This window comes from Castor canadensis, chromosome X (genome assembly GCF_047511655.1).
Source record: "Castor canadensis chromosome X, mCasCan1.hap1v2, whole genome shotgun sequence".
Classification (NCBI taxonomy): Eukaryota; Metazoa; Chordata; class Mammalia; order Rodentia; family Castoridae; genus Castor; species Castor canadensis.
The window spans coordinates 17,025,128-17,169,306 of NC_133405.1; the positions used below are offsets into that span (position 1 = coordinate 17,025,128).

Sequence of the window (144,179 nt, forward strand, 5' to 3'; positions counted from 1 at the left end):
AAATCAGGGGAGACCAAGGGAACTAGAGAGGACCCAGGCAAGGTACCTGAAAGAGGCTCTTGAGGTATAGTCTAAGGAAAATGCCAGCAAGATATTCAGTGGGGATTATCAACAGTTGGGAAAATTCCATACTTGGAAGGCCAGGAAGAAAACATACCGAATTGGGATGTCTGTTTCCCAGTTCTCACTGGAAGTGTCCAAGTCACTAGCTCAGGTAGTGGCAAATGCAGTGGATAGCCAAGCTAAAGAATAGTCTATATTACCCTTTATTCGGCTCAGAGGTAAAAGGTCTCTGTGGACCTATGCCGTAAGATACAAACTGTCCTTACCAAGGTCCCCTATGACAAAGGGTGGAACATTGCCAAAATGAGTTCCATTCATAAGTAGGATTCTAACACACCCTAGGCATAGGTTCAGAAACGTGATTTTCATAACTAAGATAGACTCATTGACCTCCTGGACAGCCATTTACACAAAAGGAAGTCATACCGACCAATAAGTTTTAAGCAATAAAAACCCACATGCATAGAAAGGGAATATGAGAACAGAAGCTTTTGACATAGTGCCAGATCACTATGGGGTCAGGGGTACAGTAGCATAGTCACAGATATATGGAACCATCACCACAGTCAACTTTAGAACATTTTCATGGCTTCAAAAAGAAACCTTGAGCTTGTTCAAAGAATATTGTAAACATCCATGGAACTATCACAAGGAAACACCTTTGTACAAAATGCATTTTATTAATGTATACTGATAAAAATAATCATAAAAATATAAAAAAGAAACACTCTAACCTTTAACTAGTAAGCTTCTATCGGCCCATATCTTCCAGCCCCTAGCAATCAATAATCTATTTTCTGTCTCTATGAATTTGCTTATTCCAGACATTTCATATAAGTGGAACAAACAACAGGCATAGGGTACAGGAAACAGGGATAAACCTGACCTTGCCTGGGGAGAGAAGTGTAGGCACTAAGGCTTCCTCCCAAAGACTAGTAAGAGGGATCCATCTTATTCAACTTACTCAAAATTTATGTGGAAAGAGAGTTAGCCTAGTAAAACCTTTAAGTTTCCAGGCAACACCCAGCCCTTCTGGGTAGTAACATGCTCAGCTCTTTAGATTAAGCTAAAGGAAGATGCTGAGAGGCTGTGTGAGTGGGCTGAGAAGTAGCAGGTGAGCATCAGTGTAGGCAAATATAACACAATGCTCTGAGAAAAAGAATCCCATTAGCCACTCAAAATAACACTGAGCAATCAAGCCTCCTTTGTACAAATCCTTGGGACTCTTGCACCCATCATGAAAGGGCCAGCTGTGGTAGTAACCAAGCAAGTAACCCAAAGGTCATTCAGCGTAAAGTTCTTCTTTGAGAGATGAGGATATGGAGGCACAGACGGGGCCAGGACTAGCACCCAGGCCTAAGCACTTTACTCAGGACAACAGTCACTGGACAAGAGTATTGGCCTTTAAGCATCAGCTGTCAGATCAAGGGTCTTGAAACAGTCTGGTATAATACAGGAATCATAGCTTTGCAAGCCAGATACATTCAAATCCCACCTCCATTTCTAGCTGTGCACAAGCTGAGTGAGTACCTTTACCACTTTGGTTATCAGTTGCCTCAACTGTGAGACAGGAATCATGACACATGCTTTGCAAGGTTGTCATGAGGATTAGAGATACTTAAAAATTATTCAACAAAAGGATCTTAAAAAACATTTCTCCAAGGAAGACATATAAATGGCAATAAGTACATGAAAGGATGTTTGACATCATTAGTCAGTAGGGAAATGCAAATCAAAACCACAATAAAATAGCACTCCACAGCCCAGAGGATTACTATAATTAAAAAAATGGAAACCAACAAGTGTTGGTGAAGATGTAGAGAAATCTGATCGCTCATGCATTGCAGGTAGGCATATAAAATAGTGCAGCTGTTACGGAAAACAATTTGGCAGACCTTCAATAAGTTAAATAAATTCACCGTATGACCCACAATTCCACTCTTAGACAAATCTCCAAACAAATTGGAAACAGGTGTTGAAACAAAAACTTCCATATGAATATTCATAGGTACACTATTTACAATAGCCAAAAGTTAGAAACAGCCCAAATGTCCATCAACTGATGAGATGGTGAACCAAATGAGTTACAGCCATACAATAAAATGTTATTTGGTCATAAAAAGGAATGACGGATTGATACATGTTATAACATGATTCTTGAAAACAATACACTCAGTGAAAAAAGCCAATCACAAAAGACCAGATGGTGTATGATTCCATTAATACGGACTATCCAGGATTAGCAAATTCATACAAACAGAATGGGTGGTATGAGCAGTTAGAAAGCTGCTGGCTAAAGATTATAGGCTTTCTCTTGGAGGTCATGAAAATGTTCTAAACCTGACTCTGGTGATAGTTGCACTTATCTGTGAATATACTGAAATCTGTCAAATTGTGCACTTCAGATGAGATCGGGCGTGTTCTGGGTGGTATGGTCACAGACCGAATTGTGCACTTCAAATGGATGAATTGCATGGTGTGTGGATTATAGCTTAATAAAAGTTGATTAAAAATTAGTGTTTTGCAGGCAATAGTGTATTGCTAAATGTTTAACATCTGGTTCTCAGAGAAAAAAGTCCTGATTTGTAGTGCTTGATGGTTTTCATGGTGAAAATATTCCCATGGTTGTTTTCAAGCAACCATTGTGCTGAGAGTTTAGGCAGGACTGGAAAGACATGGGTATCAGCTCACTGTTATGGAATATTTGCACCATCCAGGCACAGTGAACAGAAAGCTCATGGGCATGATCAAAGGCGACAAAATACTTAGGAAGGGATGTGTTGTGGCTATTTATTACTTTTGTTTTGAAGATAATTCATTTAATGCTAATTTTATACCATTTAATTTTTAATGATTACTTATAGAATCCTTGAAAATTTAACAATCACTTCTCACAAACCAACACAGACTGTCTCCAGGCATTACACTGTGACCACAGAACAATCCTTTTGAAGAATTTTGCATGAGCATCTTCTACAAAAGTGCCACCACTTACATTCCTCAGAGCAGGAACTCAAAGACTAATAAGGCTATTATTGGTTGGCCTAAACAGGTTGGATTTTCCTCCTCTAACACTGATATATGAGCCTGGCAGAAATGTTTTCCTAAATGTGGAAACATTTGGGTACCATCTCTCCAGCCAACGAGCAACACCAACAGCTCAAGCAGAGCACCTGAGGATACTTGATGAATGGCCTTTCTGGTGAAGCCACAGGTTCCAGGGCTCTCTTCTGATTCTTAACTGTCATCAGTCTCAGTACTAATGCTGTTGCATGAAGTCAAACTTCAAAATGTCTTAATGCAATGACAAACAAAATGCAGTCTCTGAAAACTCTATTGACTCTGCTGTTTAATGCAGAGCCATGAGATGTTTTAAGGGTTTGATACTTTGACTATTCAACAATAATTGGCATTATGTCAGTTCTATCCACCCAGGCCCTCTTATCAAGGAACATGGGTGGTAGAATGGGATAGGCTTTTCCAGTGCTCCTGATGCTGTTCTTAAGTTATGGAAACACTGCAGCCTTTGGGCAAGTGGACCCAAGTTGATGATTAAGCATGGTTCCAATAGGGGAGTTTAAGGCTCTCTTGCTCTAGGGGTGACAGGAAGCCAAGCAGCTACAGGGAAGGGGCTCTGAAGCTATGTATATGCTCTTGGAATAGATGTAGACAAATTAAGTAGCTTCTCTGTGCTCTGTTTTCTCATCTGTACAATAAGGAATATTAATCTCACACAATTGTAGAAGAATTAGATGAGACAAAGTATATAAAATTCCTTGCACATCAGTGATACATCAAAAAACATCCTTAGGATACAGAGGCAAAATAGAGTAGCAGCTAAGCACCCAAACTTTAAAGTCAGAGTCAGTTCTAAACTCAAATTCCAGCCCTGCATACTCCTGAGTGACTCTAAGTAAGTCACTGCTTCTTTCTGAGCCTTTGGTTCCCCATCTGTAAAATGAGGCTGATCGCAGCACCTACCTTGCAGTAGTCATGAAATAAGCTAGAAGAGGTCAAGTGTAAGTCATCAGTCACTGGGAACTGTTAGCTTGCTCCTAGAGGATGGACCCAATCTGGCAAGAATTTGAGAAAATCTCACATTGTGTTCCCATCACAGAGGAAAGATGGAGCAAGGATGCTGATTGCTAGAACACAAGAGTGGACTGATGAGAGCCCAGATAGAGGTTCTAGAAGGCCTGATGGTCCCCATCAGCAAAGACAGTTAGTACTCTACTACTAGACATGCAAGCTATTGGCTTTGGGGTTTTTCTCTCCCCCCAGGACCTTTTACTGCACTTTTATTCCAGTATAATGCATGTAGATTAGACAGTACATATCCAAAGAGTGTAATCTGACATGTTTTGATATAGGTATATGCCTACAAAACTATCATCACAATCAAGATAATGAACACTTGCATCCCCTCCAAGAGATTCTTCATGACCCTTTGTAATTCTTCCTCCTTCCCTCCCTCTCGTCCTTCATCCTAAGACAACCACTGATCTGATTTATGTCACTTTAGATTAGCTTAATTTATTTTACATAAATGGACTCCTACAATGGGTACTCTTTGGTCTGGTTTCTTTCACTCAGCATAATTACTTTGAGATTCATCCACTGTTGTATATGTTAAAGTTTTTTCTCATTTTTTGGCTGAATAGTACTCCAAAGTATGAATATATCATTCACATTTTGATGCATATTCAAGTTGCTTCTAGGGTTTGTTTTCTTTTTTTCTTTTTTTGAATTAGAATCTCATTATGTAACCCAGGCTGGCCTCAAACTTGTGATCCTCCGGCCTCTGCCTCATGAGTGCTGGGATTACCAACGCACCCAGCTTCCAGTTTTTAATCTCTACCAAAAAGAATGTTATAAATGTTCACTTAGATCTGCATGGAGAAATGCTTTCATTTCTCCTAGGTGTAGAAAGGTGGATGTGCTAGGCGGATGTTTACCATTGTTTAAACTAACCAAACTGTTTTCCAATATAGTTGTATTGTTTGCCATTCCAAATCCAGTGTATGAGAGTTACAGTTTCAACGAATCCTTACCAAATACACGCTGAGAACTTCAGGAGAAACAGTAAGCATTATAATATGCCTTGCTATGGTTTTCTCCCTATTTCTTGTGCTTGAGTTTTGTGGGAGTTCTTGGACCTGTGACTCTATAGCTTTTATTACATTTGGAAAAGTTCCAGCCATTATTTCTTCAAATAATTTTTGTCTGTCTAACTCCTTCTGGGACTCCAATTCCACATACATTAGGCCACCTTGAAGTTGTCTCACAGGTCACTGTTGCTCTGCTCAGTTTTCTCTGTTTCATTGTGGATAGTTTCAACTGCTATGTCTTCATAATCTTCTACAATGTCTAGCACACTAATAATGTCATCTAGTATATTGTTTATAACAAACATTATATTTTGATCTCTAAAAGTAAGATTTGAGTCTGTCCATCTCTAACATGCCCATACTTTTCTTTCTTGTACTTTATATGCTATTTTAATGTCCTTGTTTACCAATTCCATCACCTGTGTTTGTTTCTACTTTTCATTGTGGATCTCATTTTTCTACCTTGCACCCTCTTGTAACATTTTATTGGATTTCAGACTTTGTGAATTTTATCTTACTGAATGATAGATACTATTTTAATTATTGTTGAGCCTTGCTCTGAATTGCAGTATAGTCACTTGGAAATAGTTCAATCCATTCAAAGACTGATTTAAGCTTTGCTATGTTGGACCATAACAAACTTTATGCTAAGGCTGATTGAGCTCCACTACTGAGGCACTCCACTTCTGAGCACTCAGTTTGATGCCCTGGGTATTATGAGTTTTTTCCCCCTCTCTGACCATTGGGAAACTGAGTCATTCCCAGCCTTGTGTGGGCTCTAAAAGTTACTCCACCTTATTTTTTTGAGTGGTTCTTTCCCCGGCTTTGCATTGCTTTCTCACGTACATGTGCTGAGTAGTATTCATCCAGACACTTGAGGAGAACATTTTATAGATCTCCAGAACTTTCTTTCTGGGCAGTTCCTCTCTGGTACCTTGCCTTGCAAATTCTCACCCTCCTTGCTTCCTTGAATTCTGAAACCTGTCTCCTCAATTTAGGGAGACTTCCAGGTTCAGCCTTGGTTTCTCATCCCTGTGGAGGCATGGAAGATGTCTAGGTAATAGAGTGGGGCAATTGGAGAGCTAATCTCACTTGTTTCCTTTTTCCTAAGGAGCATTATCCTAAACTACATATTCTCCAAATGTCTGAAAACTGTTATTGCACATATTTTGCCCACTTTTTGAGTTGTTTAAGGTAAAAAGGTAAACCCAATTCCTGTTACTCTTTCATGGCCAGAGCAAAGTCTAGTTGTCCTTTTTTAAATATTTGGGATAGATTCATTTTTGGATTTCAATTATACCAGATAGGAAGTAGATGGAATTCAAGATTATAAAATGACAGGATCCTTGGAGATGATCTGTCATCCTCATTCCTACTTCCCTCCTCCACCCCAGGTTCATCTGGTAGATTACAGAACTGAGATCAGAGAAAGGAGGGGATGTCCCAAAGTCACACAGAAATCAAGGCTTCTGCTGTTCATTTTTAATTCATAGAGCGAGCTTCTTCTCACTTTCTCTTCTAAACCACTTTATTTGGATAGACAAAGCTTTGATACTGAAACCTTATCTACAAACCCACAGAATGGGCAGTATTAGCTCACACCCAGATAATACTTGATTTCAGGTGAGTTTTGCAAACAAAACCCCTAGGAGTTGACCTAAAGTAAATACTACCAGAGTAACTCATAACACTGAAAAATTTAAAACGCCCGTGGGCAGCCACTCCAGGACAAAACCACATATTTTCTCCATTGATTTATTATGAACTTGCTAAGCAAGAAGGAATGAACTTAAAATTTACATTGATTTAGTCATTTTGCCATCTATGGGATTCATATGTCCTACGAAAAATAAGGCATTACCATTACAACTGCATTTGTCTGCCCACAATTCCAGCAATTCCTGCTCCCTTTTCACTGGACTCAAAAAGTATCTACACTAGGTCTCCAGGAGCCCTTCTGTCTTGCTTCTGGACACTCCTTTGAAGCAGCCTAGGAAATGCTCCTGGTTCAGAGTCATACCGAACAAATTTTACCTATCAGCTTCAATACTTAACTGTCTGTGTGACCTTGGATAAGTTGCTTAACTTCGTTGTAAGGACAGGGATGGTACTGTCTTACACTGATTCTAAAGCACATTTTTTCACATTTTAACACCTTTGACATCAAGATGTATCTTTTTTTTTCTTGGCAGTGCTGGAGATTGAACCCAGGGCTTTGCACATGCTAAGCAAGTGCTCTACCACTGAACTCCATGCCCAGCGCTAAGATGTATGTTGAAAGCAGTCACGTAATGGGTAAATTGACAGCTCTTTTTCCTTCTTAATGGTATGAATACTGTCTTAGAGCCAAAGACTACCTAACCTCAAGGATTAAATATAATAAAGTAAGCATGGTTCTTGGCACATAGTAGGAACTCAAGGACCTACTGCAACTATTACTATTAGAATCGATACCCATCTGAGCCTTCCAACTTCTATTCTCTGGCTTATAGTACATCAGTTGAGGCTGCTGGTCTGACGAGGTAAACAAGTCTGGCTTACTGAAGGAGGGAACAAGGAGGCTGGCATGCTGCTCATTGGTGTTGCAACTTATGATTGTGCTCAGCCCTTAGGGCTGTTGTTAGTGGCATTTTTCCTTTCAGTCCTGGCCCATAAATACCACTAGCCCAATCTTACCTCTGCTGCTACTGAATTATGAAGGTACCGAAATGGGCTCTGTGACTTCTTGAGCCATCATCCCAAAGAATTCCCCAGAATCTAATGAAGCTTGCCAGTTGAAGGGCTCTTCCAAGCCAGCAACATCAGAGCTGACAGAGCTAGAGGTCAAATTCACTTTCCCAATGCCCCCACTTGGGGAACTGATACTTAGCTGACTTTGAATTTCAAGGACACTGACACTGCTCAAGTCTGGAGGGAAAGAGGAAGGAGATACCTGTAGAGAAAAGTGACTGGCATTTCTTTCCTAGCACTTCCTTGGCTTTCTTCCTGTCTCGTGCAGGCAAGGTAGCCTGGCCTCCTTTGCAGAGGCCTCATGCACCCAGGCTCTCCACTCCCCATCGTCTCCTATAATGCCCAGGAGCACAGCTGCAGACTCCATGAACTGGTCCTTGTGAGGCACCCACCTTTGACACATACCTGAGAGCTTTTCTTCCTGTCTGTCCCCTACTGGATCCCAACAGTGCAAGGCACTCTCAGAACCCCAGTGAAAAATAGGAAAGGTCAGGAATGACTGGACTTTGTTTCTGGCCTCTCCTAGCAGCTCGACTGCCTCCCAAGTTATTACAAAATAATCGAGTCTGAACCAACTGCTGCTTGATAGTGCATGCCACCCAGGATTCTGCAGCATGGCCAGCATAAGGCTGGGAATTAATAACTGTGAGTGATTATCATGGAAACTGTCTCCAGGAAAAACGACCAGGTTTTACTATTCAACCTTGGGAAGATAAAATCAGGCCTAGCAGAAAAAAGACAAATGATCTGAGAGCAAATGCAAGACTCGAAATCCAAAGAGCATCCTAGGGCCTGATTATATACACCTGCCTCATCTCTCTGTCCCAGAAGCAGGCAATGGAAAGGGGAGGGGCGTCTCCATCCATCCCATGAACCTCCGCAGAATCCTGTGCTCATCCTATACTACCCCAGCATCTCCTGGTCCTTATTCCCCTCCACTGTCAATTCCATCTGTCCTTAGGACTCTGCTAGGCCTCTGTGCAGTCTGTTGAAGCCCTCTTTGTGTTTCCTTCTATAGCTTCCCTTCTGCTCTTTCTCCATCTACACCCCACCTGTCCCCACCCCAGCCCTGCTTAGGAGGCCTAGAAAAACACAAAACTCATTACATTTCCTTACTTCAACATCATCAATGTCAAGAATAGCAAAATACTTGTCGTTGCTCAGGTTGAGTGGTGGGAACATGAGGGTTTACTTAAATGTTCTCATTATATTTGTGATATTTTAAATTGTTCATAATAAAACACATCTTCAACATCCCTCCAGAGATCTCAGGATAAAGTCCAAGATCCCCAGTTTGGCATGGAAGATGCCTCTGGATCTGCCGGTAGCACACCATTGTACAGCCTGTTTCCTGACCTCGGCTTGCAGCTGTCTCCTGCAGCCCCATCTATGTCCACGCTCCTCCATAATACAGAGCATCCTTCCTTCTCTCCTGCTTAAAAAATGCTTCCTCATCTCCTGGAAACTCAATGCAAATGATCCCTGACCTGAGACACCTTCCCAGACCCTCCCCTATCCTGAGCAGGTGGGGTGGGGGAGGGTGCCTCGCGCTCTGGTGGTGCCTTCTCAAGCCTGAAATATGCCAGACACACAGTGTGTTTGTGGGAGACCAGAATGTTTTAGTGAGTAGAATAGGTGCGTCATGCACTTGAACTTAGGTAAGTAGGGGAATCTCTCCTGGCTTCTGCTTCTGTCTCTATAAAATGAAAATGATATCAATACTTATCACACATGGCCAGGGTAACGATTTCTCTGTATCCTCTATGAAAACAGCTTAACACTGTGTGTGTGTGTGTGTGTGAGAGAGAGAGAGAGAGAGAGAGAGAGGAGAAGGCTGACTGACTTACAGACAGACTTCAATCAAATATAACTAAGCGCTTTATATGACATGAAATGCTTCCAAAACTCTACCGGAAAGATGCTGCTGTTTAGCGTTTCCTGGGAGCTAGAAAAATTCATGAAAAATCGTTGACATCAAAGTCACAATTCCTCTCTCAGACCCAAGGACAGTTCGTATTTTAGGGGCTTTTCAGAGGTCAAGGCCAGAGTCCCAGACCATCTCTTTGGAAAGACTGTGCAGATCTGTGGTTAGATCCTGGCCCAAAATCTGGGGGCCTAAGAGGAAAGGGTTTGCAAGAACGAACGTCAGCCCTTGTGCCAGCCCGGGTCTGGGAGTTGGGGGCGTCTGGGATGGGACGCAGCAAGCGAAAACCTGTCTGGGGTCCATTGCAGCGTGCCCCCCCACCCACCCCGCGCGCGCCGGTCCAGCTCCTCTGGGCTCCGTGGCCTCGTGCGTCACCGGCGCGGGCGGGGACCGAAGGGAGGGGGGCGCCGCAAGGTGAGGGCACCGCGCTGCCTTAAGACGCCGCGCGCCCCCGCCGCCGCCGCTCAGAGCTCGCAGCGCGGCGCGCAGGCCGGACGTGCGGGCACAGGCTCAGTGCCCCGCGCCCGCCGCGCCCGCAGCTCCTGCAGCCCGGTGCGAGCTCGCAGCCGCCTGCGCTCCGAGAGGTGACCAGACGAGCGCGGCGAGCCCCGAGGGACCGACCCGCAGCTCCCGCAGCGCGACGCTTCCCGAAGCAACAGGTAAGCTGCCGGACTGTGCCCCGGGCCCGCCGTCCCCCGCGCCCTGCCAGCCCCCGAGCCCCGGTGTCCCGGAAGCTCCGTCTGCTGCAGCCGGACGGCGGCTGAGCTACAGCGCGCAGTGGCCCCCGCTGCGGCCCCTCTGTCTTGCCTCGGTGGTCCTGTCCCCCGCGCGCGCGTTTTCCCTCGCACTTTCTCTGGTGCGTTCTTCTCCCTCGCTCTCAATTCTCTCGTTTTCCCTCGTCCTTTCTCTCTTTCCTTACTTCTCATCCTCTTTTTTTGTTCTTTTTTGCTTTTTCTCTCTACGTCTCTCAATCTTGCACCGTCTCTTGTCCTCTGTCTCTCCTGTTACCTTTTTTCTATCTCACTCTCGCGCTCTCATTTGTTCTTTCTGGACTCTTATCTCTCTCCTTCTCTGCCTCTCACTTTCTCTGCATGTCTCTCGTTATTTCTAGGTCTCTCAGTCTCTTTCTCTCTCTGCCTCTCCATCGGTCTCGCTCTGTCTCTTTCAGACTCTCCCGCCGCCCGCACCCCTGGCTCGTCTCCTGTTCTCCACTCTCCTCAGTCCCCCCATCGCCCCCGCCGCCGCTGACACCAGGCGGCCTGCAGAATGTGGGGAGGATGGCGAATTTGAGGGGTGGGGGAGTGCACTAGGTATCCTCCTGGCATTTTCCAGCTGCCCACTGCACTGCCGAGAAACTAAGTGTTTTTTTTTCCGCCAAAGGCCGCCGTGATTACGGCGGCAACTGGTTTCCATGGTAAAATTAAGTCTACCGAGAGACAGAGATCCAAAGAGACAGATCCAGCCAGAGGAAAACCGAGGTGAGGGGCCATCGGAGAAAGATGGAGAGAGACAGAGATGCGCACACACTCAAAGATACCAAGAGAGAGTTTAGTGAGAGTCCCAGAGTGGCGGGAGGGAGAGATCAATCAACTATAGACTCTAGAGAGAGACAGACAGAGACAGGTGAGACAGACAGAGACGGGTGAGGCAGGCAGTGGAGTGTTAGAGACCAAGGGAGAGAGACTGGCGAATACAGAGAGAACTTAGACACAGAGAGACAAATAGCGAGGGGAGGCAGGGAGAGACACAGAGACCAGGGGACAAGAGCACACGTGTCACTGGGAGACAGGAGACACTTAGAGACAGAACCCAAGAGAGACACCGGAACAAGAGAGTTGGACAGACATAGAGCCAGGCAGAGACACACATACAAGCAGTGATACTGGACAGGTGTGTTAGGTGCCCAACGAGATAGACTTACAGAGAAGTCCACTGAGAGATGAATGGAGAGATGAGACAGTAGTGCGGGGGGGGTGGCGGGGGGAGCGCGCGCACTGGCAAACGGTAGAGATGGCGAGATGGTGGCAGGCAGAGACACAGAGACAGGAATGAGACTGGGAGAAAGACAGGGGAGGAGGGGCTCGCACACAGTGCGCAAGTGAAAAAGACACACAGAGATTGAGAGACAGAGAAACTCAGAGTGGGAGGGAGACACGAGAGGAACAGCCAGAGAGAGACTGGCAGACTATGCACGTGCTAGTGAGAAACAGACAACATAGCGAGAACGACGAGATGCTCCTCACCAGAGGAGACAGAGAGACACGTACACTCCAAGAGACCCAAGGAAAGGTGCGCTAGCGATACACGGGAAACAGAAATCTACAGTGGTAAACAGGCAGGTACTGAGAGTGCACGCGCATGCGCCAGCACGAGAGCTGCCCCGAGGGGACCCAAACTCCGAGACCCAGAGGACAGTGTGAGACACAGAGCGCGCGCGCGCGCTGGCAGGACAGACAGACTAGAGAAAATCAGAAAGCCCGAGAGAGATAGGCAGAGAGATCCCCCGAGAGTCAGAAAAGGAGCGACAGAAGTTGCCCTGACTGGGGCTATGACCAGGCGGGGGTCAAAGGGAGGGGTCCTGCGGCGACACTGCTAGGTGCGGAGGCTTCTCTTCCTGGCAAGAGACTAACCCACCCGCCTGTGTCTTTCGTCCGCAGTATAGGCACCGTGTGCAGTCTGTGCACCCCTTCACTGCCCACCGGTGCCCGCACTGAGCCTGCACCCTGTCTCACGCCCGCCCGCCATCGCCATGACATCTACCTGCACCAACAGCACGCGCGAGAGCAACAGCAGCCAGACGTGCATGCCCCTCTCCAAGATGCCCATCAGCCTGGCTCATGGCATCATCCGTTCGGTCGTGCTGCTCATCTTCCTCACCATCTCCTTCGTTGGCAACATAGTGCTGGCGCTCGTGTTGCAGCGCAAGCCGCAGTTGCTGCAGGTGACCAACCGCTTCATCTTTAACCTCCTCGTCACCGACCTGCTGCAGATTTCTCTTGTGGCCCCCTGGGTGGTGGCCACCTCCATGCCTCTCTTTTGGCCCCTCAACAGCCACTTCTGCACAGCCCTGGTTAGCCTCACCCACCTGTTCGCCTTTGCCAGTGTCAATACCATTGTCGTGGTGTCCATAGATCGCTATCTGTCCATCATTCACCCCCTCTCCTACCCGTCCAAGATGACCCACCGCCGCGGTTACATGCTCCTGTATGGCACCTGGATTGTGGCCATCTTGCAGAGCACACCCCCACTCTATGGCTGGGGCCAGGCTGCCTTTGATGAGCGCAATGCCCTCTGCTCCATGATCTGGGGAGCCAGCCCCAGCTACACCATTCTCAGCGTGGTGTCCTTTATCGTCATTCCCCTGGTTGTCATGATTGCCTGCTACTCGGTGGTGTTTGGTGCAGCCCGGCGGCAGCATGCTTTGCTGTACAACGTTAAGAGTCACAGCCTGGGGGTGAGGGTGAAGGACTGTGTGAAGAATGAGAGTGAACGAGGAAAGAAGAAGGATGAGTTCCAGGATGAGAACGAGATCCAGAATGAAGGCGAGGTCAAGGCCAAGGAGGGCAGCATGGAGGCTGAAGAATATCCCATGGAAGCCACGAATGGCAGCATGAAGACCAAAGCAGGAAGTATGGATATCAGCGAGGGTATCCTGGAGACCAAGGGCAGCCGGGAGGTCAGTGATGGTAGTAGCATGGAAGGTAGGGAAAGCAGCCCTGAAGTTGAGGAGAGCAGCATGAAGCCAAATACCTGTTGCATCGAGGTCAATCAATGCAACATTGATTTGGGTGAAGACGACATAGAGTTTGCTGAGGATGACATCCATTTCGGTGGTGAGGATGATGTTGAGGCAGTGAACATTCCAGAGAGCCTCCCACCCAGTCGTCGAAACAGCAACAGCAACCCTCCTCTGCCCAGGTGCTATGAGTGCAAAGCTGCAAGAGTCATCTTCCTCATCATTTTCTCCTACGTGCTGTCTCTGGGGCCCTACTGCTTTCTAGCAGTCCTGGCCGTGTGGGTGGATGTCCAAACCCAGGTACCCCAGTGGGTGATCACCATAATAATCTGGCTTTTCTTCCTGCAGTGCTGCATCCACCCCTACATCTATGGCTACATGCACAAGACCATCAAGAAGGAAATCCAGGATATGCTGAAGAAGCTCTTCTGCAAGGAAAAGCCCCCCACGGAAGACAGCCACCCCGATCTACCTGGAACCGAAGCTGGCACAGATGGGGGAACTGAAGGCAACATCGTCCCCTCCCATGATTCTGCTACTTCACCTTGAAGTCAGTTCTAAGGCAAACCTTGAACTGTCCACAAGACAGAAAACAAGAGCAGCTTTCTTTTCAGTGCACCACCCACAATCTCATTAATGCCAATCCATACCATTTCAGGCAAAGGTGTTGCACACACACATCGTTTTCCACCACAAGATAAATGAACCCATGGCAAAAGTAGGAACTGGGATCTTCCCCTGAAGGTGTGCCCCTCGAAGCAAGGACTTGAGGATTCTGACTGAAATTTGCCCCCACAAAATTATTAGGCTCTAAATTTCACAAGGGCTGTCCTGTATTTGGTATTCTGCCTGTCTCCCGTGAGCTGCAAAATGGCAGCTTTAACTCTGAAGGGAAAGCAAAGATGATGCCTGTAAACTTAAGGACTGTGGGGCCTTAGAGTCAGGAGTTCAAGGGCCAAGCCTAGTTGAAGTGAAAGAAAAACAATGGACCAGATCATTTTTGGAGCTCAAGAGGCAGAAGCAGAACCCTGTGGATTGATCAATGTCTGGGCCAAATTCTGGACTGAAGAGCCCCACAATCCGGTGCAAAGACTATCATACAAACTAAGACATAGGGGGCCATGCAGTCAGAATACCAAGACAGCTTCTAGATCCTCTCAAGGGGTCCAGAGAAGTGGGAGGGCATTATGAAGTGGGAAGCTAGTCCAAGGGAAGCAAAGGAGAAATACCACACAGCCACTGGGCTAAATGGTTGTGGGGGGGGGCTTTCTCTAAAATCTGGGGTTTATGCAGAGGTTAGTACTGACCTCACTTGGTGCAAATGGAAAATAATCAATTGACACTAACATATTTTCTGTCTCCTATTTGAATAATACAGGGACAGATATCACGCCGCTGTTTTACAATTTCCCCTTTGTGACTGAATTGGGATGCTCATAAGAATTTTCTAGATCCTGCTGATCATTTATGTTTTTGCTTTGTTTTATTTCAAATAGACTTTTGGTCAAACAGCATTTCCAGAAAAAAAGAAACTCAACTAGGAGTGGCCAAAGTTCGACAAAATTCACACTGCCAATCAAGAGAGATATGCTGCAGGGCATGGTGGTGCACATCCGTAATCCCAGCTACTTGGGAAGTAGAGGAAGGAGGATCTCAAGTTTGAGGGCAGCTTGGGGAAAGTTAGCGTGAGACTATCTCAAAAACAAAAGAAAAACAAGCTTGCTCTGTGAGGTCCTGGGTTCAATCCACAGTGCCACAGGAAAAAAAAAGAGTGATATGCCCCTCAGAAATCTGTTTTGTGTGTGTAACCTAATAGACAAAAAAACGTTCTCTACCTGGGGAACAAGTAAGTCAGGATGAACATTTTCCTTCCTCCAGGTTCACTCGTATCTTTTCAACCAGTGGCTCTCTCTCTAAAGCTTTTAAGCTCTCTGCAGATGCAGGAGAGAATGTAAGAGAGTCAGAAATGACAGAGAGGATGGTCTAACAATACCTGGCAAACATCTGACCAAACCAAACAACCCCAAAATCAAAGCATTCAAGTCAGACATATCCTAATGATTATTGTGGAAATACACAGGGAGATTTTCAACTCCCAAACGCTAAAATCATTTTGGGCAAGGATATACCCATACATTTCAGAAAGCATGGGGGCATATCTAAAGACAAAATAACACGGAACACCCAAAAATTGCTAAACCAGTGTTTTTAATCCTCCTGAAGACCAAGTGGAAACAACTCTAGAGTCAACTGTTTGTGCAGAAACTCATTACTAATAGGGGTGGGGGGAAAAGGGAGCATTGGTTGAAAAACAGCTAATCAGATGCTTGTACCTAAAGATAGCCGTATTCAGACTGTAGCCTCATACTTGTGTGGTTGCTATGTCTTTATTGGAGCTCAAATTTTCATTTCTATAAATGCCCGGCTCATTTATATTTTCTTTTATCTCTTCCTCCTCACAGATTCCAACAGCTGTGAATAAAGTCTGCACGGGAATTTGGGATTACCACGTTCAGGATGTAGGAAAGGAGAGGGCACAGAACTACATAATATTGAACTGATCTGTCCGATCAATATGTTCATGAAACCCTTATTAATTTCAGCTCCATTAATTTGGAACTTGTGGTAGTTCAGACAAGGCATGGGGGCTGAAGTTCACCCTGACATTGTCATTTATTTTTCTACCAAAAATTTAGGAAGCAAATTAATAGTCATAAATTATTATACGGACTTATTGCCAAACTCACGTATTGAGCTGTCCTTAAAGGACATATGAGTGAAGAAATGGCTTCTGTGATCAATCCACTTGTGGAGAGAGGGTGTTGCCTTGCAGTTCTATGGAGGAGTTGAAGGTGGCTGTAGCCAGTCCTAGAAGTAGAAATGCTTTTTTTTCTGGATAGGAAATAGGATTTCGAATATAAGTGTCTCCAATGTCTTGATGAAACTGAACTTCTTGTTTTATTTTTAAAGCTCAACCCCTTCAAAGTGTATCAGAGAAAGTTGTTTGCCAAAATCCCAAATCAAAATGGAACCAGAACCTGTACCAGTGTGGTAAGTTCATTTGACCGCACACATAACATCCTCCCTGGTGCTGAGACTCACCGGTTCTCTCAAAGTTCCCCTTTCCCTAATTTAGTCACTGTCCATTCTTTTGGCAAGTTGGATTCTTCAAAGGTGGAAGACCTTTTGAAATTAAAAGAGTGGAAAAGAGGACCTTTGAATTAAGGACTTTCTGTTTTGATGACATTTTCTCTTAATGAACAATAGGGCCTCTGGTTAGCTTGGAGATAGCAACCACTTCAAATTTTTGTGCTATTTTGAATAAAGCACTATCATCTTAATGAGGTTCTACTGCACATACTGTTTTGCTATTTGAAAAATCTGAAAGCACACAAAAAAGTCATCATTAGCCTCACAGATCCTCATGTGCAAGGCTTTCCCTAAATATTTTTAAAGGATGTATTCTTTTGCCAAGGCCACTTCATATGTGCAGTAAAAAAAAAATCCCATTAAATTACGGGGGCCAGACAAGCCACACTTTGAAATGATGTGATTTTAACTTTAATGATTTCCTTATTTAAGAAAAATAGAGCATCTAGTTTGCCAAGAAGTCACAGGTGCTTTGATTAACACACCAATTCCAACAAGCTTGGGAAGGCAGTAATAAGGAGCAAGCCCTGGGCTTCTGTGACTTCTGTGATTCGAGGGCCCTTCTCTACGACACCACAAATACCAGCTGCTGGCAAGTCCTCTGCACTGTCAGCTCCCTGCCTACCTCTTGCCATCTTGTCCACTGCCTTTACCTGCCTCATTTCCCTTCCCCCAGCTGTGCTGGCCCTTCAGAAATACCCCTTGCTTGAAGCTTACCCACTCACCATCCACCTATTCCAAATCCAGAACTGACAGATTCACAGGGACCTAGGGCCCATGGAAGTAACAGGAGAGAAGTGAACCCTAGGAGTGACCAGCAACTGAAGGTATTTTTCTGTCTCCTCCCCAACTCCAATTCAATTTAGAGATGATGGGATACATACTGCAAATTCAACAGGTAAGGAAAGGTGTCATTTTGTGACTTACAAAAAGTAGGCACCTCATTTCTTACCAAAAAGAACCCAATACAACACATTTTGAGAGCACATTCAATTCTGTCCAATTATTTCAGGAAAAAAACACTAAAAAATCTTTTACCTATAAAATTACAAGGTGCCTAACATTACCTTATTTTTTACATAATTAGCCAATTAAGCTAGGCAAAGTTACTTCAGAAGAATTTTCATACTACCTGAAGAATAATTTACATGATGAAACTAGGCTTACTTTCTTAAATTTTGCCAAAAAGCTCTTTAAAGTATCTTGAAAGACATCATTTGGAGGAGAAAAAATTATGCATCCTCTGGTAATGTGAACTCACTAAACAACCTTAGGGTTGTTGGGGATGAAACAAATAGTAACAATTTAACCTACCAGACTTTATTTTTCTCTCATAGCTGCCCTTTTTCATATTTTGAGAAAAAAAAATCAAACTCATATTGTCTTTTCTGATAACACAAACCCCATACTGTCAGGAGAGGTTTCTTTAAGCAAAACGTTTTTTTCCTTCTAGAGCAGACAAAGAATTAAAGGAACAGTTGGCTGCTAGCCAGGTGCCAAGATAAGGAGAGAAACTCTGGTCAGTCAAGGCTTTTAATCATCTCCCTCCTTTTCTCTCTCTCTCTCTCTCTCTCTCGCTCGCTCTCTCACTTTGTACGGGCTAGACTGGTGCTCTTGGCCCCTCCAAGCTTAGCAATGAGGCCACAGAAGCATGATCTAGAAACGGTGACCATAGCCTAAAAAATTCAAAAGAAGAGAAACTTTTGCCATAAATTCTTTCCAATTACATACAGTATCTTCTTCAATGGCAAATGCCCAGCTTGTTTACAGCACTCTTCTGCAACAGAGCTGGATAGCGGAAGAAATAGGAAAGCTAAAATCCACTGAACTTAGCCACTGGCTGCCACATCACTGGCAAGTTCACTTCTCCTTGCTAGATAGGATAAGAATCCTCAAGGTAAACGAGGGTTGCCAATAGGAGTTAGGCGTTTCCATCACTGCCTCCCAAAGCCTTCATATCTCTGAGTATACACACCAGGGGGAAACCACAGTAACTTGTACACTCACAGAAGGTTTACTATGTTTGAGGATTAATTACTGTTATCTGTCTTGTTATAAAATGTAGACAAAAACAAGATTGGCTTTAGTTTGGTGCTTCAAGTTTGAGTGGATTTTCCCCCTCTTCATCTGTGTTACAACTTTAGTGTTAAAAGTTTGGTATTTTTGTCTTGTTTCAGTGGTGTATTCCCTTTTGTGGTATTTCTCCTAAATGTAAGCTCTAACTACATGTATATAAAATGTAAGTGTTTTTTGAGATAAGGTGCTAGATATTAGATTGTATGTGCTCATAGATAGTGTTATCCTAAAAACCGTAGTGTGTACACGTAAAATTAATAAAATGCATGCAGACTTCTATATGTGATCCACACCTTGGTCAGTTTCTGAAGTAGAACATAGTACATTTGATTTTTAAACTTTATTTTTAAAGTGTATACTGCAAGATATGTAAGATGGCTCCAAGGTGGGGTGGCGAGAAGTGGTGCCTTTCATTCCTTAAATCCCTGGTACAATACGTGACAGACAAGACTTATTCTGGTATAATGGTCATTAATGTAAACTAATGATCTTGAAGTCCTCTCTGGCAGTTCTCCATGACACACCTGGTACTGGTGTGATTGTTTTCTATGAATTCAATGGATAGAATGCAAAATCATAAAAGATAACCCTTTCCCCATTATACAGAAAGGACCCCAGGACAGGCTATTGGAGTCCTGTTAGTAGTATGTAAAGAACACTGTATCTGACTGGGAAGTGTCAGAATTTACAGTTAGCAGATCCATATTCCAACCATCCCTGCCCTCCAAGAGCAGTTCCAAAACCCAGAAAAGGCCTGCTCTTGATTTTGTTCCTTCGGTTGGTTATCTGAGAAAGAAAATGGAGTGTGGATGGATAAATAAGGAGGTAGTGGGACTCCTCTGGGGGTCACAGCTAAGGTGTTTGAAAATTATAACTGTAGCTCAAGGGTGTTTGTGACAGATTAAAAAAGGATAACTGAGATAATTTTATTATATTTGAGAATAAAAATATTACAATGAGAGGGTATATGTATATATATATCCTCATTAAATCATTTCTAAAACTGCCTTTAATACCAAATTTTATGTGCTACTTTGGGACTGAGAACAATAAGAAAATGCACTCAGTCAATAAAACAGTTCTCTTTAATACATTTTGAATTTGAAACTTTCCTTTTTCATTTAAAAAAAGGATTTGTAATTTAAAAGTGCCTTCTCAAAGGATTGTCAAACTACAGTCCTGGGGCCAAGTTCCCATTGGCACAACTTACCTTCAGGTGCACAAAAGGGGTGGACTTTATCGTCCTCCCCTCAGCAAGAAGAGAAATTTCCTCATCCCCCAATCAAATTCACAAATCAATACTGTTACATGGGCCAGTAGTCCCAGAGACTCTGCCCAAGGCCAAGGTTTCATATATTGGTTGGTTTTAATTGGATCCTTTCTAAAATGGTTACAATGCATTTATTGCTGTAAAGGAATAACGGACTCCTGCTTGGGGAAATGCAGACAGATTGATGTTTGTGGTTTAACTAAGTATTATTAAGTAACATTTGTGTTTCTTAAATAGGTGCTGTTACTCTGTCCTCGTACATTCTTCTGAAACATGCTAAATAAAGCCTAATTTTATGTGTGTATCTGGTTCTTGTGTCTAGCTCCTTGAAAACACAGTAGGCAGACACATGACTGACTTTCCATCCCTTCTCTTTCACTTGAATGGAGGAGTCAGAGGATAAACAACTCACTACACTACCATAGTAGGATGAAATTATGGGCCCCCATATTTCATATTCCAATATTCCAATATGAGGACTGTGCAGTGGGACAGAGGGTTGTCACCAAAAGGACTTGCTAGAAGAGGAGCATTATTAGCCTGGTCCTCTATAAACAAAAAGGATTTCAAAATGAGGGTGGGGATAGGCAGAGAGGAAACAGGGAGCCAGATCCATGAAGTTCTCAAACACCAAACTTTATTCTAAAGGCAATGAACTCTGAGCAGGAAGGGACCTTTGTTTTTAGGAAACAGCACTACCTAACACCTGGGTCACTGCCTCTGATCTCTAGCCTCTGCTGCCCTACTATCCCAGCCCTGAACCTGGCCTAGTTCCCCATACCCAGCTTAGTTCAACACCAACTCTCCAGGGTTCATAGAACAGGAAGAGAGAGCATGCTTCCTCAAGTCCCAGTTTCATAAAGCATAAATCCTCTAATGCAGTCATCACATATGAAAACACAGTACACAGATGAGATGGGCAAATATGTCTAAAACTTGAGAGTCCCTAGCTCCTCTTGAGTCGAAGTACTTGACCTACTAGTAGCTCTTCTTCTGGTACTCTTATCAGGAGTGGTACAAGGAACTGCACGCCTCATGCTTCCGAAGTGGTATTCATAGGCCCCCACTGGAAGGCTCAGGGAGCCATTCAGCCCCATTTCAATCAAAGTAAAGTGCTCCTCTCCACTTAACTCCAAAATCAAACTAATACTGACTTACACACTCTTTCAAGATGTTCAAAGATGGCTGCCATGAGACTTGCCTATGGAAGCCTTCACCTTAATTTATGAATGCCATCCAGGCAATAACACTTTTCTGCTGCAGAAATAAATTTGCTTTTCTACCAAACTACTATCATCAATGCAAATAAATGGGATTGGGAGCTCAGATAAAACTATTAGGCAGCAAACCTGGTGAGAAAAGAGTTCCCTGAAGCTCAATATCCCACTGCTTACTTCAAAGTATTCAGAGGAGAATAGAATGGGTTCCAATGAGCCTCATAATAGCAGTTCCTCCTCTCAGGCAGGGTTAAGGATCCAGCCCTGAATTAGGAGACTGAATGGGAAACAGTTGAGCGGATCTGAAAATTCCACTGTCAAGAGACCTTCATGGCCTTCTGTAGCCAGTCCTTCTCCCACCACTCTGCTCTAGGCTTCAGGCCCATCTGTCACCACCCATGACCCTGACCCTTCCAATACAAAGGTATACTGTTAGCTATTTTCTTCTTCCATGGGACAACTAGTCAACTCTTACTTCCTTTCCCACTATCGTTCAGAATACAACTCTCTAATGCTATTCCAATCTCTCCTCCTCTTCCCCTGAAAGGCAACAAGACCTCTTTGAGCCCTGCACATGGAAACAGGCACTCCTCAGCTTTGGGGTGACTGTGAGAATGTGCACAAAATAAAGGGTATGTGTAGAGATTTTTCAGATATTTTTTCTAAGTGAGACCAACACTTATCAATAAAATTTATAACAGACGTGTATGAATTTCACAACTTTTCCCCCAACACTGCAAGCTTGGAGAATATTTGTAACACAAATTTCCAACATTTTGAGAGTTACAACACCTGACTACTGTTTAATCCAAGGCAATAAATCCAAGAATATTGACTCGAAAGCTTTGTTATCTACACACTAAGTCACACTTGCACATTCTCTGCCTCAAAGGCAACAAACAGAAATAGACCACCACCAACCAGAAATGTGCAAATTTAGTTGAGGAATAAGACAGCAGGATATGGTACTTCTCTAAGCAGGGCCTGGTGGTACATGCCTGTAATCCCAGCACTTGGTAGGCAGAGGCAGGAGGATCCTGAGTTTAAGGCCAGCCTGGGCTACATAGCAAGACCCTATCTCAAAACAAGTAAAATAACAAATAAACAAAAAAAACCCCCTCTATATGTTAAACTATGTACATTTTAAAATGATTGTCCCAATACAAAAGAGTATATAATTTTTATAATCAACTTCAGTTAGAAAATGTACATTTTATATAAGAGTTATATCAAAGACTTAGTCAAAATTGGAACTATTGTTCTGATGCGGTAATTAGATGCTCTAAAAAAGATCAGGAAGAAAAAGGAAAAGAAAGAAAAACTTTTTCATGTGAAAAAAGTGTGCTCTACTTTAAAAAAATATGCCTTCCTTACTCTAATTGCTTTAAATTAAATCCTTTTATCTTTTCTGGAAACCATGACTTAGAATAAATCTGTTTCCCAATCTGTTTTCTTCGGTGCAATCAGTATTTTGTGTCGTACAAAGTGAAGCCAGACAATGAGATTTTACATTTATGTATACTTAAAATGTATGTAATTAGGCATACACATATATCTCTAGATGTTCATATAGATATGCAGATATTCCAAAAGCAAGGATGATTTGCCTGGAAGCCCTTGGGGATTCTTTAATCCACTTTCACCATGCTGTAGATTGTAGTAATAAAGTAGCAGGGAAAAAACCCAACTGTTCCTGAAACAAAATGAAAAAGATCTTTGTTAACCAGACATCATAGTAAATCTAAGTAGCTTTCTCAAAAACGCAAACCATGTCAGTTTTGACGTGGGCTGCTGATTCTCCAAATCTCAAGACTTGTATGTTGTCAACTTTAGGCTCAGCCTTCGTAGTGGCAAATGCCTATAATCCTAGCACTCAGAATGCAAAGGCAGGAGGATCACGAGTTCGAGGCCAGTCTAGGCTACATAGTGAGACCCTGTCTCAAAAAAAAATAACCCCACCAGTCTGTCGTTTTTTAATTCATTTATTCATATGTGCATACATTTTTTGGGCAGTCTGTCTTGCTGAGCAAGCAAGGATGAGCAGCAGGACCAGAATCAGTCACCTGTAAATGGACGAGAGAATCCATCTGATAGAATTCTGCAGGTCTCTAACCAGAGCCAGAAACAGAAAGATAAGCAGCTTCAGTTCTCTGAGGCCCAAGGCGAGTTTCTGATACAACAAACTTCTTATAATGCCTGAATTTAGAAAATATAAACAACTATTATCATTATATGTAGCAAGAGGACAATAGTCTACTAACTTCATACTCAGAGCATCGAATTCAAACTTTTGTTTTATTAAACTTGAAATACATTTCTGGGGATTTATCCTAAAGAAATGACCTTATAGAAGAAAAAAATTACTACAAAAAGGCAGCCATAATAGCATGGTTTACAACACTGAGTATTACAAACCAAATACTCTCAAAATAGGTGACTAGCTAAACTGTGACCTAAGTGCTCAGTAAAATAATACAGTCATCAAAATTGATACATATAAAAACTATATAGCAGCATGAAAAAAATCCTTCTAAAGTGGTGTTGGATTGAAAAAAAAAAGCCAGACATCACAGCAATGTGAACATTGCATAAGAATAAACATATGCATGAAATGAAGCAGAGCTTGGACAAAAGAAGATGCTTTTATAATTTAAGATATCATTGTGAGCAAATTTTTCTTTAAGGAAATGTAAATTAAAACCACACTAAGATTCCACCTCACCCCTGTTAGAATAGCCATTATTAGCAACACCACGAACAACAGGTGTTGGCGAGGATGCGGGAAAAAAGGAACCCTCTTACACTGCTGGTGGGAATGTAAACTAGTACAACCACTCTGGAAAAAAAATTGAAGGCTACTTAAAAAGCTAGACATTGATCTACCATTTGATCCAGCAATACCACTCTTGGGGATATACCCAAAAGACTGTGACACAGGTTACTCCAGAGGCACCTGCACACCCATGTTTATTGCGGCACCATTGACAATAGCCAAGTTATGGAAACAGCCAAGATGCCCCACCACTGACGAATGGATTAAGAAAATGTGGTATCTATACACAATGGAATTTTATGCAGCCATGAAGAAGAACGAAATGTTATTCACTGGTAAATGGATGGAATTGGAGAACATCATTCTGAGTGAGGTTAGCCTGGCCCAAAAGACCAAAAATCATATGTTCTCCCTCATATGTGGACATTAGATCAAGGGCAAACACAACAAGGGGATTGGACTTTGAGCACATGATAAAAGCTTTAGCACACAAGGGAGGGGTGAGGATAGGTAAGACACCTAAAAAATTAGTTAGATTTGTTGCCCTTAACGGAGAGAAACTAAAGCAGATAACCTTAAAAGCAACTGAGGCCAATAGGAGAAGGGGACCAGGAACTAGAGAAAAGGTTAGATTAAAAAGAATTAACCTAGAAGGTAACACCCACGCACAGGAAATTAATGTGAGTCAACTCCCTGTATAGCTATCCTTATCTCAACCAGCAAAAACCCTTGTTCCTTCCTATTATGGCTTATACTCTCTCTACAACAAAATTAGAAATAAGGGCAAAATAGTTTCTGCTGGGTATTGAGGGGGTAGGGGGGAGAAGGAGGGGGCGGAGTGGGTGGTAAGGGAGGGGGTGGGGGCAGGGGGGAGAAATGACCCAAGCCTTGTATGCACATATGAATAATAAAAAAAAAAGAGTTGAAAAAAATGTTTTTCTTTAATATAAGATTCTATTGATGCTAATATTATAAGAACAACTTCCAAATGATATTAAAGTTCAATAACTCACTGAAGAAGACTCTCACAGAATTTCCAGATCCCATAGTCTAATGGAGTACTCAAGACAACTCATCTAGGAAAACACCTTAATAACAAGACACAGGAATTTTCAGGCAGGGTTTGATATGTTTTTTTATTGCCAGTTTCCAAACTTAGACTAACTTACCATCCAATATATCATCATGCCATTTTGTTCTATCCATCAATGCTCCTTGTCAAGAATCAGCATGTTAAAGTGATTAAGACCTTTGGCAAGAGTGACACAGATCTCCTCTGTCGGATACTAAGTATGTGTTATTGGGCAAGTGACAATCTTCCCAAGCCTCAGTCCTCTCAGCTGAAAACTGGGGGTAATAATTCCTACTCTAGGCATGCTTTTCTGAATCCAATAACTTCAAAGGTTCAGGAGATGACAGATATTCAGTAACTTAGTTAAAACATGTCCCTGAATCTAAAGCATCCCTGGTTTCAAATTGCTGCCTATATTCTCTATAAACCACCAAATCAACTTTTATTGTTTTGCCTACAATATACAATTATCTCCTACTGAAACACCAAAACTCATCAAATCCTCACATTTTTCTGATAAGTGGGCTAAAGAATCTGAACTTTGGAGCCAAGCAGACACTTAGCGATAAGACATAGAATAAACAACCTACCTCCTCTGTTCAGAATACGTTAATTTAATTATACCCCAACTTAAGGCTTTTCCTAAGAGAAAAGGGTAAGATGTATTAAAACTATAAGAGAAATGATAGCTTTATCATAGACATATCACTCAAGAAATGATAGCTTTATCACAGACATTCTGACTTGGAGCTTGAACTACATGGTTATATAGGGTTTATCTAACTAATGTAGTAATCCTCAATATTGGCTATACATTGGAATTACCTGGAGAGATTTAACCAACACTATTGTCTGGGCCTCAAGTCCAGAAATCCTCATTTCCTTGACCTGAGATATGCGTGAACATAAAGAGTTTCCCCAAGTGATTCTAACCAGGGTTCAGAACCTCTAGACTAGTTTGTATTTTCCTTCCTCCCTCCCTTCCTTCCTTCGTTCCTCCCTCCTCCCTCCCTTCCTCCCCTCTTTCCTTCCTTACTTCCTCCCTCCCTTCCTTTCTTCCTTTCCTCCTTCCCTTCCTCTCTTCCTTTCCTCCCTCCCTTCCTCCCCTTTCCTTCCTTCGTTCCTTTCCTTGTAAACAAACATAAAAAGGAGCAAGCATGGTGGCATACACCAATAATTCCAACACTTGGGAGGCTGAGACAGGAGGACCACAAGTTCAAGACCAATCTGGACTACATAACAAGACCCTGTCTCATACCCCCTCCTCAAAAAAAAAAAAAACCTGTAAGTAAGTATGACGAGAGGTGAGGGAAATTTCTAAGGACAATTGAACCACAAAAGTTAAAAGCAATTTAAAGGATCTGGAAAAATTAATTTTTTTTTCTACAGCTCAATTGCTTACATCACAACTAAAAGTAGGAAAAGGAAGGTGAGACACCAAGAAAGAGCATTCTCTTCTTAGTGTCTTTGCTTACTTTCACCTCAGGTCAGAGAAAGCACTAAACTGATACTAGATACCGTTTCATCACTAGGCCAGGTGATACATAACCAAAACATAGCTCAACTACAGGATCTCAAACGAGGCCATCTAAGACTAACAGAGAAGCCCATTCACTCTCCATTTCCTTTTCAATTCCTGATTGCAATTCTCTAATGAAAAGAATTCAGTCTGATCCTAGGCCTGGTATCTGGTGCCTGTTTCTTCTAAGGCTTTTCCAGCATGGTCATACATGTACAATTTAAAAAGAAGAAGAAGCAAGCTAAATAAAAAGCCTACCATATTCTATTCAATATAAACAAACTTCTTAAGAGTCTTTCCACAGCCACTGAGAAAACTAAATTCTGAGACCCATTACCTACAGAACTTGCAATGGTGAATACGACATGCAGGAAAAAAAAAGATTTTTCCCTAAAGTTGGAATTTCAGCCATTGCACAAAGGAATAAAGGAAAAGCTTATTTACCAAAGAGGATCTTGGGAGGTGACTTTCTGCAGCCATATTTGATTCAGCACTCACAAAGCACTTTCCGTGGGCTTGGCATTTGCCAGGTAGTGTGAGGGATACAAAATGAGCTCTAGTGCAGAACAATCTCAGTTGATGCTGATACTACACACTAGAGGCCATAGTCAGAAACCCAGAAGTCACCTTGTACTCCTCCCTCCTTAGCACCCACATCTCATCAGTCATCAAGACCTGCAAATTCCAAATGCTTAATAGGTTCTGAATCCATCTGTTGCATCCATCTGCCCATCTCTATGGCCAGTGGATGTTAAGCTATACACATTTCATCTCTCATGTAAAAACTGTCTCTTGACTCATGTCCCTCTCAAGTCTGTCCTGCATTCCGTCAACATGATTGTGATATTTCCTAAACACAAACTTTGGTTGTCATGCCCCTACCTTGGAAGGGGACGTAGCTGAGTGGTGGAGCACTTACCTAGCATGCGTGAGGCCCCAGATTCCATTCCCAGCTCCACAAAACATAACAAAAAAATAGTTTTTTAATATCTCCCCATAGCAAAAGTACTCAAGCTTTGGAGTATATTAGGAACTTTCAAAGCTGTTAAAAACACAGATGAGCAAGGGCTCTGATTCAGGGCCTCTGGGACAGGCCCTGGGCATTAGATTCATTTGTTTTAGTTGATATTAAATAATTTCTATAAGTGAATTAATACACACCTAATTTGAAAACGAGTCTAAATGACAAAACTTCCAAGTCTTTTGTATTACACAAGGCCCTCCAGAATCTTAGACCTTATTCTTCCCACTGCACACCATAAATTTTAAACTCCAAAAACCCCAGTTATTTACAGATCTCCATATGCCATGTTTTGCTGAGTCATCAACTCTGCCTTTCATCTAAGCCTCAGGCTTCTCTCCATATTTGACTCAACATTTTCTCCAGAAAAGCCTTCCTTTGATCCTCTCCTCCTCCTCATGATTGGGCTAGGTTCACCTCCTCTGTGGTTTTACAAACCCCTGGGTGAACTTTTATCAGACTCCTTACCGCAAGGCATGGACATGATCTGTTTAGGAGTCCTCTCTCTCCAGGCTAGAGATTAAGTTCCAATTCAATTTTGTACCCCAGTGCTTAGCATAAATATTTGGCACATTATAGGGGGACAAGTAATCTTTGTTAAACCAAAGTACATGTTCACTACTTAGTCACAAAAGCTCCATGAAAATCAAGATATTTATTCCTTTATAGTCTTGTTCACTGCCATAGCCCTAGCCTCCAGGGTAGTGCATGGCACACAGTAGGTGTGCGATATATACTTACTGAGTGAATGGATGAATGAATGACTGAATGGCAGGAATTTTTTAGAGAGGACATCATAGGAAAGGCACTATTAAGCTGTGTCCAGAGCATTTGAGGATGGAAGAAAGCTATTTCAGACAGGAAAAAGGTGAAAACACCCAAAAAACCTAAACAATCAAAACCCTGATTGTGTAAAGAACAGCAAAGAATCATGGCAAAGGGGTTGGAGCATTAAAAATATGAAGTAGAGAGTTAAGTGAACATTAAGGAGAGAATATAGAGAAAAGTTGCAAAAGTAGCTGCAGCCAGATAAGAGTGCCAAGTGAAGAAGACAGGATTTGATTATGGAGGCAAGTAGGAGCCAGTGAAGATAAATAGACCAGAGAATGAGATTACAACATTTGCATTTCATGAAAGTGATGATGATGATGGCTGTTATTTATTACATACGTATCATATGCCTGGCTAAGTACTTTACATGTGTACTGACACATATGTCCCTGAGCACCGGTGATTTTGTATTACTTCACATGCACCAGCCTTAGTTCTTTCAATTAGGAGTAGTACACCTGGTCAAAGAGAGGACCACAGAGCAGATGCCATAGGCTCAAAAAAGGTGTCTCTTTCTTGAGGAGGACATAGAGAGTGTATTTGAGAATGAATTCTGGAGTTGGATCAATCTGGGTTTGAATGAATCATGGCTTCATCACTTACTGGGATTGACCTTGAACAAGTCATTTCTTTGGGCCTCAGTTTCCTCATCCATGCACTGGGAATAATGTAACCTATACCCATGGCAATTGTGATCATTAAATTAGATAAATATATGCAAATAGCTTGCACATAGTCAACTTACTAAAATCCAAGTAGTATCATATCTTGCTGTTTACATATTTCCAATTAGTGCATTGCCAAACCTGTTGAAGAAGTTTAATAATACCTGTTGGTTGGCTAATGATTAGCATTACTATGTCTTTATCCTTTTGATCTTTTGACCTTTAGAATTGAAATTTTTAATTAAGTAGAGCTAGCAACAACTTGGTATATTAAAACACAAAAGGCCCAATATAGCTAACATTTGTGTGTTAAGATAATTGGACATTTTCTTCAGCATATGATATTTCACCTTGTTCTGTGTGAGAACATGGATTCTTCAATTTAATTTAGTGATAAAATATCACAGTGACTCTCTCAAAATATATTGAACTTCATTAGCTTCTTTTAATGAATAAAAATATATTCAAAGCACAGACACTTAGTAAGAAAGCTAACAAAAGAGTGCTCTGCACTTGCCTGATTATGTCTCCGGGTCTAAAGGATCTTTGTATCACACTGGCTTCCATCACTGCCCAGTGAGTACTAGCTCAGAGTCTCAAATTCTAAACATAGTATCTAAAAATAATCAAAATTTTATTTTGAAAATACCATTAACTCCCAAGTAAACGCATAGTTCACAAAGAGTTCACTCTAACTAAGCCACGTCTCTGCTCAACTCCAGGCTGAAATTAGACCCCCAGAGCCTGTAAAGGTGAACCCACTTAGGCTGGCAGGAGAGAAGAGGAAAACTTGTTCCAGAAGGAACTGTCTGAGGGATATCAGGATTTCTGCATATGGAAAAGGGAAGAACCACCACTTGTTGAAACATATGTGGCTTTTTTTTCCAGGTCAGAAGAAAGAACAAGGTGCATATAAATGCAATCATGTCTTGGATGACATCAAAAAGGGAGTTTTCAGACCCTTCCTTATACAACCTAGCTGTTCAAGTTAGCATACTGTCATTTTCATCTTCTTAATAAAATTGCTTTCCTTAACTTAAAACAAATAGTTCACTCTTAGACAAAGATCTCTTAATTGTGCCACTACTGAAGACTGGGTGAGATAATTCTTTGTTATGAAAAATGTCCAGTACATTGTAGGATGTTTAACAGTGTCCCTGACCTCAATTCACTAGATGTCATTAACATTCTCCCAGTCATGCCAATCAACAGTATCTCCAGACATTCTAAATGTTCCCTGAGGGGCAAAATGACTGCTGGTTGACAACCACTATATTAGAATAACAGACTATAGCTAAATGCAAGGATTTACACGACTTGCTTAAAATAAATATCATTATATAACATATTTAATTTACAACCCAATGGCAATGTCAGCCATTTTGTTTTATAATACAAAACTCATCTTAGGCTTTATGACAAGCCCACATGTTCTTAATTGGCTCTTACATGAAAATAGGAATATATTATTTTATAAATTTTCTTGAGACCTTAACTCATCAAAACAGAATGTGATGAAACTAAAAAATAATATATTAAAATTGTTCAATTAAGACTAGTTAGGATTTTGGACATACCTCCAACCTTCACTGAAATCCATTTACCTTTATAAAATACAAGGTTTCTCTCCTAGTACCCACTCTTGGTATGTTGTGGTTTATCGTCCTTCTCCCTGTCCCTTGAGTCCTATTTTGACTTGTCATTACACATCTGTAAGTGTTCTACCAAATGAAAATTGGATAAAGGAACACCAGCAGCAATGCACATTGCCTCCCTTGGCTCGAAAAATGAGAGGAAGAAAATCATGGGGTGCTACTTTAGACACACTGTTTGAAGAAAAAAAGAAAACTGCTTTTTGTTTACTTTTAAAACTTAATTCAATGCACTCTACTGATAACAAAAAAGCATAAAAGGCCATAAAGTGTTCGTATTTTTGACCACACCATCCCACTTCACAGTCCACCTAAAGAAAATAATCCCAAATAAGGGAAAAATAAGTTCAAAGTGAAGAAATGGTTAAGAAATCTTCTAATAGATTGAGCAGACTCGAGATGATAAGTATGAAGGATATGTGTGTGTGTGTCAACATTAAAAAATATTTAACATGTAAATAAAGTATATTCCTGCAGTCACCAATGCTCAATACTGAGAAGTGAAATCCTATACTTCTGTTATGATGCCATGGATGAATTCAAACACCAACGGATAGCATGGTGACCACAAGGAAGAGGTTGGAATGAACATATAATTTTTATAAATAAGTGTGAATCAGTAAGCACTTTTTACATTGATAGATATTGCTAATTTTAAAGGTGTCATTTAAAAACTCACTCAAAATATTTGGCTATAGCAAGAAAGAGTAATCAGTAATTAAATACTATACTTCTGTGTACATTTACAGTATCAAGGCTAATTATTCAAGAACTTCTTTCTCATAAGTGAAACAACGTAAAAATAGATAGGTAGTAAGCCTGATTCCTCCTGTGTTCTTCAAAATGTAGTGATGAAATGTAAAGAGATGCCATTTCAGACTTGTCAAAACCATACTTCATGATTTCACTCATTTTTTCATAAAATGAATGGTAATGACCACAATTAACTTAGGAAGTTTTTCATACCCATTTAGTTTTAAAGTAGATATGGAAACATAACACCATAATGGTATTTCCTGTCTTCCATACTCCGTGCAGTTTAAGAAGAACCATGTGCTTAGCCTTAGAAAAATACATTGAGTATCAGAGCAAGACTATCCTGTGGAGGACCTCAAACATCAAGGTGAGATTAGACCTTTATAAAGAAGGAAGGATGATATTATTAAAATTTCTGAATAAGAAGAATTACATTATCACCCTGTTTGAACCCCTTCAACTTCACATCACCCAGACAATAAAAACTAAATTCCTTAATGTAGTTTACAAGATCCTCATCAGACCTTTCTAACATCACTGTTGACATCCATGCTACCTTCCCTCTCTTGCTATCCTTGACTTCTCTGTATTGTTGAAGATGTCAAACTCCTTCCCACATCAGGGCTTCTGAACAGGACATCACCTGTGCATGGAACACTTGACAATCTAGCTCTTCTACACAGTCATTTATTTTTCTTCTTTTTTTTTTTTGGTGGTACTAGGGTTTAAACTCAGGGCCTCACGCCTGCTTGGCGTGCACTCTACCCCTTGAGCCATTCTGCCAGTCCTACATCATTCTTTATAAAAGTTATCAAATCCATAATTTTTCTCTAATGTATCTCCTTTTCCACTAGAACATAAGGTCCATAAAAACAAGGGACTTTACCTGTCTTCTTCACTACTGTGTCCCCACAATGTCTGGGTCATCACATCTTTATGTTAAAATTAATCTTAGACTGAATTGCACAATTGTAATAAGACAAAATTAAAGAAGTTTATCTGGCAGATAACTCGTAAGTGGGTCAGAAAAAGAGAGATTGAGTCAAGCAAACCCAAAAGGAGGCTATTGTAGTGAACCAAGCAAAAGGGAATAAAGATTTAGACTAAAATTTCAGGAGTAGAAAAAGAAAGGAATGGACAGAAAAAAATTTTAAAAATAAGGAGAATAACTAAGGAAGTTGTACTTAATTTAAGAAATCCTTCAAAATAGGACAAGGAGATCAGAGACTCGCATTGATGGCCAAAAAGAGAATGAAATGAAGATAAACGATTTGGGGAAGAGGAAGCACTAACTTCATTTTGTGGACATGTTGAGTTTACAGTACTAGTGGAACACGCAAATGTTCAAAATACAGCTGACTAGAGGTTATGGCTAAAGATACAAATCTGGGAGTAGTCAGCAAAGCCATGGAACTGAGTGAGCTCCAAAAGGGAGAGTAAAGAAAGGAATAACTGAAATGGGGTAAAAGCTAGAATTAGGCGACAGGAAGAGGAAGGAAAGCAGGAGAAGCCACAGCATGAAGCACAGGGAGTAATGCTGAAAAAGTTTTACAGAGTAGGTGTTGAATAGTGTTAACTAAAAAGTCAGGAGGGTGAAGACTAGAGAGAGGCCAATAGCTCTATCAAGAGATCACTACCAACCTTTAAGAGTCAGTATTCTCACTCTTGGGGATATACCCAAAAGACTGTGACACAGGTTACTCCAGAGGCACCTGCACACCCATGTTTATTGCGGCACTATTCACAATAGCCAAGTTGTGGAAACAGCCAAGATGCCCCACCACTGACAAATGGATTAAGAAAATGTGGTATCTATACACAATGGAATTTTATGCAGCCATGAAGAAGAACGAAATCTTATCATTCGCTGGTAAATGGATGGAATTGGAGAACATCATTCTGAGTGAGGTTAGCCTGGCCCAAAAGACCCAAGCCTTGTATGCACATATGAATAATAAAGGAAAAAAAAAGAGTCAGTATTCAGCATAGTGTGGTAACAGAAACTAAACTAAAGATGGTAGGGCTAACCGATGGTGCCAGATTTTGTCATGCTGCTCAGAATCACACACAATTTAAAACTTATGAATTATATATTTCTGTAGTTGACCACAGGTAACTGAAACCACGAAGAGAAAAACCATAGATAAGGGGCACTACTGTACTGAGCATAATCATTTTAGGCTGTTTTCTTCATTACCTAATACTTTGACTCAGGTTGCCTTTTTCTGGGAGTCTTATATTACAACAGCTTTTCTTTTTTTAAAACAGGTGTAATCCTGAATGGTTATGTTGTCAACAAAAATTTTCCCAGTTGGTTTGCCCCACCATCTGCATTCTAGCTTCTCTTACCACTGACTCTTAAAGGTTCATAGTGACCAAGGGAAAGAAACCAGACTTAAAAGAGTATATCCCATATGTATGCATGTAATGTATGTAAGTCTGTTTATGTACAGTTAAAAATAACACCAAATGAATCTACACTATTAAAAGTTAAGGTAATGGATGCCCTTGTGAAAGTTGAGTGGAAGCTGTGGTTTCAGGGCTGCTGATCATGCTTTGTTGGTCAATGTGAGTGCTGATTACAAAGGTGGCTCACTGTTATCATACAGAGAAAGAGAGAGGGGGAGAGAGAGAGAGAGGGAGAGAGAGAGAACATGTTTCCAAAAGTGGGATGGTTAGAGGAGAATAACAGAGGAGAGAAAAAAGAAGAGAGTAACAGAGGGTAAGTGGATAATACTGAAATGTATCACATCTGTGTAGGAACAAGACACAATGAAACACACTGAAAACTGTTGAACAATACAAGGGAAAGGGTAAGGAAAAGTAATAGAGGGGGTTAGAGTAATTAAAGTACAATACATCTACAGGTAAAATACCAAGGCAAAACCCCAATGAACAATGAACAGACCACTTAAACAATGAAGGACAGGAATGTAAAACAGGTCATGTCAATGGGAGGGGAAGGTAAATAAAGAGGGTAAAGAAGGGTGACTATGATTGAGGTGCTTTCTATATGTGCATGAATATAGAACTTTGAAACCTGTTGAAGTCATTTTAAGAAGGGGAGAAGGGGAAGAAGGAGAGTAATGGAGGTTATGAACCAAACCGAACTATAATATGGAAATGTCACAACGAAACAAACTGTATAACTATCGTTTGCTAATAAAAAAAAAACAAAAAAAATATGGCTCACTCTGAGATAACTCATCAAGCTGTACTCTTATGGTGCGTGTGCATTTCTGTATGCATATCAATGAAAGTTTAAAAAACAAACCAACACATGGAACCTCATTAGAAGAGAATGGTGAGACGCTCTCTGGTCTTCAGTCATAACCAGAACTTCACTTCCAGTGGCTGAGTGATGGCAGGAAGTCAACATAGTCTTCTCTTTACTGAGGAGTTGAGACCAGCAGTACTTAAAGGATAATCCATTTTATAATAGAGAGGGTGAATTTAATCAAAGCACATTATATGCCTGCATGGAAATATCATGATGAAACCCCATTGTACAATTAATATACACTAATAAAAATGAGAAAAAAGGTAATCCATCTTCTCATGTATTATATAAAAAAGGAGGGTCTTGAGCCATCTCTCTTGGGCCCACTGCTTTCTTGGGGTTTATTTTCCTGCCTGTGCTTTCTTTTCAATAAAACTTTATTGCTACTTTAAAATAAATAAATAAGATAGTTTTTTAAAGGAGCCACAACTAAGATGCTTAGCTACTCTGATAATCTTAACATTTTTCAGAAGGCTCACATTTTCTAATGAATTTCCATTGTTAATTTTTATGTATTTGTTGAGCCTGAGTGTTAAACCAGAGAAAATATTTAAAGTTTTCCAGTCTGCCCTATACAAATGATATGACCTGAGCTAAAACTAGAACTTCAAGTGAGGCAAACAGAAACACTGCTTCCCTTGTGTGCAGAAGCTTTTACAGCTCTTCAACTTCGTTATTTCTCCAACTGGCCCATTTCATAAAACATTCCATTTTTTCACCTGCTTCAAGCATTAATATGGACAAAAGTTTTCCACCACATTTGAACCAAAATAATATGCTCAAATGTGTAATCCTGATAGATATCCACCTTGTCCTTCACATACAACTACTTGTATAACCATATATTTAATTATTCTAATTTTGCTAATTTAAAAGTTACTCAAGTCTGTTCATTTTTATGCTTGGAGGCTGTTTAAAAGTGATTACACATAGCCTTCTCTATGCTTTGGAACACATCCTTACTGCTTAAAAATGTTCACGAGGGACAGTCTTGCAGCTAAGTACATAAGGTCCTTGCAGTTCCCCAGGCTTTGCAATCTTTTATGTCCAAAACATAAAAAAATGAACACTATGGGTTTGTTCCCTTTTCCTTCCACTAATTGTTATTGATGCTTACTACATTGTGGCTACCTCCAGGACTCTTTAGAGAGTCTGAAATAAACTAAATAATTCCGAGGTTACCTGTGAAAAGGAAGAAAGTCAATGCTATAATCATTGTGTACCCAAAGTACAAAAGGGTGCCTGTCATGCCTGTGTTTTGAAGTTTGGTAAAAAAAAAAAAAAGTGATGAACTTCATACATAAAAAAATAAACAGATGTAAAACTACAGGTTAAAAAAGGCTCTCCACCATCAACGATAATCCTGCAAAAAGAAGTAGCAAAAAAATTACTTTCAGGTGAAATTCTAACTATAAATAGGTTAGCAATTATTGTAATGACAAAGAACACAAGCTACATTCCATAAGATTGTGATTAAAATAAAAGAGGAAGTTTTATAAGAAATTTATAAAATACATAATGCATATCCTGCTTAAGGTACCCTAACAATCGTAAACTCCGTTTCTAGAGATCCCACGTTTGACCTGTAGGCCTAGAGTTGTAATGTCTGCATGCTTTCATAACATTGCCCCTCATCCTTGGAAGGCATTCAGGTCAGCTTTGCCATACTAGCCAGACTTGTGTTGTGCCTTATGATGCCTCAGACCAAGTATTAAAAAGATTACTATATATTGGGGCTGGGGATATAGCTCAGTGGTTTAGTGTTTGCCTCGCCTGCATGAGGCCCTGAGTTCAATCCCCAGTACCACAAAAAAAAAAAAAAAAGATTACTATAGAAATTTAACATAGATTCTGTGGTTGATGGAATTTTCTTTCACTGGCTAATTTCAGGACTCATGGAGGACATGACTGAGGTCAATACTGCAGGTTGGTCTCTCCATGCCCCATGGACTCCTACTGATGACAATATTATTGCAAAGACACTGTGGCCAAAGGTCCTGGGCATAGACAGTACAGAAAAGAGTTAACATAGCATGTCTGAGACTTCTATTTTTAGCAGGACCTGCTTGCATGGTCTGCCCTTGGCTTGTATCTGGGAATTTGGCATTTAATCATTCCCTGACTGATAAGATTGGTTTGCTATACCTACACTGTACAGTGTGATTTATGGTGAACACTTACTTTCCTTTGGGGAGTCTGGAATTTTTGTAGTTGCTATGCAGAGGGTGCCTATGTGACTAGTTCCCAATAAGACCCTCGGATGCTGAGTCTCTAATGGGATTCCCTGGGCAGAAACATTACACATTTATTACTGCATTTTTCACTGTTGTGGAAAGGAGCCCACTCAGTAGACTCCCTCCTGGGAAGGAACAGCATAGGAAGACTGGCTGGATTTATCCAGGCTTCATCTATGTCTTTTCCCCTTGTTATGCTGTTGTGTATCCTTTTTGCTTAGTCTCACAAGTACTTCTAGTAAATTACCAATGTTCCGGACCCCCAACACATTTTCTAAGAAATAAAAACATGCCCATTACATGCTTAATGATACATGTTTTATTAATAATTGTTGCAGATTCTCGTGATAAAATGGACTGTAGAATTAACAAGCAGCTAAGTATCATATACCCGTAATTACACGTTTATCCTTAGACTAATAACTCAAGAAGAAAATGCTGTAAAACAACACACACACACACACATATATATAATAGTCATCTCCACAACTCTCCATTATCACCTTTAGACACTCATATTTAACTACCAAAATAAGAGGGATTATGGGATTGAAAAGAGCAACATACTCCGCTACCACCTTAGTTATCCAAATGACATGAAAGAAAAAATGAGGATGTAGTTTTAAAAAAACTACTTATGGTAATAAAGAAAGGAAGAGAAAGAAAGACGTTTTGCAGCAATCTCAATCACACAAAATACAATTTTGGCCAAAGCTGCAAAGAAAACTAATTGTTCAAAAGAAAACATCACTGAATCAGGTCTTTTACATGTCTAAATAGCAAATCAGTCCATTGTTTTTCTGTTAACTGAATATTATTCAGCAATTATAGTAACCAGCCAGAGAGAAATAGTTCTCTGTATCAATTTTCCATCAGAGTGGTATTAACCTGATAGCTGCATCAAAGTCAAAATGTGTCATTAGGAGAACACAATTTAAAAACTGATCCCCAGTTTCACAAAGCACACAGTTGACATTTGTTTCAATTCCTTTGTCAGCAGACTTCTAATTTCAATAAAGCAAGGTTAGAAAGCTTAAGGTGCATTAGCATTGTATGTCTTTACCTCAGCACACAAATGAAAATAGCACAGCAGAACTGTAGCTTCTGAGCAGTCAGAAGAACTAAAAAAACTAAGAAAAGGAAGTGAAACATGTAGTACATCTGATGCGACCTGAAAACAAAAGGGAGAGATTTAAAACAAACTTTAGCAGAATGTACAGAAAGATCAGTACAAATCTATACAACAGACTGTCAGGCACTTCTCTAAACCTTTATCACTTTATTCCAAACCTCCATCATCTACCAAATACAAAAAACAAAATTTCCTTGCCTATGTAGTTACGGGTTTGGACCATATCTCCTCTAGTCCAAACCAGTATTGCTACTTACCCCTGTTTCTCTGTTCATATACTTAAGTTCACTTGAAACTCATCAATATTTCTACAATTTTCTCTATATACATTTTAAAATATAATTTCCATTGTAGAAATGCAAAATTGTAAATGCTGTAAATACCAGCAACTACATTATATGACAGAAAATAAGAGAATCAAATGCCACTTTGCCTTTGAAGCTCTTTTGACATTCATCCTCTCTAAATTTGTCTTCATTACCCAGCATAGATAATTTTATTAAATAACTTTCAAGCATGAATCTTTTTTAAAAAATATGGGTGTGGATTATATTTAGGTCCAACTTTGTAAGAATGAAGTCATTCCCTTCACTGTTATAGAGCTGAGCTGACTAAGTTGGGATGCATAACATACATTTCAAAAAGCCATCTGGAGATAAAGTAACTGATGAATTGATCACTACCCCCATTTTAAAGTATCATGTGACATAAACACCCGGGTGTGAGGATGAATGTTAGGGAGAGGGAGAATCATCTCCATAGGCAATAAATATATGCAAACGGAACACAACAAGCTCTTGTGTAAGCATACGCAACTTGTACATACAGCTTTTCACAGAAATGAAAATTAATTCATGTAAAGAACATTTTAGCTTTCACTAAAACATCTGGAAAATATGGTTACTATAATCTGTTCTGCAGCATGTTAAATATTTAGTTGCTGACAAGGTAACAGATTTTATTGTTTATCTTTCAAACAAATTTGTCACAATGGTGGTTAAAAAGTGAATACTTAATGTACATGATTAAACCTAATTTTGAGGACTTGAAGCTATGGTGTGAACGATTGCTCTGGCACAAAAGTATTATAAAAACACACTGTTGTAAGGGAGGGGGTGGGGGCAGGGGGGAGAAATGACCCAAGCCTTGTATGCACATATGAATAATAAAAGAAAAAAAAAACACACTGTTGGCTACTGCTTTTTATTTTATGATGCTTTTGTCCACCTCCAAAATTCCCTCCATAGTAACTCCCTGACTGGCCAGTTCCTGAAACCAGAATGCAGTCAAAAATCAGTAAGAAAAAGGGACAGAGAGTAACTGAATGAGCTGTCACAAGCTAAGACACAAAAACGATTGCACTTTAATCAGAGAACACTATTTCTTATTTTATGTTCATTTTTATCTTGTTTTATTAGAATTCATAAAGCACAATGGATTAAAAGCAGCAAATAAAAAGGTATAAGGAGTGCTGCAGCTTGGCCTAAGTGGTAGAGTGCCTGCCTAGCAAGAGCAAAGCCCTGTGTTCAAATCCCATACCCGCCCCCAAAGAAGGTATAAGGTGCATGCATTCTGACAGCAGAACTAACAACAGACAGAAAGGAAGAAGACAGACAACCATTACTTTCAGCTCAGCACAAATGAAGACCCAAAGCCAATGGTCTTCAAATTCTTTTGCCAGAGGAATTCTAAGTGAAACTTCCCATGGAAGGCCAGTATGCAAAATGGAAAAAAATCACTGCTGCCTCTTCCCATCTTTAGGTACCTCCCACCCAAGCAATCCCATATCCACAAGTTCCAGAAAGTCCCAGTTTGAAACCAACTTCTCTAAGTCATATGGAAAGGCTTAGCAAGGGGTTATTAATTTTTAAAAAGGGAAATCTTTATAGAAATTTCCATTAAAAAGTCACTTTTTAATGGTGTGAATTAAGTCTCAGTTCCCTAGGAAATTCCCTTGGGTCATATTACTATACCCTGGATAAAGCAGAGGTAAATGAAATATTATCATGTCAGAGTTTAGCCTCCTTGTACTAAAGGAAAATTAATCTAATAAAATTAAAACTTTTGGGGTTAGAGGTGTAGCTCAGTGATAAGGTGTGTGCTTAGCAAACACAAGACTCTATGCTCAATCTCCAGGGCCACAAAAAATTAAAACCTGCACTTCTCCCTTCCAGCTCTTTATAAAATATATAATAAAATGTTGTAAATTATAGCAATCCTGCTGGACTGTAGAACACTAGAACTTATTCCTACCCTAACCATCTTTCAGTACCCATTCTCCAACCTCCTTGATTTGATCATAAAATATTATATTACTAGTATTAAATACTACACCACACCCCTTAAATATGTGTGATGATTATGCATCAATTGAAATATTAAAAAATAAAACTTTTGAGATTATGAAGATGCAATACTCACCAAATGCTGTTTAGAATGAAAAAAAGTTGAAGAAAAATACAACCAAAAGGTACAGTGCCACCAATTATGACATCTAGAAGTGATTTTGTAAAGAAGCTCTGTTTGGGAACCTGACTGGAAATTGGGTTTGTGTGAACTGGAAATCGAAACTGTTTGGAAATAAATGAAATGACAATCAGAATAGAATGAAACTGAAATAAATTTATACGGACATATCACAATACAGTACAGAATCTTGAATCTGAACAAGACATGAATGTCATGTGGTCAGGTACTTTACCTTATTTTATTGTTGCTATTTCAAGGGTTGAAAATCCAATGTGTATTTCATACTTATAGAGTGTGAATGAGAACTAGCCACATTCCAGGTGCTCAATAGCCACATGTGGCTAGTGTGTCCACCATACTACATGGTTCACAGCTGGACAATCAATAAGGGTGTTTATCCTTTTTATATCAATTCCAAGGGAAAGATTGGACATAATTTACTAGAAACTGTTCCAATATGAAATAATATATAATGTCAAAAGTGCTCTATTAAGGGAGGGTAAAAGAAGGAAGAAGGCAAATATGGGTGATATACTTCCTATACAAGAATGAATATAGAATTTTTAAAACTGTTGAAATCACCATAAGAAGGGGATTAAAGTAGAAAGGAGAAAAATAGTGGGCATGAACCAATTCAGATTCTAATACATAAATACATGGAAATGTCACAAGGAAACACCCTGTATAGCTATTTTAAACAAACAAAAATGTCATTTTTTTTTACAAAAACAGAGAACAGGAGGGCAGAACAGGTCCTATCTGGAGGATTGGTATCAGTGGGAGGGGGGAGGATGTGGGGAAAGGGTGTAGGAGGGTGAATATGGTGCAAATACTATGTACACATGTATGTAAATGGAAAAATGAGAACTGTTGAATCTATTCTGGGAACAGGGGAGGGGGGATAAAAGAGAATGATGGAAGGGTGAAATCAACTGTGTTAAATTGTAAGAACTTTTATTGTACCCCCAGTACAACAATAATAAAAATAAATAAAGAGGATTACACTTTACCTCCATTGCTACAGATTGGAGGTCAAAATAGGACAATCACACATGAAACTATCTCCAAAGAGTAGATTGTTAAGTTTGTGAATTAGAAGAGCAACATGCAGTAACATAGATATCATTCCTTTGTTGATGCATAAAATAAGTTGTCAGTTAAGGTACATATTTGGGGAAATAATCTCATTAAAAGACAATTGCTTAAGATTTTGAACTTAAAAAGAATTGCCAAATAAATGGAAATAAGATTTTTATTCTATGTACCAATTGCAGCAGAAAATTGATATAAGAAAACTTTATTTCAATTCAAAGAAAAATAGGACAACTTAACTGTGGTCAAACAAGGGAAGGTAAGCACAGATGAAGTAAACTGGAAATAGAATAGAATGTCTCACAATAAAAGCATTGCTTAGAGAGTTTGTATACTGCACCAGAATTCCATGGCATAATTTGACTACAGATGTTGCACATATTTTTCATATATGTGTTAAAATTATGACATTAAAAATGTAGATTTTAACATACATAACGTATTTTTTTGTTATACTAAGATCCTAACTTGGACAACCACTGAGTAATACCCCAAAGGCCAAAATTTGAAAGTGCATAGAATTCATCAGCCTGACTGTGGGATGGAGATAAATTTTTACTTCCATCCAATAACGCAGCTCATAGAGCATAGGAATTAAAAAGACAAGATAATGCATGAGAGAATGAAAGAAAGTAAATTGCTGAAAAAATGATGATTTCTGATTTGTTGATTATGGTTTTCATATATAGAAACTTTTCTAAAATTCTGATTCGTTTTAATAAAGATAAAAATTTAAAGAATTTATATTGTGTTTGGTAGTCTTGCCATGGAAAATATGTGCTTGTTTTTCTACTTTTAACCAGTTTTGCCATGTTTTTGTCATTTGTAGTGCTCTTACAAGCAGTACACACTATACTTATTTCTTACTTTTTAACTGGTTTTTACATTTACTGGTTTTTAGACTGTTTACACTTAATGTGATTATCAATTTATTAGAATTTAAATTCGTCATCTTGGTATTTGCTGTTCCCTTGGGTGTATAATTTGTCCTTTTTAAAAAAAAAATCCAATACTGAATCAACCTACTATGCGTTTTGTTTCCCTGTATCTTTTTTTTCAATTCTCCCTCACTAGTTAAAATATTGTTTTGTTTGCTACAGTTACTTTAACATTTATAATAGGGTTTCTAAACATTAATACTTATTGACAATTTGATTCAAATAATGTTCTTGTGTGTATAGAAAACTTGCAACAACATACTTGCAACAAAATGCTTTTATTTCCTTCAATCTTTATTTTATTGATGTTTCATTTTTCTTTATGTTATAAACCAACAATTTGTTCTTACAATTTCTCAGTAATCATTTGAAGAGTTTTAAAATAATAAAAATTCTATTTTCCCAGTTAAAAAAGGTTCTCTCTTAGAATTTGCCTAAGAATTTATCTCTTAGAATTTGTCAGAAGTTTTCAAAAAGTTCTCTTTGCCAGGCTCCAGTGGCTCACTCCTGCAATCGCAGCTACTTGGGAAGCTGAGATCAGGAGGATCGTAGCTCCAAGCCAGCCACAGCAAATAATTCAAGAGACCCCCCCCCATCTCCAAAGCAACCAGAGCAAAGTGGACTGGAGGTGTGGCTCAAGCAGTAGAGTGCCTGCTTTGAGAGCACCTGCTTTGCAAGCCTGAAGCCCTAAGTTCAAGCCCTGGTCCTGTCAAAAAGAAAGTTTTCTTTTTTCTGCTTTCTATGATCCCATACTTCCCTGTTTTGTCTTTTCAGACATCTCCTCTGCAATCTTATATTAAATCATAAAAGTCCTAACCCCTAATGTGATATTTGGAAATGGACCCTTAGAGACCTAATTAGGTTTCGGTGAGCTTTATATATTCCTCTTTCACTGTGGCCTCATTTTGTCTTTTTGGTATACTATCCTTTTTTCTTATATGTGGAATAGGCTAATTTCAAGGCTTGAAACTGAATAGCACCATTTCTCAAACTATATATTGGCTTTCTACTCCCTTTATAACCTTATTACTTTTCCAACTTGGTTGATGTTGTCCTTCCTATAATATGCTCATTTAATTTTGTCCATCAGAGATAAAAGGAAATGTAAAGAAATCTGTAATGTAGGAAATACCCTCAATAGTGTCTTTGAAAGTGCTACTGCCTTTTGTTTAATTTCCATAACTTTAATTCCAAAATGGTTATTCTCTGTAGTTACCAAGTAGTACTATTTGTATTTCATGTATATTACACACACAGTAAGATAATATTCCAGGCAGTACTCAATGGTCAAAAGCAGTACCTTAAAAGTTTACCTTTTCCTTGCTTCCAAGGTATATCCCACAAAATATTAGTGGTATTGATACTCCAAACCACATCACAAGAATATTTATCAGGGTACTAAAGGAGACAACAACTGATGATCCTTCCACCCAAAGAATTAGATTCATAATGAAGAAATCACCAAAGACAAATCTGAGGGGGAGGGGAGCACCATTAGAAAACAATGTACTTCCAGGAAAATGTTATAGACATGTTTGATATGAATGTCAGAATATTCTTTCGTGGACAGGATATAATGAATTACAAGGTTAAGCCCTAGAAGAATGTTAAATCACAATGTATAAACCTGTTACTGAACTGAGACTTAAACTTGATACCATATGATAGCAATTTATTATAGGATGAAATTTACACATCCTACTCATCTTTGCACCTTCACAATCTAGTAGAAAATAAATGAATAGAGTAATATACCATGGAAAAACTCAATATACACTATATAGTGAACACAATCAAGAAAAAGAAGATATAAAAAAACAGATTTTTTGAATCCTAGACAGAAATAGACTTTAAGATGTCTGAAATCAGGGAGATATTCACTTAGGGAGTTTGAAGTTAGTCATTCAAAAATCAAGAGATCAACTGCTGAGTCTAATGGCTACGTCACACAATTGTTGTGTCTGTCCTTGTTCCAGACAACTTTAACTACAGCTATACAGGTAGATATGGGTGTGAATATGGATATAAGTGTTTTCAAATGCTTAAAATATGAGGTCGAAAAAAAGTAGATTAGACAGACTAAATTGCGGAAGGCTCTGAATGCCAGGTTAAGGAATATAGCCTTTATCCTGTTAGCATCAAGAATCACTGATGAATTCCACAAACCATATACCCTCACCTTCATCTCCTTCATTCACCCTCCCCCTCCTACTAGTACCCCCCACTTGTACCTATTTTTAAATGTACTATTTTACAGTCCTGTTTTTTGTTATTAATATTTAAGTTGATGTTCAAAGGGGTGTCTCAATGTATTCCCACTGTGGGTATACTTCACTTTGGTCCATTCATCCCCTTCCATTACTATCCCCTTACCTCTTACCTCCCACCCCCCATTTTTGAACAGCTTTCATACACATCCTTGTATCCTCTACCTTCAGAGATGTTATGTTTTACAATATTACTGATGCTCTATCATTCTCTTTTCCTTTCCCTCTTTCCCGAGTTTCATGGAGGAGTTCCACTGTCACAAACATGTTCTACATATGAGTTTGTTTATGTGTATATGCTTATTATTTGATCTATCTTCCACATATGAAAGAAAAAATGAGGCCTTTGTCTTTCTGAGCCCAGTTTACTTCACTTCATATATCTATATGAAATAGAACAAAGAAACCTCTTGCAATTGCTTTAAGTGGGGCAGGGAAGGGGTTGAAGGGGGGAGATGGTGGGGGCGATATAACTAATGTATGATATAAGCCTAATCAGAATTGTCACTATGAATCCCCCTTGTACAATGAATATATCTTAATGAAAAAATAAATATAGTATACATTTTTTTAAAAATCACCTGATGAGTGCTGGGCACTGGTGGCTTACGCCTATAATCCTAGCTACTCGGGAAGCAGAGATAAGGAAAATAGTGTTCCAAAGCAGTCTGAGGCAAATGGTTCACAAGATCCTATCTTGAAAAAACTAATCACAAAAAAAGGGCTGGTAGAATGGCTCAAGGTATAGGCCCTGAGATGAAACCCCAGTACTGCAAAAAAAAAAAAATTACCTGATGAAGGAACGTGGTTGATGGACTTCATATACTTATATGAAATAGAGTGAAGAAACCCTTGCAACAGTTTTAAGTGGGGCAGGGAGGGGTTAAGGGGGAGAGACGGTGGGGGTGATCTAACCAATGTTCAATATAAGCCTATTTGGAATGTCACAATGAATTCCCCCCCACCATAAAATGAATACATCCTAATAAAAAAATTAATTAAAAAAAAAGCAACAACATTTTTAAATAAAGCAAAAAAATCCAAAAGACAAATATCACATTTTCTTATATGAAGAATCTAAAATAATAATAATTTTATAATAGTAAAAATAATTTGACATGATTGAAAAAAAAAAGAATCACCTGAAGAGTTTTCACAATCCAACCTGTGATACACAGTGCAAATTTTCAGGAAGCTGAATCTGCAGCATTGCAAAGAATAGGTCTGTGGGAGGAGGTGACAGAGGAAAAGAGCCCAGGTAGAAAGTGGCTGAGAATCTGTATAATGTGCTAATAGTTAAAATATAAAGGGATAGATACAAAGACACAAAGAATTAAGGGAGTTTTGGTTAAACATAGATTGAACTCACACATTTGTCCCTGCTTGCTCCTCAAAATCCTTATCACATTATAGTAAAGGAATTCTAATGGGTCATAAATACACAAGTTTGGGTGATAGGGTTTTGGTTTGGTTTGGTTTCTGGTGGTATTGGTGTTTGAACTCAGGGCTTCGTGTTTGCTAGGCAGGCAATCTACTTCTTGAGCCACTCCTCCAGCCCAGTTTGGGTGATATGGGAGAGAGAATAATAGGAACAAATTTTAGAACTGGATAGCAGCTAGACAAATAGTAATTGAGTCAGTACAACTAAGAAACCAGCATCCCAATTTGTCAACAGGGAAAGCTGAGAGGCAACTGAATGCATACCACAGAACTCCTAAAAGCCCAGGAATGTGCAGGGGCCAGGTCCCTCAGTAAGTATGCACAAACCAGGAGGACTGGCTGAAAGTTAGTCTAAGAAGCTGATAGGCCTACAAATTCTCCCCGCCCCCACATAGCAAAGCCCAATAACATCTCCTCTATGACCTTAGCAGAAGACTGGAGGTTTATTCTCTTGAGGAAGATCCCTGAAACTCGCAAGAAAACTTTACAAAGAAAATCCATCATTGGCATCCTCAGAGAGCTTAGAGGAGATATTGCAGCCATAAAACAAGAAGAGGAAATTTTAAGGACTATTGAGAAAATAAAAGAACTCTTGGGAATTGAAAGTATGACAAGAGGAATTAAAACCTCAATAAAAGGGTTGGGAGACAGAGCTGATAAAATGTCTTAGAAAGCAACATAGAAAAACAGCAAAGAAACAGAAAATAGGCAAAAATATATGCAGGAAAATTAGATGAGCAGCCCAGACAGCTGAGAAAAAAAGCTAAAGGAAGACACAGAAATCTTTAGTAATGTCTTCTAAGGATATTCAGTACTTTGCTCAAGGTTGGAGAACTGATAAGAGACAACTAGGATTCTAACTTAGGTAGGTCTGAATTTTTAAGAGCAAGATTTTTCCATTTCCACTATGCTATAAAAAAAGCTCCACAGTGAAACAACAATGCCAGAACTGTCCCAAGCAATCAAGTGCATCTTCTCCTGTCTCAGATATTTTGTCAGTGACCAGAGAGAAGGAAAGTACTAATGATAACTCCATGATAATCTAGGTTAAACTTTGAGGTCTACTGTGCAGGGAATCTCTGGTTTTGCTTTTTAGTTAGAAAATATCTCAAGGTCCACTCCAAGACTAGAATTCAAATGCTACCTTCATATCTGCCATCTCTTCTCAATTTCTTATTTGGGAACATTGCTTTGGATGCTTGCTTTCCCTCTCTCATTATAAGTCATTTGGTCTTTTCTAAACCCGCTCTGTCATTTGTTCTTTCATGTTACTATTTCTGCTTTACCTCTTCTTCCCCTTGACCTCTTCCATCTATTACATGGTTCTCCAGTAGGTCTATCTATTCTGCTCTTTAAAGGCTCCAACTTTGCTTCTGCCGGAGATGGAGCTTCAAGTCCTTTCAAACAACAACAAAACCTCTACCTGATGTCTCATAAGGTTCTGGCATCTTAATAAGGGAGACTGGTTATCCATGATTTAATCACATTCCTCAGAATGTTTTTAATACCTTTCTGCTCTAATGAATTTGTTTAGCCACAATATTCCTCTGCCAAATCTCCTACTTTTGAGAGATTCATTTCAGCTCTTATCATTCCTTGGCCAGAGAAATTACTTCTCACTTGACAAATCATAACCTCCCTTCTTATACATAAACTCAATTAACCGGTCTCACCAATTTCCCTTTTGGAAGTATGCTCTAGAATGTCAATATGTGTTTAACAAATCTGTAACTGTCCTTCAACATCATGTTTTTACATTCTAAATATTTCTTTCTGTGTCAATCTCTAATTATTTCTAGACTTTTTCATAGAATCTTAAGCAGTAAAACTGGAAGAAAACTTACGAAGTTATCTGGGTCCAATCTTCTACCTGAAATATTTATTCACACTCATCAAATATTTGTTGAGTACTTATGTGTTAAACCCTGATGTTCGATGATAAATAAAACAAAAATATTTGCTCTGAAAAAGCATAATCTAGTGGGAATCAGACATAAACAAATAAATAAAAAATGCTGTAGCAGAATAATGATAAGAGGACAGTAAGAACCCAGAAGAAAAGAGTGACCAAAAATGTTTATAGCTTACAAAACAATCTCACAATCCATTAGTTCATTTACTTCTCTAAATGATTCTGTGACATAGGCATTACAGGCAAGGAAATGGACAATCAAAAAAGTCATGGGACTCACCCAAAGTCTCGCCTGATACTGAGTGCTGGAATTCAAACTTTCTTCTTCCAATTTAAACTCTCAGTGCATGCCCATCAAACTATCCTGCCCCTTCCTTGCTGGGGATTGAACTTAGGTTATGTTAAGCAAACACGGTACTACTAAGATATACCTCTAGTCCCCTACCTATCACTTTTGGGGCTACAAAGAGAAAAAGATATTTTTTAATAACTTTCTTCACATTCTTTTGGGGGAACATGAATATCCATTAGGCTTATTGTCCAAATCCATTTACATGCTGTGAGGCACTGAAATTCTCTTTAAACTTACCACATTTTGATAGATAAGAATCCCAGTACAACAAAAAGAAAGAAGAAGAAGAGGAGGAGCCGGGTACTGGTAGCTCACACCTGCAATTGTAGCTACTTGGGAGGCAGAGATCAGGAGGGTCATGGTTCAAGGTCAGCTCAGGAAAATAGTGTTCAAGACCCTATCTCGAAGGTAACACACATGTACAGGAAATCAATGCATGTCAACTCCCTGTATAGCTATTCTTATCTCAACTAGCAAAAACCCTTGGTCCTTCCTATTATTGCTTATACTCTCTCTTCAACAAAATTAGAGATAAGGGCAGAATAGTTTCTGCCCAGTAGAGAGGGGTAAGGGGGGGTAAGGGAGGGGGGGTAAGGGAGGGAGTGGGGGGAAAGGGAGGGGGCGGGGGGAAGGGGGGAGAAATGACCCAAATAATGCATGCACATATGAATAAAATAAAAATGTTTTTAAAAAGACAGAAACAAACAAACAAAAAAAACACTCAACACAAAACAGGGCTGTAGGAGTGGCTTAAGTTTAGAGTGCCTGCTTAGCAAGTCCTAGTGCCACCAAAAAAAAAAAAGGATCCCAATACCTTATGATTCTCCCATAAACCATTTCATGGCTTTTCAACTGCTACTAACTGTTCTACTAACAGAACTAGGAAACTAAATCTTTCATTGTTCAATTAGTTACGTTATTCAGTTTCACAATTAATATTTACTGAGCACTTATTTCATGTTTAAGGCACTGAGTTACACACTGTGAAAGGTACAGAAACGAGTAAGACATAGGGCCCATCCTCATGAGTTTTAAACTATAGAATATAGATAAGATATACCACAAATAACTGTTACCTAAGGAAGACTGTGATGTGTTGTAATAATGGTAGCAGACATTGTGCAAATTGAGGACATGGAAATGGTAGTATTTGAGCTTGGACTTAAAAGAATAACTAGAAATTTGGCATGGAGAAAGAGGGGATTATAAGTGGATAGAATGGCAGGAGTAAAAAAGGCATGGTGGTAGAAGTAAAGAGCAGCTAATGACCACAGTTACCATTTACTGAGCACTAACTCTGTCCTGGGCACTATTCTAAATGCTTTATATTCATTATTCTTCTCAATCTTCACAGCAACCATGTGAGGTAAATAGTACCAGTATTGTCACATTGCAGATTAGGAAACCTAAGTTTAGAGAGGCCACAGAACTTGATCAGATTCCTATGATTAGTAGGTATTATTTGTTTGAAATTCTTTCTGCCCATCTAATTTAGAAAACAACCATACAATGTAACAATTATAAATCTGTGTTGATGAGCATACAAAGTATAATGATGTAATTTGTATAATAATGATGGCACAAAGGGGAAGGAAAAGAGCTATACAGAAGAAAAGTTGATGTATAATATTGAAATCAAGTTGGCATTAATCTGAACCAAGCAATTATAAGTTAAGATATTAATTGTGATCCACAAAGCAACCAGTAAAAGCATGACTCAAAAATAGTAAAAGAAATAACAAAGGAAAAAGGTACACTAGAAAATATCTATATAACAGAAAAGAAGGCAGTAATGGAGAAACAGAAATGATACAAGATACAAAGAAAGAAAATAGCAAAATGACCAATGTAAATTCTACCTGATTAATAATTACATTAAGTATAAATGGATGCTATCAGTTAAAGACAGAACATGCAAGAAGAAGGAGAGAAGAGGACAAAAAGAAAGAAAAGAGGAAGTAGAGGAGAAAGGCAATGATGCAACTAAGAAGAAGGTACACATTTGGTGGTCAGAAGGATAAAGGAGAAAGAAACAACGTGTAGAAGAACTAGAAGCCTCTGATGCAAGGAATAGTGAGAGAGAAGAGCATTTCTGAAGGTTGAGTGTAGTTAATTGTCTGCCAAAGATTACAAACTGAGTAAGAAAAATAAGGACTGAGACAATGAATTTGACAAGAAAGAAGTTCATTTGTCAACTTTCAAGAATGTTCTTCAGGAATGGGGATGGAATTCAGTGGTAGAGTTCTTGTCCAGCATGCACAAAGCCCTGAGTTCCATCTCCGCCACCAAAAAAATAAGGAAATAAATGAAGTTTTTCAGAAGACATACCCAACTGCAAGTATTAATGAGAGTGGATCTTAAACGGTAAAGAGAGATGCTTGGGAAAGGAATGTAAATGGGACAGGAACATAAAAGAATGGGCAAGGAGAATAGCAATTACTAGTTAAAAGGATCTGTTCTAAGGAAATAAACTGAAATATTCAAACTTGACACAAAAAGGATGTGAGGGCGATCTGGCTGCGACCTCTGTCACCCCATTGAGCGCCAGGGTTGATTCGGCTGATCTGGCTGGCTAGGCGGGTGTCCCCTTCCTCCCTCACCGCTCCATGTGCGTCCCTCCCGAAGCTGCGCGCTCGGTCGAAGAGGACGACCATCCCCAATAGAGGAGGACCGTTCTTCGGTCAAGGGTATACGAGTAGCTGCGCTCCCCTGCTAGAACCTCCAAACAAGCTCTCAAACTTGACACAAAAAGGTATTTGTCAAACATAATTCCTAATTAACCTAAAATAGAAACAACCTAAATTACCTAACAATGCATACCAAATTAAATGATTACACAAATATAGTGGCACTGTCTGGTATAGAGATTAAACAGGACAGACTCTCAAGGAAACTGCTTAAGTTTGACTTAGTAGCTCAGTGACTTTGGGCAAGTTACTGTACTACTCTGTGTTTTATTGTCTCATCTGTAAAATGGAATAGCAATAACGTCTCCCTTATAATGTAGATGAAAATGTTAAATGAGTTGATATTTATGAGTAATCCCTGAATAATATTTCTCTTAAGATATTAATGATGTGTTTATATTTTTTCTCATTTCTTTCAAGTTGACTTTGTTTCCCTTTTTGTTTTGCTCTCTATCTTCCATGCTTTCCCCAAAGGTCTGGCAACTATTGGTTACATGTATTCAATATGATTAAAAATATAAGGATATTCCACACTTACACAATAATCTCTGACACAAAGTAAACTCTATATAAGGGTGAGCTTCATCACCATTATTATTGTTACCATTATATAATGGAATATTTTATGGTTTTTAAAAGTAAGAAAATTTCCAATGATTGCAGAAAAGGTTAAGACTTAACATTCATTTACCACCACATTTTCACATCAGTAATGCTGGAGCAAAATGTATGCATTGTGTAATCACAATATTCATGTCTACAAAAGGCTTGAAACCTTACAGAAGGTCAGCAGGGTTTCTCTCAAAAAGATGGGATTATAGGTGATTATTATTTTCATGTTTGTACTTTTCTGCATCTCTAAATGTTCTACACAGCAATTTATTCTTGTAGGTGGGAAGAAAATGAATATTAAACTAGAAAATTCCAGGTTAAAATGGTAAACAGAATATACACACCTCTAATCTTGTTCTCTTTTGAAACCCCAGTAAAACTACAAAAAGCATTACTTTTTAAAATCTACACAGACAGGAAGAACAGGAGAGCAGGTAACAGGGGGAAAAAAAAAGCAAAAAGAAAAAAAGGAAGCCAGAAAGCATGCAGTCACTGGGGAAAGCAGAGAAAAAAAAACTATTTATACCACAGAATCCACAAAAGGCTGAGAAAAGGCAGCAACAGGTAGTCTGTGAGTAAAGGCAGGAGTGGGGAGTGACTAAAGGAAGAAAAGTTTGTGAAAGCCTTTTGAGAAGTAGATGTCTCTAAACTGTAAGCAGCTGTCTGAAGGTTTCTGCTCTGGGTTAGAGGACGGCAGCCACGGGTAAGAACATGGCTACTGTGACCATAACAGAGATCCAAGTGCCATACTCATACTGAATGTTGCTTGTCAGGACAATCTGCTTCCCCTTCACCTCCCAAGTGCTGGCTGACAAACATTAACTCTCAACAAGGAGACTGAGAGACGGAGGCTCAAACCCTAAAAATAATGACATAAGGGGTCTCCAATAAACAGTGCACTCAGATCAAGCCATAGTGAAGCTTCAAGTCTCCATGTTTTTCTATGTGCTCATAGTATACAGTTACTATTTCATGCTTACATTTTAAATCACATGCATACATATAAACTGTTGCTAGACCTTTGAAGAAAGCATGGAAGATAGAGACCAAAACAAAAAGGGAAATAAAGTCAAACTGAAAGAAATGATAGTGTTCACTGAGAAATAAAAAGGCATATCACTAATATCCTAAGAGGAGTATGAGATGATACTGCACTCATGGAACACAGACAAGATAGGATGAAACCCAGGGCCTCTCTCGTGCTAGGCTAGCGCTCTACCACTGAGCCACAACTCAGCCATGACAACCTGCTTTAAAAAAAAAAGGAGCATTCAGGAAAAAAAAAAAGAGCCCAAGGAAGCTGGAAACCCAGTAACACTAATGAAAGAAACTAACACAAAAATTCAAAATCTAAAAAGTAGAGAAAGAAAACAAAGAGATAAAAAGTTCAAGAGAAAAAGGAGAAACCTAGAGGACAGATGAGGAATCCTCGACAAAATATTAGTAACTTGCGTAGCCATACAGAAAAAGAATAAAAATCATGACCAGGTTATACAGATAGAACGCTTTATTTGTATTCCCTCATGTACTAACTCATGTAATCATAATTTTAGAGTTTTATTAAAAACTTAGCAATAATGAAAAAAATTTAGTAATAACAAGCATTGCAATTAGTCCTGAGAGTGCAAAGCCAGTCACCAGCAACAACAACAACATCAACCTGGGGAAATAGCTCAGTGGTAGAGTACTTGCCCAGGGTGCACAAGGCACCACAAAAATAAATATAATCCATAAAATATGAAAAGCACATCTGTAAACAAAAACATTGATAAATAGGACTCATCCATGTTAAAAATCTTTTATTTTGCAAAAGATACTGCTGGACAAGTATAAAGGATTTTGTATCAGAATATATAAACAACTCTTAAAATTCAACAGTAAGAAAACAAGCTGCTAAGGGTAGTGGTATAGTATGTGCCTGGCATGCACATGGCCCTGGGTTCTATCCTCAGCATGTCTAGAAACAAAGCAAAACAACTAGCTAGGCATGGTGGCATATACCAGTAATTCTAGCAATTGGGAGGCTTAGGCTAGAGGATCCCAAGTTCTAACCTAGCCTGGGCTGCACAGGAAAGGGAAGGAAGGGAAAAGACAGAAAAAGAAAATAAACTACTCAATTAAAAAAATAAGCAAGAGATTTGAATCAACACTTCACCAAAGAAGAGAAATGAATGGCAAATATAGACTTGTAAAGATAATCAACATTATCAGTCATTGCAGAAATATAAATCAAACCACAAAGAAATATTGCTGCCTCTCTATTAGAATGAATGACAAAGAAAACCAACAATAAACAAGAAGTGCTGACAAGGCTGTGGAGAAACTAGAATTCTCTCATACATGACCAGTAGGAATATTAAATGGTACAACTTTTAAAAGCAACTGAGCAGTTCCTTATAAACATATAATTACCATATGACCCAGCAATTCTACTCTTACATATTTAACAAGTAGAAATAAACAGTATGTTCCCATCAAAACCTGTTTTATTAAGTAGAGAAAAGGACACTGGTTACCAGAGACTGGGAAGGGTGTGGGGAGGGAGGGATAGAAAGATTAGTGGGTATGGTACAGAGGGGAGGTCAGATAGAACAAATAACTTCTAGAACATAGTAGGGTAACAAGATTAATTTCACATTTCACAATAGATAGTAGAAAAGATTTTTAGTCTTCCTAACAGATACAGAAAAAAGAAAAATATCTAGGATGATAGAAAGATATGACAATTACCCTCACCTGCTCATTACACTTTGTATACATATTTTGGAATGTCACACTGTGCCCTATAACTATGTATAATTAATAATTAAAAATAAATTTAAAATTAACTTATATTGAAAAAATTAAAAGCCTATGTTATGAATGTTTACAGCAGTTATGGCAATGTTTATTCATTCAATATTTACTCAGTTATGGTAATGTTTATTCATGGGAATAACCTAAATGTTTATAATCTAGTGGAAACATAAACTATGGCACATTGGTACAATGGAATACTATTCAGCAATATAGAAAATAATAGATGAAATAAAACACACTTGAAAGGCCCTGAATGAGTCACTATGTGACTATTTAACATTCTGGAGGAAGCCAGGCTATCCCAGTAGAGAACAAGTCAATAGCTGACAGGGTTTGGTGCTGCCAAGGGGGCTGACCACAAAGGGGAAGCATGAGGGACTTTTTTTTGGTGGTACTGGGGTTTGAACTTAGGGCAGGTTTGAACCTGCTAGGCAGGTGCTCCACCACTTAAGCCACTCCACCAGCCCTGTGAGGGATATTTGAGAGTGATGGAACCATTCTATCTCTTGACTGTGGTAATGATTTCATGACTGTATGCACTTGTCAAACTCAAAGCACAGTAAATGAAAAAGAATGAATTTTACTAGACATAATTTTTTAATAAATATATATTTTAAAAGCATGTCTGTGCATGGTTTTTTGCATTGTGTGATAGCTAGAACACTATCACAGAAATAAAATATATAACCACTTTTTCATGCATAAACTTTTTTTAGCAGTACTAGGGATGGAACCCAAGGCCTTACACATGCTAGGCAAACATTATACCACTGAGCTACAATCCCAGTCCTTTATTTTTATTTTTACTTTTATTTTGAGATAAGGTCTCATGAAGTTGCCCAGGATGGCCTTGAACTGTGATCTTCCTGTCTCAGCCTCCTAAGAAGCTTCATTATAGGCATGTACCACCATGCCCAGCAAAACTAAAAAAGCAAAGCTTAAGTGGGCTGGGGATATAGTTCAGTTCGGTGGTAGAGGCCCTGGGTTCTATCCCCAGCATCAAAAAAAAAAGCAAGGCCTCCGTGAACGGGCTGGGATGGTGGTGTACATCCTTAATCCCAGCTACTCCAGAGGCAGAGGCAGGACTGCAGTCTGAAGCCAGCCTGGGCAAAATGTGAAAGACCCTATCTAACAAAAAACTAAAGCAAAAGGATTGGACTGGGGGGTGTGGCTCAAATGGTGGAGTACTGGCGAGTCCCGTAGTTCAATCCTCAGTATACAAAAAAATTAATTAAATAAATATGCAAGAGGAGAGGTAACTGAGCAAGTCTGTTAAAGAAATGGGAAAGGAATAATAGAATCAAGCACAGAAGAGGTCAAGTTCTAAGTATCCCTTAAATCATAGATTAGGTATCATTACCTTTACAAAATCTTCCCAGGTCCCTCAAACTGGAAGTTACCTTTCCCTCCCCATGTATACATATTCTTCTTCTAACTACTAGTATTTAGGGCCAGATAGAATTGTTACTATTTGACATATCTTATCATGCCCTCCTCCTGCCCCAACAATCCACCAGGTTATAAACTAATTGAAGAGAGTTTCAGGGGCATTTTATATTTACCTTTTCCACAGTGCCTAGTACAATGCCTTAAATATAATATATCCAAAAATCTCACAGTAAAGAAGGTCAATGAATAACTAAACAATGTAGGGAATCAGGGATGGGTTATTAACTGGTTCTTGCATGTGATAACCCTTCTATTACATTTTAGTATAGTGACTTTTGCACAGTGTCACTTTGTTGCCAAATATATTCACTTCCAGATTCATCTGAATCTTGAACTGGAAGTAACATATACCTAAAAATTTATCAAGGATATCTCTTTCTAACATAAATGCATTAAAACATTACCTCAATCTCAACCAGCAAAAACACTTGTTCCTTCCTATTATGGCTTATACTCTCCCTACAACAAAATTAGAAATAAGGGCAAAATAGTTTCTGCTGGGTATTGAGGGGGTGGGGGGTATAGGGAGGGGGCGGAGTGGGTGGTAAGGGAGGGGGTGGGGGCGGGGGGAGAAATGACCCAAGCCTTGTATGCACATATGAATAATAAAACAATAAAAAAAACAAAGACCACCTATTCTAGTTCCTTAGAAAAAGTTATGGAAAAAGCAGATGGCTCTATTGCAGGAGGGAAGGGGAAGGGATGTGTTATGTTTCTTTCAAATCAGTCAAAAATTCCAAGGTACAGGGCTGGCAGAGTGGCTTAAGTGGTAGAGTGCCTGCCTAGCAAGCATGAGGCCCTGAGTTCAAACCCCAATGCCACCAAAAAAAAAAATCTGAGGTACACAGATTTGATGTGCAATCTTGTCAATGTTAAGTCCTTTCAATGATCTTATCTTTTTTCCCCTGGAGTTTAGGGAGAAACAAGCCACATAGAGATAAAAAAAAATCAGCTTCTTACTAAACAGAATCGTGTATGGCATTATGCTTAGTCACAGTGCATTGCTAAAGCATATGCTCTCATTTTGCAACTAACCATACATAATGGCCATGTCACTGAATCTGCTCTGTGACACTTTCACGATAAGACCCCTTCCCCCATTGTGATCCACTTCTAGAGCATTAAAATCATGGCAATTTCATTACAAACAGGAATTGAAGTACTGCTTAACAATTAACATATAATCCATTACTATTCCATTAAAATGAAATAAAACAAGACTGTCCTTCAGAACATATCAAGAGGAGAATTATTCCTTGCTATGAAGAAACATGCTATGGACTGAATTGTGGTCCCTCAAATTCATATATTAAAGTCCTAGCCCCCAATGTGATATTGAGATGAGCCCTTTGGAACATAATTAGGTTTATATGAGGTTGTGAGGATGGTGATTGGTGCCCTCATAAGAGGAGACTTCCGAGACAGATCTCTCTCTCTCTCTCTTTCTCTCTCTCTCTCTCTCTCTCTCTCTCTCTCTCTCTCTCTCTCACACACACACACACACACACACACACACACACACATGGAGAAGTCAGCTACTTGCAAGCCAGGAAGAGAGCCCTCACTGAAACACAACCATGGTGGCACCCTGATCAGACTTCCCAGCCTGCAAAAAATAAATTTCTGTTGTTTAACCCACACCATTTATGGCATTTTGTTATGGCCATCCAAGCTAAGACAACAGCATATCAAAGAATTCAGAAGTAAACCCCTGAGCAATTCAGCACTTTGTCAGTGAAGTGTTGTGCAAAGATGGACTGACTAGGATGCGGGTGGGGGGGGGCACTCATTTATATATAGACTATCCTTGTCACTGACTTGATGTGTGACCTCAAACAAGTTGCTCCCTGCATTGGCCAAAAATTCTGCATCTATATAATTAAGGGACTGACTGAGCTACTCACGCAGCCAGGGCACAGCAGCAGTCCCGCCTCCACACTGACTATGACTGTACCTTGCAACTGCAGTCACTAATAGCACTGCAGTAATGAGGGGAGACAGGAAGAAATAATCACTGAAGGCAGCAACAGGAGAATAACAAAATGCCATGCAGGACTTGCCACTGTGGCACGAAGCAGAGTGCAAGATGTATAACTGAGATGAGCATTAGAAACTCTGCTTCAAAAACAAAGATCAAAATGGGATCTCAAGGTACCATTGCTGTCTCTTTGTACTACAGGTTAAGATGCACAACAAGCTGGGAAGAATGCAAGCACAACAGTAAGCAAATACCTCAGCTACAGAAGACAATGGTCCTTCATCTCCTCCCTGCTCTTCATTCTAGTGTGCAATGATTTTTTTGGAGATGAAGACTAAGAAAGAATAACAAGTGCACAGAGAAAAGAGAGCGTGAGATACTAACCCAGGACATAATAGTGCTGCCAGCAAAAAAATGTGTCTTCTACTTTACGCCTTTAAACGCTGAGGAAATAAAAACACAGAATAGTTCATGCAAACCACTTGATTTGGTTCATTTTACAATTACTTTAGAGTAACCAAGGCAAAATTACATTTTTGACATGTTGGTTAAAATTCCCCATGCAAATCATTTATTTTTTTTTTATTTCTTACTTTACAGCCTTTTAATTTCTACATTGAACACACCAACTTATGGAATAGCACCAGTAGTAATGCTTACCCTTGTACATTTTAGCAGACACATATCCAGCAGGGGCTCCCAGAAGGACTCACAACAGGACAGCACAAGCCATTACAGCCCCTTGACTGGCAGGAGAAAGAAAAGTAAAGCAGGCCAGAACTAAAGGGAGAAAAAGCAAATAGGAAACGGGTGACAAGAATAGTCTCCAAGGTACAGAAGGCTTTCTAAGAAATTAAGCACAGCCTCATTAAGACTTATTACATGAATCAACATACAAAGATATTTTCTTTCTTTTCTTTTTTTTGTTTTTTTCTAGTACACAAGGAAAATTTCTAATGGGAACTGATGCTACAAACAAATGCTATTCACATAGCTGCTTCTTTGACAATTTTTTCTCAATTGAAAAAGTTTGATTTTTCAATTCAAGGTAAATGGAAGTACATTTTAAAGTTGAATTAGTCTTTAATTTCAGTAAGTCAAAATTCATCAAGCTGTCTCCTCTCTCCCTACTTCAGTAGTTGCTCCAAAAATAGCCAGTCATTTTTTTCCACAAAAATTTCCTTCTGTTTCTCTGTATTTAAAGTGAAGAATTAAAAACTATAAATCAAAGTGAGATTTGGTTTCAGGGGAAAACAGCTTTAAAAGTTGAATTTTGAAATTATCATTGACATCTGAAACACCTAATAAGACTTTTCTTTTTTTTTTTTTTTACAGGAGCTTTGTTTAAGAAAATCACTACTCTGGCTATCAAAAACTGACAAGCTCCATTTTTAGTTTATAAATGGAGACAGCCAGGGTCCATCAGCCATTGTGAGACTAAAGATGCCATTCCATCCATACACTTAAAAGACCAGTACTTAAGCTTGCCATAGCACTTCAAAAGTCTACTCTTTGTCCCACAAACTTCCTTAGCCTACTTAAAATAAGATTCTACTTATGTACTGACTTTCAAAAGTGCATCTAGTTTGCAAAGCAATAAATACGTCAGAGTTTGAAACAGACTGCTTAAATAGAGCTGAAGAAGGTATGGAAGGTTCTTGATATAGGAACACACTCAAACTCACATCCTCAATAACAAAGGCTGACATGTAAGTGCTATAAAACAAAAACATCCTTAAACGTTAGGGTATAAAGTGCAAAATCCTTTCATACACATGAATCAAAGTTTAACACAAGAAACTACAAACATTCAAGGTATATTTGAACCACTCACATAAAGTAAAAAATGTCATCAGCAAAATTTGTGTTCCTTGACCCAGGAAGACTAACAGAACCATCGCACTTCTTGGGGGCCTGAATATATCTCCACAAAGTGCCTTCCAATCAAACTCCTCCTGGACATTTTCCTGCACATGAGAAATTCTTTCATGAACATATAAGTTACTATAAGAGAAAGGTTATAAGTGCTTTGAAAGTTACATGAAATGGAATTTTCCTCTCCTGACAGACTAATGAGAAACCAATGTCTCATTAAGGACTTACCAGGCCTCTGGGACCTATGTGATCTTCCACATAAATGAGTCACTCCCTTACTCTAAGTTTTGCATTGGAGGGAGTGTGTTAATTACATAAAGCACACAATTTACTGGCTTTTCATGAAGAAAGCAAACTGATTTAACCTACAGAAAGAACTCAATCAATTTTAAAGAAATGTAAAATTCACCAATACATAAACGATTACAAGAGTCAAAACATAATAAACAGTATAACCTAAATGATAGTATTTTACAATGTCTGGTATATTTATCTCATACTTCAAATCAATGAAAAATTTTATCATATACTTTGAAAGTTCAGAAACACAAAATATGACCAAAGTTGATAGCAAACAATTCTGTAATGAACTTATCTGTGCTTTTAGAACGTCTATACAATTCTATATTCTCTGATTTGGTATTAAAAAATACTAGGCATTGAAAATGTGTTATTTTAAAAAAAGAAAGTATGTTATATTCAAAATGCTATACTCTAAGTAGAAATATAGCATTGAGATTGGGCAGAGTAAACACTCAAGTATTTGTTGAATCAAATATGTGGATTTTTACTTACGGAAGGGTTCATCTGATTATATCTCATAATATCTCTGTGGACACTCTTTAACAAGATCACAGCCACCAGACCAGATAAGAAAAGAACAATGACAAAGGAATTCACAATACTAGAAAATTTAAGAAAGAAAAAAGACATTAAATTTCAAATTCATTAGTCTTGGCTGTTCAAGAACAGCCTAGACTGCAGAGCAAGACCCTGTTTCAAACAAAAGACTGAATGCATCAAAATTAAATGAACTTAAAGCTATATCAAAAAAAGTGTACTACAAATAAAGGAAAAGAAACAGCAATATTCTTAAAGTTACTTTAGAATTTTTCAGAGTTTATTCCTAAAGAGAAAGAAGTGAATATGGTCTGTATCACAAATTTGGTGCTAGAGAATGAAACTGGGATCACAGGATAAACTAATGGCTGACTAACTTCTTAACCAATGGACTAAATCTTTTACCTTTACCATTCTGTGAGCTTTAGGGCAAAGATCCCAAGAACTCATTACCTATCAACACTTACTGTTTTTAAAATTAAAATTTAAAAACATCCACAAATCAGGGCTGAAGGTGTGGCTTAACTAGTAGAGTGCCCGCCTTGCATGTGCAAACCCCTGAATTCAAATCCCAATACCACAAAAAAGAATGCCCAAGTCAATATTAGTGCCTTCTATAAAACTTTCACCAGATCTTAATGAAAAGGCTGGCACTGTTTTAGTGAGCTGCCCAGAGTAATAACAGCTGATACTCTATAGCACTGTAGGATAAGCATGGCTGACAACAATTAACTGTATATTTCAAAATAGCTAGTAGAGAGGATTTTGAATGTTCCCAACACCAAGAAATGATAAATGTCTGAGATGACACCCAATATGATACACTGATCTGATCACTACACATTATACACATGCATTGAAACGCTACACTAAACCCCATAAATATGTACAATATCTATGTGTCAATTAAAATATATAAGCCAGGCACAGCTGTTTGTGCTTGTAATCCCAGCACTCGGGAGACTGAGGTAGAAGGATTATGAGTTCCATCCCTAAAGATTAATAGAAAATTAAATTAAATTATGTAAAAGGACCAGAGATACGGCTCAGGTGTACCAAGTACAAGGCCCGAAGTTCAAACCCCAGTACTGTCAAAAATAAGTAAAAATAATATAATAATAAAAACAAATTATTTTGTCTGAGGAAATACATGGGAATGTGTGATTTGTGCTACTTCCCAAACAGAAAACTTCTCTATAAAAATTACCGGTTACCATTAGGTAGAAAGGGAGAAACAGGAGGAGGAGGAAGAGGAAGAAAGAATAATAGTAGGAGAGAAAAGGAAGGTATTCATTCTCTTTCTCTCTCTCTCTCTCTCTCTCTCTCATCTCTCTCTCTCGTAGGATCTTGTTATGTGGCCCCGGCTTGCCTCAAACTCAAAATATTCCTGACTTAGCCTCCCAAGTGCTCTGATTACAGGTGTGCCCCACCGCACCTGGCTAATGATGAGACTACAAGAAGAACCATCACCTGGAAAGACCATATTCCCAGTATCACACCTTTCCTTACTTTCATTTTTACTTTTATGGCCTTCTTTCACCCCAAATTGCCTTATTACAGGATATAAGAATAGCAAGGAACAAAGCACTGAGTATACACTTTCTGCTTGACCAGCTTCTCGGCTTGGCATCCCAAGTCACTAAGTTAACATCCTACTCATACTCTCAGCTATCTCATAGCCCCAGTCATTGTGGTCTCAGCTGGACCACCCCTCAATTCCATGTTGAAACAACTCCTTCCACAGTCAGACTTCTAATTCTCAAGTTTGATCCTTTCGAAGGTTCCTGAAGAATCAAGACTTTTTCCTCTTTTTTTGATTTGCTTATTATTAGCATATTATAGTTGTACAGGGGGTACAATGTGACATTTACTTAAGTGCTTACAATATAACTTAGTTAGATTCACCCTATCCATCGTTCTTCTTTATCCCCTCGTCCCCTCTCTTAGAATAGTTTCAACAGATCTCATTTTTCCATTTTCATACATGAGTACATAATATTTCTACCATATTCACCTTCCTGCACCCTTTCCTATGCCCTAACCCTCCCACTGGTACTCACCCCCAGACAGGACCTGTTTTACTTTCCTGTCCTTCATTTTAAAACAAAGATATTTTTGTTAGTTTTTGATAGTTATACAGGGGATTTTGTTATGATATTTCATAAATTCATGTATTATACCCCAAATGGTTCACCCCCTCCAATATTCTCCTTTCTACCCTAGTCCTCTTCTTATGGTGACTTATGGGTTTCAATGTTCCATATTCATACTTGTAAGGAAAGCACATCACAAGATAGGGGGAAAGAGTGAGGGAGAGTAGTGGAGGGAGTTAGACTGACATAAACACAATACATTTACAGGTAAAATACCAAGGCAAAAGCCCACTGAACAACGAACAGACACCTAAACAATGAGGGCCTTTCTCTTTTAATTCACTAGAATATAAGCTTCGTGCAAGCCCAAGCCTCGTCTGCCTCATTAACCACTCAAGCCCACTGTGGTGCCCAGCATCACAAGCAGGACTAAAGGGACCCACTCTAAAATGAACAGTCCTTCATATGACCCCCATATGACCTGCCTTGGTTTGCCATAACTAATCCTCTCACTTTCTCTACCCCTCTTCCCAGGTTTTCGTGACCCTCCTGCTTCTACCCCAGTTGGTTACTGCTTGTCCTTACTCTTATTTTTGCTCAGACCATCAACACCCACAGACAGAAGCTTCCATTCTGTTGGTTTTCTATCTCCTGCCTAGTGCCCACTTCCAGTCATATCCTGCTCACTCCCCACCCCAATGTTCTTTGCACGCAGACACAGCAGCTGTGACCTGCCACATAAACATTAGAGTATGTAAAACACATTGCCTTTCATTTCATTTCACTGACTATGTAGGGAGGTGGAGGAGGTGAAAGAGAGGGGAAAATAGCCGTAAAGAAGAAAAAATTGTCACACAAGATCACCTATGGTAACAAAATACGTTAATTTAAAAACTAGATACATACAAAACAACATGAAAGTAGAAGAGGACTATTTGAGAAAAGGAAGAAGATTAGCGGGGGAGGGTACAAAGGAGTGTAGTGGGGGTGAATATGACTAAAGTCAATTATATACGTGCATGAAAATGACATAATGAAACCAACTGTTTTGAGCAATATGTTGATAAAAGAATTGCTACAAAAAAATCCCTTAATGAATAAACATAAAAAATATACTTATATTTGCCACCCTGAAGCTACTTATTCTTTATGTGATGAGTGCTTACCTAAACCATGGGATACTCTAAAATATAATCCCATCTAGAAGCCCACTGACATTTTCGTTTTCCTAAAACAAAAAATATAAAATCATGTGACCAAACCTAACCTGACTGGTTTTTTTGGTGATATGGCCTTTGAACTCAAGGCTTCTCACTTGCTAAGCAGGCACCCTACCACTTGAACCACTCTACCAGCCCTTTTCCGTATTGGGTGCTTTTGAGATAGGACCTTGAGAACCATTTGCGGGGGCTGGCTTCTGACAATGATCCTCCTGATCTCTGCCTCCACAGTAACTAGGGTTATGGACATGAGCCACCAGCATCCGCCTTAACCTGACCTTTTGCTGGTTATTACCCTGAAGCAGACTGAAAAACTATTACACACAAGCTTTCTCCATTTCATTTCTTCTGACTTCAAGGAATCATGAAATCTACCCTGCTATTTTTATTTAGTACTATCTTACCTCATTTTAAAAAGGGACTAGGAAGAAAATAATTTTAGCTTACCACTATCCAGCAAAAGCAGCATCTTTTTGCTAAACTTTTATGTAACCCAACATCCACCGCATATTTCATTCCCTTTTATCCTGATGCATTTCCATTTTCATTGTAACTTCTTATCATCCTTGAAAAAGTACACAAGGATTTACATAATGACAGTCACTGTCACTTTGTTTGTAAACTTAAATACCTAGAAACAACCAAACATGTACATGAGGTGAATAAACACACTATGGTGACCCACACCGGCAGGCATTATGCAACCATTAACAAGAATGAAGCACATCTAGAAGTGGTGTATGAAATAGCATTAAGTGAAAAAAAAAGAAAAATTCCATTTTCTCCCCAAAAATGACGTACCTATATTGTAGATGCAAGCATTTTTTGGGAGGATAGATAAGAAATGGCTACAGGTGTTGGCGAGGATGCGGGGAAAAAGGAACCTTCTTACACTGTTGGTGGGAATGTAGACTAGTACAACCACTCTGGAAAAAAATTTGGAGGCTACTTAAAAAGCTGGACATCGATCTACCATTTGATCCAGCAATACCACTCTTGGGGATATACCCAAAAGACTGTTACTCCAGAGGCACCTGCACATCCATGTTTATTGCGGCACTATTTACAATAGCCAAGTTATGGAAACAGCCAAGATGCCCCAGCACTGACAAATGGATTAAGAAAATGTGGTATCTATACACACTGGAATTTTATGCAGCCATGAAGAAGAACGAAATGTTATCATTCGCTGGTAAATGGATGGAATTGGAGAACATCATTCTGAGTGAGGTTAGCCTGGCCCAAAAGACCAAAAATCGTATGTTCTCCCTCATATGTGGACATTAGATCAAGGGCAAACACAACAAGGGGATTGGACTATGAGCACATGCTAAAAGCGAGAGCACACAAGGGAGGGGTGAGGATAGGTAAGACACCTAAAAAACTAGCTAGCATTTGTTGCCCTTAACGCAGAGAAACTAAAGCAGATACCTTAAAGCAACTGAGGCCAATAGGAAAAGGGGAACAAGTACTAGAGAAAAGGTGAGATCAAAAAGAATTAACCTAGAAGGCAACACCCACGCACAGGAAATCAATGTGAGTCAATGCCCTGTATAGCTATCCTTATCTCAACCAGCAAAAACCCTTGTTCCTTCCTATTATTGCTTATACTCTCTCTACAACAAAATTAGAAATAAGGGCAAAATAGTTTCTGCTGGGTATTGAGGTGGGGGGGGAGTGGGTGGTAAGGGAGGGGGTGGGGGCAGGGGGGAGAAATGAACCAAGCCTTGTATGCACATATGAGTAATAAAAGAAAAAAGAAAAAAAAAAAAGAAATGGCTATACTTTTAGAAGGACAGAGTAAGAATTAGAGTAAAGAAAGGGAGTAAATTGCTTAAACTTTTGCTATATGGTTTGAAGTCTTCACCATATGCAAATATAGAACTATTATCAATATTATTATTTACATTAGCATAAAAGTCAACTTGCTTCACTGCAACACACCAACTCTGCCCCCTGCAAATAGGTTTATTATCAGAATATTTTGTTTGATTAAAGAAATTTTTCACCTTAAACCATCATTTCTTATCAAATCCTTAAAGATTTTGCAGGTTTTTTTTCTTTTTGTGGTACTGGGGTATGGGGCCTTATGCTTGCTAGGCAGGTACTCTACCACTTGAGACACTACACCAGACCTGCTTCGTGTTGGGTGTTTTTGAGATAGGGTCTAGCCAACTATTTTCCCAGGCTGGCTTCGAACCGCCATCCTCCTGATCTCTGCCTCCTGGGAGGCTAGAATTACAGGCATGAGCCCCCAGCAGCTGGCTGCAGTTTCTCTATGTTAGATATTCTGGAAGGTAGGTACAGTTTGTGGGAAAAAAATTCATACTGTACTTTTTAGTACACAATTATGAGTTGAGCTATTTCTGCTGATATGTGATCAAACTCCACTCTTCAAAGGCCTTCTTTTAAGATACCCCCTGTAGATGATGACCTTAAGCAATAATCAATGACATTCTTTGAGCAAAAGAAAAACACTAGCAAAGACTGACCAAACTATGTTTGAAATGACTTATTTAAAATATTTAGATACTTTTTCTGAAAGTTGAGGGGTAGGAAGACAATCAACATACATTGTTTCTTAAAAAATAAAAACCCAACCTGGGCACTGGTGGCTCATGCCTGTAATCTTAATTACTTGGGAAGCTGAGATCAGGAGGATCACAGTTCCAGGCCAGCCCAGGCAAAACATTCATGAGATCCCATCTCAACTAATAGCTGGGCATGGTGGTGTGCACCTGTCAATACAACTATGGCAGGAAACATAAATAGGATCGCCATTCAGGCCCACCTGGACAAAAAGCAAGACCCTATCTCCAAAGTAGCCAGAGCAAAAAGAGCTGGAGATATGGCTCAAGTGGTAGAGCACCTGCCTAGCAAGCACAAAGCCCTGAGCTCAAACCCCAGTACACCCTCCCAAAAAGAAGCCAACCCAAATAACAGATTTTAATAAAAATAAATTTTAACTCAACAATGGATTTCAGTTAAAACCTGATGACCCCTTGACTGTGGTTAACATTCCCAGTGACAGGACAGATTGACATTATATGCCCCTGTTGTGAGGAATCACTTCTGTGATATTCTTGCCAAGAATACCTGGTCTGAGTCTGGTCATGAAGAAATGTCAGGTAGACCCAAATTGACAGTCATTTAAGGACGTGGAAGCTGTTGGTGGGAATGTAGACTAGTACAACCACTCTGGAAAAAAATTTGGAGGCTACTTAAAAAGCTGGACATCGATCTACCATTTGATCCAGCAATACCACTCTTGGGGATATACCCAAAAGACTGTTACTCCAGAGGCACCTGCACATCCATGTTTATTGCGGCACTATTCACAATAGCCAAGTTATGGAAACAGCCAAGATGCCCCAGCACTGACAAATGGATTAAGAAAATGTGGTATCTATACACAATGGAATTTTATGCAGCCATGAAGAAGAACGAAATGTTATCATTCGCTGGTAAATGGATGGAATTGGAGAACATCATTCTGAGTGAGGTTAGCCTGGCTCAAAAGACCAAAAATCGTATGTTCTCCCTCATATGTGGACATTAGATCAAGGGCAAACACAACAAGGGGATTGGACTATGAGCACATGATAAAAGCGAGAGCACACAAGGGAGGGGTGAGGATAGGTAAGACACCTAAAAAACTAGCTAGCATTTGTTGCCCTTAATGCAGAGAAACTAAAGCAGATACCTTAAAGCAACTGAGGCCAATAGGAAAAGGGGACCAGGAACTAGAGAAAAGGTTAGATTAAAAAGAATTAACCTAGAAGGTAACACCCACGCACAGGAAATCAATGTGAGTCAATGCCCTGTATAGCTATCCTTATCTCAACCAGCAAAAACCCTTGTTCCTTCCTATTATTGCTTATACTCTCTCTTCAACAAAATTAGAGATAAGGGCAAAATAGTTTCTGCTGGGTATTGAGGGGGGGAGCGGGAGGGGGTGGAGTGGGTGGTAAGGGAGGGGGTGGGGGCAGGGGGGAGAAATAAACCAAGCCTTGTATGCACATATGAATAATAAAAGAAAAATGAAAAAAAAATAAAAAAAAAAAGGACGTGGAAGCCTGATGACCAATCCCAACAAGAAGAGACCAAAAAACAAATGCAACTCATAATCCTGGGTAGGATTGTGAACCAGAAATGGAAAGAGTGACATTGTTGGCTGGCTGCTGAAATTGGAATGGATGGATGTGGATAGGACTATGACAGACCATATTGATTCCTGATTTGGAGGGTTGAAGGCTAGTTATGTAGGAGCATGACCTTATTTGTGTGAAATATGACTAGAGTGTTTAGGAGTGACTGGACAGCACCTCATTCTCAAAAGGTTCATAGACTGATGATAATGAACACAAACAGAAGAGTGAACAATGGAGAAAAGGGGTGTCTAGTTAAAGAGACTGAGGAGTTCTTTGTACCATTCTAGCCATTCTTCTGTCAGTCAGAAACTGTTTCAAAATGAAGAATTTTTTAAAACATAGAAGAAAATTGGAATTTATCGAAATGATAAATCAAGAGATACCCATTTCATGATAGGATTTTTCTTAGCCATGTACGAAGAAATAGTGTCCCAATAGTAAAATGTGACTTAGTTTGTTGAAATTTGACTTACACGCATCTCATCACCAGCCTATCCATTGCCTTAAGTGAGTTACTTCATAGCTCATCTGTAAAAAAGAGAGATACTTTCAATAATTCACTAGGAAGTTTGGGTTTAGATACAAAGAGAGCCTAGAAAAATCTGCAGTTGTTAACCTGTCATTTTTGTGTGAAACATTGCCATCTGCTGGAAAAAAAGGGCCATGACACATGTTACTGGTCCCTAAGAAAATAAATTATTTTAAAATCCTAAGGCACACTTGAGAACAAAATGACATGCAAAAAGATAATTGAGTGGTGAACCTATTTTTAGTCTGATTAAAATTAATCAATTATTCCTGATATTTACATGTCAGAGTTTCAATTTTTTTCTATACGACAGCAGTTCTCATTAAATCCTATGAGGCAAATAGGTCTTTAATGTTGGTAATAATGGAGGCAGAGCAGCAAAGGTAGAAACAGAGACAAGACTTCCTGATCTGTGGTTTAGTAACCCATGGTGGGTCTCATTCAACGAAAATTCGAGCAGGGAATCAAGGAATCAAGCTGGTAGGCAACTTGATCTTCCAAGCCAGCTGTTCTCGGCAGGGGGAGCAGCACCCTCTAGAGGGCATAATGAAATTGTGTGTCTATGCTACTAGTAGTGAGGGGCACAGAAGGCCAGATGTCCTGCAGTGCACAGGAAGACCCATGCAATGGAGTGTGTGTCCCATACCTCTCTCAAAGGCCCCAACCAATGTTCATTCAGGTGAAAAACTGCATATGATTACCTACCTACCTAGATTCTAACTCCATTTTATACATAAAATAAAGCATGGTTACACAGTTTTAATATACATTGATAACTTCCCCCCTAAAAAGGAAACTATCATGTAAATTGAGAGAAATGGTACTATTTTTGTCTTGGAACTTTACCAAAATTGACATGTCAGGAAATCGTGGCATCATTTGGAAAGATCGTGGTATTTGAGCAGCCAGTGTGTACAATATTCTTATCTTTCTGGTGTCACATTTACAATGACTATACACATAGGTGCAAGAATTCTATCACTGACTGAAATACATAGTGTATATTATTTTATTAAAAGTTACTTTTATTTCTCCATTTTTTGGCAGCACTGAGGTGTGAACTTAGGGCCTCACACTTGCTAGGCTCTACCACTTGAGCCACTCAGCCACCTTATTTCTCTTTTATATTATTATTAGGGTAAGTTTTATTGATGCTTACTGAAATTATGTGAATAGACAGATTTCTTTATTAACTATAGTACCCTGATGGGATAGTAAAAGGAGTTAGAAGACATTTGTTATTAAAAGAGACATCAATCTGATAGAGTTAGAAACTACTCATCTAGTTTAACTCCTTCATTTTATTGTAGGAAAACTCAGGGCAGGGGAGGAGATGAAATGAACCTTCTTGAGATGACAGTATGAGCTTAAGGCAAGCCAGCTCCCCAGTTTTCTGATTCTTAATTCAGTTATTATCCCACTGTCTGAAAATCAGAAGTGTTGTTTCCAATAAAAACAATGCTGTAAGTCTAGGGATGTAGCTCAGTGGTAGAGTGTTGCCTAGCATGTGTGAGGCTGAGTTCCATCCCCAGCACTGTAAAAAAAATAGCAACAAATATAGAAAATGAAAAATATTGAAACAACCCATCTATCTGTGAATATAATGCACTGTACTGTAAGCTGTTGAATATTAGGGGAGCATGGTGATAGAGAGTGAGTAAGTAACAGGGGGAGGGAGTTAATTTGATTAAAGCACGATACATACAGGCCTGAAGTACCAAGGTGAAACCCCATTGAACTATCAATATACACTTTTTAAAAAAGGAAGGGCAGGAGGAAAAATAAGTCCTTTCCTGGGGTGGGTACCAGTGGGAAGTGGGTGGACACAAGGAAAGGGGGAATATATGAAGCTAGAATAATGAAACCTGCTGAAATTTTTCTTAGAAGTGGGGAAGGAGGGAAGAGGGAGAACCACTGAGACGGTAAATCCAACTAAGACATATTGTAAGCATATATGTACATAGCACCCTGTACAACTATTATGTGATAATAAAGTTTTTTAAAATAACAAATAAACCAATGCTTATCAATGTATATAGAGTCCCAAGCTAGCTCACAAATAAAGCTTATATAACTCAAATATATAGCTAAAATTAATGTCATTAGAACAAAACAAAAGTCTTTCGTGGGCCGGGCACTAGTGGCTCACGCTTATAATCCTAGCTACTCAGGAGGCAAAGATCAGGAGGATCATGGTTCGAAGCCAGCCCAGGCAAATAGTTTGTGAGACCCTATCTCGAAAAAAGCCTTCACAAAAAAGGGCTGGCAGAGTGACTCAAGGTGTAGCCCCTGAGTTCAAATCCCAGTACTGCAAAAAAAAAAGTCTTTGGTGGTATAAAAACAGTAAATTTTTAAGATAAAAGTATTGTGAATAAAAGCATCTTTGACTGGCATTCAATAAGTCATAATAGGCATGTAATATTCATAATTCATAATAAGTACTCACTAAGTGCATAATAGGAACTCAGTTCATAATAGGCACTTAATAAATATTTGTCATAAAAGATAAACGAAATGTGCTCTCTCCAATATTAATCTATGTGACTCATCCCTCCTTCCGAACAGACCTATCATAAACTGCAAACTTTCCATGCATTTGAGAACATGTATCATTTTCTGAAGATGTCAAACTGCAGTCACAGGCTGCAAGTTCAAGGCTAGCCCAGGCTACATAGTGAGACCTTGTCTCAGAAAAAGAAAAAGAAGAAGGAGGAAGAGGAGGTGGAGGAGGAGGAGGAGGACCATGGCTCATGGCTTGGTATGTTCTCACTGACTAATCCACTGTCGGCATGTATGTGATGTTGATGTGTAAGACCTTTGTAAGTCAGTTGCTCCTGAGTCCAGGGAAACCTGTATCTGAGAGAAGGAGTAAGAAAGAAACACTGTGCGTGTGCTAACAGCCAGCACTGTGCTAAGTATGTTCCTTAGCTCATGTTACTCTGATAGAATCACAAGAGGAGACTGTTTTATCCACATTTTACAGATAAGGAGATAGAGCTCAAAGGCATTTACTCAAGTTCATGTAGCAAGTAAATGGCAGCACCAGGATTCAAATTTCGGTGCCTCTGACTATCCAGTGTAACACCTCCCAAGCCAAGGGCCTGCTAAGCACCTTAAATGAGTCTCAATGGTCTGGCACTGATAGCTCATGCCTGTAATCCTAGCTACTTGGGAGCCTGAGATAGGGAGGATCATGGTTCAAGGCCAGCCCAGGCAAATAGTTCACGAGACTCCCTTCTCCAAAATAACCAGGGCAAAATGGACTGGAGGTGTGGCTCAATTGGTAGAGTACCTGCTTTGTAAGTGCAAAGTTCTGAGTTCAAACTCCAGACCCACCTAAAAGAAAAGGTTTCAATGGAAAAAGAAAATTTCCTCTTCAGGAGTAGCTTCTAGGGTTATCTGGGGTTATCCCTGACTGTTCAGGAACAAGGGATGAGACCTAACCCTAAATCAGAGGATGCTCCGATACCCCAACTTGGTGGGGCTGCATCTGAATTTCCACTTTAGCTCTTGGGTCAGTTGCTTCCTGACAGACAGACAGACCACTTCCAACACACCATGTGGGCTCCAGGTAGGAATCTGAACTTCAGTTTAGATGAGTTTTCCCTTGGCTTTTATTGTAAACATAAGAGTTCTAAAGCCTGGTGCCAGTGGCTCACACCTGTAATCCCAGCTACTTGGGAGATGAGATCAAGAAGATCACAGTTCGAAGCCAGCCCAGGCAAAGTTCTTGAGACTCTATCTTAAAAACAAACAAGACAAAAAAAAAAAAGCTGGCAGAGTAGCTCAAGTGGTAGAGCACCTGCCTAACAAGAGTGAGGCCCTGAGTTAGCCCCAATACTGCCAGAAAAATAATGAAAGAAATAGACAAACTGCAAGGTGCCAATGGTTCACATCTATAATCCTAGCTATTTAGGAGGCTGAGATCAAGAGGATCCTGGTTCAAGGCCAGCCCAAGCAAGTAGCTAATGGACCCCATCTTCAAAATAACTAAAGCAAAAGTGGACTGGCAAGTGATAGAGCACCTGCTTTACAAGTGTGAAACCCTGAGTTCAACCCCAGTCCTACTGAAAAAAAGAAAAGGCTCTTCAGACCACAATCCTCTTACCTCTGCCTCCCATGTAGCTGAGATTACAAAAGTGTATCACCACACTCAGCCCTACATTTAAATTTTTTTTGGTAGTGCTGGTGTTTGAACTCAGGATTTTGTGTTGCCCCTCTACATTTGAATCTCAGTCCCTCTACATTTAAATTTTTAATAGCCGATTGATAACTGATTAAAATGGATAAGGGTTTCAGTTCTTTGATAAACCTCTGATAATCACTTAGATTTTGAAAAGCATTTGAATCAAAAAAAGAGTTTTTTAAATCTTCAGAGTATATTTCACTCCAGATTATACTTCTAGATTTCATCCAGACACCGGAAGAATAGACTATACTTATTGGAGTAGGAAATTGCCCGCTTTCACTGACTGTAGTTTAGGTAAACTGCAGGATGAAAAGTCAAGCAATCTTGACCTTTAACTAGATGATTCATAAGTGGTTCTCATTTTCTTCACAGAGACTTTATAGGCAGAAAATCTAACAGATCCTTAATAAAGAAAGCCAGAATGGTATAGTGGGAAAACTGTGAGTTTAAGGGCCTGACAGACCTGAGTTTGAATGTCGCTTCCACCACCTGCCAGCCATGGTCCTGAGAAAATGACTTCAACTCACAAGGCCTCAGGATCTTCATTTATAAAATGGAGATGACTGCTATAGGTGACAATATAGGACAAAAGCAAATCCCCCCAATATGGAACCACTTTTAGAATGACATTAGGAAGAATCACATTGTAATGGCTGTCAGGTTATCCACAGAAATGACACAAAGCAAGTACAATTTGTAACTGCTTGAAGACACTTAAGACCTAGCCCCAAATAGGTGATGAGAATTTGGTCTCAGGAAAGTTCATTTGAAGCTATAAAGAGAAAGCCTATTAGAAGAAATGGAGTACAGTGAAAATTATATGCAGATACGGGGTACAATTGGCTTGGTCGATTAACTTTTAATTCTATAGCACAGTAGAATAGAGTAACTATGGTTGATGACAATTAATTGAATATTTCAAAATAGCCAGTAGAGAGGATTTTGAATGTTCCCAGCACAAAGAAATGATGTCTGGGGTAGTAATAAGCAAATTACCCTGAGCTGATCATTACACATTGTATACATGAACTGAGATGTAACATTGCATCCCATAAATATGTACAATTAACATGGGTCAATTAAAAATAAAAATGATGCCTAGTCTAAAAAAGACTGAAAAGAGAAACACATAGATCTATATAGTCATAAAAGGTTTTCTCATAAAAAGAAAAAACCTGAAAATCAATGTTTTGGTGAAGTCCCTCTAACATCGTCCAGAGCTAAGACTGTCGGACACATGAACAGAAATGTCTGGTCCATGGTCAAGTGCAGCATTTGGGTGTGATGAATATCATTTTTAATGCCTCACTTCCTTTTGCTCTGGGTAGGTCCCATGCTCATGAGCAAACTTTCTATTTATTCTATTTATATTTGCTTTCTTGTATACATTTATTACAGACAGACATGCTGGCCAGCTAACGTGAAAGGTGTGGTCCACTAGGTATTTATATTTCTCCATATAAATTTATAAATTAGTATTCTGTTTTATACTTTGGAACCTTAGGAGTTTGGTTGGTTTAAATCTATCTCCCTTTGGTAGTCTCACAGACTCAAAATTCTGAAACAAGATTTTAAAAGATCTATTTTAAAATTCTAGGATTGTTGAGTGTTTGAGGAAACAGATCATTAGGCCTAGCAACTTTTCTAGAAGAATTTGAAGACATGTTATCGAAATGTCTATGCCCCACAATGCACCCCCCTCTTTGTACAATTAATATACAGTAATAAAAATGAAGAAATGTATATGCCCTTTTACCTAAATAATCCTATGTCTAGGAAGTTAACCCTAGAAGATAAATACATAAGTAAAACTGTAAGGAAGTTCATTAATGCATTGCTTCAAATCATTAAAAATTAGACTTTTGGGTTGTTTTCCTCAATGGAGCACTAAATAAGTCAACAATGGCTTAATTTATAAGTCAATAAAATGCATTATGCAGTCAATAAAAAGAAGGATGTGACTCTACATCTGACATGGAAAGAAATCCATGACGCACACATGAAGTGAACACAATACATATAGTAGTCTCCTGTTTGCAAAGCTGCACACTCTTAGCACCATTGTATACTACCATGTAGTATATTGTGCAGAATACTATATTCCCAAGAATTCTCCGTGACCTATGAAATGCTGCCTGCTACAGTCATCTTGGGGAAAATCGCAATGCTCTTTAACACAGTGAACACTCTTAAAGCCGTTATTTTAACCTTATTTAACCTAGCATTATTGAAAGTAACCTCATCACAGACTCCTTTTTATAAAACAGAATACCAAGGAAAAATAAATAAAAATAAAAGCAATGGAAAACATGGGCATCAGAGAATTTAGTAGAATATTCCTCCAGGATACCGACAGAATATGTTTATATCTATATCTTGTTTACCAAAAACACATCATGCCTATAAAAATGTCTGCTAATGAAAGAAAAAACTTGTAGACATACAAACAATGATGAATGGCATATATTTAGAACTCACCATGTTAGGCACCATGCTAAGGGGTTTGCATATTCTGAAAAGGAAGATTAAAGGACATGAGAAAAAAACTGAGTCTCAGAGATCATATGACTTACCTAAGATCACACAGCTAGAAATTGCACAGTCCCAGTTTGAACAGCAGATCTGACTCTGATATTTAGGTCTCTGCCATAAGATATTCTTAGGCTCCACTTGCCCAGCCAACCAGCTGTGAACTCCAGGCAATGCCCTCTGGTTTTCCATGATCCTTTTTCAAACCTCAGTAAGAGGGAAGAGGGAGCAAAGTGCCTGCCTGACCCAGTGTCTCAAAGAGAGTAGCTTCAATGTGGTAATTGAATTGTTTTAGCATAAGGGCATAAAGAAGTTTCCTGATTTCTGGACTCTTAGCTGTGTTTTTATTGATTGGTTGATTGATTTAATTGTGTGTGTGTGTGTGTGTGTGTGTGTGTGTGTGTGTGTGTGTCGCTGGGGCTTGAACTCAGGGCCTCATACATGCTAGGCAAGCACTCTACCACTGAGCTGCATCCCTGACCCTGCAACTTCAAATTGATCAAAGTTAAGGCTTTAATTTTAAGTACATGATAATTAAGTATTTAAATATACTTTACTTGTAAAAAACAAGTTAAGATGACAGCATAGAATACTTACCTGAAATTTCACAGAATATGTGTAGGTCACCTTGAACTTATTCGCATTTTCTCCAGGAATTTCCTTAGGGGGTCCATTCCAAGTTAAGTGGTTTTCATCCGAATGTTTATAGCTAATAAAAGAGGGAAAAGGAAAGGAAGGGAATTTTCACATGAAACTGATATAAAATTTCCAATTCATGGCTATTCAGGCATGTAATAACTGGTTGAAAAAATAGGCTTTCCAATATACTGCACATTTAAACTCTTTATGATTTAAAATACTTATTTCTAAGTGTCCCCCAACACTTAAAAGAGATAACATACTACCCAGGACTCAATACTTAAGAACCATCCCTTTGCCTATGGATAAAAAGAAAAAACTCTTCCCTCAGTAATGGTTTTATTCTTTATCCTTTACCTCATTTCTTTTTGATATACTGCCTTATACCTTGAACTGTAAGGCAGGAGAATTAAATAGATGAAGCAGAAATCATATTTATAGGCACCCAGAGATTCAAGGGACTTCCACATACAATATGTCATGTTTCGCAATGAAAGCCCACTACTCAGGGCAACAGAAATTAGTGCAGCCATACGGAAAATAGTAGAGAGGGTCTTTATTTCTTTTGAAGGAACACAGTTTTTAGTTAGTCTAAATATAAAGCTTCTGTGTCAATTATTGGATCATATCAACTTGTTCATTAAATAGAAATACCTGATTTTCCTACTGCTTTATTATTAGCTTTTTCTTTCTTCAGTAAACTTTATTGGTCATAATTTGCATGTAATAAAAAGAACTCATTTTAACTACACAGTTTGATGAGTTGTCATAAATGTATACACTTATTAAAACATTACAACCCAGACATAAAATATTTCCATCATTCCAAAACTTCTAGTAATTAACTGACACACTATGATCTTACATTGCCAGTTATTTTTTTTACATTTTTATTAACATTATTGTCGTACTAGGGGTACATTGTGACATTTACAAAAGTTCTTGCAATATATGATAGTTGAATTCATCCTCCCTCCATCATTCTCCTTTATCCCCCATTCCTGCCCCCACTCCTGGAATAGTTTCAACAGGTGTCATTTTTCCATTTTTATACACGAGTACATTAAATCTCCATCACATTCACCCTCCTACACCCTTTCCTTATATCCTCCTCCCTCCCACTGGTGCCAATACCCCAGACAGAACCTGTTTTATCTTTCCGTTCTGTTTTTTTTTTTCTTAAAAAGACATTTTTGTTTGTCTAAGATAGCTATACGGGGAGTTTCATTATATTTCCATGTATTATATCCCGAATTGGTTCATTCCCACAATTTTTCTTCTTTTTACCTTACTATCCTTCCTATGGTGACTGCAACAGGTTTAAAAATTCTATATTCATTCTGTATAGAAAGTACATCAACCATATTCATCTTCTTAATTTCTTTCTTTTACCTTCCCTCTAGAGAGGGTCTTTAAAAAAACAAAAGTAGCAAGTGCAAGAACCCTAGTTCAAATCCCAGCACTGCCCAAAAAAATGAAAAAAAGTAGATTTACCATATAATCCAGCCATCTGACTTCTGGATTGCATATATATATATATATATATATATATATATATATATATATATATATATATCTCCAAGAGCTATGAAGTCAGCATATCAGAGACACCTGCACTTTTATGTTTATTGCAGGACTAGTCACAATAGCCAAGAAGTGTCCATTAGCAAATGAATAGATAAAGAAAATGTGGTATATATACATGATGGAATAGTATTCAGTAATAAAGAAGGTGGAATCTTGTCCTTTGCAAAAGGACAAAATGGATGGGACTGGAGGACATTATGTGAAATGGAGTAAGGCAGCCACAGAAAGGTAAATACTACATGTTTGCACTCATGTGTGGAAGCTAAAACAAAGTTAACCTTAAAGAAGAAAATAGAATAGTGATCACTGGAGACTAGGAACACCTCTTAGCTGCATGAAAAGGCACCGAAACACAGCTCAGTAAGGGGAATAAGCTCTAGTGTTCTACAGCACAGGTGGGTAACTAGTTTTTTTAAAAATCACATTTAATGGAGAAGTAAAAGAGAGGAGATTGAAGGTTTCCAACACAAAAAAATGGTAAGAGGATGAAAATGCTACTTATCCTGACCTGATCACAACATGTTGCATGTATGTATTCAGTTATCACACTTTACTCCATAAATATGTGTAATTATTATGTGTTAATCAAAAAGACAAAATGAGGGCTGGAGGTATGACTGAAGTGGTAGAGCGGCTGCCTAACAACCCTGAGGCACTGAGTTCAAACCCCAGTACTGACACACACACACACAAAAAAAGAAATAAAAGGGAAATGACATTTAAAAAATACTAAGCATATAATCTATGTGAACCTCTTGCATCTGAAAAGAACAATTATCAAAAATACAAAATGGAACCAAACCTAGAGAAGTTTAAAATTAGGTGAGACTAGTGGACCTAGCAAATGCCAGGAAAGAGATAAGGAGACTCTCTTATTACTTAAAAAGTAAAAGTGAACTAGTGAGGAGACTGGCGAAAAATCAACAGGTGAAACTGGTGCTTCCCTTTGGACTGATTTACTCAATATACAATGTATCCTTGAGCTCCTACCTGGAGTATAACATGCAGTCCTTGTGGGATTATTGTCTGTACTTGTATTGTCTGTACCATAAAACCATTTGCTCACAACTGAGAAGGTTATTGATGTGCACCTCTTTCTGTTTTGTAACCCTGGTGTCTGTTACATAATACACCCTTGTAAGTTTTTGTTCAATGAGTGCCTTCTATTTAGAGCCAGAACCCGTTTTTAAACAGGTATAAATGACAGAGAAAACAAATGTTAAGGCTACAGATCAAAATTTAACATTAAAGAGAAAACTTTAATTATTGCATGACAAAGTATATTAAGGTTTGCTGTGTAAGTACACACCTTCAACCCAATACAGAAAATATCTGTATTTCATATGAGAGAGACTCTGCAGCAAAAAAAGTTTGTGAAGAGCTCTAACCAGGGTGGAATCCCATTTTAGATCACTGGCCTTTCATGGGGCCTCATAAGACTGTGTAGACCATCTTCGGACACATAAATGTCTCTGGACATTTGAGTCTCTTAGTTCAAACCCCAGTGCTACCAAATAATAATAATAACTACATAAAAATTTAATTGCATACACACATAAGCTATTTCTCTGGACAATGTAAAGTAACAACTCTAAAAAATTATTTTCTGCCAGGCGCCTGTGGCTCACACCTGTAATCCTAGCTACTCAGGAGGCAGAGATCAGGAGGATCGAGGTTCAAAGCCATCGCAGACAAATAGTTTACGAGACCCTATCTCAAAAACCCCATCACAAAAAAGGGCTGGTGGAGTGGTTCAAGGTGTGGGTTCTGAGTTCAAACCCCAGTAACGCAAAAAAAAAAATTCTTGGCCTTTATCTCCTCTGAATCTAAAACTATGAGATGTGACTAGTAAGTATGCTTGTCATTCAGCTGGTGACATTAGCTTCCTGTAGGATCACACTTGGTACATTTGCTACCTTGCCAATCAAATCACTTCAAACCTGAGCAGCCATGCTGACTCACACCCTCACAGTCCATCACCCAGACATTCTGTTCCCTGATATCCCAAATGACATACTTAAAAAAGCAGGGGTGATTGCCCTCGACAATAGTAATGTATTTCCTGACTTTTCTTAGCAGCTATGCTTATTCCTGTTATTTATAAATATGCCCTCATCCTTTTTATTCCTCTTTTATTTCCTGTTTGCAACACCTTGTAGAGATAAGTAAACTCCAAAATTTTTAACATAGCCACTGCTATAGATTATATATGGCTTCACTGTGTCCCCCTAAGGCTTATGCATTTAGAGGTTTGTTTCTCAGGCTGGCAGTCTTGGTAGGTGCTATGGAACCTTTAAGAGGTGGGGCGTAGTGGGAGTTCCTTAGATCATTGGGGGCATGCCTTTGGTAGATAATCCTTGAGTTATTGCAAGAGGGTTGTTACAAAAGGAGCAAGCCTGGCCCTATCCAGTTCTGTCTGCTTCCTGACTCAAGATATGACTCCCCTAACACAAGCTCTGCCATGATGTGAGGTCATCAGCCACCCTCACCAGAGACCAAACCAATAGGTATGCCTGACCTTGAACTTTAACCCGGAAAAGCTGTGAGATAAATAAACCTCTTTTCTTCATAGGTAGCTTGTATCAGGTATTTCATTATAGTAATGAAAAGTTCACTAATATACCTATTTTAAAAGAATATCCTTTTACTAAGATAAGACAGAGTTTGAGATCTCTATTAATCAGGGAAATGCCAATCAAAGTGATACAGATATTACTTCATGCATCTTTAGGATGCTATTATCAAAAGAACAAGAAATAACAAGTGTTGGGAAAGGTGTGAAAACAGTTTGCCCACTGTTGATGGGAACATCATATTTCCATCATGGAAAATAGTATGGAGGTTTCTCAAAACACTAAAAATAGAACTAACATGTGATCCAGCTATACCACTCCTCGGCACATAACCAAAGGAAACAAAATAGGTATGTCAAAGAGATATCAGTACTCTTTTTTATAATACTAGGATTTGAACTCAGAGCTTCATGCTTTCTAGGCAGGTGCTCTACTACTTGAGCCATGCTTCCAGCCCCCATCAGTACTCTTGTATTCATTGTAGCATTGTTCACAATGGCCAAGATAATGGAAATAAGTTAAATGTCCATTGACAGAGAAATGGATGAATAAATTGTGGTATTCAGACACAATGGAATACTACGTGGTTTTTAAGGAAGAGTTCCTGCCATTAGCAACAAAATGGATGAACCTAGAAAACACTGTGCTAAGTGTAATAAACCTGATATACAAAAAAAAACTGTTTGAACTCACTCATATGTGAAATCTGAGAAGAGCTAGATACATAAACACAGAGCAGCACAGTGTTTGCTGGGGTAGAGAGAGGGAAGAAACAGGGAGATGATGCCCAAATGCTACAAATTTGAAGTTAAATAAAATTAATGTGTCTAGAGATCTAATGTACAGCGTGATGACTACAGTTCATAATATTGTAGCCGGGTGCTAGTGGCTCACACCTGTAATCCTAGATACTCAGGAGGCAGAGATCAGGAGTACAGAGGTTCAGAGCCAGCCCAGGCAAATAGTTCTTGAGACTCTATCTAAAAAAAAAAAAAAACACATCACAAAAAAAGGCTGGCAGAATTCTTCAAATGTTAGAGTGCCTGCCTAGCAAGCATGAGGTCCTGAGTTCAAACCCCTGTGCTACAAAAAAAAAATATATATATATAGTACTGAAGACTGAAAATGTGCTAAGACAGTATGTTTTTAAGTGCTGATACCACAAAAAGAAAAGGTAACCATGTGAAGTGATGGCTATATTAATTTACTTGACTGTAGGCCTGGGTTTGACCCTCTCAGCATCAAAAATAAAAAGTGGCAAACTTTAAATATATATAATGTTAAGGATTTACTGGAACAAATGTGTGAAGGTGGGAAGTACCAGTGTCCTTAGCCATTTGGGGCCTGTTTATCTCAGGAAACCCACAGACACCATTCCCCAGGACAATGCACATGAATAAACGTTTGCAGGGTTCATGTGTTAGGCTCCACATTAAAAACCTTTCCGTTTTCCAGATAAGGAAATTAACACTGCAAGAGAGCAAGTTAACCTAACCACAATACATTCCCTAACTATTTTTCCCTTTCTTCATCAGCTGCTACAAACAAAGCAACCTTGGCTAAAGTAAAATGAACATTTAACCTAAAAATAATAAAGGTTGATGCATTTCTATATACTCAGGCTTGACTTCCAAAATGGAACCAATACGAATAAGATTAAAATCCAAGCTGCCTAATTCTTTATTCTGTGTTCAGAAAACTACAGCACACCTGGCTCCTTTAATGTTTTGCTTAAGTTTCAACACTTTCTCCACCCTAATATTTTTTAGGTTTTATTATTCTTTGCCCACAATAGACCATGATTCCGTTCACATTGTGTGATAGATTCCCCTCTAGCTTTGTTAACTGAACAGAATTAGTTTTATCCTACAGTTTTAAAGAAGTCTAGAGTTGGAACTTTAAAGGCTGTCCGTCCAATCTCCTATCCAAGGCAGAATTTACAGTTCACTTGCTAGGGAACCAGTACTACGCTAGCTCTTCAAAGCTGGGTCACCCAGGCCCTTCCTCATATGTCTGGGAATAAAATACTCACCAAGTCTTGTGGCTGCTTATTCAACTGTCAGAGGCTGTGATCACTAGCAGATTCTTATACTCACCTGATACTTTCATTAAAGACTGGACTGATACTTACAGTTAGCTCTGAAGAAAAACAAACCTGAGTTCACCCCTTTGTCATATGGCAGTGAGTGGGTGAATGGTTAAAATACTCTCAATACATCTCTTCTTTTGCTCAGTGCTTCTTCACAGATACCTACCATAGGTAGAAAGGAGTAAAATTAGCTAAATACATCTCTAAGGTTATATCATCCAGGCATCCTAAAAGTGAATATTCAGCTGGAGAATTTCTACATTTTAAACCAATCTCTTTTTTTTTTTTGGCAGTACTGGGGCTTGAACTCAGGGCCTATACCATGAGCCACTCCACCAGCCCTTTTTTGTGCCTGACTTGCCAGGCACTTCTTAACTATATCCTCAGAGCTGAGATCTTGTAGGTACTCAAAAGTACAAGACACTGTTTGTATAGTAGACAACAGAATTTGGATCAAAACAACACTGGCTCAAACTGAGACTTTGCCATATTCAATCCTTCACATGTCAATTAATCTTTCTGAGTCTTAGTATTCTTAGCTGTACAAAAGAAGTGAAAAAACTAATACAGCACCTGGTACATAATGAGAAAGCCATTAACTATCAATTGCCTTCCTACTAGATGTTAGAATTATATTTTAAAACTTTAACTTGGGCTGGGCACCGGTGGCTTATACCTGTAATCCTATTTACTCAGGAGACAGAGATCAGGGCAGGATCTCAGTTCAAAGCCAGCCCAGGGGAAATACTTCACGAGACCCTATCTTGAAAAAAACTCATCACAAAACAAAGCTATCAGAGTGGCTTATGTATTAAGAGTGCCTGCCTAGCAAGTGTGAAGCCCTGAGTTCAAACCCCAGTACTGCCAAAAAGAATAATAACTTTAACAGGCCAGGTGCCAGTGACTAATACTTGCAATCCTAGCTACTTGGGAGGCTGACATCAGAAAGATAGCCACTGTAGGACAGCCCAGGCAAAAAGTTCCCAAGACCCCATCTCAACCAATAAAAAGCTGGGCATGGTGGTAAATGCCTGTCATCCCAGCCACAGTGGGAAGCTTAAATAGGAAGGTTGTGATCCAGACCACCCTGGGCAGAAGTGATACCTTATCTCCAAAGAAACCAGAGCAAAAGGGGTGGGGGCGTGGCTCAAGCAGTACAGCAGCTGCCTGGCAAGTACAAAGCCCTGAGTTCAAATCCCAGTACTACCAGAAAAAAAAATTTAGCTAGATTTCCAATTGCAACCTTATTTGGGCCAAATCTGCTGTTGCTGCTGCTGCAAGCTGCAAACTGCAAACACTAAGGAAAACATAACCCACATCTCCTTCACAGCACCATGAGCCGGTAAGGAAGGAAGTGACTACCATGCCAAATTCTAAGAGAAAGCAGGAAGTCACAGGGCTCAGCTAGGTAAGAAGCATTAACACTCTCTTGTTCTCAGGATGCTGGCAAGGCACAGTTGGCTTCAGTTTTGGTGGCTTCGTGGAATGAGGAATTTGTACTTATTTCCTCAGGACTTATGGCCTGAGTGACATACGAGCTAACAGTTATTAAAGGTTCCCTATACCAAGCACATTACTAAATACCTTACACATATTACTCTTTTTAATCCTTACCCAGGGCCTTCCCTGTGACAAGGCTAACACAGAACCTTCTGCTCAGGAAGCTGAGACCACTCTCCCTTCCCCAAAGGCAACATCCTCAGGGTAAAAGTGAGCCAGAATAAATTTGGTCCATACCTCTGAGAACCACAGGAAAACTGCCTTCATGCTACATGGAAGGAGGAAAAAGAAAACTGTTCTTGCCACACCCATAACCCTAGCTACCTGGGAAGCTGAGATCTAGAGGATCCAGGTTCAAGACCCACGTAGACAAATAGTTCACAAGACCCTATCTCCAAAATAACCAGAACAAAATGGACTGGGAGTGTGGCTCAAGTGGTAGATTACCTGCTTTGCAAGTATAAAGCCCTGAGTTTAAACCCCAGACCTGCCCAGAAATGAAAATGTCCTAGCAAATGATTACACCTGTAATCCAAGGAATTACAAATAACACCAAAAGCCAAAACAAGGACCGGGTGTGGTGGTGTACACCTGTAATCCTAGCACTGGGGAGGTGGAGCCAGGAGGATTGAGAGTTTGAGCCTAGCCTGGGCTACATAGGGAGTTGGAGGCCAACCTGTGCTACACAGCAAGATGCTGTCTCCAAAAAAAACACAAAACCCAAAAAATTCATAAGAGACATACAATAATGAGACCAGCTAAATAAAGAAGTCACTGAGATGTGGGTATATAATAAAAGTACTGTAACAAAAATATAAACCTTCTTAAATATTAGAATAAAGATACAGACAGAACACGTAAAGATTTAAAGTAAATATTCTATTTCATGGAATCTAAAATACCATCAAGCCAGGTACCAGTGGCTCAAGCCTAAGCTACTTAGGAGGCATAGATCAGGAGGATCGAGGTTTGAAGCCAGCCCAGGCAAATTGTTCTGCAAGACCCATCACAAAAAAGGGCTGGTGGAGTGGCTCAAGGTGAAGGCCCTGAGTTCAAGCCTCAGTACTGCAAAAAAAAAATGCCATCAATCATAAAACATCATTATTTTATGAACTGCTAAGAAAAACACTAACAATTAAATTTTAGCATACCACCAAGTTAAAGACATATCCTGGTATCATAAATATTAAAATATGGAGAGGGTTGGGGCATGGCTCAAGTGGTAGAGTGCCTGCCTAGCAAGAGCAAGGACCTGAGTTCAAACCCCAGTACCACCAAAAAATAAATAAAATATGGAAAAACATGACTCGTATAAACATCAATACAATGAAGAATATAAAAATAGCAAATGAAATAAAAAATAATCGAACAGAATGGAGACCAAATGTCATACCAATAAATGTAAATGGCCTTAACTCACTTATTAACAGAAAAATCTTTTAGATGATATCCCAAAGTAGCCGGGTGTGGTGGTACATACTTGTAATTCCATCTACTTAGGAATCAGTGATTGAGAGAAGACTGAGGTTCGAGGGCAGAACAGGCAAAAAGTTAGCAAGACCCCATTTCATTTCAATCAACAAGCCAAGTGTGGTAGTGCACATCTGTCATCCCAGTTAAGCGGGAAGTAGAAAGATAGTGGTCCAAAGCTGATCTGAACAAAAACATGAAACCCTATCCAAAAAAATGACTAAAGCAATAAAGGTCTGGGTGTGTGGCTTAAATGGTCTAGCAAACGCAAGGCCCTGAGTTTAAATCCCAGTACCACCAAAAGAAAAAAAGAAAGATATCACAAAGCAAAACTCAATGTGCTGTACAAGACAAAGCTAAAACAAAGAGAATCTGAAAAAGTTAAAAATAGGATAGGCAAGCCAGGCACCAGTGGCTTACACCTGTAATCCTAGCTACTAAGGAGGCAGAGATCAGCTAGCCCAGGGAATTAGTTTGAGAGACCCTATCTAAAAAAAAACCCATCACAAAAAGAGGGCTGGTAGAGTGGCTCAAGGTATAGGCCCCGAGTTCAAACCCCAGTACGAGGAAAAAAAAAAAAAAAAGAAAGATAGGCAAAGTTTTATCAAGCACATGCATACAAAAGAAAAATAACTTGATTTAGTCATTTTAGAATGTACATATATATCAAAATAGGTTTCCTGAATTAAAAACAAAAATTAAAGTTAAAAATAAAATGGCTAGGCATGTTGGTACATGCCTGTAATCCCAGCACTCAGGATGCTGGGGCAGGAGGATCACAAGTTTGAGGCCTATCTGGACCACACAGTGAGACCCTGTTTCAAAAAAATAGTTTAAATATGCTTTTGAAGGCAGGAGAGTTGGACTTCCTCCTCTAACATGGAATCAGATTTACCCTTCCACCTCAAACAACTTAAAACATTGATAAAATTTTTGACACAACAATATTCAGACATTAGACAATAAGGATTTGAGACAGTGATGACCTAAAAAGAGAAACAAAGTGAGTCTTACCATTGCCTGCAGCTTACTTCTCTGAGAGAAAGCCCAGGCTGTAGCACAGGGCAAAGGTACCAGAGCACAGACCTGCAGTGTCCCTGAGTTGAGAAGACAAAGTTCAAAGTCCAGGGAGGCCAAGATGCTAGAACTTGTGGGATGGAGCATCAGAGGGAAGAGGGGTCCACCCAGAGAGCTACCTAGAGATAGGTAGAAGGTTCTCCTTATCTGATCAGTAGGTGCACGTAGTGTTCATCTCCAAACTCCTGGCTTTTCCCTTCTGAAAATAGTTTTCCTTACAAACTAGCACTGTGAGGCTTTGTCAGTAGAGGGCGCTAGACGGACACTGCAAAGGAAAAGGGTTTTATTCCCTGGTTGATGAGCACTCACTTCGCAGGCTTCTGTGTCTCCTGCGTGCTGCAACCCGTAATGAATTAATGGATCGAGGTACCACAGCAACAACAGAAAGGAGAGATCATGTGCCTCCTGATGAAAGAACACACCTTATCTTGTCAAAGAAACCAAACCTGAAATCAGATCAAGTCACCAGATCCAACTGCCAATTTGCAGGAAAACCAGGACAAAGAAACATTTATGATGGATTGGATTGAATGGTACCGGGATGGACAAATATGGGTAGATATCTACAAAATCAAGTCAAGAAAATGCTAATTTTAGAATCGAGGTTCTGAATTATATGAGTGTCCATGATATAATTATTTTCAACTTTTCACTGTATTAAACTGTATTATTCAAATGTTGACAAAAGATATATAAAAATGGTCAAGTGTAAACTACAGTGTCTAGGGAAGTGTACTTGGGTGATAAAAGTATAAAAAAAAAATCAAGAAAGCAGTCCCAGTGGACCTCCATCAGTGCACCTTCCACATCCCAGACTCAATAATCCACATGGAAATCAAAACTATTTTTCTTTACATCCTGAACATGTACTTTTTTCTCATCATATTCCCTAAATAATACATTTTAACAACTATTTGCATAACATCCGCTCATTGTATTGGGCATTATAAGCAATCTAGAAATGATTCAAAGTGCATCGGAGCATATATGTAGGTTCTTTGTAAATAACACATTTTATAATAAGCATTTGAGCATCTGTGAGAGGAAGGAATCCTGGAGCCATGCCCCTTGGGATGACTGTAATATAAAACTTAGGGGGAGAAGGGATAAAGGAGAATGGTGGAAGGGGTGAATTCAACTATGGTATATTTAATATATTGTAAAAACTTTAAAAAAATAAAAATTAGGATAGTGGTTACCTTGAGGAAAAGAAGTGTTACAAATAGACCAATGGAAAACCTCTGAGGTACACAGCCAAATTCTATTTCTTCACTTGGTTGGGGTATACAACGGTGTTCCCCTTATAATAATTCATTAAACATGCTATCTGCTCTGTGGGTCTTTCTGTATCTGTATTTTATAACAAAAAGATTTTTTTAATTGCCTAGCAATTACACTGACAGGAATTTATCCTCAGCTAACAATTAGACAAAAGTGCACAGATGAATATTCAGTGATAGGCATCATTTATTGTGGGCCTACTGTATGCCTACCTTACAAAATTATCCTCGTTATCCTCATAACAGCCCTATGTGGTGCAGTTATTCGTATCCCCATTTTACAGATGAGACTTGGAGAAGTGAGAGGATGTTGCCTGATGGTTACTAATAGCAAGAATTCTAAACACCTGATCACGATTGGCTGCTTTAAAAAAAATATGACCCATCCATAAAATGGACTGCAAGATGGTATTTGAAAAAGTACGGGCAATCTCTCACTTGTGTTCTGTTCCCCTACCCCTCCCTAGCATGCAGGAGGTCCTGGATAGGATGGTGTGTGTGTGTGTGTGTGTGTGTGTGTGTGTGTGTGTGTGTGTGTGTGTGTGTGTGTGTGTGTAAAGAGAGAGAAACAAGTAGAGATAGAGATTGCACGTAAGGCTAGTTACTGTTCTACACAAACTGTCCTATTAACACAAATAATCCACTGTGTGTGTGTGTGTGTGTGTGTGTGCTAGTTACTGTTCTACACAAACTGTCCTATTAACACAAATAATCCACTGTGGTTCATTGTGGACTCTCCCCTAAGCCCCACTAGGAGCTCACCCATCTACACATATTCATGGGGGCTGAAGGTGTGGCTCAAATGGCAGAGCACCTGCCTAGTGAGTGTGAGGCCCTGAGTTCAAACCCCAGTACTGCCAAGAAGAAGGAGAAGGAGAAGGGGAGAAAGAGGAGAAAGAGGAACAGGAGGAGAAATTAGCAATCTCTGGCAAGTTTATCAGGATAACAAGATCAAAAATACAAGGTTTTTAAATTTTTGTTACATAGAAATGTTGTTATTTGGTAAATTTTGCACAGTAATATATGTATATACATATTACACATCTATTTTATTTTATTAGTTATAGCCAAATATCATCCAGTCAGAAAGGATTCATTCACTGTTACATCATGTGTGCATTTCCCTAAACTGTGGGTTCCCCCATTTTTCTGTTGGGCTATTTGCCTTTTTTCTGTTGATTTGCATGAGGGCTCTGTAGATGAAAGACATGAAAAAAAAAAGAAAAAACTTCATCACCTGTATCGCAAATAGTTTTTCTTGCCATGTCAGTCACATTTTGATTCTGCTATTTATTTATTTGCCATATTGGAAGTTTTTAATTTGGCCTTTATTTTTACACTTTTGAATTTGTCATTCATTTCCTGTTAGTTTCTGGAGCTTGTCTTGCTTCCTCATTCCTGGTTTTCTCCATTTTCAGTATTTAAAGCTTTAATCCATTTCAAGTTCATTTGAGTACAAGGATTTGGGGAGGAATGTGGCACATGTCTTTTAGACAGTTGTTTGTACCAACATCATTTATTAAACTGTCTTTACTAATCTGAAATGCCAGCTTTATGATAAGCCTAAATTCCCATGAATGTCTGGATGTTTCTAGCACTCTGATCTGCTATTAGTTTTTTTTTCTTTTTTTTTAGTAATTCTTCAAAGAATGACAAAAACTTGACTTTTAGCTTGTTAGACCAAGAAAAGTAGTTTTTTACTTTTAAATTGTGATTGGCTAGGATTGAAAGTATCAGAGGTTTGGGTTAAAATAAAATCATGGTGGTGATGGTTGCACAGCAACATCAATAAGGTTACTAAATTTAAAAACAGAAAACCCCTTTTTCTTAGTCGAACAACCATTTTGCCAGGACCCTTACCTTAAGAAAGAATTAAGGACCCTAAAGAGCTTGTGTTTATGTGGCTTATATCGCCCTGTATTAACTGTGTTAAAACTTAAAACTAGATAGTTTTAAAACACCAGAATGCAGAAACGCACATTTCATTAGCCCTCAGAGTAATGACATCATCACATCTCATGTAGCTTCTGGAAAATTCCACTGTACACTCATAAAAGAATAAGAGTGAAGAGGCAAATAACAGAACTATAAAAATAGGTTTGACTTCACAGACTCCATAAACCTTTCAGAGACCTCCTCCCAGGCCTCACTTTGGCATATCTGGTCTTATTCTCAACAAAATGAAGAATGACACTATAAACCACTTTTCTGAATCTTGCCTAAAGCTTTAATTTTGAAATGAAAAGGAGCCAATGGGCACAGAGGGAAAGAGAAGGGTATCAACATTTATCTTAAAAATGCTTATGCTGGGTGCCAGTGGTGCATGCCTATAATCCTAGCTACTCAGGAGGCTGATATTAAGAGGATCATAGTTCAAGGCCAGCCCAGGCAAATAGTTCATGATACCCCATTTCTAAAATAACCAAAGCGAAATGGGCTGGAGACATGGTTCAAGCCACTTGCCTGCTTTGCAAGTGTAAGGCCCTGAGTTCAAACTCCAGTCCCACAAAAAAAGTTTAAAATAAATAAAAATTTACAAGAAAGAATACCTCTGTCTATAAAACGAATCACAAACGACAACTGCTAGTTGTACTTAACCTTTTACTTACCTTGCTAATCTTAGGTTGGCATCCTACAAATGCTGGTAGTTATTACTAATCTTGCCCCTGGGCTCTTTCATTCTACTGGTGCCTCTACTCAACCCAGATCTAACCTTGAAACATTTAGTCTTTGAATGTTCCCAAAGAACCCACTTTTATATATGGTTTTTGCCAGTTTATACTTACTTAAAAAAATTATCAGGCTGGTGGAATGACTCAAGCAGTAGAGCTCCTGCCTAGCAAGCGTGAAGCCCAGAGTTCAAACCCCAGTGCTGCCAAAAAAAAAAATCAATTAAATAGTTGTTTGTTGCTTCTCCCCCCATAATTCTTATCTTGCTGCTTTCCATTGTGAAGAATACATACTATTCTTCACATAGTATGTATGACATGATCTTTAGACAGTAAATGGAAAATTAATTTGTATTTTAGCTTTTATGTATTTACATGAAATTAGATGAATAAAAATATACATAGCACATGAAACCTGCAACTTCTGGGATATTATAATTCCCTCTCCAAATAAGTCTAAATTAAATGGACCTTTAAACTAGATAAATAGTAATATGGGTACCTCAGATATTGCAAAAGTCACTAAGGTGGTACATGAACACCTGAAATTATTTAAATCCTGCCCCTTTTGCTGAAAAGAAACAGTTACCTGGGAGTCATTCTGTTCCCTTCCATGACCTCCCCTTCCATTCCTATCATTGATCACACATCTCCAGATATAAAAGAGATTAAAAGCAGAGCCTCCCTAGCTAGGATCTTCCACACCCACTCAGTCTCTCTCCTTTAACCTCCATGGTGGACACAAGACACTTTCATCACCCTAGAGCTCGGCAGAAAACAGTTTGAGAAACACAAGACAGGTTTGAAACACAGTATGATTGAGATTTACAAGTTAAAAAGCTCTGAGTTAAAAAGTCTGACCTCTTCCAGTTTTAACTGTGTGACCCTCATCAAGTCACTTACCCTCTCTGAGATTCAGCTTCATCTATAAAACAGCAGTAGTAGATTCTAGCAACAGAGCTGTTCTGAGGCTTAACGCATCATTTCTGGCCCACAACAGGCATTCCATGCTGTTTTCCTTAGGACCTGATTCTACCTAACCCCTTCTTTTTTTTTTTTTTTTTGGCAGCCCTGGGATTTGAACTCAGGGCCTCATGCTTTCTAGGCAGGAGCTCTTACCACCTGAGCCACTTCACCAACCCTACTTCCAAGTTCTTGATTGTGCTACTTTCTCTACTAGGAAATGCTACCCACCCATTTGCCTGCTTCCATTACCCTTGGTCTGCTATTTAACAGTGTACTGCACTGATTTGTTTACATGTCTATCTCCCTGCTTAGGAGTATGAACTTCAAGAGAACAGAAACAATGTGTGCTTGTCTTTGCATCCCCAACACCCAGCACAGAGCCTAGAAGACGGTCGGTGTCCCACTCGTGTTTGCTAAATGAATATAACAGAAAGTGAATTTTTTGTAGGTGAGGCAACATTCCAATACTTCAGTGGTAGTTCTCAACACTGATGCTAGTAAAGCAAGCACCTTTTCATGTGCCACTTTGGGGAATAAACACCCCATTGGAAATCCTGTGGCACAGCACCTTTTTCCATCTTCCACACTGTGACACCACAGTACTGGCATATTATCAATAATCCTAGGTTGAAAGATTTGAAAAATAAATATTTAATAAGCACTTCATATCAAGCAATACAAACATCACCTTATGTATATTTAAGTTCATATTTTAATCAAATTTAAGTCACAAAAATAATATATAATTTCCATATCTATTAAAAGTAATTTTGGAAGGAATGCAAATAATTCAAATGCAGATATCAAACCTACCAATGATGTTGATAATTCAGTTTTATTCCTCTCTTCAAAAACGCCAGCTTGTGATTTTGGGCTTTATTTTCTGGAACATAAGACTTTACACAAACTTTTATATGTGCCTGTGTTTTGCTAAAAAAAAAAACTGGAAAAAGCAATTTAAAATATTAAGAGATTTGGCTACATTTTATAAGTCAAATGTCACAAAATAAGCAACTTATCTTGGAAGAATGAAGAATGCTATTATTCTCAACACTATCTCCTCTCTGTTTCAATTTATAACTGAAATTCTTACTCTATGACATCCACACAAATGCTTTCACCACTGGACAGAAGACTCTGCCATCTTCAATATCATACTATATGGTTAGAATGATTTGTCCCCCCAAACTCACATGTTAATGATATTAAGAGGGTGGAAATTTAATCTCATTATGCATTTAGATTTGAGCTCTTTGGGAAGTGATTAGGTTAGGTCATTAGGGTGGGGATCTTATGATTGAATCATGGTAGATTTACAAGAAAAGGAAGAACAACCAGATAGATACACCTGCACTTGTGCTATGATGTGATGCCACCTAGGGAACCCTCACCAGAGTCTGCACAGCGCTGTTTGGACTTTGTATCTCCACCTGTGCACAAATATAAACCTCTTTTCTCTATAAAGTATCCATGTCATTATTTCATTATAATAAAGCTGACTGATACAATATATAAGATGGGTTATAAAATCCACCAATGCTTCCTAAAAACTATTCTGATATAAAACCCTTAAAGTTGTAATAAGATTAAGTGGGAGCTGGTGGCTCATGCCTGTAATCCTAGCTACTCAGGAAGCAGAGATCAGGAGGGTTTGAAGCCAGCCCCAGGCAAATAGTTTTTAAGACCCTATCTTGAAAAACTCCACCACGAAAAAGGGCTGGTGGAGAGGCTCAAGGTGTAGGCCCTGAGTTCAAACCCCAGCAACACATACACAAATATTGCATATACTGACGGTTGCACCATGTTGTAAGTACACTAAAAGCCTCTCAATTACACATGTTAAGTAGATGAATGGTATGGTACATGATTTAACTCTCAATAAAGCTGTTACCAAAGAGGGAAAATAGAAAAATTTATACTTTTAATAGGAAAACTCTTGTTTACGAGGTCTAGCCATGGAGGATGACCAAGGCAAAATGCCAGCACTATTAATCAGAAAATAATGAGCAATGAAGCAGTGAAAAAAAAGTTGTATTTAGCACTTAATGTACTGAAATCATATAAGTATTACCCAAAAAGTTCCTTCTGGGCAGCTAATTGAACAGCACAGTTAAGTTTCTTCAGTTCAAGGGACAGCATTCTTGATAAACTACTTTTTTCTGCTAGAATCACGGCACTCCACAAGAGTATTGTATGTGACTTTGATCATCAAAAAAGTAATGTCAAACACATAAATCAATGTAAAAGATCGAGAGATTACTCAAAAATAGACCCTTGCAACTACGCCCAAGTGATTTTTTTTTTTACAAAGGTGCAAAATCAGTTCAATGGAGGAAGGACACTTCAGTTCAATGGAGGAAGGACACTCTTTTCAACAAAGGCTGCTAAGGGCTGATGGAGTGGCTCAAGCAATAGACAGTCTGCCTAGCAAGCATGAGGCCCTGAGTTCTGCCCAAAACCAAAAAAGGGAGCTGAAGCAACTGGACATCTATAAGCAAAAAAAGAAAAGGAAAAGAAAGAAACGTTAATTTCAATATAAGCTTCAAATCTTGCACAAAAAAAATACTCAAAGTGGGTCACAGTATTAAACGTATAAAGAAAAATTTTAAGACTATTCAAAGAAAATGTTTGGGGCCTAAGGCTGTGTGGAATCTTCTTGGACTTGACAGCAAAAGTGCAAATACATAACATAAAAGGAAAACCTGATGATTTGACCTCATCAAAATTTAAGACTTTTGTTTTGTGAAGACTCTGTTAAGAGGATGGACACAAGTTTCTGACTGAGTGAAACTATTTGTAAACCACTGTTACAACAAAGAACTCAAATATAGAACATAAAAGAAAGTCTAAAAACTTGACAGGAAAAGAACAAAATAATCCATTCAGAAAATGAGCAAAAAGTGGAGAGCACTTCTTCACCAAAGGCAATACACAGACAGCAAATAAGCACCTGAAAAGGTATTCCCTGAAAGACCACCAAATGCACACCAGAATGGCTAAAGTAAAAAAAAAAAATGTGACCACACTAAGTACTGACAAGGATGCAGAGAAACCAGACTATGCAGACATCATTGCTGGGAATATAAAATGACATTGTTGTCCTGGAAAACAATTTGGCAACTTCTTACAAAACTAAACCTGCAAGCGTCACGTGACTAACTATTGCTCTCTTGGGAATTTATTCCAAAACAGTGAAAGCCAATTTACACACAAAAAAATCCTACACATAAATGTTATCATAGCAGCTTTACTCACAATGGCCAAAAACTAGCAAAGCTCCAAATCTTCTCGAATGGGTGAATAGTTAATACTGGTACATCCATACCATGGAATTCTACTCAGTAAGAAAAAGGAACCAGCTATTTATATCCACAACAACCTGAACGGATCTCAAAGGAACTATACTGAGTGGAATAACAATCTCTCAAACTGGGCAAGGTGGCTCACACCTGTAATCCTAGCTGCTCAGGAGGCAGAGATCAGGAGGATTTTGGTTCAAAGCCAGCCCTGGGTAAATAGTTTTGAGACCCTATCTCGAAAAAACCCATCACAAAAAAGGGTTGGTGGAGTCCAGTAAGAGCGCCTGTCTAGCAAGTGTGAGGCCCTGAGTTCAAACCCCAGTACTGCCAAAAAAAAACAACCTCAAAAGGTTACATACTATATGATTCCAATGATTCCATTTATGTAACACTCTTAAAAAGACCACATTGTAAAAAATTTTAAAAGGAAGACATTAGTGTGTGTCCATGGTAAGGAATGTGGAAAAAGGGTGTCAGCAGCAGTAGAGGAAAGTACAAGACAGCCTGTCTCGATTGCAGTGGTGATTGCACAAATCTGCACAGGTAATACAGTTGCACAGAATATACATGCACACACACACACAATCTAGTGAAATCACAATAAGCTCTGTGAATTGCACCAATGTCAATTTTCTGGTTTGCATACTGTACTACACTTATGCAAGATACTACTCTGGGCAAATCTGGGTGAAAGATACATTTGATTGCAACTTCCTGGGAATGCATAATTACTTCAGAATAAATAGCTATTTTTAAAAGGCTGGGTGTGGTGGTGTATACCTATAATGCCAGCTACTCAGAAGGCTAAGACAGGAGGCTTGTGAGTTTTAGGCCAACCCAGGAACCTTAGCGAGACCCTGTCTTAAAATAAAATTTAAAAATGGGTCGGGGTGGAGGTCAATGGTAAATTTTTTACCTAGCATATTCAAGACACTGGGTTCCATCTCTAGCACCATCCTCCCCCTCCCCAAAAACAGCTAGTGCCTTATGGTTTCATAGGTAGATAGGCAGACAAACAGACAGAGATATGTATATACATATACACATACATATGTATATATACAATGTATGCATACATATGTACTAATCAAATTATACACCTTAAATATGTGCAGTTTATCACACTTCAATTATACTTAGTAAAGTCGAGAATAAAGAGAAAGTTTAGTAATGTCTCTTCATCGAAGTGCATCCGGGAACATCTTGACTCTATCCCCTTGTCTACTAAGATATTGAAGGCAAATCAACAGACACTGAGCATCCAATTACATCTGCTTATTCACCATACCCAAAATATGCACAGAGCAAAACATTACCTTTTTCCTTTATAAAGTAAAAATGCAACTTAAAATTGAGCCTTTGTTTGAAACTACCAACTGCTTCGGCTAGCTGACAGAGTATTTTAGTGCACTCTTCTGGCAACCCACCCTACCTCCCCAAACTTTTCTCTTCCACTTTTTAAAACAGAAACTCTGCCACAATTCTAATTACTTTTGATAAGATTCATTTCGAAATAAGATTTAATAATAAAATCAGCTAAAAAAAACCTTATAAGGAGATGATGTTTTATGTTCTCCAAACAGAACTTGTCCAAGATTTTCATAAAGTATTTTCTTTCTAGAGTCTTGACAGAAGTCAAAGCTAAAAGAGAAGAGGTTCAAATAAGATTTTTTAAATTGGCAAAGAAATCAACCTTTGTAATCCATATAGACTCTCTACTGTTAATAGGGTTGCTTCTGAAATCCAGGAGTGGGTACCAGTGGAAGGGAGGTAGGCATAAGGAAAGGGGGAATGAGGGTGAATATGGTGGATAGTTTGTATCCATATATGAAAATAGAAGAATCAAACCTGAAAAAAATATGACCTGTAATATCTAACTGTGATTTATATACCACATTACATAAATCTTTTTAGATTGTCTAGCGGCTAAACTCATTGGTCGAGCACTTGTGTTACCACTACTCACAACTTTTTAAAGTAGGAAATCACAATCTTTTAAAAAAAACTAACAATATTTTCAGAGTTAAACTTCAAATTAAATAAATATAAGTTAACAGAAGTTTCAAGACTATACTAATTCTAACATGCGACATTTAGAAATTGTACTTGTCAGTTCTTTATTTTGGCAGCACTGGGATTTGAACTCATAGCTTCCATGCTTTCTAGGCAGGCACTCTACCACTTAAGTCACTCCACCAGCCCAATTGTTAGTTTTTGTCAAAGGGAAACAAAGAACAAATTCCTCCCCAATTATACCTCCACATACTCACTCACAAAGCAAAGGATTATTACTTAGTAAAGAATTACCTCCCAGTAAATTTGAATATAAAATGACATAGAGAAGATAATATAGCCAGGCACTGGTGGCTCAAGCCTGTAATCCTAGCTACTCAGGAGGCAGAAATTAGGAGGATCTCGGCTCAAAGCCAGCTTCTGCAAATAATTCCACAAGACTTTATCTCGAAAAAACCCATCACAAAATAGGGCTGTTGGAGTGGGTTAAGGTATAAGCCCTGAGTTCAAACCCCAGTACTGAAAAAAAAAATTCAAGCCCCAGTACCACTTTTAAAAAAATATTCCTTTGGCATGAACTTATTCCATAAAATATAATTCTGTGAAGGTATCGTTTAAAAGTCCAAAGGGTAGTAAATTCATAATTTTCCTTTCTTAGAAATAAAAACTTCCTCATTTTTTAAACATTGGTCTCACATTGAAAGCTCTCTTTTAATCATTTTCCTTGTTACCTTTATTACAAAATTATATTTCTTAATATATCCAGGGCTTTCCTTCATTACCTTTGAAAACCTAAGATGCATTTTAACCTAGTTAGGTCATGCACCACTTATCTGTTGTATTCGTAGGGTAGCAGAGATACCACTGAGTCCATTCTGCTTACAAACACTTCCAGTAATGACTAGAAGAGGGACAAGGGCATTCATTAACATCACAAAGTAAAACAAAGCAGCACTTTCAAATCCATAATGAAGTAAGTGAAAAGTAATTGGGCCTATTGCTACCATTCATTTATAACTGTGCAGTTACAAATTTATCATTTAGTATAGTTATAAATGTAGAACAGTTACAAATTTATAGTTATAAACATTTAACAGTGTAGCTATAAATTCATAAAGTTTCATTTATCATTGGTTTCTCTGGGTACATAAATTTTTTAGATACCTCGGCTATGCTTAACCTTTTCTTAATTATAGAACCCTTTCAGAATATGATAAAAGCCCTTGCCCAGAAAAACACATATTTAGTGAATATATTAAATTCTCTGTTCAGTTTTTTTTTTTTTTTTTTGCAGTATTGGGGCTTGAACTCAGGGCTTTCATCTTGAGCCACTCTACCAGCTCTTTTTTGTGATGGATGTTTTTGAGATAGGGTCTCACAAACTATTTGCCTGGGCTGGCTTTGAACTGCGATTCCCCAAGCTCTACCTCCTGAGTAGCTAGGATTATAGGCGTGAGCCACTGGTGCTGGCTCTGCTCAGTTTTAAGAGGCTTCATAGAGCCCCTGAACTCAGGTTAGGGGCTTGAGCTGATTAAAGCTATCTAAGTGACTTTCTTGTGTTATTTTAACTATTTTCGTAAGATTAATTGTAAAATACACTTCATTCTTTCCTATGTTAAACAGAGTATGGTGATCACAATTTCACCTTCCTTGATGACTCAGGGTCATTTCAGACATCAATCATTGCATGTGCTTTGATTCTGTGACATTCTCAGGAGCAAACAAGATAGGAAAAGACGAGAAGAATTAAAAAGATGACCATCAACACCCCTGCTACCGACATCACTCCATCTCTCCTTACACTAAACACACTTATAAAATTTGTATGTCTCTTTCATTTTGGTTGTCTGCTGTTGTTATGCCTCCTCCTCCTTCTCCTTCTTTTTCTCCCTCTAACCTGCTTAAGAGAAGACTGTCCATTTCTGGAATAAATAACCACACTGTTAAAGCTAGGCCTTGAGAACAAGAGATTTTAGTGCACAAACATTATGACAGGTATTCTTCCTCTTCATGTGGCACTTCTTACTTTAGTGAATCTCAACTACATTCCTGATAGTCTACCATATTGGAAAATTTAAATCAAACAGCAGAGCTTGGATAAGTTCATTATCCTTTCCCCAAATTCCATACACTGCTTTTAAAAATAAACATCTGTTATCAGTTTTACCATATGGTTAGGCTTTTTTTTCTGAAGAAGAGATAGTGAAGAGAATTATCAAGTTTAAGGAATGAATATAAATAGCCTTACTATGACTCTGTAAAAAAACAGACAATTATAACTGCATTTACTGTAATATAATCAGAACTTTGTAACTGCAACACAAATTAGTCATAGTCTCATAAACACCAGTTGGCTGAAGTTTCTAAAAGGAAAGTAGTGTATTGATCAGTTTTTTATCACTGTGACAAAATAACTTGAGAAAGGATTTATTTTGGTTCACAGTTTCTCATGGCAGCCATGAAGCAGAGAAAGAGAAGGAGAAAGAATGCCTTGCTAGTGGGGTTTCTCCTATTCCCTGTTATATTCTGTCCATGTCTCCAACCTATGGGACAGTGTTGCCTACATTCAGGGCAGGTCTCCTCTGCTGTAATTAATTCTCTCTGAAAATGCCCTCAATGCCCTCACAGACACACCCAGGGGAATGAGAGATCTCAGGTTTGAAGCCAACCCTGGTAAAAGAGTTCCAGGACTGGTGGAGTAGCTCAAGAGGTAGAGTACCTTTCTAGCAAATGTGAGGCCTTGAGCTCAAGCCCCAGTGCTACGGAAAAAAAATGAGGATAGCTGAGCATGTTAGCACACACTTGCAATCCCAGCACTCAGGAGGCTGAGGCACAGGATCATGAGTTCAAGGCCAGCCTGGTAAGACCCTATTCAATAGTAAGAGAGAGAGAGAAGAAAAGAAGGAAGATAGTTCACTTCCTCAATGACATCAAACAATTTTCAAGTTCTATTATTTAATAAGTAAAGTAACTAAACATATTCTTATCACACAATCCAGCAATTATACACATTGGTACACTTACCCAAATGAGCTGAAAACTCATGTCCATACAAAAACACGCACAGGAATATGGTAGAAGCTTTATTTATAATTGCCAAAATTTGGAAGCCACCAAGATGCCCTTCTGTGGGTGAATGGATAAATTTTGGTACATCTAGCCAATGGAATATGATTCATTCCTAAAAAGATATGAACTATTAAGCCATGAAAAGACATGGGGGAACTTAATGCATACTATTAAGAAAAAGAAGCCAGTCTCAAAAGTACGTACTATATAATGCCAACATTTGGGAAAACCATGGAGACAATTAAAGATGGGTGGTTGCCAGGGGTTAGGGAGGAAGGAGGGATGAACAGGAGGAGTATACAGATTTTTGTGGCAATAAAATTATTCTATATATCATAATGGTAGATATGTGTCATTTTCCAAACCATAGAATGTGCAACACCAACAGTGGACCTTAAGGTAAACTATGGGCTTTGAGTGACAATGATGTGTTAATGTAGGAACAAGGTTATAAAACCTGTACCCTCTGGTATAGGATGACAATAGTGGATAAAGGTGGGAGGAACAGAGGGTATACAGGAACTCTCCATACTTCCCTGCTCAGTCTTGCTATGAGTCTAAAACTCCTTTAAAAATAAAGTATACTATAAAAAAAAGAATAAGAAAGTCTACTAGCCTGGCATGGTAGCCCACACCTGTAATCACAACTACTGGGGAGGCTGTACATAGGAGGAGTGAAGACTGAGAGAGGCCATGGCAAAAAACATTATCTGAAAAATAACTAAACTGAAGAGGGCTGGTGGCATGGCTCAAGTGGTAGAGCTCCTACCTAGCAAATGCAAGGCCCTGAGTTCAAACTCCAGTACCACCAAGAAATTAAAAGGACAAAAAAAATAAAATCTACTAAAATTCATGTGTACATGAAGATGTAGAGAAAAATTTCTAGAATGTATGTTATCAGCAGTGTTAATTTACTAGATGTTAGAAATATCTTTCTTATTTTTGCCTGTCCACATTTTCTGAACTTCTACCTTGAATGTTACTGCTTTCTTTGTTTGTTTGTATTATGGGCTTGGGGTTTGAATTCTGGGCTTCATTCTTGCAAAGCAGGCATTCTACCTCTATGGCTTGAACCATGCCTCCAGTCCATGTTACTGCTTTTGTAATAGTAAAGTTTAAAACCTAAAAAACTACTGAATTATGGAGGTTTGGAATATTAACATAACAACAAGACTCACTAAAGGACAAAAAGTATAATCACAGAAAAAAAAAGTGGAACACATTGAGAGACAGTCTACCCAGCTCCATGGCTCACGCCTGTAATCCTAGCTACTCGGGAGGCAGAGATCAGGAGGATCTCGGTTTGAAGCCAGCCCTGGGGAAATAGTTCACAAGACCCTATGTCGAAAAAACTCAACACAAAAAAAGGGTTGGTGGGGTGGCTCGAGTGTTAAGAAAGCCTGCCTAGCAAGTGTGAGGCCCTGAGTTCAAACCCCAATGACGCCAAAAAAAAAGCAACAGCCTAAAAAGGAAAGAGCTTATATAAAAGAGATTCCAACTACTTACTGTGGGTGAAGATCATATTTCTTTGGGAGACAACATGCTGAAATAAATAGGAAAAAGGGAGGAAAAGACAAATGCAAACTATAAATAGAAAGGTATTTTTTACATTCCGTGTGTTTGGCAAAATGTTGGCTCAAAAGGCTACCAACATCACTCCTCAGACGAAAAGGCACATTTCAGGTTTCAGGAGCAAGTAAACCCCTGGAAGGGATGGGGAAGGGGTAACTCAGTGGCAGAGAACTAGCACTTGCCTAGAAGCCTGAAGCTCTCCCTGGGTTTCATCCCCAGCACTGCCAAAAAAAAAAAAAAAAACCTATGGCCAAGTCTGTAGTCAAACTGAACCCAGCGCTATTCTCAACCTCATACTGCATTTGTGCAGAACTCTCCCGCACAATGGATTAAACAACTAAGGAACAGAAAATTAAGTCGTATTCATTAATACCGTTGGGATCAAATAACCCACAAAAAATCTTTTTGAGTCAGTTTACAACGAACAGAACAAGGCTACCAAGGAAAGGAGCTCGACATTACTGCGGGTTGGGAAGCCCACTAAAGAGGAATTACGACAAAATCTGTGACTAACGGTAACTAAATACAGCCTGGTGTGGTGGTACACACCTCTAATTCCAGCACTTGGGAGGCTGAGGCAGAAAAAGCGGAAGTTCAAGGCTACCATGGGCTACACAGTGAGACGCTGTCTCCAAAAATCTTGGGGGGGAAAAAAACTCCTAAAAATGACATAGTTGCCATTTATTGAGAGATTACTATGTGCTGGGTAAATAATACTATCTTGGTGTTTGCAGAGGAGGGACACAGGAGATCAAAGTAGATTAACAAGAATGGAGGTGGGGGGGTAAAAGTGTGAAGCCATAGGAGAGAGAGTGACAGAAACATGGCGGGAATGTACCGAAGAAAGGCCACAAGGAGCGTGTGTGTCCAGACAGAGAGGTGATGTAAGAGGGGAGGAAGGAGCAGAGGATTGCAGGAGCTGAGAGTCAGAGGAGGAGCTTGGGCGGGAAGGGAAGGAGGAAGCTGAGGGAGGAGTTGAGCGAAGAGGAGGTGAAGGAGCAGCCAATAGGGAGGGGAGGAGGAGGAGCTGAGGAAGAGATGGACAGCTGAGGGGGAGGGACGAAAGAAAGGGCCCAGAGGAAGAGGAGGGTGGAGGAGGCGAGAGGGAGGGATGGAGGACGAAACCCGAGAGGGCGGTGAGCAAGATAAAAAAGCCGAAAGGAAGGAAGAAAGGAACCTGAGAAGCAGGTGAAGGAGCGGCCAAGAGGGAGACGGAAGGGGAGGAGCCAAGATGAGGAGGAGGGGCTGAGACGGAGATGGCTGAAGGAGAGGAAGGGGAGGAGCCTAGACGAAAGGAGGGGCGGACCCAAAGAGGAGGGGGAGGAGCCTAGAGGGGTGGATCTGAGAACTGGAAGGAAGGGAAGGGGCTGAGAGCTAAGGGAAAGAACAGACCAAGAAGGGGGAGGGAGGATCTGTGAGACAGGAGGAGATGCTGAGAGGAAAGAAAAGATCAGGTCAAAAGAGATCCAGATCCGCCAAGGGGGAGGATCAGAGATGGAGAGACCCTGAGACACACCCACAGAGAGAGCTCTGGCATACCTGGACCAAGTCCACGAGTTCCCAGCCCTGGTGTCAGCCCTGGTCTACTCCAGCCCCCTAGCCCAAGCCTTCCCCTCACTTCTCACTCCCCTCTGGTTCTCACCTGGCAGGATCCAGTCTGTCCATCCTCCTCGCAGTAGTTGACTGGGGCCAATCCGGGGAGGTAGAAAGCCGTGCAGCCCCGCAACTTGAAGCCCTAGGAGCAGCCCCAGCCCCAACAGGCATCTCAGCCCCAGAGGCACCAGAGGTTTGGTTCCCACGCGGAAGCCACGAGTACCCATTTTAGCACCCGCTCAGGTACTGGGGATAAGCACCCTGAGCGAGATCGGAACAAGTGGGAGGGAAAAACGTAAATGACAGGGAAGAACCGTGGACAGGGAAGGGCCGAGACCGACTAGTGAGAGGAGAACTCCTAGGAAGAACCCTTAGAGGGCTAAGACAGCGGGTTGAAACCTGGTTGCTAGGGCGCTGGGCAGTTTGCGAGCAGGCGGAGTGCGCATGCGCGCTTGCGTGCTGATCCCCTTGGTGTCTTACACGCCCTCCGCATCCTTCCTTGCCCCTCCTCTCCCTGCACTTTCCCGCGGTTCTAGCAGTGCTTCACTCCCCGCCTCACCTGCCACACCAATTTCATTTCTGGCTACGTGGGTTGGAGGGATGCGGGGGGAGAGGTGAGGATTCGAGGGCTAAGTGGTCCAAGTATAATAACTTTTACGCCCTTGACTCACAGCTAGTCCAAATTTGATGTTCTGTAAATTAAGTTAAAATGCACGCCGGGTTTCAAAGATAAAATAGCAAGCATCTCAGTGATTTTACACTGATGGCATCACAATGATTTTAGATTAAATAAACATAATTAATTTCGCCTGTTTATTTTTTTAGTGCGGCTACCAGAAATTTTTTAATTACAAATGTGACTTGCATTATATTTTTATTCAGCACTGGTCTGGGAAAGGAAGAAGGGAGGGAGGGGGAAAGACTAAAGAAAAAAGGGGAGTACGAAGTCTGCTCTAATACATCGGAAGAAAATCTCCTTTCTCTTAGCAGTGGGGATGTCATTTTGCGACCTCTGTAAAAACCCTTGTCGCCCTTACGTTCTGCTCTTTATGGTGTCCCATAATGCCAAGGCTTGCATTTGGACCAAGAGAGTATTGTGGGTATCATGCAACAAAGACAGAAGAGCTTAATCATTTTTCCCCCTCGTACCTCAAGAGCTTTGCAGAACAAGAGGTCATTTGTTTAGGCTGAGACGTTTATGCCTTGCCAAGTGCCTTTCAAGTCCAAATTCCCACTCTCAAGAGGTCTGCTTCTTCTGGTGATTGGCAGGCGGCAATTCAAGACAGAACAAAGGCAGCCCGCTGTCCTTTAGCAGAGGCATGTGGAAATGTAGTGCGTTAAGTCTTGAACTGGAGACATAGAGAAAACTGTAGGAGAAACGAAAGAAAATGTAGCAACGATCAGAAATCCTGGAGTTGTGAGATTGAAAAGACTGAACTTGACTAATAGAATCCAAGCAGCCCATGTAAAGTTTCTGAGGATTAGAAAGCACAACCTTTGTAAAGAGGAGCAAGAAAGGTTGGTGGAGCGGCTCAAGTAGTAGAGTGCCTGCCTAGCTACACCCTTTCCCCATTTGGAGGCTGGAAAGTGGTCATGGTTGGAGGAATCAGAGCTCAAATTAAAATTTTGTGTTTAGGAGGCAGAGGTCAGGAGGATCACAGTTTGAAGCCAGCCCAAGCAAATAGTTCTCAAGACCCTATCTTGAAAAAACCCATCACAAAAAAAAGGCTGGTGGAATGCTCAAGGTATAGGCTCTGAGTTCAAACTCCAGTACTGCAAAAAAAAAAAAAAAAACCTTCTGTTTCAGTGCTGCATAATCACCACTCTCTGGTCTGCCTTTAGCTGAAAAAGTATGTATAGTAAAATAAAAAGGAGGCTCTAGTCAGCCTCCCAGGCCTAGGCTGGGACCCAGGATTTGGGCTCTCTGCTCTTGGTGCTGACTGGGGACTTGGTGCTGGGGAAGATGTGACCCCTCCACTTCCCTACCTATAGTGTCTGTACTAGTGTCAGCCTGCACAAACCTTGTTCACATTTCTCCTCCTCGCCCTCTAGCAAGATGCTTAAACCCTGGGGCAGCCTGCTGGGAGTCATCCACTAGGCCTATGAGAACCTCAAGGACAAATCCAGACCTCCCTGCATGCTACATCTGGAAATCCTGTTCATCTTCTCATGTTGCATGCAAATAGGGACAGTTTCATTTCTTTTCCAAGCCTTTTGCTTCTTTTTCTCGCATCGTTGCTCTGGCTAGGAGTTCCAATGCAATACTGGACAGAAGTGGTGAGTGTGGTCTTCCTTGCCATTTTCACTCTTCCACCACCAAGTGTGATATTAGCTGTGGGCTTTTTATAGCTTCCCTTGTCAGATTAAAGAGACTCCCTCCTCTTCTCAGTTTATTGAAAGTCAGTTCTCCTTTGCTGTGACAAAATACCTGAGATGAACAACTTTAAGGATGAAAGACTTCATTTTGGACTAGTGGCTTTAGAGGTTTCAGTCCATGGTCACTTGACTCTGTGTTTCTGGGCTTGTGGTGAGGCAGTACATCATGGTAGAAGGGCATGGCAAAGGAGAGCTGCTCACCTCATGTGAGCCAAGAAATAGAGCAGATAAGGAGCCAGGAACAAGATATCCCCTTTCCAGGGTGACCTACTTCCTCCAGCTAGGCATAGTTTCTACCACCTCCCTGTAAATGCCATCAAATTATGAATCCATCAGTGGATTAATCCCTGAAGAGGTAAGAGCCTTCATGATCCAATCACTTCCCAAAAGCCCATCAGCTGGCAAACAAGCCTTTAACAATTAAAGCATTTGGGGACACTTCATATCCAAGCCATGATGCTGGCTGACACACTCCATTATTTCATGGCATCTTCCTAATGACCATGTCAAATAGGCAGGTTACTTATTGATCTCTACATTTTATGTGATGTAACTGAGGCCAAGAGAAGAGAACTTAATTTGTGTGAGATCACATAGCTGTTAGATGAAAAGATTAGGCTAGAGAAAGATCTGATATCTAATATAGTTGTCAAATAGAATGGTAATTAAAGAAAGCATAGGGCTGGGGTTGTAACTTAAGTGGTAGAGCACCTGCCTAGCAAGTGTGAGACCCTGAGTTCAAACCCCAGTACCACGAAAAAAGTGTAAAGTGTCTGGTAATAAAAAAGAAACTCCTCTTATGAGGTAACTAGCTGCTAAATTTCTAGCTACATCAATTAAGAATGCTTCAGAGGGCTGGGATATAGCTCAGTGTCAGAGTGCTTGCACAAGGACCTGGGTTCCATCCCAGCATGAAAAATTAAAAGAAAAAGAATGCTTCAAAAACAGGCAAGTAAAAGATTGAGCAAAGAAGCTGGGCACTGGTGGTTCATGTCTGTAATCCTAGCTACTCAGGAGGCAGAGATCAGGAGGATCGTGGTTCAAACCCAACCTGTGCAAATAGTTTGTGAGACCCTATCTCAAAAAAAAAAAATCACAAAAAAGGGCTGGTGGAGTGGCTCAAGGTGTTGGCCCTGAGTTAAAGTCCCAGTACCGCAAAAAAAAAAAAAATTGAGCAAAGTATATGAATCAAGCTAGATACTCTCTTTGGGAATGATTACCTAGAGGGCTTAAAGCGTGAAATTGATGATATGCAGTGTCACTCAAACAATTTCACAAAGAAAAGAAAAATGAAGAATTTTTAAAAACAGGTACTTCTGGCCACATTAAAAAAAGAAAACTTACAAAACAGGCAAAGGCAGCTACTAGATTTTAATAGTTAATTTTCCAAGTTCCTAACATTTGGAGTTCAACATATCCAAGCTACAGTTCCCATCCTCCTTCCTTTTCACTTCAATCTGTACACACCAAAATTAAGTAGTGGAACAAAGAAATACTATGATCTGCTGGAATCATGCTCTATTTAAGCCATGTTTCTAGCTCAGAACATTGGAATGTCAAAAAGGGAACAAATTTGCCATGGTAGGCCACATTGTACTTTTCCTAGTGTGCCGGTATGCTGACAGGCCAAACTAGTTTACTCCTTGGGCTTCCTGCCTTGACTCACTTTTTCCTTCCCAGTTTTCCCCAATATAAATATGTTCCTTCCAAATGGCTAGTATAGGGATGGTGGAGTGACACAAGTGCCTAGCAAGGGTGAAGCCCTGAGTTCAAGCCCCAGTACCACCAAAAAAAAAAAAGGTAGTACAAATCTGGTTATATCTCACTGCTCTTTAAAACTCTTTACTGGACAGACAACTCAGTGCAAAATGGATTCAGGATTGGATCCTGCAACATTAAAATGACATTAGCAAGAAAACTGCTGAAACCCAAATAAAGTCTATAGTTTAATTAACAGTATCACACCAAGGTTGATTTCTTAGTTTGATCATTGTACCATGGTTATACATAAAATGTTAATCTTAGATGAAGTTTGAGTGAAGAATATATAAAATCACCCCGAACTAGTTTTGCAACTCTCCTGGAAATCTAAAATTATTTTAAAATAAAAAGTTGAAAAAATCCACTGGCTCGCCATTGGCCTTACTTTTGCATAGGAAGATCTGCATGACCTGATACCACCCTTCTCCCCCTCATACACACCTCTCCAGCATCAAAATCCACTGGAGATGAAGGGGCTCCACTCCCACACTTCGCCCCCTGTTCCTGCTACAAAGAACCGCTTTCACACTAAGAAGCCATTTCCTCTCACCTCTGGACAAGACAAATCCTTTTTGGTCCCTTAGATCTAGTAGTTCTTCTGACCTTGCCACTCCCTCTTCTAATGTTTGGCTGTTATCTTTCCTGTGTTATTTAGCTCTTAATTTAAAGCTATTTTTTCCAGCAAATCTTCATTGATAGCCCCCCATTCTACACATACATCACACACACCATGTTGGATTAAGTGCCCCCAGTACAGTATGTACTCCTGCTGTACCCAATGTGTCCCTCTGATTGTCCCTTATCACAGCATACACAGTGTGGACAGGCTGATTGACATATTCTGTCGGCCTCCCCATTAATCACATTAGTCAGTTGTTAACTCTGAATCTTCTAATCCATACCTACCACTTTCATATAGCAAGGCAGCTGTTGAAATAGCTTAATTTCACAGGCTTACCACTTTGGACATTACATTTTCCATTTGAGTAATTATCCTTGTCATTTATATACCTTTCAATATGGTGAGAGTAGAATTCTAGGTTTTCCTTTCGACACTGGGGTTTTGGACTGTGAGTCAAACTTTTATCAAAAGGGTTTCCTTTATTACAAGTTTATAAATTCCAAAGTTTCCATAAGGAGTCTCAAACTGTTAACAAAATATGAAATTCTAATTATGTACAGCAATCTTTTTCTAAGTACCTCAATAGTCTTTTGTCTTTTCTCAACTTTATTTGACATGTCAAGGGCTGGTGGCATTGGCTGAAGTAGTAGAGTGCCTGCCTATCAAGAGGAGGACCCTGAGATCAAATCCCAGAACCACTAAATAAGAGTGTGCGGGTGTGTGTGTGTGTGTGTGTGTGTGTGTATTTCTCAAGATCAGGTTTTGAGCTGGAGACATGGCTCCAATGTAGAGCACCTGCCCAGCAAGTACCAAGCCCTGAGTGCAAATCCCAGTACCACCAAAAAGAAAAAAGAAAAAAATCAAACTTGCCTTGACAATAAGATTTTCTCAGAGCTGATGGAGTGGTGTAAGTGGTAGAGTGCCTGCCTAGCAAGTGTGAGGCACTGAGTTCAAACCCTAGTACTGCCCCCCCAAAAAAGATTTTCTCTTCTTAAATTTACCTGCATTTATCCTAATGTGTAAACCTTCAGCTGTGCCATTTTACTTTAGCCTGTGACTTCCTGCTATCATGTCCTTGCCACTATGAAAAAAGTTTTTTTAAGATAAATTATGACTAACATACGAATATAAAATGAATTTGTGTTAAAGATTTTACTTAATTCATGAGGAACCAGGCCAATTTTACAAATAGTTAAAAAATCCAAAGGAAGTCATTTATAGGTAAGAAGTATAGACATGAATGTGCAAATATAGACAAAATTAGTTGAATCTGACCTAATTTCAAGCACAATGAACCTTGATCAGACAAGACAAACTGTACATGTCCATAGACAAGAATTATTTTGCATTGTTATCAGTTATAACAGAGTCATAGAGCAACCCAGAGATCTCCTTTAGAGTCAGACACTCAACAGTTTTTACTGTAGCACAAGAATTTTCCATATACTAGAGAATCATGTCTTGCTGGGGGCATGGCTCAAGCATTAGAGCATCTGCTTAGCAAGCACAAGGCCCTGAATTCAAACCCCAGTACGACCAAAAAAAAAAAATTCAATTCAAGTGCAGAGAACCTCTCTCCTTGGCTATTTACTCCCCAAGTACATAGCATACTGCTCATTGGGAGAGAAAATATTTTATTGACAAATATAAAGCCATCCTTTATTATTAAGAGATATTTGATTGTAATAATTATTATTTTTCATTTGTAGCTGAGTTCTAAAAAGTGCAGGCATTGGAGCTGTACTGCTGATCTGGCACTTAAGGGCTTTGTGAAAGGCTCTGTGATCTTGAGCAAGTTCCTTTAAACCTCTGAGCCTCAGTTTCCTCATCTGTAAATAAGACTTTTTATGGTTTGGGTCTGGAGTGTCCCTCAAAGTCTCACAGGTTAAAGGCTGCTTGCCGGTCTGTGGCACTATTGGAGGTAGAGGAAACATTAGGAGGTAGAGCCTAGTAGCAGGAAGTTGGGGGGCATGCCCTTGAATGGGATACTGGAAGGGAGAAGGGAGAATGGAGAGGAGGGAGGAGGGGAGAGGACAGGACAGGAGATTTATTATAGGAATTGGCTCACCCTATTATGGAGGCCTAGAAGTTCCCCACTCTGCCCTCTGCAAGCTGTTTAACTCGGAAACCTGGTGATGTGATTCAATTGAAGTCCAAATACCTAAAAACTGTGGGGGATGGGGGTCGGTTCATGGTGTAAGTTCTGATGTGAGTCCCAAAGCCAGGAGACCAAGGGCAAAAATGGAAACTCTGAAACCTTGAGTTAAGCAAAAGTCATGAATACACCAGCATATTCATGGTCCATGAAAGAAAAAATAAAGAATAAATCTGGCTTTATCAAGCTGCAAACTGATTGCACTCCAAAGACCTCATTAAGAAGACTGATAGCATGGCTCAAGTGGTAGAGGCTTGCCTTGCAAGCACAAGGCCCTGAGTTCAAATCTCAGTACCACCCCCCCCCAAAAAAAAGAACTCTCACAACTCAAAAGTAAGACAAACAAGTCAGGCATGGTGGGTGGGGGGGATGTATAATACCCTCAGCACCACAAAAAGCAGGGAAGCAAAATATATGAACAGACATGTCATCAAAGAAGATATTGTGAATGAAAAGCATGTAAAAGGATGCCATCATCATTCATTTAAGGAAGTAAAAATCAAAACCACAGTTAGATATCATTCCACATCTACCAGGATAGCTATAAAGATTAAGACCAGCAGAAACAAATGCTGGCTAAGACATAGAGAAATTGGAACACTCACACGTGGCTCACAGGCATGTAAAATAGTGCAGTTAATTTGCAAAACTTTCTGGCAGCACCTCAAAATGTCAAACAGGTGGGATGACAGCGGCTCACGCCTATAATCCTAACTACTTGGGAGGCTGAGATTGGGAGGATAGTGGTTTGAGGTCAGCCTTGGCAAATAGTTTGCAAGACCCCATTTCCAAAATAACCAGAGCAAAATGAGCTGGAGGTGTGGCTCAAGCAATAGAACACTTACTTTACAAGTGTGAAGCCCTGAGTTCAAACTCCAATTCCACCAAAAAAGAAAAAAAGTTAAACATAAACCTACCATACAGGACTGGCAGAGTGGTTCAAGTGGTACAGCTCCTGCCTAGCAAGCTGGAGGCCTTGAGTTCAAACTCCAGTACCAGAAAAAAAAATACAAACCTACCATACAGCCCAGCAATCCTACTCTTAGGTATGTACCCAAGAGAAATGATGACATATACTCACATACCCGCCAAACTATAAACAGCTGAGATGTTCATCAATTAACAAATGGAAAGTCAATACACAGCATATCCATAAAATAGAATATTATTTGGCTAAAAAAGGAAAGGAAGGGCTGGTGGAGTGGCTCAAGTGGTAGAACATCTGCCTAGCAAGTGTGAGGTCCTGAGTTCAAATCCCAGTTCCACCAAAAAAGAAAGAAAGAAATGAAGTATGGGCACATGCTGCAATCTGGAGAAAGCTCCAAAACATGCTAAGTGAAATAAACCATACACACAAGAGACCACACAGTGGATGATTTCACTTACATAAAATGTCCAAAAAAGGTAAAGTTTGTAGACAGAAATTAGGTTAGTGTTTGCCTGGCACAGGGGTGGGAACAGGTAACGAGAGATCTCTTAATTGAGAGATAAAAATGTGCTGCATCAAACTTGTCAGGATGGTTACCCACTCAGTAGCACAGTGATAGCTCACTTGGCTAGCATGTGTGAGGCCCTGGGTTCCATCTCCAGCACTGTAAGAAAAAAAAAAAAAACAGGCCAGGCATCAGTGGCTGTAATCCTAGCTATTCAGTAGGCAGAGATATGGAGGATCATGGTTCAAAGCCAGCCCTAAGCAAATAGTTCGCAAGACCCTATCTCAAAACTACCCATCACAAAAAAGGGCTGGTGGAGTGGCTCAAGCAGTAAGAGTGCCTGCCTAGCAAGTGTGAGGCCCTGAGTTCAAAACCCCAGTGCTGTTCCCCCCAGGAAAAGAAAAACAAAAACAGTGAAGTTACTGAAAACCATTAAATTGTAACCTAAAATAGGTGAATTTTGTATGTCAGCCTCAGGGGGAAAAAAGGTTTTGAGACCCTATCTCAATGAAAAAAAAAAAGCAGGGCATAGTGGCACACATCTGTCATCCCAGCCCCAGCAAGAAGCTTAAAATAAAAGGATTGTGGTTCAGGTTGGCCTGGGCAAAAGGCGAGACCCTCTTTCCAAAATAACCAGAGCAAAAAGGGCTGGAGGCATGGCTCAAGCAGTAGAGTGCCTGCTGCCTAGCAAGCAAGAGGCCCTGGATTCAGATCCCAGTACTGCCAAAAATAACTAACTAAATAAATAAAGTAAAACAGAGAATTGACTTAATGGTAGGGCAGGAATTCAGTTTTGGAAGAATGAACAGGAGGAAATTAGGTTAGGGAAGCTGTTGGCGCAGGGTAGAAGTGTTTTGGCAGAAGAAACAGAATGTGTATCAGTGTGAGCCAAACCACAATTACCTTGTAGATCCTATTTTAAAAAAAAAAATCACTTTATCCTAAAGGTATTGGAAAGTCTCTGGAGAATTATAAATACCTGCATGTATGTGTTTGCCTTGGAGGGAGAGATGTGATGTTGTCAGCTCACCCTTACTGCCTTATGAAGATGTGAAAATGAACCAAACACAAGTGGTGGTTCACAGTTGTAATCCCAGCTACCCAGGAGGCTAAGGCAGAAAGATCACTTAAGCCCATGTATCTGGGAAACAGCGAGGCCCCATCACACACACACACAAAAATGCTAGGGGTGTAACTCAGCCTAGCATGTGAGAGGCACTGGGTTCCATCCCCAGTATTGTAAAAACAAAGAATAAGAAAGATCAAAGCAGCAGGGCCAGTAAGGAACTTATTATAGTTGCTGTGTGTTAAGGGCTTAATTGTGTCCAGCCCTAGTCATATATTGAAGTCCTAAGCTGGGGCTCAAAACGTGATAATATTTAAAGAGTGTAGGGTGTTTCAAGAGGTAATTTTTCATAAACAAAAATGTCATTTTATTTTTACAAAAACGGAGAACAGGAAGGTAAAACAGGTCCTGTCTGGGGGTTGGTACCAGCGGGAGTGGGGAAGATATAAGGAAAGGGTGTAGGAGGGTGAATATGGTAGAAATACTAGGTACTCACGTATGAAAACTATTCCGGGAGTGGGGAGAGGGGAGATAAAAGAGAATGAAGGAGAGGGTAAATTCAACAATGATGTATTGTAAGAACTTCAGTAAATGTCATGATGTACCCCCAGTGCAACAATAATAAAAATAAAACAAGGGGTAATTTAGTTGAAATAAGGTCGTTAGGGTGGGCCAGAATCCAATATGACTGATGTCATATAAGAAGAGCAAAGTGAGTACACAGACACACCCAGAAAGGGGGAGGAACATGTGAAGACAAAGGGAGAAGAAGGCTGTCTATAAGGCCAAGAGAGAGAGAACTTAGAAGGAACCAACTCCACTGATACCTTGACTGTGAACTTCTAGTCTCTAGAACTGTGAGACAATCAATTTCTGTTCAGGCCATGCAGTCTGCAGCCCTAACAAACGAGGGCTTTCCACATGGAATATTGGAATGCCTCAGGCATGGACCATGGTTCTCTACACTTTTGGTATCAAAACCCTTTTAGATATTATCTATTCTTTATTTATTTAAAGGTCTGAGGTCTTGCTGCGTTGCCTGGCTGGTCTTAAACTCCTAGGCTTAAGCAATCCTCCTGCTTCAGCTGCATGTAGCTGGGGCCATGGTCATGTGCCACCAACCCTCTCAGAACATTTTCAGGTGCTCCAAAGTGACAGAGGAATCCCAAAGTGCCTTGGTTTCTGTGGATTATATCTATGGGTATTGATCATATAAGTAAATAAAATAGAAAAACATAATAAAATATGTATTAATTCATAATGATTATTATTCCATAATAGTTTAACAAAAATAGCAGGTTATGAAAATACCTATATATTTTTTAAATGAAGTGGTGAGAAGAATGATATTGTTTCACTTTTGCAGATAGTTTTATTACCTGGCCCAGTACAAGACAGCTGGATTCTTATACTTGCTTCTGTATTGAATCTGTTGTGATATCATGTCATACAGCCTCTGGACTACTGTACACTCATGAGAGAATGAGAATGGAAAAGTACATTATCTTGGTATTATTTTGAAAGTTGATTCGACCTAATGGATGTACTAGATGTGATCCCAGGGGTCCTCAACCCCAGCCCTGAGGACTACTTGACTGGAGTGTAGCCATGGACATGATGAGCTGTTTAGGAGATTTGGTAATTGATGGCTTTGATGGCAAGTAGTGAGAAAGAAGGCAATGTCATGGCTGGCTCATTGGTTTCTGGGTTGCACAACTGAGTTCGGTATATTGGAAGAGGAACAGGTTTAGGGCGTGATAAAGATCAGCTTTGTTTTCACACGTTGTACTCTGAGAGGTACAAATGGAGACATTAAGCATGCAGATGAATATATGAGTCTGAATTGGTGATACAAATGTGGGAGCTGATGGCATGTGGATGATAGAAGGGTTCACATACTCAGGAGGCAGAGATCAGGATTGAGGTTTGAAGCTACCCTCAGGCAAATAGTTTCTGAGACACTATCTTGAAAAAAACAACACAAAACAGGGTTGGTGAAGTGGCTCAAGTGGTAGAGTGCCTGCCTAGCAAGTGTGAAGCCCTGAGTTCAAACCCCAATACTGCCAAAATATATAGAGTTTAGGAGCCAACGGTGTTTCAAGAAGAAAATGGACAAGAGCATCAAGGGCCAAGTAAAATAGCAGAAAATATCTTTTCAATTTGCTAACATGGTTGTCATTGGTGACATGAAAGAAAGCTATTTGACGGACAATTATCAGGATAAAAAATGATTGGAGTTGAGAATTGAGTGAGAGGTGATGAAATAGAAGTAATCAATACAGACAGCTCTTTTTTATTTGCTTAATTTTTAATTACATAAGTACTAAAAAAGTACATATCCTCCTTTAAAAACATTAAAGCATTACAGAGAAGACTAAAATCCTGTTTGACCCCTGCCATTGACCTTGTCTTCTTTCCAACCTTGCAAAGATAATCACTGTTATTGGTTTAATGTATTTCCTTCCTAGCTTTTTGCTAATACCAACTTATTATTGCTATATATGTACACACACATATATAGGATAATTTTACCTATACACATACCTACAGAGAGGTGCATACATGTATGCATGTTTTGTACACAGTATAACATGATGTATAGAATGAGCTACTTAATTATAATAGATGTGTGATACCATATATCATAATGTATTTGGCCACTTCTCTATTTATGGTTATTTAAGTTGTTTTTTATTTTCTCTCCAGTCATTAACAATTCCACAAAAATCTATCTTATACACATTACCTTTGGCCTGTATGACAGTTCTTCTTCAGGATAAGCAACAGGAAAGGTATGCTCGTCCAAAATTTTAATAGACATTACTTGTACTTCCTGCATTTTAATATATCCTACCTAAATGGCCTCCCAACTGACTGTACCAATTTTTCTTCCCACCTACAGTGCACGAGACTGCCAGCTACCCAGTTCCCATATACTCAACAACTCTTTTATTTTATTTTATTTTTATTTACTTTGGCAGTGCTGGGGTTTGAACTTAGGGCCTATACCTTGAGCCACTCCACCAGCCCTTTTTTTGTGAAGGATTTTTTGAGATAGGGTCTCATAACTATTTGCCTGGGCTGGCTTTAAGCCATGATCCTCCTAATCTCTGCCTCCTGAATAGCTAGGATTACAGGCGTGAGCCACCAGCACCCAGCTATTTTATTTTATTTTTGGTAAGAATACTTAGCATGCATTCTACCCTTTTGCCAGATCTTCAAGTGCACAATCTGGTATTGATTCTATAGGCATAATGTCACATAGTGGATATGTAGAACTTATTCGTCTTGAATAATTTAAATTTTATAGACATTGATTAGCAACTTCCTATCTTGTCTCCTCCAGCCCCCAGCAACCACAATTCCATTATTTGTTGTGTTGCATAAGTGCTATGGTTTGGGTAAGTGTCCTCTGAAGGCTCCATGTATTGAAGGCTGGATTCCCAGCTTATGGTGCCACTAGGAGGTAGGGGAAATGTTAAGAAGTAGGACCTAGTAGGAGGTCTTCTGTTCTTTGGGGAGAGGCCCTTGAAGGTGACATTGGGACTCCTGGTCCTTCATCTTCCTTTCTTCTCCATCCTGTCCATGAGGTGAACAGTTCTTGCTCTTCCACGCATCTCCTCCATCATATGTTGCCTCACCACGGGCCTAAGGCAACAGGGCCAGTTGCCCATGAACTGAAACCTCTAAACACATCTGCCAAAATAAACTTTCTCTTTTTATGCTGATTAGATCAGATATTTGTTACAGTAATAGCAAGGTGACTAACACAAGGACTTTGACTCTTTTAAATACTTCATATAAGAATAGAAGTAGAATGGAGGGGCCGAACTTGTTCAAAGTACACTGTACGCATGTGCGGAGTTATCACAATGAAATCCCCTCATATTATTAATGTATGCTAATTCAAAAATAAAATGAAACTAAGTGCTTCCTATAAGGGGAACCATGCAGTATTTCTCCATTTGTCACTGGCTTATATCCCTTAGCAGCATAGTGTCTTCAAGGTCCATCTATGCTCTTGCGTGTTTTAGGAGTTCCTTCTCTTTTTTTTTTGGCGGTACTGAGGTTTGAGCTCAGGGCCTCATGCTTGCTAGTCAGGCCTTCTATGACTTTTTGTGTTGTGTGTGTTTGAGATAGGGTCTCTTGAACTACTGGCCCCGGCTGGCTTTGAACCTCGATCTCTGCCTCTTAAGTAGCTAGGATTACATGCATGGGTCACTGGTGCCCTTCTCTTTTAAGTCTGAATAGTATTTCACTATGTATACCACATGCTTTTGAGACAGGGTCTTGCTATGTAGCCCACACTGGCCTTTAATTTAAACTTCAACTTCAAACTTGCAATCCTCCTGCCTCAGCCTCTTAAATGCTGGGATTATAGACATGTACCACCACACCTGCCATGTACCACATTTTGTTTATCCATTTATCTGTTCACGGACATTTAGGTTGCTTCCCCCTTTTGGCCACTGTGAATAGTGCTGCAATGAACATGGGGGTGGTAATATCTCTTTGAGTTCTATATATTAGGGGCTGGTGGAGTAGCTTGAGTGATAGAGCACCTACCTAGCAAGCATGAGGCCCTGAGTTCAAACCTCAATACCACTGAAAAAACAAACAAACCCCCCACCCTGCAGAGATCTACACATTAATTCTTTGGGATAAATCTCCAAAGTTGAATTACTGGATCATATGATTGTTCTATATATTTTTTATTTCCTGAACAAGTTTTTAAAGATGTTTGGGTATGAAGGACAGGAAACCTGTTGTGTGGTAGCTAGAAGATGAATGACTGAGTTGAGGGGGATCATCTATGAGGAAGGCTTGAGCATGCTCTAATGGGCATAAGACATTTCCAGTTGGGAAGGAGTGGTTACGTACAGAGCAGAGAAAAATGATAATGACATTAAATTCTCAAGGAGGCAAGATAGGACATTGATCAAAGTAGAGGTAGGAAGACAGCCTGAAATGGGAGGAGGCAGTGCTTTTCTATTGCTTGGGCATGCATCAGAATCCCTCTGGAGGGATGTTAAAGCACAAAATCCCATCCCTTCCCTCACCCTACCCCGAAGTTTGTGATTCTACAGGTGTAGGTGTGCAGACAAGGTTTATGCATTTGTTCTGAGGCATTAACTGCCCTTTGGGAGTCTACATAGCAGGAGGAAAAGAAATAGGATGGGTACAAAGATGGGTAGATAGGTATATTTTATAACCAGAAGATAAAGGAATTCCTGTCTATAAATAGGTATATTTTATAACCAGAAGATAAAGGAATTCCTGTAAAATAGGAACTGGGATCAAGTATTGAAAGTGTGGAGCTGGATGTGGTGGTGCATGCTTGTAATCTCAGCACTTGGGAGGCTGAGGCAGGAGGATCATGAGTTTGAGTCCAATCTGGGCTACATAGGGAGTTCCAGGACAGCTGGGCTATACTGTGGAAGCCTGCCTGAGAGAGAGATAGACAGAGAGAGAGAGAGAGAATGCACAGTGCACAGGGCAACATGGTGCTGGAATAGGGGTTGAGGAGAGTGGAAGAGGTTTTTAAAAACTAAGCCAGATACTGGCGACTCACGCCTACAATCCTAGCTACTCAGGAGGCAGAGATCAGGATTCGAAGCCAGCCCAGGCAAATAGTTCACGAGATCCTATCTGGAAAAAGCCCATCACAAAAAGGGCTGGTGAAGTAGATCAAGGTGTAGGCCCTGAGTTCAAACCTCAGTACTGCAAAAATTAAATAAATAAATAAATAAATAAAATTGATTGCAGGGTGAATTGACCAATATGGAACTTAGGCTATATGTAACTCTCCTTTGAGATCTGTCACCATAAATTTTCTAATAGATTATATATGCCCAATTGTGTGACTTTTTCCAGTAGACACAAAGAAAGTGAATTGCTGACTTCACCCAAGACTAAGGTTTTGTCCAAGCCTTAGTTTAGTGTCTCAAAAAGACATCCAGCAGCCCATGCCAAAAACTTGATGTCACCTTTGATTCCTTCCTCTTTCCCCACAGCCAATCCATGTCAACATTAATGGCTAACAGTTAATATAGTGCTTACTGTGTTCTAGGAACTCTTTTAAATGTTTTGTGAACATTAACTCATTTAATTCTCACACTTCCTCTAAGTATTATTTTTTGAGGTGCTGAGGGTTGAACTCAGGGCCTTACATTTGCTAGGCAGGCACTCTACCACTTGAGCCACTCCACCAGCCCTTTTTTACTTTATTTTTCCAATAGGGTCTCATGTTTTTGCCCAGGCCACCTGGACCTCAATCGTCCTGCCTCTGCCTCTTGTTTAGCTGGGATCACAGGTGTGAACCACCACACCTGGCCTTACAAGTACTATTATTACCCTCATTCAGTATATGAGGAGCGTGAGGTACAGAGAACGTATGGATTTGTCCAAATTCACCCAGGCATTTAGCATCAGAGTCCATGTTCTTAGCTAAGCTATTCTGCATTGCTTCAACTTCCTAAATATATTTCTGATCTATTCACTTCTCTCCATCTCATAACCACTACTGTAGTCCAAGACATCTCAGAACACTGTTTAAAACTCCTAAGAGGTCTCCCAGCTCCCACACTGCCCTGTTAACCACACAGCTCCCAGTGTGAAGTTGGCAAAACACAAATCAGCTCAAGTTATTCTGGAATTCCTTCAATGGCTTCACATTGTTCTTAAACCAAACCCCAAAGCCCTTGCCGTGATCTACAAATCCTGTGTGATCTGTCACCTTCCTAACCCTCCCACTTGATCTCTTATTACTGTTTTCACTTGATCACTATGTTCCAGTTCCAGTTGCTTCATTGAAGTTCTTCAAATACATTAAAGTCTTTTTCCTCAGCAGGACCTTTGCTTATGCTGTTGCAACTCTCTAAAATGTTCTTCTCACATTTATTCCCAGGAGTGGTTGCTTCTCGTTGAATTCTTGAGCTTCCACGTCACTTCCTTAGCTCTTCCCTAAGTATTCTAAGTAGATTTCCTCCTCTAGCACACACATACTTTTATTGTCTATTATACAACTCATTTTCTTTGTACGAGTTTCTCCTATCTTTTCTCAATTTTCTTGCATCCATCCCCCCATTGGACTGTAAGCTTCAGGAGGGCACAGACCCAGTCTATTTTATTCATTTGCCATTGTAGATAGTCTTTAGGAGTGTCTCACACATATTAGCTACTCCAGAAATATTCGTGAAAGGAGTAAATTAATGGATTTAAGGCAACCAAGTGGTAATGTCAAGTGGGAATTTGGCTATGCAAGCTGGGCAGCTCAAGGGACGTATTTGTTAAAGGAATAGGAAGGGCTGGGAAAGCTTACCTAGCATGCATGGGTTTAATCCCCAGCACCGAAAAGAAAAAAAAGAAAGAAAAATATAAATTCAGTAAACATAGAGATGTTTATTGTAGTAAACATCCTGGGAACGGATGAGATTGCCTAAAGAATGAGCTAGAATGCAAGGACAACAGGAAGCTGTTGTTGGGAGGCTGAGGTAGGAGGATCATGAGGGGAGGGGGAGGGGACGGGACAGGGAGGAGGAAGAAGGGTCTATCAATAAACCTAGAGAAGTTCTAATATTTTCATATTTTAAAATCCACCAGAAAAGAAGGAGCCAGTTAAAGCAGTTTAAGAATGAACGAATGCTTTCATACTTAAATGAATCTTTCTTCTTTCTGAGTTTTGTGTCAGGAAATCTTTTTGACTGTACCCTCAAAATATATTCAGAATCCAGCAACTCACCCCCTCCACTGATACTACCTGGATCCAAAACTTAATTACAAGTCTCTTGCTTTGGCCCTTGCTCTCTACCTTGTATTGAATACAGTGTATTCTTTTTTTGTGTGGGGGTTGGGGTTTGAACTCAGGGCCTCAAGCTTGCTACCACTTGAGCCACTCTGCCAGCCCTGGAATTTATTTTGGAGCAAAAATGTACCATGAATCCAGATCTCTTTTTCCTTCAAATGGCTCTCTAATTGTGTCAACATAATTTATTCAAAAGTCCATCATCCCTGGCTGGGCTCTGGTGGCTCACACCTGTAATCCTAGCTACTCAGGAGGCAGAAATCAGGAGGATTGTGGTTTGAAGCCAGCCTGAGCAAATAGTTCGCACTGATTATATGCAAGGTTAGTTAGTGGTGAAGTAATATTGCTTTACTCAGTCTACCAGTCAATTACTGAGATGGGATCTGGAGAGAAACAATGAGCCAAAGGAAAAAAAAGAGGCAAAGGGAAAAATCTAGAAGATCTATGAGGAGGAAGGAAGGGACTCTGAGATTATTTTTGGGCAGTGTGAGACCTGCTTTTCCAACAGAGTTCCTCACACTCAGCATGCCCCCACCCTCTCTCTCCTGGATTATATCAGCAATATCATCTTATTTTGTCCCCTTGCTTCCTGTCCCTCCCTCTCCCTTCTCACTCTCCAGACTGCAGCCTTAGTAATCTTGTTAATGAAATCTAATTACTTTGCTCCACTTCTTAAAATGGTTCCTCTCTCCATTGCTCTCTGGATCTAGTCAGTAGGCCCTCTGCCTCCCTCTCTAGCTTCTTCCTTTTACTGTTTCCCACTGTATGCTATACCCATACTGATCCCATTGTACAATTTCTTCAATGAGCCATGCTCCCAACCCTTCCCTCTGACTTCTGGTCCTTGGAAGTGTTGTCGCGTTCCTTTCTCACCTCTATCCAGAGCACCGGACTCTCTCTCTCTTGTTCACATTCTGGGGCACTAACTGCAAAAGCTAGAGGGATTTAGGTCCACAGGGATGCACCTTTCCTTGTTGAGACCCAGGGAAGCAGGGCCATCTGTTGTGGAGCCTGCCTTGTTCTGCCCTGGACTGAGGGAGATCTGGCTTGGGCTAGGAGTCTAGTCTAGGATCTTCAGTCTGGATCTGCAACACAAGACAGTACCTGCTTTCCCAAGGTGGGAGGTTTCTCCTGGCCTCCCCTGGGGGTACTGGCTCTGCTCTTTGAGCCTGGTATGTCAGTCATTTTTGCCAACCTGGCCAATCTCAACAGTCCCCAGAGTTAATAATTTATATAATTAATTCTGAAGACAGATGGACATGACTTTTACTTTGCATGTTATTATTTGGCTGGGAAAAAAATAAGAACATACATTCTTGCCCTACTGAGCATAATTCCTTCCATTAAAGTTAATAATTCAGAGCTACGTCTAAAGCTCCGTGGGGGCTTTTCCTTATGACCTGAACATTATTTACTGTAACCTGTCTGGCATATACCATAATTTGCCAAGGGCAGGTAAATTGTAACTCTGAAGAAATTTGCCCCAATATAAATTAGTAACATTTTAGGATATTTCCTCCCAGGTATTTTCCTTCCATGTACATATTTAATAGTTTATATTGTATGATATTGGGTCTTCTTTTCACATTGTCCTGTCTTCTTTGGTGGTTTCATACATTCTGATGGCTTTTATTACTATCTCTTAGGTGACAGGGAGAAAAGACCTACTCGGAAAAAAATCTCAACTTCAAACATCAGATTTCTCTGTCCCCATATCCCAAACCTGCTCCTCTGCAACCATTTCGATAATCACCTGTCTACTAATACTAGATACCTGTCTACTAACACTAGATACTCAGAGTCAGTCATAACTATTTCTGCTGTTTCCTCAATTCTTCTACAGCTGTACCCTTAGTCCATTCATGCTGTTATAAAAAAAATACAATAAACTGGGTGATATTATAAACAATAGTATAAACAACAGAAATTCGTTTCTCGCAGTTCTGGAGTCTGGGAAGTCAAGGACCAAGGCATCAGCAGATTAAGTATTGGTGAGAGACCACCACCACCACCAGTTTCCTTTTTCACAGATGGTACCTTCTCACTGTGTCCTCACAGTAGAATGGGACACTTTTATCAGGGCTCTCATGACCTAATCACCTCCGAAAGGCTGTACTTCATAACAGCATCACCTTGGGGGCTTAGAATTTGAACAAAGGAATTTTGGGGAAAACGTAAATATTCATAGCATAATACCATGTGGTTCATTAGCAAATCGTGTCCAACTACATGCCATATGCATCTAATTGTTCCTTCCTCTCCATGTCCACTGCCACCACCCTAAATTAAGCCACTATCCTGTCTGGTCTTCTCCCAGAGTTCTATTGGTGTCTGTGATTCCACCCTTACCTTGCTATGGTATTTTAATGGGCTCACAGGTCCTGCCTATCTTGGCTTGCTCATTTTATGTCCCTTAAATCCCTTTCACTATGGGCCTCTCTGCATACATGCCAACCTCTTTCCTTCCATTTGTTCTTCTTCTGAAAGGCTTTTCCCTCAGCTCTTCCCACTATTTCTCTGATTTTCAGTCACCTCTTCAGATGTATCTTTCCTGACGACTTAATCAAATTTGGTCTCCGAAATACTGTTTACTAAAACATCTAGTTTGCTTCCTCCCTAGTAGTAACCACAATATGCAATTATTCTGTTTGTTGATTATATGTAATTTTTTCTTTATAATTTTTAGAGAAATTAAAAATTTTTAATTTGTATTTTTTTCCCTCCACTAGTAGCATGAGCAGATAAAAAAATACCCTCTTAAATTTGAATTTCAGGTCAACAAATAACTTTTCATATATGATATTTGGAACATAAACCAAATAAAAGTAATTCAAACTTAAATGAAATTCAAACTTAAATGGCTGTTATTTTTATCTGCTAAATCTGGCAGTCTTATCCAAGAGGCTGCCTGGCCCTAGTCTCACTTGTTCTGGGTTGTAGTCTCAAGGCCTTGCCTCTAAGTTGAGGTGTTCAGTAGTAATTCTATATGAATGAATTCTCTGCGTGCCATTCTTTATGTTTTGTTCTCACCTGACATTTATTTAGCAGAATGTCACCCATTCATTAAAAATTCTTGCTTAAGAGAATTTTGGTAAATATATGTGTATAAACATATACATATACACATATATATATTTGTCTCAGCTAACCTTTGTTTTCTGTTTCTTCAAAATTGGCATAATAGTATCTAACCGTATCTCATTGCTTTTATTTTTTTTTCTTTTATTCGTATGTGCATACAATGCCATCGCTTTTAGAATTAAAAGTTTATGGAAAAGTAAAAGTGAAATTTTGCACCGTGTTTGGCCCACTAGGATGCTCAATAAATTTCACTTCTTTATTAAATGAAGCCTGTGCACCATTTTAGCAGAAAGCAAAAACGCGCCTTTGAGGAGCACGGGTGGGGGCAGGGAAGACGGTTAGAATCGGGCGCCGGCTGGAACGCCAAGAGCCATGGGAAGAGGGAGGAGCGACAGGTGAATGACACAGGAGACAGCCAACCAAGAGACTGGGAACCGCTCCCCCTCCCTTCGCGTTTCAAATTCTAAGCTTCGTTTCCATCCGGGTTCTTCAGCCTCGTTCCCGGGTAGTATAAAGTTTGCTGTCTCCTTTGTTCGCCCTCGTTGCGCAGTAGTCCTAGCGGCTTGTCTGTGGTGTTCCGGGTCCCGGCAGCAGTCACTCGTACTGAGCTGCTTGGAAGACCCCGTCGGCGAGCTCTTTAGGAGCTTGAGACCGTCGCCACCCTCTCTGGTATGTGTCTCCTTCCCTTAGTTCGTTTTTCGAACACTTCTGCCACGTTAGAGCTTGAGGTTTTCTCTCTGGAGATGGGGGTGGCGGGCGCCATTTTAAGACACACAAAGGTGCCGACCTACTTTAAAGCTGAGGGGGGGGGGTCGAAGGAAAACACTAGGGGGTCCGTTTCGTTGTATGCGTTGAGAAAGTTTGTCGCCTGCGGGAGTGGGGGCGGAGGTCGAAGCTTTGTAGGCTGGAGCGGGTTGAGGAGCGACCGCGCCACCGCGGTACCTGCTTTAGAATGGTGCTGGGTGTAACGTCGGGCATGTGGACGTGTATGCGCGTTCCTTGTTCATTGGCGGCCCTAGAAAGGAAGCCTTTTGGATTTTCTCAGCCAGTGTTATTAAAAAGTTAGTTCCGCGACTGGTGTCGGTTCTGGGTTGAATCCAAGTGTCGCCATTTTGTCTTTTCCACGCGGTTTTTAATGACGAGTCTTAATTAGGCTCCGCCGCAGTCTTGGGTGTTAAGATTTACATTGCCCTTCTCCGTTCCGTTATTTAATATGAAACGATGTTGGCACTTTGTTTTATTTCTTAAAGTCAAATAGAAACCTTTTCAGTGGGTGGGGAAGATGCGGCATAACTTGGTTGAAACTTCAGATTTGTGCTCCTACTTACTAGGAATCCTATTGAGAAAAAAAGCCATTAAAAAGGGGCTAGGTGCTAAGGTCTTGCATCTGGCCAGTGACCTTGAATGAATGGGTTATCTTTTAAAACCCATCACTGCGGGGGTGGGGCGGGGCAACGGTTGCGATAAGTAACAGAATCATTACCTAGATAACGAATCTAGGTTTAAAACAAAAAAAAATTGTGTTTTTCAAGTGTTAAGTGCCTGTTAATTGATTGAAAACAGCCAAGAGAGATTAAGGGTAATGGTGAAAATTATGTTGGCCCTTTTAACCAGTTTAATGTAAATCGCACTATTACTGAACTCAGTTTAAATTGCTTTCCTACTGTGTGAGGCTTATCGGTGTCTTTTGTTACTAAAAGAATAAAGGGTTTAGTAAAACATGAGCCACTATTAAGGTGTCAGCGAACTTTGGGAACTTACTTAAGGGAGATAATATTATCTTTTAGTAGACTATCATCTGCTGAAAAAAAAAAATGGTTGAAGCAGATCGCCCAGGAAAGCTCTTCATTGGCGGGCTTAATACAGAAACAAATGAGAAAGCCCTTGAAGCAGTATTTGGCAAATATGGACGAATAGTGGAAGGTGAGTTAATCAGAAAGCACATGCTGCTTTTATTGTAATTAAAAGATATGCGATGATGAATTTGAATGCACTGATCATCTGACATGATAATGTATTTTGTCCTCTAAGAAGTTCTGAGCTTTTTCTTCATACAAATTTACTTCTGTTATTTCGTCGGAACTAGTCTAACGATATTTCTTCTTAATCTGCCTTTTAGTACTTCTGATGAAAGACCGTGAAACCAACAAATCTAGAGGATTTGCTTTTGTCACCTTTGAAAGCCCAGCAGATGCCAAGGATGCAGCCAGAGACATGAATGGAAAGGTGAGATTGTCTGAATGACACCATGCTTCCTAGTGAATAAAATAATCGGGGAAACAGTAACAAGTCTGGCCCAGGGCAGCTCTAAACTTTTTATTGTTTTGAGTGATTACCTCTCCAGAACTTTCTTTTTTTTTTTTCCCCAGTACTGGGGGTTGAACTCAAGGCCTTCACCTTAAGCCACTCCACCAGCCCTATTTTTGTGATGGTAGGTTTTTTCGTGATAGGGTCTTGTAGGTACGAACTATTTGCCTCAAGCTGGCTTGGAACCTCAATCCTCCTGATCTCTGCCTCCTGACTAGGATTACAGATGTGAGACACCAGCGCCCTTGACACATTGGTTATTAGTTTTTTTTTTTTTCTTTTTGATAAATTTTTTATTAGGATATATTCATTATGTTGGGGATTCATAGCGACAATTCCAATTAGACTTATATTGTACATTATGTTGCCCCCATGGTCTCCCCCCACTCAACCCCTGCCCCACCCCCTTAAAGCAATTGCAAAAAGATTTCTTAGTTCTGTTTCATATATGAAGTTCATCTACCATATACTGTCACTTTAATATTCCTTCACCCACACTCCCACTAGTATCCCCACACACACACTGTACCTATTTTACAGTCCTGGTTTTCATTACTAACATGTAAGTTGATGTTCAAAGGGGCATCTCAAAGTATGCCCACTGGGTATACTTTACTTTGGTCTGTTCAACCTCTTGCATTACTCTTGTTACCCCTTTACAACAGTTTTTAATACCGGTTATTGGTTTTGATAATAAGCTTGTACCACCTTATGCTTTGGTTCAGGTTATCAGTATCATTCTTACTTAGGTACATGTTTAAGTGAATGGAAAAGTGTAGTTTATAGAAATACTATTTATAGTGTTTTTCTTTCCTACTTGGTGAGTACAACTTAGGTATTTTGAGTGGCCTTTTGGTGTGATAGTGCATAGTTCCTTTTTTAAGTCTTGATATTTTGATATTTTAATTGCTTTTTTTTTTTTTTTTATAAAGTCCTTAGATGGGAAAGCCATCAAAGTGGAACAGGCCACCAAACCATCATTTGAAAGTGGTAGACGTGGACCACCTCCACCTCCAAGAAGCAGGGGTCCTCCCAGAGGTCTTAGAGGAGGAAGAGGAGGAAGTGGAGGAACTAGGGGACCTCCTTCACGTGGAGGACACATGGGTAAGGACTTGGGTGACCCTGAGTTGTTTGAAGTTAGGAACTGCAAACCCACACCAGGGTATATTCTTTCCTTGAGGCTTTGTTGAAAGGCTCAGGCCTTTGAAATTAAGAACATTTGCTCACCTATTGAAGTGGAAGACTTAAAAGGAAAATAATGGAAGGCCTCCTAAGTTATAGTATTAATTTAAATGATGGACCTACATTATTATCTAAGTAGTTCATTCTATAGAAAAGATATTAAAGAACAATTTCTTTTTGATAAGCATGGGTTTTTAATATATGAAAGTGAAAGTGTGTCTTTGAAGTAACTTTAGGGCTATCTTTTTTTCCTTTTGCTGGGAATCAGACCCAGGGCCTTGTACATGCTAGGCAGTAGCTTTGCCAATTGAGCTATGTCCCCAGCTCTGCCCTTCATTTTTATTTTCCCAGTCTATATAACTTAATGCCTGGTCTTGTACAATTGAAATCTAAAGCTAGGCTCCCCAACTAAGCAGAAAAGATGATTGTATCCTTGATGAAGCAAAGAATTGGTAGTTTTTGTTTTGATTCTGTGTTAATATATTTTCTTTCTATTCTAATATAGATGATGGTGGCTATTCCATGAATTTTAACATGAGTTCTTCCAGGGGACCGCTTCCAGTGAAAAGGGGACCACCACCACGGAGTGGGGGTCCTCCTCCTAAAAGATCCGCACCTTCAGGACCAGTTCGCAGCAGTAGTGGAATGGGAGGAAGAGGTAAATGTTGCATGCATGCATGTATATCTGCTGCCACCATAATTCGAAGATTTGAGAGGTAACTCCTAAAAATGATGCTTAAAACTGATTCAGTGGCTGGCGGAGTGGCTGAAGTGGTTGAGCATCTGCCTAGCAAGCATGAATTCAACCACCAGTACCTCAAAAAAAAAAGATTTGGATATCAGACAGTCTAGTAATGCAATTAATGAACACTGCAAAGAAGATGTGAATAGGAAATTCTAAAGAAAATTTTTGGTTTACTTCCCATAACCTGAATGTCAGTTCACATTTTAACTTTTCTTTGGCTAGATTTTTTTAAATGTTCGATTTTGTTTTGTTTTGTTTTTCTTTAAGCCCCTGTGTCACGTGGAAGAGATAGTTATGGAGGCCCACCTCGAAGGGAACCCCTGCCTTCTCGCAGAGATGTTTATTTGTCCCCGAGAGATGATGGATATTCTACTAAAGACAGGTAATAGATTGCAGTTTCTTCATTAATAATTGATATGGAGGAATAGCAAATCAGGCATAATCCCAACTTTTATTTGTATAGCTATTCAAGCAGAGATTACCCAAGTTCCCGTGATACAAGAGATTATGCACCACCACCAAGAGATTATACTTACCGTGACTATGGTCATTCCAGTTCACGTGATGACTATCCATCAAGAGGCTATAGGTAAGTGACTTTCTATGCTTGATTGTGGAAATTTGCTGTAAAAGTTGACGTTCTGGGACTTAAAAGTTTCTTTTTAATTTAGTGACAGAGATGGCTATGGACGGGATCGTGACTATTCAGATCATCCAAGTGGAGGATCCTACAGAGACTCATATGAGAGTTATGGTAAGATATTGGTTAAGGGTCTTGAATATCACCAGCTTGAGTTTTTAGGTTCATGAGCTGGTTTAATAGGCTGTGCGTGGTGCTTGCTTTTGAAGGGACGTCTGCTTGCTTTTAAAGGGGTAACTATCAGCTGGGCTTTTTTCCTAGTTTTGTGAAGGGCTTTTTTTGGTTGTTGTTTTTCCTAAGTTTATTTTTGTTTTGTTTTGTTTTTTGGGGGGGGGTTTGAGGCTGTTTGCTTGCTTTGGAGGGGATTTTGCTTGCTTAAATTGGCAGCCTTATGTGTTTTCCCCCAACAGTGAAAATACAATTTAAAAAATTTTTATTAACAAGATCAAATATTTACCATTGCAATATGAAGGAAACTCTACAGTTCACAATTGCAACTTATCACTGGAAAGTGGCTGAGTGTCTACTATAAAATAACAAGCGGTCTGGAATATCCTCTTGAAATACAATACACACCGTCTTCAGTCTTTTCAAACAAACATTAAAATGAATCCATTTCCATATCTCAGCAGATGAGCAAATCCCTGTTGTGGCCAGCAATGGTAGAGTTTAAAACTTCCCAGTTGAGAAAGTAAACTTAGAATACAAGAATTCTGTAAGTTCAGATTTAAATGTTGTATATATACAATTTATAGTGTTGCCATATTACCTGACCATTGACCCTGCAGGTAACTCACGTAGTGCTCCACCTACACGAGGGCCCCCGCCATCTTATGGTGGAAGCAGTCGCTATGATGATTACAGCAGCTCACGTGACGGATATGGTGGAAGTCGAGACAGTTACTCAAGCAGCCGAAGTGATCTCTACTCAAGTGGTCGTGATCGGGTTGGCAGACAAGAACGAGGGCTTCCCCCTTCTATGGAAAGGGGGTACCCTCCTCCACGCGATTCCTACAGCAGTTCAAGCCGCGGAGCACCAAGAGGTGGTGGCCGTGGAGGAAGCCGATCTGATAGAGGGGGAGGCAGAAGCAGATACTAGAAACAAACAAAACTTGGACCAAAATCCCCATTCAAAGAAACAAACAAAAAAGTGGAAACTATTCTGTCATAACTACCCAAGGACTACTAAAAGGAAAAATTGTGTTACCGTTTTAAAATTTCCTGTTAAGTTCTCCTTCATAATTTTTATGTTCTTGTGAGGGAAAAAAGTTTAAACATGTTTAATTTTATTTGATATGAGTTGCTTTCAACAAGCAGATGTTAAATGTGTAAGACTTGACTTGTACTAGTGTTGTAATTTTCCAAGTAAAAGTGTCCCTAAAGACCACTTTCTATCTTAATTTTTCCCAATAAATGAGGCAAGCAATTCTAAGATCTTCCACAAACATCTAGCCATCTAGATGTACATTGGTCTCCATTGAGAGATGAACCATCCTTCCTGTACAGACAAGCTAGCTGTTAGAGGGTGGTCGGGGTATGCTACTCTAAATGATTTCAGGTTGTCTTCCAACTGAAATCTCATTGTTCTCAGTCTATGAAAAACCTGAGATCAGATACCTATGTGAGGAAAGTGCTATTTCACCCAGTAAACCCAAAAAAGCAAATGGATAATGCTGGCCATATTGCCTTTCTGACATTTCCTTGGGAATCTGCAAGGACCTCCCCTTTCCCCTCCCCCAATAAGACCATTTAAGTGTGTGTTAAACAACTACAGAATACTAAATAAAAAGTTTGGCCAAAACCAACCATGAAGCTGCAAACATGCTTGCTCTTACTGTTTCAAATTTTTGCAACTCTGTAGTGTTTCACTTTTAAAGGAACAGCTTGATTGCAAAGGAGAAAATAGATAAGCAATGAAGTTATCTCCAACTTCCTAAAGGCTTATGACTTCTAAAAAGTGAATCTATCAGCATTCCACATCAGATTTAAAGCATCAAATGCCTGTGAAACAGCAAAGATGGTAAGCAAAGCAAACTAGTTTTATCGTCTAAGTCGAAATTGAACACTTACCTTCCTCATAGTACAGTGAAACACACTGTACTTCATGGCAATGGAAATGCCTTCTAGATTTAAAAAAAAACTTTTGGAAAAACAAATGTTCAATAGCATATTAGAAGTCCTCCAAATTCAACACATGGATTTTTTAAAAGCATGTATGACACTTAAAGGCCTTATACAGCTGTTTCCCAATAGCAGTCAGGGGATGGGAGGGGGTATTTTTTTTTTTTAAGTATTTTTGATGAAGACCTTTAGACATGCTTCATGTATTTGAATATTTTTTTTCCTCAAATTAGACTTTTACTCAATATAAGAAATGGCTTAGGTTTGGGGTCCCCCTCTTTTACCCCTATAAGCCATTGCAAACTTGACCTTTAGTTGGATGCCTGACTTGTTTTTAGTTCTATGAAACTACACTGTATGGAGAAAATCTATTGCAAGTGGTCTTTAAAAAGCAAAACCTGAGGCAGCATGACCCAGGTCCAGCCATGAAGTTGAAAAAGATGCTCTTGAATATAGTAAACTTGAAGACCTCCAACTAAAAATCCTTATACTTCACTTTTCCTTCAAATAATGTTTTGTCCGTTCAACTTATGGATTTAACGTGGCAGTGCACCATTGGAACAGAATGAGAATCCATAAGCCATGCAACTTAACCATTTAAACCATTCCAGTCCATCCCAAGCCAGTGAATCTTCCACCACTTATGAGAAGTAGTAGAACATGAAATAATGCATTAAGCTGCAAGTCTGAACTAGCCTTTTCTTTCTGGAAAAGAGGGCAGTTATAGGCAAATGTTACAAGAACTTCCTTAAGAGAGATAACTAGTTTTCATCTATTTAATTTTTGCAGGTTGAGCACTATGGTCATTATGCTCATGGAATGCTGATGTATTCACAGTAGATTAAGCTGGCAGCAAGAGAAATCAAATGCTAAGGTAAGTTTGGGAAAGCAGTGACCTTTGGAGGCTTCAGTACTTAGACTGGCTGGCAAGTGTTTGTGTTTTTGTTTTCTGATCCTTTGTAAAAGGGTGTTTATGCTCAATTCTAGGAAACAGTTTTTTTCTATTAGGATGTATTTGTTGTTCAGGGGAGACTGATTGCTACAATTCCAAATAGGCTTATGCTGCATTGGTTAGATTGCCACCACCTCCCCCACCCTCCCACCCCGCTTACAGCAATTGCAAGAGGTTTCATTTGTCTATTACATACACATATATGAAACCCATCAACCATATTCCTCCATTCACCCTTCCTCCTCTCACAAGTATCTCCCCCCCCCATTGTACCTATCTTGTCCTGTCTTTCATTATTCCAGAATCAGTATTCAAAGGGGTTTCTCAATGTATTCCTGCTGTGAGTATACCTTGGTCAGTTCATTCCCTTTGGTTACTCTTTCCCTTCCCTCCCATCCCCCATTTTTCAACAGATTTCAATACATATTATATTTTCTACCTGCACAGATGAATGTATCGATATTGTTGATTCTTGCCATTCTTTTCCTTTCCCTCCTCCCCCTAGTTCGAGTAATTCCCACTATGACAAACATGTTCTCCATATAAGTTTGTATATGATCATGTTTGTTTTTGTGTATATCTTTTGATTTCTTTTCCACCTATGAGAGAAAACATGAGGCCTTTTGTCTTTCTGAACCTGGCTTACTTAACATGATGTCCACCAATTCTGTCCATGTACCTTCAGATCACATGGCATCGCTCCTTAAGGCTGGATAAAACTAGGAAACACTTTTAATGTGTAACACCTGGCATGTCCATTTTTGAATGTGGAGTGGGAACAGGTGTATTTCTGTTAATGCCCCAGTTAGCAATATTAACTGTTTTGAACCAGGTGCTGTTATCTTTGCCTATGAGAGAGTTCTCTTGATGGGATCTATACTGTTAATACCAAGCTTGCTAGAAGGTCAAGCCTGCTCATTTCCATAGCCACATCATGAATTGACTGGCTAGTCATACAGTTGCCACTGCAAAGTTCTCAGTTTGAGTAATCTGATAAATTTTATTGGCATGATGATGACATTTAATTTTAATGTTACAGAGATGATGCTAATGAGTGGCTGCCTTTTCTCTTTTTTTTTTTTTTTCTTTTTTTGTGGTATTGGGATTTGTACTCAGGGCATCCTGCTTCCTATGTAGGCACTCTACCACTTGAGACATACCTCCAGACCTATGCCTGCCTTTAATGGAAATTACTTTTGTTAATGAAAGCAACAAAAGTATATTTAAGAATTTAGGGGATGGATTACTTTGCACTATAAAAATACCTTGTAACTTGATACCATGCTTTCTTACAGAGTTGTTGAAGCAGAAGAATGCTGATTGTCAATAAGTCACAACAGTTGCATAAGCAGTGCTCATCAGAATTGGTTTGGTTGGTTTGGTGCAGGCAATAGATTATATTTTTGCCTTCCAGGGTTCTTAGGGATCTGAGGGAGGCCTCAGTTGGTTAACACTCAACTAGGGAGTGGTGGTTACTTAAAATGAAGTGGAGAAGGGGAAACAAATTGGTAAGTGGAGATACTTGGGAAATTCTTGTGGTTCTGGTAGATTTTATAGCTTTGGCTTTGGTTTTTTTTAAAGCTAAAGTCATGAGGGGACAACTGAAATTTAGAGCTAATTACCACTGAGTATCAGAAAGTTGAATTAGTTGCTGGGGCTGTAACTTATTGGTAGAGCACTTGCCTAGCATGTGTGAGGCCCTGGGTTCGACCCTCAGCACTGCAAAACAGAAAGTTCAATCAGAAAAATGATAGGAGTAAGTGGTAACTTTTTTTTTAATCCAGTGGTGTCTGATTTTCAGCAAGTAAAACATTCGATGTTAGCTTATCAGAAAAAAGTTTAGTTGTACAACAAAACTAAAGGGGGAGGAGTTAATACCAGGAAATAAAACATAGCTGGAAACATTGCTAAGATAATGGAAGGCAAGCTTGAAACTGGAAAAAAAATTCAGACACTTACTTGATTACTGTAATGTTTTGTAAGCCTACCCCATATTCCCAGTCTTGGAAACAAACCTTGGTGTACAACTCTAGTTACTGCTTTGGAGGTTTATAGTATTATAAATACTAATACTGGAAACAGATTGAGTTGTTGGGTTAGAGGAACCAACTCAACTTTGGGGTTTTTTGCATAGTAGTTAAAAGTATTACTCTTATGTTTAACTTTTGTGATTGGGGAAGATAATCCAAAAATGACTCTAATGAGAGTCATATGACTAATGGGTCATATTCCTAATCACAGACCATGAGCGTATTGACCAAATTTTAGTAGTTGCACTTGAATAGCTATCTTAGCTCAAGCCTTCCATAATCTTATTACTTGAGTAGGTGCTTTTTTGAGGACCTTTTGGCTCTTGAGATTTTTCAATTACTTGCATATAGTGTAGAATAAAAGACTTAATTATAGTAAGTATAAATACTAAATAAGGTAAGGGGTATACTTAAATAACCCAGACACCTGTTGGACAGTTTATAGACCAAGGAGGTGTAATTCTACTCCCAATGGAAAAAGAGTTGGTCTTGAATCTTTATACTGATTGTAAAAGAAATGGTAAAATGTTTTTCTTCTTTAACTTGAACATAGAACTTTAGGTATTTAGATAACTTCACGTTTTGAAATGTTTTGTATCGAAACCTAATAAAACTTTAACATGTATACTTTTGTGACGATGGGTTCTTTTTTCTTCATCTTTTTTTTTTGAAATGAAGTGTATTTGGGCTTTAAGTTTTTTCTTAAGTCTATCCCCCAAACGAGTTCTGGGTGCACTACTGGCACTTGCTCCAGTGGTAAGGGAACATCTAGAGTCACCAAGGTGACCTTTACCCATGACAAGGCTTTATTGAGGAATGCACTTCAGATACATGTTAAGATAATCAGATGATTTCATTTAATCCTCACCTAAAAATTATATGTGAGGAATCACACCTAAGAAGTAGGAAACAGTAACAATTTGGTTGTGGCCATGAATCCCAAACAGTATGGGCCAAAGTTACTCAGTGATGGATGCTATAGATCCAACAGTGCACGATAATATGGTACTGTTTTTGCAATTTTCAGTTTCTCTTGACTTACCTCCTGTTGAGTACACATTTGATTCTAAGTCTGTTGATTTGCACCAAAGTAAAGTTGTATTTGGGTTATAAGGCCAGTTGGACACAGTCATCATCTGAATTCTGTGAAGGCCTCAGCTCCACACCAGTTCCAGAAAAATAACATTCCCATCATTTCTTTATAAAACATATCAATAGCAAGGTAAATATTTGAATTTCTAAGGTCATGTTTTAAATTTCATTTATTCAAATATTAAGTGAATGTACTGTAAAGGTAGAGATCATTGCCATCTCAGAAAGCTATCTGTTGCCCCTTCCCAGGCAATGTCTACCTTTATCTTTCCTCTTAATTGTGGTAGGTTCACTTTGCCATGTTCTGGAACATCAAGTAAATGGAATCGTTATGGAGCTTTATGTAAAGTTGTCTTTCAGAAAAGTACTTTGAGGCTGGAGGTGTGGCTCAAGCAGTAGTAGAGTGCCTGCTTTACAATCCTGAAGCTCTGAGTTCAAACCCCAGTCCTACCAAAAAAAAAAAAAAACCAGAAAAGTAATATAGCATGTATATATCAATAGTTATAAAATATGGTGAAATGCACAGATACCATGTAGTTCTATCAGTCTAGAGAAAGGCTTAGATCAAGACAACCTGTCTTAATCTATAACATATCCTGTAATCCACCAAGTTCTAGTGTCCCTTCCCAGTAAATCACCCAAACTTCAGCAAAATAGTACCATTGTTTCTATTGTTGGATATTTCTGCCACCTTTAATACTGAAGTATACTTGTGTAGCTGCTTTCAGCATGATTTTGATGTTACATAGTTGTGTGTTTCACTCGTTTTTCTTGCTGAGTAGACTTCTAGTATATGATACCAATTGCTATCTATATCTGGGTTGTTAATACAGTTTGTAGCTATTGCTGTTAAGAATATTGTACAAGTCTTGGATGTGTATTGTCATTTCCTTTGTATAAATATCTTAAGTTGGAGTGATACAGCAGACGGTAATGTTTAATTTTTAAGGAACTGCCCAATTGTTTCCCAAAATTGTTGTACCTATTAGCAACTTAAGAATTCTGGTGGTTCTACAATCCTTCCACCATTGCTGTGATATTGAGCACTTTTTTTAAAAGAAAAAACTTTTCAATACTTTTAAAATTTTTAGAGAAGTTGCAAAGATAGTATAGAGTTTCCATATGTGTCACCCTAATTTTAATCTTACGTGACTGGTATATTTGTCAAAACTAAGATTAACATTGATACATTACTGTTAACTAAACTTCAGGCTCAGAGTCCACATTTTTTGTTGTCCTTTGTCTGAAGTTTCCCAACTTGCATTCCATCTTCATGCTAATTCAGCCATTTGTGTATCATTCATAAAGTAAGTCTCTTGTCCATGTTAAAAATTGGGTTGTGGGTTACCTGTTTTTTGAATGTAGAGTTTCTTTACGTATTCTGGGCACAAGTTGTCAGTGTTGTGAATGTTTTCTCCCAGTCATTCTTGTTTATTTTCATTGATAAGTAAATAAAATCTTAACTTATGAAAATGTGTCATGGTTCTTATTTTTTGTCCTCTGTCAAGAATGCCTACTCCCTGGTCATGAAGATGTCTTTGTATCTTCTAGAAATCTTGGGGTTTTAACTTAAAAAGTAGGGTTCTAATCCATTTTGGGTCAATTCCTGTGTGAAGTAAGATTTGAAATGCATGTTTATGAATATGGATACCTATTCTAGCAGTTTTTGTTGAAAACTACCCTTCGATTGCATTACCTCAGTATATTAATGGGAACATATATGCCTGGGTTCATTACTGTACTTGAAAAAAATTGATAAGTAATATTTATCCTTATCTTGATCACTAGTTTTATAGTAAATGTATCTAAAGACATTTTTTCCCCGTGCAGGGGTTTGAACTCATGGCCTTGCACTTGTTACACAGGTATTCTACCACTTGAGCCACTCCATCAGCCCTCTTTTTTTCTGTTGGATAATTTTTTTTTTAATACTCTGCTTTGAACTTGGGGCCTCACACTTGCAGGCACTTCTACCTTACCACACTCCACCAACCCTTTTGTTAATGGGATTTTTGAGATAAAATCTCAAACTATTTGCTGGCTTCAAACCACAATAATCCTGATCTCTGCCTCCTGAGTAGCTAGGATTACAGGCGCGAACCACTGGCACCTGCTCATCTAGTTATTTTGGAGATGGCATCTTGTGAATCTGGCCTCAAACTGCAATCCTCCTGATCTCTGCCTCCTGCATAGCTAAGATTACAGGCTTGAGCCATCCAGTGCCTGGCTTTCTACAGACATTTTAAAACCTTCTGTGGTATTTTCCTCCTTCAAAGTTTCTGTTGGTGCTGTTTTCTTTCTACAAGCTACTTGGTTTTGGACTCTGCTCATTCATAATTATAATAGGGGATTTTTTTTATTTGCAGTTCTGGGGTTTGAACTCAGGGCCTACACCTTGAGCCACTCCACCAGCCCTTTTTACTGCATGGTTTTTCAAGATAGGGTCTCATGAACTATTGCACTGGCTGGCTTTGAGCTGTAATCCTCATGATCTGTGCCTTCTGAGTAGCTAGAATTACAGGCATGAGCCATTGGACCCTGGCTGAGTTTTTTTTCTTTGACAATACTGGAGTTTGAGTTTAGGATGGTGTTAGATTTTCCTCATGGGTCATCATCAGGGCTGGAATTGGGGGAGGGAGCCACTGCCTTATGTTAGATTAGCATCTTATCAAGGGCTGAAAGTCCTTGCTATAAGCTGAGTTTCTTTTTTCTCCTGAATTAGTCATAGTCATTTTTATGGGTGGGACTAGAGTTTGAACTCAGGTCTTCATGCTTACAAAGCAGGTGCTCTACCTCTTGAGCCACACCTCCAGTCCATTTGGTCTGGTTATTTTGGAAATAGGGTCTTGTGACCCATTTACTTGGGCTGACCACAAACTTTTGATCTCAGCATCCCAAGTAGCTAGGATTATAGGTGTGAACCACTGGTGCCTAGCTCATCTTCACTTTTTAATCCCCACTCCCATTTATTCCCCCCTTTGGCAATTATTTTACTGCATTTAATATATACCCTTTTGTTTGTATATGTTCTTGCTGAATTATATTGATGTTTATGCGTACTTAATTTACATAACTTTCATAATGTATGTCATTCCTTATAAACTTTCTCATCATTGCTTCAGACATATATTTACCCATAATGCCAAGTATAATGTTGGAGTTGGGTGCTTGCTCTCAGGAGCCTCAGTGCAAACTGTAGTCTGTGCCTCTAATTGCAGCATAGTATTCCATGGTGTGTATCCATTGTGTTTTGCTTATCCATTCCTCCCAGTTTGGCATATAAGCTATTTCTTCCTGAGTTGTAGTGTGTATATAGCCACCCAGAGCATGCTCACACCCTAGTCATAAGTCTAATGGCAACTGAAGGTGGATGTGGTGGATCTGAAGTAGAATAACATATCTTTTTTTTTCCAAGGAATCATCCCAGGCAAGGTTTTCTTGGGGTTTTTAAGCAGACATTCTAGGGCAAACTGTCTCTGCTCTAACTTGTAGGGGGGAAATTCTTGTCAGTTCTGGGTTCATATAGATGTCTTTCCTAGGTTTCAGGTGCTATTCCTTCTGAGTCAGTGCCCTTTCACATGAGAGATGTGACTAAATTCAACTGCCATTATATTCAGTATCCTTCAAAGCTGGTTGTTAGAAATTAAAAGCTTTCATAGAGCTGGCAGGAAAGTTGTCCCTGTGACTTGTGACTTTCAGACTGTGACTTGTACTGAGATTTAATGGACCTTAGCCTTTTCTTTGTAAACACTCAGGTGAACTCAAGAATTCACCCAGCACCAGTCCTGGATGGTTGTTATTAAGTGCAGCTGTCACTTGGGCTCTTAAAGCATGTACTTAAGTTGACTCTTCCTGAGCCACAGGAGATAGCTTGGTTGATTGTGAAGTTCCTGCATGCAGGGATTACTAACAGCCCATTTGCGAAGACCACTGTGTTCAAGCCCAAAGGCATGAACAAGCCAGTTCCATTATCCTGTTTTTATGGGTTTTATCTCTTGGTGCCTCTCCCAGGGTCTTATAGATGCCAATTCAGTATCAGCCTGAGTTCAATCCAGAGAGTGAAACCACACAGTATTTTGAAGGAGGAAGGCTTCGTATAAAGAATCATTTAATGGATAGGAGTAATGAAGGATTACCTAATAAGTAAAGAGAACTCTAAACAACACAGGAATACTGGGTAGAGTAGAATAACAAATACTACATTCCTATAATAAACACTATTAGGGCTGAGATAGAGTATCAAGGAAGACCCTTATTCTTGGAGTTAATATTTTTTGCTTAACAATACCCCACCAAGGCTGTTAGGACCCAGGGAAGTCTCACCACCTACTCCAAGGCTTAAATCAACCTTGGAGAGGTGTGGCTGTGACTTGTGGAATGATAAGAGGGGACACTGGTGCCACTTTGACAGAAAACCTACTGGAAATCTGTACTACAAAGCCCTGAGGATCTGTACATAGGGCGGTTTCTCAGGCACAAAAGCTGCTGTAGGGGGCTGGTGGAGTGGCTCAAGTGGTACAGCCAAAAACAAAAATAGTGAATTTGGGGTTGAAAGGCAGTAAATCAGTAACTAGTATAAAGGGTAACGCTGGCCTCATAAAACAAATTAGAACATATTTACTCCTATTTTCTAAGAGTGTGTAAAATCTTAAGATTGATATTACCTTTTTTTTTTTGCTGCTATGCAGGCACTTTTACCAAATGAGCCACTCTACCAGCCCTTTTTTATGACGTTTTTTTTCAAGATAGAGTCCTGAAAACTTTGCCCTGGGCTGGCTTCAAACCATGGTCCTCCTGATCTCTGCCTCCTGAGTAGCTAGGATTACAGGTGTAAACCTCCGGCACCTGGCTTCCCTATAAATCTTGCTCCTCTTTTACAAAATATATGTAGTGGTTTAGATATGGCTTGAGTATGTCCCCAAAGTGTTCATGTGTTAGGAGCTTGGTCCTCAGTGTGATGATGGTGGGAAATGGTGAGGTCTAAACTGGGTTCTGGTGACTTGTGCCTGTAATCCTTGCTATGAAGGAGATGGATCAGGAGGATCCAGGTGTCCTGGGCAAATAGTTCATGAGACCCTATCTCGAAAATACCCATCACAAAAAAGGACTGGTGGAGTGGCTCAAGGTGTAGACCCTGAGTTCAAACCCCAGCACTGCAAAAATAAAAGGGCAGGTGGGGGTTGGTGGAGTGGCTGCCAACAGGCGTGAGGCCCTGAGTTCACACTCCAGTGCCACCAAAACAAAAAAACAACTTGGGGCCTACCCACGCAGGTGGCTCACATCTGTAACCCTAGCCACCTTCCAAAGTAGCTGAGATCGGGAAGATCATAACACAAGAGATGGCCACTGGTGGCTCATGCCTGTAATCCTAGCTACTTGGGAGGCTGGGATTGGGAGGATCACACTTCAAGGCCAGCCCAGGCAAATTAAGAAGAGGTGGGGCCTAGTTGGGAGTAATTAAATCATCAAGGAATTGATGCTGTTCTTGTAGTACCCTAGTTCGTTCTCAGGAGAGTTGTAAAAGAGCAGCAGTGACCACTGTTTATTTCCATGGCTGCTTCTCTCCATGTGATCTCTACCTCTTACATGTGCTCTCACCATGATGTCGTTATGCGGCCCTCACCAGAGTCAGCCCCATGCAGCTTGGGCTTTCTATCTCCAAAACTGCTAAATAATAAACCCTTTCTTCTCGTTCTTTTCTGTCCCTCTCCCTTTTTCTTCCTCTCCCTCCCCCTCTCTCCCTTTCCCTCTCCCTTTTTTCTCTTTCCCTCCCTCTGGCTTCCTCCCCCTCTCTTCCTCCCTCCCTCTCTCTTCCTCTTTTTCCCTCCTCTCCCTGTCTCTCCCTCCCTTCCTCTCTCTCCCTCCCTCCAGCAATCCTGCCTCACCCTCCCAAGTGCTTAGGTTACAGGCATGTGTTAACACTATAGAATTTAAGTGCTTAGGTTACAGGCATGTGTTAACACTATAGAATTTATCTTTTTTTGCTAGAATATGGGGCTGAGGGCATGGCTTAAGTTGTAGAGCACTTGCCTAGCAAGCACAAGGCCCTGAGTTCATACCTATTCTTCCAAAAATGCCTCTGCCTACCACACTTTATCTGTTCTGCATACATTCCAAAATGGTCTGTTTTCTGGCCACTCCAAAGGAAGACAACCCAAAGTTTTGGGAATAATTGCATTCAATTCAAAGTGCAGTCTTTGGGACCTTATCCACCATGTTTTCCCACACATGGACTAAGCATGTTAAATTTATCCCTAAACATTCTAAAAAAAATATTGAAAAGACTGCTTTGCAAGTGTGAAGCCCTGATTTCAAACCCCAGTCCCACAAAAAAAGAATTAAAAAGAGTATGATACAGCAAGCGAAAAAAATTCAAGTAGAGTCTACAATCTTTGCTTAGAGAACTGGTCACAAGGCCACAGTTCATATTCATATTGTTCTCTCTACAATCTCTACTTTAGCCTGATGATGCCTACCTGTAATCCTGGCGCTTTGGAATCTGGGACAGGAGGATTGTGAGTTTGGGACAAGTCTGGGCTGCATAGTAATTTCAAGGCAAGCCTGAGCTACAAAGTCAAAACCCTGTCTCCAAAACAATCCGTTTTATCTTCCCTTTTAACTCCATTAATAGTGGTAATTTACTTGGTGGTGTGACCTAAAGCTTCATTCCTTAGGAGGCTGCGCCTCTGGGCGATTCTACCTGTGTGTCATCACAGTAATATTCCTGTAACATTTTTTTGGTTTTGTGGTGCTGGGGATTGAACCCGGGGCTTTGTACATACTAGGCATACTCTGTACCACTTAATCCTTAGCCCATTCTTTTACTAAATAAAACTTTTAAACTTGACTTTAAAATTTTTATTAGCATGAATTTATTGTACAAGGGGATTTCATTGTGATATTTACACACATGCATATAATGTAGTTTGATCAAATTCACCCCATCTATATTACTGTTTCTTAACTCTCCTTTTAAAATTTTTACTGGGTTTCATTATGTTATGCTATATATATATATATATATATATATATATATATATATATATATATATATATATATAATGTAATTTATCATATTAACCCCTAAACTTGAAGAATTGCTTACAGAAAAGAAAACAAAACAACTTCTGCTTTTTGTGAGGACATAATAATTGGTGCTGTATCTGCTTTGTCCCCTAAATGACTCTAAAACTGAATAGAATACAATGAGGCAATACTTTCAAGCATTGTACCATCAGTATCGTAAGTCTACAATTCCTTAGAAAAGGGAACCATGTGAAGACCCCATGTTCCCCCGGTTGTCTGCTGGGGGGAAATTGCTGACTACAGCACGGGGAGGTAGAGTCCAAGCACAGCAAAGTGGTCTCACTGGACAGAGGGGACAGAGATTAGAATTGGGGTTTCAGAGAAGAATGAGGAACATGCTGCCAGTGTGGGCTTTCCTCATGGGTCATTTGTTGAGGGCTGGCCTGTGTGTGCACATTGTGACATTCTCTAAGGCCTAGAAAAATCAGTTATTGTTGGCTTGAGAGAAGAATGCAGATTACTAGAGGTTACACAGTGCTGGAAAGTATTTGAACTCTGACATAGCCACAGTGGAGACTCAACTTCTTAACATCCCAAGCATTCCATTGAAAAGCCACACTTGAGCTGGTGCCTGTGTCACACACCTGTAATCCTATCTACTCAGGAGTCTGAGATCAGTAGGATTGCAGTTCAAAGCCAACCCCCAGGCAAATATATAGTTCATGAGACCCTATCTCAAAAATACCCATCACACACACACACACACACACACACACACACACACACACACACAAAAGGGCTGGTGGAGTGGCTCAAGTGGTAGAGCACCTGCCCAGTAAGCCCTGAGTTCAAATCCCAGTATTGACAAAAAAAGAAAGAAAAATCTCCAAAGAATGAATTATGTGGAGTGAAAAAAGTCAACCTCAGTAGTTTAGTTAGTATGTGATTTCATTGAAATAAATTTTTGGGGGGAGTGGGACTGGAGTTTGAACTCAGAACTTCGTGTTTGCAAAGCAGGTGCTCTATTGCTTGAGCCACACCTCCAGTCCATTTTGCTCTGGTTTGTTTGGAGATGGGGTCTCATGAGCTATTTGCCCTGGCTGGCCTCAAATCATGATCTTCCCAATATCAGCCTCCCAAATAGCTAGGATTACAGGTATGAGCCACTGATACCTGGTTTATTGAAATGAAATTCTTAAAATAAGAAAATGATAGGGATGGCAAGAAGATTAGTAGTTACCGAAGATTAGGCATGGGCTCATGGAGGAGCAGGTCGAGGCTGTAAAGATGTAATGGGGTTTCTATTTTTGGATTGTGGTGATGATTCCATGAATGTACACATGAGATAAACGTGGATTAACATCTGGCTTCCTAGCAGAAACAATAGAGATCAGAAGGCCGTGGGATGATATATGCAAATATATTGAAAGAAAAGCCTGTTAACCAACAACCCTATATCCAGCAAGTGTTCTTTAAGCTGAAAACAACATAAAAAAATCCCAAATGAGTGATGAAATGTATTTTTGCTGTAACTGAAATTTTTGAAAAAGATGAAGTAGAAGTTCTGAAGTATGAAAAGAATTGACATCAGTGATTAAATGAAATCCACAAAGAAATGGGCACCAACAAAGGTAACTATGTTTTCTTTCCATGCCGGGGATCAAATACAGGGTCTTCCACATGCCAGGCAAATGCTCTACTGCTAAGCTATATCCCCAACCCAGTAAAAGTACTTCTACAGGTGACCATAAAAAGACAGTATAATGTCTCTCACTCTCTTTATATGTATTTTTATGTCTATAAAATAACTAAAAATAGAGAAATTGAACAAAGGAATTTAAAAGGTACAGTAGAAAAACTGCATTTAATACAAAAGAAGACAGTAAAAAAGGAACAAAGGAGCAAAAAGGATGAAACATATAGAAAAAAAAGTAAGAAAATGACCACCATAAATCCAACAATACCAATAATAACATTAAATGTGAATGGATTAAAATGTAATTAAAGGCAGACATCATCAGACTGGGAAAAAAACAAGATCCAACTGACTGCTGTCTACAAGAGATGCATATTAGTTTCAAAGACAGAAATCAATTGAAATTAAGAGGACAAAAGAAGGTATACCATGCAAATAGTAACTATAAGAATGCTGGCATAGTTATACCAATATCAAAGTAGACTCTAAGACAAAAATGTTATCAGAGACAAAGGAGGACATTTTATAATGATTAAAGGTCAATTTGTTAGGAATATATAATTATAAAGGTGTACACCCAACCACAGAGCCCCAAAACACAAGAAGAAAAACTGACAGAATTGAAGATGGAAATAAAACTGTACTATTTCAAGACTTCAGTATCACTCTCAATAATGGAAAAAAACAAAGATACTGAAGACTCGAACAGCACTCTCTACAATCTTTGTTCTCTACAGAACATCCCACCCAACAAGAACACAATATACATTCTTCTCAAATGTATCTGGAACATTCTCAAGGATTGACCATATGGTAGGCCATGGAAGAAGTTTCATTGTATTGAGAGGAACTGAGAGCATATGACATAGGTTTTCTGGCTACATTGAAATTAAATTGGAAATCCACAGCAAAAGGAGCTGTTGCAGATTCACAAGTATTTGGAAATCAAACAACGTACTTCTACACAGTCCATGAGAAGAAATCACAAGAGAAATTAGAAACTATTTTAGGCAATTGAAAACAAAAACAAGACAGCAAAATTTATGGGTACAGCTAAATAGTGC

At 39.5% G+C, this 144,179-nt stretch overlaps 2 protein-coding genes, 1 long non-coding RNA gene, 1 other non-coding gene and 1 pseudogene across 35 annotated transcripts; 4 read left to right on the forward strand and 1 right to left on the reverse strand.

Annotated features, from left to right (window-relative positions):
* The first annotated feature begins 10,409 nt into the window (after positions 1 to 10,409).
* On the forward strand, positions 10,410 to 20,353 carry Gpr101 (G protein-coupled receptor 101). Its single transcript, XM_074063459.1, has 2 exons — positions 10,410 to 10,484; positions 12,483 to 20,353. Exon 2 carries the CDS (start codon positions 12,575 to 12,577, stop codon positions 14,108 to 14,110), a length of 1,536 nt encoding a protein of 511 aa, XP_073919560.1. The 5' UTR covers positions 10,410 to 10,484; positions 12,483 to 12,574; the 3' UTR covers positions 14,111 to 20,353.
* On the reverse strand, positions 20,305 to 103,649 carry LOC141419779 (uncharacterized). Of its 31 annotated transcripts, none has more exons than XR_012444499.1 (21): positions 103,076 to 103,649; positions 101,368 to 101,404; positions 99,817 to 99,973; positions 92,294 to 97,693; positions 91,991 to 92,102; positions 90,632 to 90,717; positions 86,875 to 86,970; positions 82,585 to 82,680; positions 76,228 to 76,339; positions 75,580 to 75,613; positions 68,857 to 68,911; positions 64,680 to 64,797; positions 60,875 to 60,983; positions 60,039 to 60,171; positions 58,865 to 58,984; positions 58,589 to 58,647; positions 40,631 to 40,779; positions 38,141 to 38,248; positions 34,851 to 36,206; positions 23,338 to 23,470; positions 20,305 to 22,967 (listed from the first exon to the last, which is right to left on the reverse strand). It is a non-coding gene; the product is annotated as an uncharacterized lncRNA (long non-coding RNA). The 31 variants fall into 31 exon arrangements; XR_012444495.1 differs by lacking the exon at positions 86,875 to 86,970 and adding an exon at positions 81,326 to 81,409 and having other exon boundaries at positions 103,076 to 103,648; XR_012444476.1 differs by lacking the exon at positions 86,875 to 86,970 and having other exon boundaries at positions 76,228 to 82,680; positions 92,294 to 92,423; positions 96,327 to 96,420; positions 97,575 to 97,693; positions 103,076 to 103,640.
* Positions 29,861 to 29,973, forward strand: LOC141420110 (small nucleolar RNA SNORD22; annotated as a pseudogene).
* A 20,186-nt stretch (positions 103,650 to 123,835) lies between the features above and the next one.
* Positions 123,836 to 133,926, forward strand: Rbmx (RNA binding motif protein X-linked). Of its 2 annotated transcripts, XR_002213101.2 has the most exons (10): positions 123,836 to 123,993; positions 125,112 to 125,247; positions 125,444 to 125,550; positions 126,564 to 126,735; positions 127,319 to 127,471; positions 127,826 to 127,940; positions 128,022 to 128,147; positions 128,230 to 128,312; positions 131,109 to 131,193; positions 132,567 to 133,926. XR_002213101.2 is itself a non-coding variant. In XM_074063962.1 (9 exons), exons 2-9 carry the CDS (start codon positions 125,139 to 125,141, stop codon positions 129,295 to 129,297), a joined length of 1,176 nt encoding a protein of 391 aa, XP_073920063.1. In that variant the 5' UTR covers positions 123,836 to 123,993; positions 125,112 to 125,138; the 3' UTR covers positions 129,298 to 129,407. The 2 variants fall into 2 exon arrangements, 1 of the variants encoding a protein (XP_073920063.1); XM_074063962.1 differs by lacking the exons at positions 131,109 to 131,193; positions 132,567 to 133,926 and adding an exon at positions 128,987 to 129,407.
* Positions 125,297 to 125,368, forward strand: LOC141420119 (small nucleolar RNA SNORD61). The gene has a single exon (XR_012444808.1). It is a non-coding gene; the product is annotated as a small nucleolar RNA SNORD61 (small nucleolar RNA).
* Positions 133,927 to 144,179: the final 10,253 nt, after the last annotated feature.

Coding starts and splice junctions, on each gene's coding strand:
- Rbmx (XM_074063962.1), top strand. CDS start 125,139: ATGGTTGAAGCAGATCGCCCAGGAAAGCTCTTCATTGGCGGGCTTAAT. Junction 125,248..125,443: donor ATATGGACGAATAGTGGAAG/GTGAGTTAATCA, acceptor TCTGCCTTTTAG/TACTTCTGATGAAAGACCGT. Junction 126,736..127,318: donor TTCACGTGGAGGACACATGG/GTAAGGACTTGG, acceptor ATTCTAATATAG/ATGATGGTGGCTATTCCATG.
- Gpr101 (XM_074063459.1), top strand. CDS start 12,575: ATGACATCTACCTGCACCAACAGCACGCGCGAGAGCAACAGCAGCCAG.